Genomic DNA, 133743 nt, shown 5'->3' on the forward strand with positions numbered 1-133743 from the left:
GTAGTGTCCAGCTCCCTGTAACACAGAACACCAGCAATTCTGTAAGAAGATGAGTGCTTTCTTAAATAAGGCCTAACACCAAACTCAGGTACACCTTCCCCACATGCCTTATTGTCACATGTAAAAGCAATTAGTTTGCACACATTTTTTTCTACTACCAGATTCATAAAGCCACACATTCCCCTCTGTACTCAATATGGTCCTAACCAAAGACAGGTAGTTGGAATGCAATATATATACTGTATTTTTTCCACCATCAGCTTTATTTAAAAATGATCAGTTGTCACCTTTCCATTTTTCTGCTCCGCTTATCAGATGCCCTTGTATGCTGTGCTCTCTTGAATACAATGGACATTGGAAGTGTCGGTCAGTTGCAAGGACCCCAGCATCAGCTGTCACCCCCTATTTACCATTCATTCACATATTTCCAAATCTGGGACTGATAGAGACCTGCTGAGGTAAGATTCTTTCTTCTCTTAAAATTTATTTTCAAACAATCTAATTTGATGTCTTCTGAATTGTGTGGCTCCAACATATAAATACATTAAAGACACAATCCTTTGAAAGAGACTTGAGATTTGTATGTCTGAATTTTACTTTGTCATATAAAGGTTGTTTTGGGGTTAGTGGTTTAACTTAAACGTATTTAAGTTTTACTATTAGCTAATAGTAAGAGCTGACTTGCTCCTTCAACTTCTTGTGCGTGTGCATGTTTTCTTTAGGGCTATGGAGATAATGGGCCCGTACACTTTTGTTGTGAGTTCTATGGTAAGTATTTCTGAACCTGAATTCTAACATTTTATGGATAACTGCCTCCCACCACTGGTGTCTATGCATATACGTGACTATTAGAAAAATCCAGTAACCATCTGGAGATGTCTCCTTGAAAAACTTGGTCCAGATTGCCAACATGCTGGATTAGTCAAGATTGCTGGTCAGCTTCTATGCCAGTGAGGCCGACTAACAGCTCGGACCCGCATCTTTCCTGGAACTGGACAGAAGAGACATGGAAGATGTACATGGGGTCCAAATGTAAATAGTAAATCACACTGGGGCCTTCACTCTTAATGAAATATAAGGCAACAAAGTTAAAACAATTGAGCCAGGGCTTAGTAGGGAATATTAATAATAATAAAAAGCAAACTATAAATGAAAGAAAAATTTTCTTATATACAGCAGCCCTATTAATTACACAAAGTGGCAGCCAACTTGAAGGTCATCTTTAGTTCGTCATGACCTTCTAGTTAATCCTTTATGGCACTAAAGTACTGTATTAAATGAAGCTCTCTATATATCCTCGGCGCCTTTCATTCTTTTCCCCCACACATTAATTGCTCATGAGTTGATTTGATCTCCCCATTTTGTGAGTTGTAAATTGGCCTCTTATTTCACCATTTTCTTCCCGGCTACTTAATTAGGCTTATAAAAAAAAAGAAACCCTCCCCAGCCAGAGACAGGTCGCAGGCCACATCCCGGGAATAAATTTTGATCTCTGTCTGATAAGGAGCCAAGTGCATCCAGAGATTGAACAATGTCATTTCCCTCTGCTATTCTCCAGACATAAAAAGGCTATCCGTCTCTTCTAATGTTAATGTGAAAAAATTATTCATATTGTAAGAAAGCGTTATGGTATTAGGAATTCCGGATCGCAAGACGAGATTGCGGGTTAAGAGTCACTTTTTAAATATTAAATACATAAAGTTTGGAGGCTCCAATGGCTGTCAGCATATTTTAATGATGAAAAGGCAGTTGGCTTGGGTATCTGTCACTATCATTTTTCTCTGTCTCATGTTTTAATCTACCCTTTTCATAAAGCCCAACTCTGCTTCGTTTCCTTCTCTTTGACAAAGCCTGGGTAGAATGTCCTGTTGCTTTCTCTTGAAAGTGGTTTGACAGTCAAAACTTTGCAAAACAGAGGAGTTTTGTCATGCAGGTTCTATTTGCCCATTCTTTAATTCTCTGTCAAGAGCAATAACGTTTTACTTAACGTATAGAAAGACTAGTTAAAGTACTTTGGGTTCCATTTTGATAAAATGAAGTAGACGCAAGGTCTTATATTAAAAGTAAAAATCATATTTATAGAATCCTATTGTTTTCACCCAAGTCTACTGTAATGGTAAAATACTGTAAATCGGTAAAAAGTCAAAGACGTGTTAATAATAGTGTTATTAACATATTGTCCATTGTACTCAATAACCACACCTATATTTTCTGATTTGTTCTGGGGTAAGTATTTAGCATCTTTTACATACAGACACATTTCCCCCATACCTTCTCCACTGTGCTGACTGTAGATCATGGCTTCACACATACGGCTTAAGTCCAGCATTTGTCATATACTATCATGTTCAAAAAGTGCACATCACTGGCATCAACAAGGACTAGCTGAATTGAATAATTTATTGCATGGACTATTCTCGAGTGGACAGATCCTTAAAAAATCAGTCAGCAGGAAGTTCCCTACAGTTAAGAACCTTTTTTCATCTTTCAGTAGTGTTTCCAACCTAGATATAAAGCTGTAACCTCATGATTTAATGAGTATTGTTAGGCCTTCTGTGTTTCCAGATTTACAAAGGATTAAATGTTGGATCAATACTTATAATCACTCTAGCGCACTAATGGTATGATGAGACCACTTCCGTAATTTACAAACATTTTTTATCTCTGAGATGATGGGCTGTTTTTGCATCAGCATGTGGGTATGCAGGAAACACTGAGTGAAGATGAACAGCCCCCATACCACCATATAGATTCATTGTAAAACTAATTGCCTTTTGGGGTCATGTGTGATGTACGGGATCAAACTACAGAAAATGAGAATAGATAATCAAACATAACATATTATTTAGCTAACACATTCAATTTCAGGGTTACAGGGAACCAGCAACCATTGTGGCACCATTGGGCTCAAGGCAACAAATAACCCTGGATACGGTGTTAATCATGCCCCGTTGTATTTCACGGTTGTAGTACTTTTCTGGATTTGGATTCTAATTGAACCACTTAATAAACATTTGGCTCAAGTTTCACATCAGCAGACTGTACTGGAAACTTACCCTTTTAAGGATTACTTTGAAGAATATGCCAATCTTCATCACGTCAAACTTAGAATTGCCTGTCAAGAATGGATACACTGTTGTTGTTGTTGTCTATTTGCACGGCTGGCCAAATAACCATACTGGATATTTTTCTTTTCTCAAGGGGTTCCTGAATATCTTGGCATTCTCCTTCCATCTAGAAGTCACTTGCAATATTTGCACAGGCCTTGAAAGTAACAAAGCCATGGGATGTGTCAGCCGCTGGCAAATGCTGGCATTTCATTTATTACATCCTCTAAAAGGATATGGCTCTTCCCACATTATTTGTGTAATACTTAATCGCGTAGAAGTTCAGAGTTACGCAGGGATCTGTGCCTCTGTGAATGATATCAAAGTGTGTTATTTAGGATGGAGTCACTTTTGCTGTCTAGGAATACACAACTGTTGGAGAGATGTGCAAAAAGGTACTGGTTTGATTTTCTCTGAGAGTATTTCATGTAATGAATTTACTTTGCAGTTTATAGGAAAGCAATATATACAGTAGTATAATTGACTTGGGTCAACTAATTAAAAATGAACAAATAGTTTGCCATTTCTCAGGCTTTATACTTAGGGTGAGTTCCAAAGCTGGCCAGGCTTTTGTGCAGATTTTTAATCGATTAAATGACCATAGCTTGAATATTTATGTCAGTCTTTGCAGATGCTGGTTGGTGATGTGAAAGCTTCCATGATTGAAGGAAATTACAAAACCTACCGGAGATCAGGGCTAAGCAACCACAGTGGCTCAGAAGCTGCAGTTGAAGGCAACTCCATTGTGGAATAGGTCATTTGGTTAAACCATGCAAATGCTTTGAGGGGAAAAAGTCATCTGAATGAAAGTACTAGTAACAAAGATCAAAAAAAAAAAACCTTGACAAAAAGTGACACGGCCACAAATGTGTTTTAGTAACAGTCTTTACTAAAAATGTTTAAACCACTTCCAGCTATAATGGCAGTAGAATTTCCAAAGCCCCAGATGTCAAGGGCATTACTAGCTGCAAAAGAATTTGCACAGTTATATGAGCCCAATTATTTAATGTATTACATTAAGCTTTGGTTTTAATGAAAAAAATTTTTTTTGGATTTGTCGACTAGCATCTTCTGAATTGGAGGGATGACTCTGATACATGTGTTAAAAGGAATTTCAAGGTATATAGTCACAGCTACACTGAAGAAGAGAGGAAGACAGACCCTCGATGTGCTGCAGGTCCAGGGGGATTTATTAGATAGAGAGCCATTAGCATGATAAAGAACAATTGCAGAATAACACTCTCGAGATGCTGAATTCTAGTTACTGGAAAGTCTGAGTCAGAATAATTGGATTGAAATGATTTAAGGCTAATCAGTCTTTTTTATTTCTCTCATACAATGCATACATTTATTCAAACCTGCTCGCTCAACGAATAATGACGTGCTAAAATCAATATAAGAACTATTAACCTTACTGCTTAAAATGGGTCACCACAGCAAAAAATAAATATAAAAATAAAATGTTGTGGCACTGCAGAAGCCACAATGTCCGGCTCTGTTGCTGCATCTCTAAGTCTGCCTGTCAATTGGTGGAGCATCACAATTTACACGAATGACCTATGGCTTGTTGATGGGACTACAAGAATTGGTACCCGTTACACTGACTGAACTGTTTTTATGCCTCTTCCATGCCAAAAGTGGAAGCAATGAAGTGGGAGTATTGCTCAATTTAAAACCACTGAAAAAAAAATATATATATATATATATAAAACCAACCCTTTTCTTCAGAGTGATATACTGTGCTGCATACTGATGTTTCCATGTTTATGTAATATGTGCCTAGATAGGGTCACATGACAAGTAAGGGGATGAACCTGACTCAGAAACCTTATGGCGTAAAGTAGTCCAAAACCTTAGACCCTGTTGCCCCATCATGATGCCAACCAGTACACTTTATTGGCGAACAGATAAATGTGAGGTGTCAGACTTACAATGAATCATGTTACTGTATCTTCATAAGCAGCCATTTAATTAACAAATAGCATAAATGCAGCACAGATTAACATAATGTGGAAGATTTATAATGGGAAAGAATGGTGACTTGAAGAGAGAACTGAAGACAAAGAAAAATACAGTTTTAGTGTGCTTTTAAATAATACAGTGCTGATAAAAATATCAGAACTGGAGAACCAAGGTGGGCAAATGAACTGCTTAGCTAATGAGCAATATAATATAATGATAAAAACGTTGGCCTTTTTCTATTCTGGGTTACACATTTTTTCAAAACCTAAGAACAAGTAATGGATGCTAAGAACAACACTCAAGACTTTGAAGTAAGTCCATCAGATTGCTGAAATGGCAGTGAGTAGGACTGAATTAGGGTGCCAGAAAACATTCACAATGTGATTGTGGGCTTGCGACTTTAAGTAGAGTTTATGTAATTTGAGAGATGTCCTTCCTTTTAAACTCCCCCAAGATTTAAGATGACTTTGATGTTTTGAGCCTTACATTTTTTCCTGTTGAAGCAAAATGCACAGTTCTTGTACTTCTGATTCTAAGAATTAAAAATGCTTTCACTGGCCTAAAATGTTGTCAGGATATTATTTTAATTAGATATGTGATGGCAGTACTAATGTCCATAAATTGTCCTTATACATAGGTTTTCAGTTAAAAGTATGACACTGTTTTTGCTGCTGCATTAAAAAGCACGATTCCTGGAATGGTAGGACCTGGCAGACTCTTCAACCATCCATCTGACTTTAATGTACACAGGTAACTCTTTTTATTCACAACACTGAAGCTACCATATGCCAGCTAGGACTATTCAAACATACTCGGGTAAGTTACCATAAGTGAAAACACTTACAAAAATGCATACTTTGCTTGTCTTGCCCCCTTTAACATCACTATTGATGCTAGCAAAACTTTTCTATGTGGTATTCTGGTACTTAGTTTTCATAAACAACTTCATTGTAGACTCTATATGGATGTGTAGATCATTATTTACAGTTCAGACAAGCCTTTCTGGAGCAAGATGTTAACTGTCACAGGATCTTGCGTGGTCACAACCGCTTGCTTCAATCGAAACCTAATCTACTTTATCAGATTAATTAAATTGGTTCAATTTCCATCATGTCTACCTTCATGCTGTGGCCTCAAATGGCTTAGACATAGTTATCCACTTAAGTAAGTTGTTTAGTTGGATTTCACTATTTATTAACAGCAAGGCAATTAGCCTATTTTAAACACCTTATTATCAGGCAGCGAGTTGTCCTAATAAAACAGTATTTAAAAATAGGTTAATTGCAATATAGTCCTATTTATACATTTGTTATTAAAATAAATTAACCGCACGGCTTAGCGAGAATGTGGCAAATGTAGGGATTTGATTGTTTTATTTCTGTCAGGTGAATTCGAATGATGGCACTTTGGAGCCCCCTAGTGGGCATACTGCACATTTACTACTGATCTGTAGTTTCATGGGATAGACTCCAGATTCCTTGCGACTCCGCTCAGGATAAGGGGGTTTGAGAAATGGTTGGATGGATGGATGATCGGTTGATTGGTGCAATTTGACCCAGTTGGGTTAGCCTTTTATGACTTTAAATTGTAACAATATATGATACAACAATTTGTATGCATTTACAGTTATACTGTTTTGTAATAACCTCAAATAATGAGATTCATTGCCTCTTTTTAGATGAAGCGCAAAGTGCTGTGAAGAAAATTCTTATATGAACTTTTTATTTAAGTTCTGAAGCAAGTTTAGTCTGTCTGAGATTGAACCGCAGTGGGGAGCAGCAAACTTGAAAAAAAAAAAAAAAAGGGTGATTGGAAACCCAAATTATGTGTGTACATGTTAAGCGGCATTATATTTGAGTGTTTCTTCATCAACTACAATCCATCCAACCATTGTCCAATCCGCTATATCCTAACACAGGGTCACGAGGGTCTGCTGGAGCCAATCCCAGCCAGCACAGGGCGCAAGGCAGGAACAAATCCCTGGGCAGGGAACAAACCCACCACAGGGCACACACATACACACCAAGCACACACTAGGGACAATTTGGGATCGCTAATGCCCCTAACCTGCATGTCTTTGGATGGTGGGAGGAAACCGGAGCACCCGGAGGAAACCCACGCAGACACGGGGAGAACATGCAAATTCCACGCAGGGAGGACCTGGGAAGCGAGCCCAGGTCTCCTGAGAGGCAGCAGCGCTACCATGCCGCCCTCAATTACACATCTTTAATATGCTTTTTGATGAAGGAACGGTAAGTTGAACGCTATGATTATTTTTATTCTTTTTTGTTACACTGCGATTGTTAACTGTTATTAAAAAAAAAAAAATCTATACCTTCAATTTGCCTTTTGGTGGAGGGACATTAAGTGTGTGTTTAGTGGAGTTTCCGGGACTCCGGTGCGGCTGCTCACTGTTTGCGCATATGGTACTAAATATATCTGCATGGATTTTCTTCCTGTTCAGAACATTAGAACACTTTAAATTATCCTGATGGAGATGATGGAGAGCTGGTAAGTAACTGTGTCCTGTAAGTCACATGTGTCTTATCCACAGTTGTCTCCTTTCTTTTACCTGATGCAGTCAAAATGACTTCTGCTTATTCGTGAGTTTGTAAAATTTAGAAAGTACAGTAAATGGATGGTTGTGATCTTTCTAATAAATTAATAGTTACTTAAAAGCTAAAAAAATGCCTTTGGTTTGGTTGTTTGGTTGACTGAATTGTATTTTTGCTTATTTTGGTGGTCTCTGTGAAAAGTGCCGTATCAAATTTATAATATCTGGTATCACATTAGTTGGACATGAATGATGATGCCTTTGGTCTCTGCACTAAGTGACACATGTCCTAACAAAGCACATTTCGGGACTCTCCTGTTATACATTTTAACCTGAGACTTTCTGCTGCTTCACCAATACAATCATTATTAGCGTAAATATGTCATAATGTTGATAGTTCAGATTTCACTTTAACTCAATCAAAATATGACAAGAGTTTGTGAAAAGATTATGGGATGTCAGCAAAATTTCTTGGCCCTGCTGTTTCCATGTTTAAGTGAAAAGCAACATGAATTTCACACCCAGTTTTAAATCACACATTTGAAAATCCACTCATCACAAAATGGTATGTAAAATGTGTCAAAGTTGGATGGGTTTACACCATAATATCTTGGAAAGAAGGCTTATATGTAATATCTGTCCATCCACAGGCAAAGCCAGGAATAAAATAGGATAGAGCAAAACCCAAATGGAAATACTGTAACAAAGAATAACATAGAATGTGATATTCCTGAAACAAAAGTTGAAAAAGCACTAGTGATCAAGGTAATACTGTGACCTACACTGATCAACCACAACATTATGACCACTGGCAGGTGAAGTGAATAATAGTGTAAGAATCTGAGTGCTTCTGAGGCACCAAATTGTGATGGCTAGATAACTGGGTCACAGCATCTCCAAAACTGCAGGTCTCCCGGGGTGTTCCTGGCATGCAGTGCTTAGTACCTATACCAAAAATGATCCAAGGAAGGGCAACCAGCGACAAGGGCATGGGTGCCCAAGGCTCATGGGGAGCAAAGGCTAGGCCATCTGGTCCAATCCCACAGATGAGCTAGTGTAACACAAACTGCTGAAAACGTAATGGTTGCCATGAAAGAAAGGTGTCAAACCTCACAGTGCATTGCAGCTTGCTGCATAGTCGCAGACCAGTCAGAGTGCCCATGCTGACCCCTATTTACCTCTGAAAGCACCTACAATGGGCATGTGAGTGTCAGAACTGGGCCATGGAGCAATGGTCTGGTGAATCACATTTTCTTTTAGATCATTTGGACAGCTGAGGGCCTGTATATTGTTTACCTGGGGAAGAGTTAGCAGCAGAATGCACTATGGGAAGAAGGCAAGCTGGCAGAGGGACTGTTTTGGGCAGTGTTCTGCTGGGAAACCTTGGATCCTGGCTTTCATGTTGTTACTTTGACACGTACCACCTAAAAACTGCTGCACACCACATACACCCCTTAATGGCAATGGTCTATTTTCAGCAGGATAGGGAGTCTGCCACAATGTGAATATTGTTCAGGAATGGTTTAAGTAACATGACAAAGAGTTCAAGGTGTTGACTTGGCCTCCATATTTACCAGATCTCAGTCCTATCGAGCATCTGTGGGACGTGCTAGAAAAACAAGTGCCAGATACCAAAGGACAGCTATAGAGTTCTTGTGGATCCCATGCCTTGATGGGTTGGAGCTGTTTTGGTAGAATGAGGGGATCTACTCAGTATTAGGCATGTTAATGTTAGGCATTTAACTTGTGGCTGATCTGTGTATGTATAACATCCACATATACATTTGTGCAGCATACTGTATTTCAGTGAATAAATAAGACTTGCTAAATGTTGAAGACTTTTGCCTGGCAGCTGTTACAATATGAGGACTATAAAAAGGAGCCTTAAACAATTTATTGATTGGGGTAGGTGCACTAATCCATTTTGATAGAAGAGAGTTGCATAATGTTGTGGCAGATAATCAAAGGATCTGCTATACTGGTGGACAGAATTGGCCAGAGTAACAGGCAAATAGCTCAATGAATCTGCTAAACTGGTAGAGCCACCTAATCCATGTATAGTGTTGATCAGTAGGAAGTGTTTATACAGTAGCTGATTTTAGAATGAGCGTATGAAAGCTGTCACAGCCTCATTGAGTCATTAGCCTGCTGAAATGGACACACGGATCACACTGCATCAAAGCTATGCCAAAGAGAATTGCCTTAAACACCACCAAAGGAGGATATACAATTGTCAAAAAAACACTACCGAAGAACTGTAACACAACTGAATTGTTTAATGGCCTTGTATCATCTATATATGAATATAAAGGAGTGATAACTTTTTAAACTAAATTTATTATGGCCTTTCTTTTGAAGCATGTTTTTCTTGTTTTAATATCTCCCCTGTCTGACATGTATTGGTGTCATCCCTCTTTTCAGATCAGTACATTAGCACTGAACACAGCAGCAGAATGTGTTAATTTCTGATCCTTCATGCTTTCCTACAAAGTGGGTCAGCACCTCCACATAAAGAGACACTTGTGAGATCCTATGCTCCTTCTCATCCACTCAGGTCTGCTAGTGAATTGTGTCTGCTGAGGCCGGCTCTGTGTGGTGTCAAATTTCAACCTAGACTCTATTCATGTATAGTTCCTAGCTTGTGCAACAAGCTGTCCACCTCCATTCAAAATCCTGACTCCTTCAATATGTTCAAGAAGTGCTTGAAGTCTCTCTTGTTTGATGAATTTCTGTCTAAATAATAATGGCTGTTAGGTTTTTTGGACCAGTGCAGTGTAACTAGCTTGCATTTTGTTCACTTGTGATGGTCACTTTTGTAACCTTGTCCTGTAACACATGTTCACAAACGGCCCCTCAGGGCTGACATTTATTCAATTATGTTGACTACTTTTGTAAGTCACTTTAGATAAAAGTGTTTCCTAAGCAAATACATGTAAATATAGTTTCAAGTATGAGCTGTACCTCTATTGAATACAATTCCCAACCCCACTTAAATCAGGTTACTGCTAGGTTAGGGTGGCAAGTCAGGAACCAGCATTATACACAGTACCAGTCCATTACAAGATCCACTCAGTCATAAATTCACACTCATACTCAGTTTAGGCCAAACACTAACCCACACAGATTTAGAAAAATGATAAAAGGAGTCAGCTAAACTCTCCTTAATCCTTGTGAAAGATGCCTGAATCCTTCAGTTGTATTTTCCTCTTCTGTGAATGATATATGCCTTGTGATTGCTATTAAAAAGTGGCCAAACTCACTGGCATTTGATAAGAAGAATGTATAACAGGAAAACTAAACCTTTCATGCTAATAATTTACCATGCTGATAGAACTTTTAGGTAAGAAGTAGGATAGATATAGCACTATAGACTGTTTATTACATCACAAAGATCTTTGGCTTATTCCAGACTTGGAACAGATAAATGTGTATGTGTGTGTGAGTTGTTAAACAAACAACTGATAAGAGAATATGAGGGTATTAGATTGTTCATACCGAGTTCTGCTGTCGCTTATTTGGGCATCCAGCATGCAGGGTTAAAGAAGACTGAGAGACGTGAAAGTGAACAGTACCATGAAATACCACAGACTATACAAAATAGAGAAGATTAAAAATCTCACAGGACTGCTAGTCATTAATATATTAATGCACATTATGAAATCACATTAAAAAAATCAAGCATATCCTAAATAAAGTCTACATATCTGCAAACTATGGACAGCTGTGCGCAACTCATTTTGAGCTTTGTTCAAGTGAAGTGCCCATTACCAACATAATCCACTAAAGTTATTATCCCTGGCAGGGATCATCAACAAACATAAAACATTCACTGGCATCTAGTGGTAAGCATAAAAAAACATTCCTGTGATGAAAGACAAAACACTGATGCATGTAATACAAGGCTGGGAATATTTGGGAGATTCCTTGTGCTTGTAGTATTAGCAATGCCCACAGTGGTTCTCTCATTGGAAAATTCAAATGGCATTCACATCTTAATGAATTATTTAAATAAATGATTTCAAAAACAACAATTTGCATTCAGTTACAAAAAAAAAAAAAAAAAGTAAAAATGAGGTTTTGGTGACCAAAGCAGTGTCTTTTACTAAGCCGTCAATGAAAAACCTATGGCCTGTTCAAAAAATCTGTAGCAAACAAACCTATTCTGGTCAATACGTAACTTTTGTTTCTTTTCTTTAAATAACCCAATAGCAGTATTCACATTTGCATTTTTCATTTAAGAAAAAAAAAAAAATAACAACAATAACAAGAGAATTCCAGTGCTTGCAAAATACAGAAATATTATATCCATAATAATTTTAATTTTTTAAACCTATGGTCTTTGACACCATTTCATCACTTCCTCTTTTTTTTGTTTGCTTTACGACATTGCCCTGTGCAGGCCCTCACTGTTAAAAGCACTCTTTTAGTAATTTTGTGGGTTTCTCTCAGGCCGGTGTAAATCCATTGTTAATTCAAAACAGAGATTTTATATTATTCAGATTGTTCACTGCATGTGTTTGTGTGTATGTCTGTACATGTGCACACATTGACAAGCACATGCACACAAACATATATACAGAGTCATATTTTTTTATAAGTTTAACACATTGCCCTCAGAGGATGCAATGCTGCTCCGTTTTGATCCCCAGGTAGCATATCCTTGTCCTGCCTGGGCTCCTTCATATGCTCATCAGCGTGTTGATTTAAGTTCTGCAGGAGGTCTTTTATGAATGTCTATTCCTGCCCATCACAGCCCTAACCTTGATAATAACCTGATAAAACATTCCACAGATCACTTTTTGTGGTCCAAATGGTGCCATGCAAACAGGGGGGTGGTATATATGTGGTTGATATGTTATCTTTCAAGAATATCACAGGATATCAGAATCTTCCATGCTGAAGCTGCTTCTTCGACTGCTATCCACTGAGGCCTCAGGGGACATGGCAGAAAGTAGAGGGTCCACACCAAGAGGGGACAAAGAATCCTCCAAAAGCATAAAGTCAATATTCCTTTTTTCGGAAGATGCAAATGACAGGTCAGTAAGGTGCGGCAAAGCTTCCTGGTAGCTGGTAGGGTGTTCACCCAGCCCTAGTGATGGATTGAAGTCAAAAGTCTGGGCCCCACTTGGGTAGGAAGGCTGTTCAATGACAGGTTGCTGTTGTGATACCATTGCATGTGCTTGCTGCTGGAGTGAACTAACCATTGGCTTCTCTTCGGGTGCTATCTCCTGGTTGACAAAAGGATTCAACATCCCTGCTTCACCGCCTGCCAGTGGGGAGCTGGAGGGAAGGCCATGAACTCGGGCTTGCATCTCCAACTCCTGAACAAGTTGAAAGAAAGTACAGTTAGTCAAATTCCAAAGATTGTTTTTGTCTGTGTAAAGTGTGCTTATCTTGTTTTGTCTTCACACAATGATGGGTAACCTTTACTACAAATTTTTTGCTTTATCCTATGGAGTAATACGGTTGCTTACCTGAACTCTTAGCCAGAGCTGTTTGTTAGTCACTTCCAGTTTCCTGAAATTGTTCTCCACCTCCCGGGATCTCTGCATGTCTTTCTGCATTTTTTTTATGTAGTCCACTGATGCCTTAAGAATCGTGCCTTTGTTCCAGCGTACATCCCTGTAAAAAGAAGGAACCACTATTATGTCATTTGAATGTGAAATGAAAGCTTCTACACTTGGGATTCCCGGACATTTTTCATTCTCGCATTCCCGGTGGCCAAACTCGTACAGTATATATAGCATGTAAAAGTGTAAAAATCGATCAAGAAATAACAGAGTTATAGTTGAAAATAATTAAGTGGCACAGTTTTTTGGCCCACGGTGTAGTGTGTTGCTCATTAATTCAGTCAACAACAGACCAGCAGCAGTCAGTCTCCCGGCTCCAACCAAGACTGAGCACAGTGGACTGGGAGGAGCCTGCACTCTGTAGCTCACGAATGCTGGGATGGGGCAGACTTAATTGACGTCTTTCAGACAACAGCTTTGAACAGCAACTTGAAATTGCAATGCGTCAGTCTGTTGCATCCGCATTATCTGTGCCAAGAAACTTGCCATCACAGAATGATGACAAGAAACTGGATGCATCAGTAAAAGCTGAAATCGCGGTGTTTCAGAGCAACGGCAAGCGTAGGCGCTGTTTAGAACAAGTGCATCAGTATCTGATGACTGTGCCGACTACTTCAGTGGAGGCAGAGCGTGCTTTCTCAGTGGCTGGCTTACTCTGCACGAATATGCGCTCTCGCTTGGACGACCGCACACTGGACACATTGTGCTTTCTATGCTCTTATTACTGCAACTAACTAGATCAGGGGTGCCCAATACGTTGATCACGATTGACCGGTAGATCGCGTTGCATTAAAAAAATTTTTTTTAAACGTTAGTCTATATATCCTCCCTATGGCATTTGCCACTTGATTGACATACAGGGTGGCCAGTCTGAGATCTCTTTTCTTCTAACACACTGGTCATCCCACATACACCCATACAATCAGATTGCGATTCAGACTACAAATGCCATGAATGTAATTAGCCCGATCTACATGCTGTCAAATAAACAAACCACACGCCATGGTGCAACGTAAAGAGGCTTCGACGCTGACGTCTGAGGTTCGATCCACGAGAGGGGGTGCAGTGAGTGTGTACGCCTGATGAGCCCAGAATTAGGGCGAAACACGTGTCGCATACTCTTTGCATTATTTGGCTGTAAAACTATGCTATATATATATATATATACCCTGTATATATATATATACCCTGTATATCTATACTAATAAAAGGCAAAGCCCTCACTCACTCACTCACTCATCACTAATTCTCCAACTTCCCGTGTAGGTAGAAGGCTGAAATTTGGCAGGCTTATTCCTTACATCTTACTTACAAAAGTTGGGCAGGTTTCATTTCGAAATTCTACACATAAGGGTCATAACTGGAAGCTATTTTTCCCCATATAATGTAATGGAGTCTTGAGTTGAGATGGCGTGGGGCGGAGTTTCGTGTGACATCATCACGCCTCCTACGTAAGTACGTAGAGAACAAGGAAGAACTCCAAACAGCGATGAGCACAAAACGCCATTTCACAATTGAGAAGGCAGAAAAACATTATGAAGCAAATGATGCATACAAGCATATTCATAAGTACAGCTACTGCGGAAACAAAGCACGGCGTGAACCGTAAGTTTATATTAAATTAAGTTCATAGACAGGCTGCCACTAGCGTTTGTAATTTAGTGCCTGCCCATATAAGGCCGCCCATCAGCGGCAATCCAATACAAACACTGCCGTAAATGTTCACGGGTGAAGGACTGTGCTTATGCAGAGGAAGATGAGATGGTCAGGGTGGTGTTTGGCACAAACTCATTGAAACTGCGAGAGAAACTTTTAAGTGCCGGGTCTTAGCTGACATTACACGAGATGGCACCAGTACAGCTGGGAACCTTTGATGCAAGAACACCAAGCGGCTCACGTGAACTGACGCAATGCGCAGACAAAAGCAACAGTTCCAAAGAGTGCTGAACAAAACCGAATTACACAATTGAGAAGGCAGCAAAAAATATGAAGCGCCTTATACATAGAATCATATTCATAAGTGCAGCTACTGCGAAACAAAGCACACGGTGGAAAAAGTGAATGTCCTGCTAAAGGAAGACAGTGTAAAAAAAACCCGTGCATGCAGTTTGTCACATCACAGATAAAAAGGAAGACGAGCTGTTTATTGATGCAGTAAGGAACTAATCGATGAATGAAACCTCTTATCTTTACAACGATTGACAAACACGGAATGTAACTTGAACACATCCTACAAATACGAGCCTGATTGAAAGAAATAATGATAATCAAATCCTTGATGACAGCAACATTCAATAACACTCACAAAACAATTACTGTATATTGACAATCATGTTACGTTATTTTTAAAATGTTCCCTTTTCTTTTTCATAACTTCTACTTCTCCACTGCGTACACGGGTATATATATAAATGTATATATATACCCCGATCTACAATACATACTTTAGCATAGACAAGCCACACGCTGTGGCGCAATTGTAGAGTCTTCTCTAATGCCAACATTCGAGGTTCGATTCCCGAGAGGGGATGTACTGTATGTATGCGCTACCCGATTCATTTTACCTTCGATCTCCTTGGTTTGGGACGTATGAAAAATATTAGGTTAACGCAGAATCATGTTACGCTATTTTTAAAATTTTCCCTTTCTTAGCACAAGCACAGCTGAGAAGCTTCGATGCATGTACTCCATAACGCGCTAAAAATAACGATTTAATCACACTTTCAATTCCAAGCAAACGGAACTTTTGTCAATGCATGATTTCCTGGTACATCCATTACACTGATGCACACATCACAGCTACAAAAATGTTAGAGTCGGAATAAAGCGCTCCTACGACTGATCATTTCGACTACCCGAGTAAGCCTTGATAAAAGCATGGTTTTGTGCACACTGAAAAGCAAGCAAAATTAGATGCATTACAGAAAGCGGACTTTGTGGCTCTTACTGGGGATCATTGGACTTCCGTGACCGTTAGTAATTCTAAATACATCTAATTACAAAATGTTCAATGATCACACTGTTTTAGCCTAATGTACAAAATAATTTTGGCTAATGTTACTCAGAGTTTAAAGAGTAAGCTGGTCAAATTACCTTTTATGTTTCTGACTTATTTTTTTAAGAAGAAAACTGCACTTTATGTTGAAATTTTGGTTATTATTATTTAAAGACAATACTATTCTGAACATGTACTTAAAGTACTTAAACTACCACTTTATTTTTAAGTCTGCCCAATTTTAACCAGGGATGATATTTTTGTTTCTGTTTTGAATTCAAATGCAGTTTAAAAGCTTTTTTTTCAGAAATTAAAACAGCTTCAGTTTACAATATTCATGTCCATGTCTATTATTTGATTCTGTCGCCCACTAAAACCGTTTTAAATTAAAAAAAAACATTTGCATTTGGGGCAAATTTACATGTGCGATTACATACATTAATCAAGATTAATTCTTACACAGCCTCTAATTAATTGGATTAATTTTTTAATCGAGTCCCACCCTATATATATATATATGTAGATTTGTATATATGTGTATATACAGTATATATGTAGATATGTATATGTTGTATATACTGTATATATATATGTGTATATATATATATATTTATATATGTTTATATGTATATATATGTTTATATATGTGTCTGTGTGTGTGTATATATATATATATATATATATATATATATATATATATATATATATATATATATGCCAGCAACACTCATGACAATGACAAAACAATTACATTGTCAATCATGTTACGCTATTATTAAAATGTTTCCTTTTCTTTTTACTTCTCCGCTGCCAATCGTAGGTATTTTACTATATATATATATATATATAATATAAATAGATAGATATGACAACAACACTCATATCAATGACAAAACAATTACATTAACAATCATCTTACGTTATTTTTAAAATGTTTGCTTTTCTTTTTCATAACTTCTTTAACACACTACTTCTCCGCTGCGAAGCGCGGGTATTCTGCTAGTATATATATATATAGCATTTTTAATGTAGGTAGATCATTTCAAACTGGTCATTTGAAAAGTAAGCCGAAAAAGTGTGGGCCCTCCTGAACTAGATACATGTACTTATATGACAGCATGAACTGCTTGTAGATAAGGTTAGTCTTTTATTGGTGTCAACATATTGCAGTAATTTTATTAAAAATAAATACCGGTCGTTATAAAACCATTCACATGTGAGATGCCCGTGCACTGTGTCATCCCCGGGAACCAGGGATTCCTGGGAATGGATTCCCTATACTACACTTGATCAAGTTATGTTACACATTCTATGAAGCATTTTTACTTGTTCTCACTCTCAGAAACACACACAAACACCGTATTATTGTGAGCAAAGTATCCAAGAGATGAAAATGAAGTCAAAAGATGAGGTCAGTATTGGCAGCAATGTTTCAAACCCACAAAGACAATCACGAATGAATGACCAGTGCCAAGAAACAAAATGAAAGCAAACGTCTAATTTAGAAACAAGTCATAACCAAAATATCAATCCAATTACTAGGGCCTACTTGAATAATAAACTAGTTACCACTAAAGGTTGAAAAAATGTAGTATCCAATGGAGAATAAAGAGATACATAATAGCTAGCAATTCATAACGTCACATCCAGTGATGTCAAAAGCATGACAAACAGGATCACATGCTCAAGATGGTCTTGCGTGAATAAAATCCAACAGTAACAAAAATCTACTTTTAATTATCGAACCATTTGTGGAACAGGCTTTAAAAATGAAAAGTACATAATATACACACCCCAAAACAAGCAAAAGCATTATGTGTAACAAATGATACGTATGACATTATGGTATTACCTTAAAAGCTTTTCAGAACAAAGAACACTATTCATCTAATTAACACTAGCCACTTGCTTTAAAACTGATTTGCATCATTTATTATTTTCCCTTATAACTGGGATAAGTTACTGATAAATCATCAATAACTGGCCTGTACATTACATTTTAAATTTATGTACTATTTTATTAACCACATGACTTTTTTTAGTTCACTGCCAGCCAGAAATAGTCATATGAAGGGAGTTCACCTGCAAAATGTTTTCAAGATAATCCTCACCAAAATTGATCAAAGGACAGAAACAGTGTGATAATAGTGTATTTATATGCTGTCACACCTCTTTTTACTGAAAAATGTTGACATGACATACCTCACCTTCCTAAATCAGCTCTACCTGCATTTTGCAAGAAAAGATTTAATCAACTTTGACTTCATGTCCCAGGGATGATGAAAACACCTAACGTTTCATTTTTTGATTTGGTGTTTGAGGACAGTAGTCAGTTAAGCAATTTCTACGAACTGCTTCTGAACTCATCCCTACTCTGGAAACCTTTTTTGAACAAAAGTGTGAATGGATGAAGACTAAAGCTAAATGATATAATCCACTTCCAAATGTTCTAACATTAATAGAAGAAAGTAAAAAGCTCTGCCTGAATTAAGCCCCATTTGCTTAGCCACATTCTTTTATACCACTAGTGGTTTGGGACGATATTGAGAAAGCTATGCGTTTCCTACATTTTTAATAGGTATATGCTTTTCTTTGCTATATATTTACTGACAAAAGTGCATTACTTTAATAATCCACCAGTCTATGCTGCAGAAGTCTTATGTGGTTTCTCTGCTGACAAGGGGCTCACACATAAAACTACTATAGTAATCTGATGTACAGTTTTTGTTTTTCAAATACATTTTCTAATTAAAATCGCTGGAAAGGTGTTAAAGGAATGGAAACAAAACTAAACAGTGTCCTTTCAGCCTTTTATGTCTACATTTCAATTCAGAAACAAGAACTTGAATGAATTTAGCCAGCTACATTGGTTGGAAGTTTTTTGTACGGGAATGAGGTGCTACATCTATCTAATTAAAAAGCTTAGTGGCGAAACCTCAGAACTCTAATGAAATACATTTGGAGAACATAAATTGTTCTACCACGACCCTTGCCAGGAAAAGCGCATGGGAAGATGAGATGAGATGATAAATTGTTCTTATTAATTATATGCACAATTCCTAATCTGAAATGTAAGAAAGAATATTGTACACACTAAAGACACATTCCTAGCTGATACTATGGTTTTGTCATAACATAAAACTGAATGCATTTTTGCAGTGTGCTTCTTCAGGTTTCAAAATTTGCTTCTATTAGATGAGATAAATAAGAGCCACAAACAAATTGACAGCATTAAGTGAAAAGCAGAAATATTGAATGCTGTAACGATGGTGAGCAAACAGTTATAGGGCTTACAGTTATTTTTTAGATATTTTACAAAATGTAAAATGCACAATCATTCTGGAAGTGCATCAGTGTAACAAGGAAACAAGTAGATTATTTAGTCATGAACTAAATGAAACAAGAACTTACATGTCATTAGTCTTTGGGATCATGGTTCCAAGTTCCTTTATGCGATCATTGATATTAAACCTCCTCCTTCTTTCAACTGTATAAATGAAAAGGTGATGTGTCAATGATATGAAACACTGGTGTAAGTCTCAGGCCACAAGAAAATGTCACAGGGGTGAAGAAATCACTTAGCCAGAAACCAAAGACAAGGACAATCTGGTGACTTTCAAATGATTTTCATTGGAATGGACAGTAAGGACTGCTCAGCTCACTACACAACCATTTTGCTTTCAATATTACAGACAATGAAGATGATTTTTAAAAAATCTTTTACACTTTGGCATAAAAGTGCACCAACAAACCTATAGTAAGTAAAAAAATTACTTTCACTTAACTATAAAGATGTAAAATACTGTAGTATTCATTTTCTGGTATTCATGTTTTTGCTTTGTCACAGCAGTATATTTTAAATGAATTACTTATACAGGAGTTTTCAAATTTATTTCACTTCTTCTTTTGTTCTACTTGAACTTTGTTAGGTAATAATAGCCACAAGAATATTTTACTCCTTGGAGTTTGGGGAAGGTCTATTATGTCTAAGGGCTGCCACCAAGACCACCAGCACTGACAGGACAGGTTTCTGTGTTAGCTTTCCAACTCACTTGTCTCACATATGACCCATTTGCTGCCATCTACCACTCTGAGTTCTGTTTGTGGTAACCTCAAGTAGAACCTGCCTTATCACGCTGCCATGGAAAGACGTTCTCTGATCACTAGTGAAACTTTTGGTTGGTCTTGTCCCTGTTGAACCCTTAGACCAGGGGTATGAAAGGTTGGTCCTGGAGGGCCCATAGTGGCTGCAGGTTTTTTTTCCAACCCAGTTGCTTAATTAGAATTAAATCCTTGCCAGTAACTGATCTTATTTATTTTTATGGTTTCTTTTCATTCTGCTATCTCAGCCCATTCTTAATATTGTAGATTTTTCCTTTCCAGAACTATCATCCAAAAGATTGGCAGCTTGAAGTGAGTGAGTAATTTTCAGGTCTTCACTTTTTTCTCTTTAGCTTCCTTCTAAATATATTATTAAATGAATACACTGAGTAGGTAAATGAACAACTGCATCCTATTGTGAATAATGAGCAATTAAAAACAGTGAATGCAGCCGTTGGAGACTACACTATGGAATTCAAAGTAGCGAGAATCGTAACAAGAAAGACAACTAAAATGAATCATAAAAATGTTTCAAAAGGAAATGAGGTGGAACAAAAATCTGCAGTCACTATGGCCCTCCAGGACCAACTCTGTAGACCCCTGATTTAGGATTGTTAAGCATGACCCAGGTGCCATCTTTTGTTTTCATAAAATATATGCCTGCCACAAAATGCATTAGTGTAATGCTATTTTTCAGAGCTTGTTATCTGGGTAGTAGTTGTTTATTTGCTTGTTAAAACAGTACATAACATTTGACTAAACAGAAAGAAACAATGAGCTCTAAAAATATTCCCTTGTGTAGCCTGATTTTTCTGCAGTGCTATAAATATACCTGTATATAATTATGATATTTAAAAGATGTTATATTATAGTTGCTTATATAAGCTATATATCATGTTATATCTGTACAATTGTATATAACATAACACTCTCAAACCCACATTCAGAGTTGCAGATGAAGGTAAATGAGTGTTGTGCTCAAACTGTTAAAAGTTTAAGAGTTTTATATTTCTGCATGCCTTGCATTTTTCCAGGTAATATTACATAATTTCACCATTTTAAAACATAATTACACGGATATCACAGTTGCTGATAACATCTTCCTGTCAAACTATATGAGAATTGGGTTAGCTAGTTATACAATGCCATATACTAAATAAGGTTCAAGTTGTTTTCCATTGTTACAAAGGAATTCTTATTTGCAGCAGTTGCAAAACCAGGCGGGTTAACGATATACCAGATTATTGTATATTTTCAGTTAAACATTTAAAAAAAAAGGTTTGAATGACTTTGTTATCCTCCTCTTATTACTGCACTTTACACCTCTTCCAACCAATAAAAAAAAAAACACTTACTAAGGTTATGATTGTCTTTCTTCTGTCTCTCCTTGGCCAGAGCTCGCGCCTCTGCATCTTAAAGAAACAAATAACTATCAGCAAAGTTATTAGATGAGTATCTATTATTTTCTTTGTCTTTGTTTCAGTATAGCAATAGGAAAACCTTGCTTCTCACAGCATGTCAGATTCCAAATGATATTTGTTTCTAAGTACATAAAGGAGCCTAATAAGGTGCAGCAAACAGTACCTGGCTGGGGAGGTGGGGCAGGCAGTGACAGGACTGTCCTGGAGAAATGGCTTTCCTTGGAAAACTAATAGCATGAGGTGCAAAGACACCAGGGATTGTTATAAGGGGCTCTAGCTTCATGTTTATATTACAAAAAGAACATCCACCCTGACTCCTGGATAAAACAGAAACCATGAGCTCAGAAGGTGAAGGGCTACATATGGTATATAAACTATTTATTTTATTATTTATTCATAATTCATATTCAGTTAAATTAAGCTTGGATAGGTGGATAACTGTGTATAATTACATTTAATTTCACTTTTATTACTGATAAATAGTAACATTTTATTTCATTTATTGATAATTAAATACTCCCATACAGCCATTATGGTAAGTTAACATCGATAAAGCTTCCGGTTTGGTTGATGCTCACCTGAAATCTCTCTTTTGATGGCAATATTTGCAGGGCATGAATTGCTGGTCATACCAATGGTGGGACCTGTCAAACTCTGCCTGTTATAAACATCTAAATGGCTGCTGGACAGAGGTAGCTGGGGAAAAAGGAAAGAAAGAAATAGTAAAAAATGTTAAAATAATTACACATACAAGGACGAGGCACTTAACACCCACAGCAGTGTCGTATGGTGGTGGGTTATGGTTATTAGACTTGCCTAAATTATGGTACAATATTTAATGTTTAAGTCTAAAGAACCATAATAATCAGAATTAGGAGCAAGAGTTTCAATGTGTTTAAATAAATACAGCAATGCACATCATGCACAGCAGAACTGACACACAACAGATCACACAAATGAACTTTTAAAATAAAGACAGCTATGGTAAACTTTAAAAACAATAGCAGCATTTAATGAACAGTGGCTCACATGTAATATATATATACCCCAATTAAAATGAAGCAAGAGACACATGAATGTAAACCGCCCAGTCTTTACATATTACCCTTCATTGAAAATGCAGTATAGGAAACAAAATGGTCCCATAAAATGATATATAGTGGCTGTGTTGTTGTCAGAGATTAAACACACTGCTAAATCAAGGGATATAAACAAAATACTTTTGAGTTCATCAGGTTATTTGCTGTATCAATACATACAGTTCCACGTTACTTATCTTACTTTTATCTCAACTTCTGATAAGAAATACTGATATGAGGATAAATGTCAATCCCAAATCCTATTGATAGCATTTCCTGCAATAGAGTTCTAGTAGGCAGCAAACATCTTCAGCATTCTGCCGCAATTTATTTACGCTGTTGGTGAGCTTTATTCTGCTTTGTGATGTGAAGAAAAAGTGAAGTTTTACATCTGTAAAAATATGGCCTATACTTAAAGAATGTTTGACAGTAGCAGTTTTATTTGTCTGTTAAAAGTTGGCACATTCACCTTTGAACAGATTATGCTTTCCATTAAAACCTTCATTGATTTAATGAAAAAGCAAAACAACATTATTCTTCATGTGAAACATTTTCATTAAATACTTTTACATTGCATCTTTTGTTAGGTGATGGTGTCATTATTACCCACAGATAATACTGTACATTAATCTATCTTGTGAATTGGTCTTTTCCACCATGAGCTCATGGCATCCCAGAACTTATCCTGGGAACTTGGGGCATAACACAAGACCCAACCTGACATGGAGTACCAGTGTATAGCAGGATATGCTAATGCACACTCTGCACTGGGGCAATTTTGAATTACCAATTAATTAAACATTTTGGAAAGATGAATGAGGATTCTGAAGTACCCAGAGAAAACTCAAGGTGATGAAAGGAGAAAAGATTTAAGAATTCAAATCCACATTTTGCAGCTGTGAGCCTGCATACATGGAAAAAGTAACTCACGTTACAAGAGATATTACAGAAGACTGTTCATACAGACATATAATTTCACATATGTTCAATTGAATTCAGTATCACAGGCTGCTGAGGATTACTCTGGCAGCACTGAACAGAATGTGGAAATATATGCAGACAGAGCACCAGACCATCATGGGCTTCATTTGCAGCCACATACACCGAGCTAAAAGTTAATCTAATCTACACATCTTTGAGCACGTGGGAGAAACCCCACAAAGGCATGGGAAGAATGTACAAATTCCATAAAGACTACAACTGGACTGTTGGTTCCGAACCTAGACTGCTGGATCCATTACTATATCAAATGCTGTTTATGTTTGTTGAACGTCTCCCTCTTGGGATTTTCTTTTTGGGAAGTGAACACTATGTGTTATATTATATAAATTAGTTTGTCTTAAACATATGCTAATATGCTATTAGGTAATAAAATGGTTATTTATTGTCATATATTAAGTGTGCTGCTTACTACTAACTCCTTCATCCAGGCTCACACACACTATAAGCTATTAGGTAATGATAACCACCTCTTATAATGTTTTTTCTAAGCTATTTATTGATGTGGCCACTGTCTGGTAATGTATGATTTTATGTATTTTTAGACCTGCGTATTCCACTTTGTGGTTGCAGAGGATGTCCAATTTATTTTATAGTACACCTGCCTGTTGATGATTTCATCTTGGTAAACATTAAACTATTTAACAGTAATTAGCTGTATTCTGACAACTCCAGTGTCATTCTGGGTTAATGATAGTTTTTACATGTTCAGTGACTCCCTTACCTCATGCCTTTCCAGTTTTTATGGGTAAATAAGAAATATAGTACTTTATTTACGGACTGCCTAGGGAGTTACTGGTAATTGAGAAGGAGACACTTTTCTGACATGCAAACTGACCACTGCCCTTATTCACCTGTCTTTCTAAATGGTCAGAACATTAAACTGATGTCCTTTCCTTTCTCGCATTTCTGAATCTTAATGTTACTCCCAGGGGCTCCTGATCTGCAGAATATAAACTTAAGGCATGGCACTACAACACAAACGTGCAGATACACTCTTACAAATACTGGTTCTTTAATGGCATTGTATGGTTCTTCTTCTTGGGTTGTGTGGTTCTTCATAGAATTATTGCTTGACAAAGCACCATTTCACTTAGGGAAGGGTTCTTTGCATATGAAGTTGGTTTTTCCTGCTTTGAAAAACTTTCTGGTATGTTGGAAAAAAGTGAAATCTTTAATGCTTGATAGGCTATACCTAGCACACTACTACCAGTTTAAGAAAACCTAAACTTAGCCTGTGTTATTGTATTCAGCAAGAGTTCTTTTAAAATCAGGAGCCCATTCATATTTCACAAATCTGTTACTATCTATTCATAGTTATTGACTGTATGGAGCCTGTTACAGATTAAAAGAAATAAAGGTTCTTAGAACATTAAAACAATCTAGACAAGAACACGCCATTCAGCCTAACGAAGCTTGCCAGTCCTATAAATTAAATTCTTCTCAAAAAACACCAAGTCTAGTTCTTTTCTGGAACTTTTATGTGGATGGACCCAAAAATGGTTCTCCTATGGCACTGTTCTGAAAGACCACTGTGGTATTTTTATTTTTGAAAGTGTAGGGAGATTTAATAATATATCCTTTGTTACAATAGCTAGATATATTGAGTGAAAACAAAACAAGAGTCAAAATTATATAAACAAGTCTTGCATATTAAAAGTCAAAACACCATTTACATTACAAAAATTACTGCCTTCAAAAGAACTTTAGCATTATTTCAAAAGTGACACTTTATGATGTTTCTGTTACAGTTTCTGATTTTAAAGTGTGAAAAAGTTATAAGATGTAAGACTATGCAGTAATTTTATTCTTAATTTTATATGCCATTTTCCAAATGAAACACCACATCACAGTGCTCTTAACATGCCATACTATTGTTTTATACATTTCTGCTATTCATAAATTGTCTCCTAAGCTCACTCAGCAAATATGGAGTGAGCCTGCCACCTTGTGCCTCACACTCTTCAGTGCATTAACCTTTACAGCACAGTAAATGCCAAAGAGAAACAATAAATAAATTGCACATATAAAGTATGTTAGTAATTTACCCACAATAGCCCTTAATTGAAATATTGCAGTGTTTCAGTGTCAGTAAATGCAGAGGACCTGACATTCTGTAAAAAAAAAAGGATGATGGGTAAAACAGGCACAGTTAATTTCAAGCTGCTGGTGATGACAACATAACCTGTATCATTCTAATCAGGGGGCTGTCGATGAGGCAAGACTTTAATCTATACAAGGATACTAAGAGAATTTAAATTTTTATTAATCGGAATTTAAAACAAAGATTCTTGCCTGCCAATGCTCAGATATTATACTTATCACCAATCTCATTTATATTAGTCTGAGTAACGAATCAAGTAATTAAGTCTTCTGTCTTTTATTGAAAATTTAATTCCTTTGTCTTGTCAAGCCACCATAAGTATATTTCTGGTGTTTTCATTGTATGAATATCAGATTGTAGATTACAATCTTTTGTGGCTGGAGAAGAAGCAGGATACATAATAGTGTCTCCTGTTCAGAAATGATACTTAAGGACTTTATTTTATCATTTATTTAATTTATATACAATACAGTGTAATCAAAACAATGGACAGCTAGGAATTAAAATGTACACATTCAATTCAGCAGGGTCTGCTCTTTAGTCAGTGTCTTTTCTAGTCTAGGATTACTTATTTATTTAGTCACAGGAGTTAACATCTATTTTGAATAACTGATAAGTATGAAATGTTAAATGATACAAATTTTACCTACTATAAATCAATCTCATATATGGTTTATATTATATTTTTCCAATATAAAATTAGACTACATAAAGTTTATAGTCCATGATTTTTTTTATTAGTTGAATTTCCAAAGACTTAAATAAAAAAAAAAACAGATTACAGAAATGAACCCTTTACATTTACACAGTATTCATAAATGAATACTTGGGATATATTTCCAAAGCATCAAAATAAAGTACTGCTGCTATAATTATACTTTTGATAATTTCTTTTAAATTCCTTCACACCTTGTGAGCTGGACTGTTGAAGTGAAAAGACTCTTCCCATACTGTTGGCCTCCTGCCATTGTCTGAGGCTGGCATCCTCCTTTACATTTTCTTGTGAAACATTTGCACTAGTAGTTGCATTAAGAACTATTTACAAGACAGCTTCCTATTGTAATGAAATAAACTCATTTTGATTGTCATACCAAACGGAGGTATATTACACAGTGAAATCTAATAAGAGAAAACTTATTACAATGATTTTAATTATTTATCTAACAGAAAGCTGATGCATTTATAGAGCCTGAATTTCACAAGTCTATTTTTAAGAGGCTCTGAAACAATGTGATATAAAAGGTGCAAGGATTATCAGATTCCATGTGCAGATGTCGTTTACTTTCTTATTGGTTGTAAGAATTGCAAGACTGATACATTTCTGGTTCAGTATTTTGGCATTTATCATCATACTTCATACTCTAAAATCTATTTTACTTTTACGTGGAAATATTTTGATGTGTGCCCAGGCTACACCTCATTCTTTATTTTCTGGGTACTCCCGTCCTTATCCTTTTTGGAGTATACAATACACATAAGGTCATACAGACCCCCTGGCAGTGCCTTTCTTTTTGCACTAGCACAGGGAAACATGTTTTTCCTTCCATTGTATGTTTTCCTTCCTGCCCTGTGCCAATCTTTCCTGCTTGCCATTCCTATCAGCCATACCAACCATTACAATATACCAATTCACAATTTATAAAGGTGAATGAATTATGTTTGCAATTTATTTATTATTTAAAAAAAAGCACATAAGAACAATTTTTTTTCACAAGAAAGGTAAATGTTCCATTGCATTAGACGTAATTCACCTAATACACCACACAAAGCCAAAGCACCTGTCAGTCTTCTCACACTTCTTTATTTCTTGTAGCAAGTTTTCACAGCAAATGCAGCTTTACAGGAAACACTCAACATTACTGAAGATTTACATACAGTATATTAATGAATATTCACTTTTCATCTTTTTTAAGCACTTGAGAAAGTATATTATAGAAAACTCACTGGACAAATGTTTCTGTACCCCTCATCACAAGCATTGTGCTTACCAGCTGAATTTTCTGCCCATCAATGATCTCCACAATAGCATATGTATTGCCTTTTTCTTTCATGTTCGCTTTGCCTTGCCAGTGTGATCACCTGCAATAGTAACCCGCAAGAAGCAAAGCCAGACTAGCTCATAGTGCAGTTGTTTTTACGTACAAAAAGTATGAACTTTTCCCTCTCTGGACTTTCAGCTCATGTTCTGCGGTTTAGGTCAATTGTCCTTTAAAATGCACCTCGTAAACAAGTTTAACGCTAATCTACAGCGGTTTAATTGTTAATTTAAAATGGTTAAATTTAAGCTCCACTGGCAAAAGAGCAAAGTACCAAGACTGCCGTCTGTGCACAGGGAAAGCTGTCCATTAAAAGGTTAAGTATTTTACAGGTTTAGATGTTTTTTTTGTAAAAAGTCAGCCATAAAGTCACAAGTCATCTAGTGAGAAGTCTCTATGCCAACTTATTTACTGGAAATAAATTGGTATTGTTAATTTCATTAGACTGATATCTATAAAAATGGTCTAAAATGCTCCAGGAGGAAGATATTTACACAATCATCAATTTAGCAGTCCCTTTCTGTTTCTATAAAGATTTCTATGATGAGATCTGCCATAAAAAAGCCCTGCTAAGCAAACACTGCAGTACAAAAGGAAACACAGTGCGTAGTTCACATTTCACTGAGATTAACATAAAGGCACATAGTGATGTGTATAAATACCAACACGCTGTACAAAGACGATGACTTACACGCATTAGACCATTCCTGCTGATGGAATAGGAAGGCTTTTACAAAGTAGGCAATGCCTCTCTTTTAGTCCCTCAACAGTCCTTTTATTTAGCGTAAAACTGCACAAATTCAAATGCTACAAGAGCTAATACATGAAATGTTTATGTCTCAATGTGCTTAATAAGAAAGCATTCCCTCAAGATTTTATAATTTAATATTTCTGAGATATTTTCCCTTATACAGTCTTCACCAAATCCTAATAGAAGACAGTAGAAGATTCAACAGCAAGATTTAGAAAAGAAAAATCAGTTGATGCAGTATCATAGTCAGAAAAAATAAGTGCACACTTAGTTATAGCAGAACTTTTAAGGACCATTAGAATCAAGTGCATCACAAGATATTTAGGTTCTATTCTTTTGTTGTCTATTCTGGCAACACTGGGTGCTAGGCAGAATCACCAGACAACTTGCTAGGCTCAATCACACACATACACATGCACACCCATACCAATACCAATACCAATAAACAAAACACACTTCTTATAGACTGTTTGGGGGTGGGGGTTGCGGGGTCAGAGGGAGTGAGGGAGGGCGAACTGAGTACTTGGAGAAAAACCCATGCAGTAGGGGATATGGGACAACATGTCACCTCCACAGAGACAGCAACTGGAATCCAAACCCATGGCACTGTAACCATGAGGACATGGAATTAATCATTATAAAGAATAAAGAAATGCCCTCATAAAAAAAAAAAAAAAAAATATGTAAAAGTAATACCAAAGTATGCTGGGGTGAGCATCCCACCTCATCTCATTGCCTGTACATACACTGTGCTATAAGTGATATAAGCTAGAGTATTTTTCAGTTTCTTTGTTACACCTTGCCCGATGAAGGGGCGTTAGCTGCCTCGAAAGCTTGCATTTATAATCTATTTAGTTAGCCAATAAAAGGTGTCATTTCACCCTACTTTCTCCTGTATCAATCTATGGCTAACACAGTACAACACTCTACTGCTATGTGTAATATAGTGTAATGGTATAATTAAGTACAATTGTAATTGTTATTCCACATTTTTTACAAATACGTATGTATATAAATTGTGAAATAACAATTACAATTGAGCACTTAATCACAGCGTTACACTGTATTACACAGTAAGTATAAGGTAATAACACATAGTTACTCTGTAATTATATAGGTAATTACTTGGTAAGTACAGCGTTATTTTGGGGCACCTAATATAAAGTGAGGCCAAAACTATAAAGTGATGCATTCTCTGTGCTTGTATTCAATCAGCTAGTCAATATTTATTTGTGTGCATTTTACAGTGGCCACTACCTCAATGTGCTTTATACATTACAATATTGAAACTGGTATGTTATGTAGGAGAGGCACTGTGTCACAGTGATTACAGAATCAGCCCCACTGCTTCAGGAGACATGACTTTGATTTCATGCCCAATTACTGCCTTGGTCTGAAATGCACACCTTATCCAATTTGCAGTGTAGGTTTTGTTCATGTACTTTAAATTACTTACACAATGAAAAGACATGCAAGTTAATGTAAATAGTGATTTTAAAATGGCCTGAGTGAGTTCCTGTCTAATACTACCAGGGGTAGAATTCACATAACAGCAACTACTTGGGAAAGCTATTTTAGAAAAGTAAGTGTTGGCACAGTAGTAGTAACAGCAGTAGTAGTAGTAGTAGTAGTGGTAATACTGTCACATGTACAGAAAACACTGCTGACACTCAGCTTAAAAGTTCTATGTTTGAATACTGCTTAAGCCTGTGAGGAGTCTATATTAACATGTTTCTGTCTTGATTCTCAAGTCTTCCACCTATATATCAATGGTGCGTATGTTAGGTTAACATTAGGGCAGAGTAGTGGCTCTGAGGCTAAGGATCTGCGCTGGTATCCCAAAGGTTGCCGGTTCGAATTCCTGTCACTACAAAAAAGAGATCCTACTCTGCTGGGCCATTAACCTTCAGTTGCTCCAGGAGCGCTGTACAATGGCTGACCCTGTGCTCTGACTCCAAGGGGTATGCGAAAACTAACAAATTCCTAATACAAGAAATTGTATAAGGTGAAATAAAGAACAAAAAAAAATTCACTCTGTATTGAATGAGTTTGGGATTGTGAGTGAGTGAAATCTGCAATTGACCTGGGTCCTGCCCAAGATTAATTCCCACTCTACACATCAGTCTGCATATTCTGTGGCTCACCCAGGCCCTGAAATTATTAAGCAAGATAGAAAATTGATTTATAGTTTCAGAAAAAAGATGAAAGAATGAAATGATACATAGAAGATAAAGGCTGAGAGGCATTTAAATAACAAATTAAGATTGTAGTAGGGTGGTATGGTGAACTATCACCGCAACCTCACAGCACAAAGTTCAGTTCAAAGTGTGGGTACCATCTGAGTGGATGTTGCACATTCTATGTATGTATGTGTATTTTTTCTACAGGTCCACCAGTTTCCTCAAAGAACTGCATGATAAGTTAACTTTTCAGTTTAAACTATTCTGGTCTGACCGAGTGCTCCTGGGGTGGGTTTGGTTCCCTTTGACACTGCATTATATTAAGCAAATTCAGAAAATGGGTGGTTAAATGGGAAACACATTTTAGTTTTACTGCCTAGAGCTCACGCTATAAATTAATAGTTCAGTACAAATGTTTTAATTATGCTACTCAATATGCCATTAAAAATGTAATTACATCATATCTGACTATAAACAAGCTGTCCTAAATGAAGACTGTTTGTTTTAGTGGTTCTCTAATAAAATGGAGGAAATGTGATACATTTTATAGAAATAAAGTAATTACTTTAAAGGAAAATAAAAGAAAAAGTCACAATTATCAATAAGCCCAAAAGGCCACTTTTGTAGAAGTTTTGAAATTCTCAAGATTTGAAATAAAGAAAAGGAAGGCATAATGGGGCATGTATTGTTTCTCACATATGCACTTACTGTATTTGGCATCTGCACGACAGGTTCAAAGTACGGGAGGATGTCATCATTATAGCTGGACTCCAAGCTAATGATATCATCAATTACTTCTTCTATCTGCATTAAGAAAGAAAACATGTTTGTGCTAGATTTTGAAGACTGAAATGATCTATTAGTAATTTGTGATACCAAGTACCACAGTGTGGCATCCCAGCCTTCTGAGAAATCCGATGGTATATTTGGGACTCTTATTTAGATTTGCTTATACTAGTTGTTAGGTTTTTATAACCGAGGAATTGTAACTAGCTTGCATTTTGTTCTGCACTCTTCACTTGTGGTGATCAGCTTTACTACTTTATTCTGTAACTGTTATTTCTAAATAGTCCCCCGGATTAATGGTTTCTTGATTACGTTGACCACTTTTGGATGAAAGCAACTCCTAAGCTAATAAATGTAAATTTATATGTAATGAACCTGCTTATTTTAATACATGGTTGAGGGGGACCAGTGTCCTTCCTGGTAGCATTGGGCCCAAGGTAGGAACTGAATGCCAGTACACTGTAGCACACACTTATACAAGGCCAGTTCAGAATTTCCAGTCAACCCAATCTGCAAGTTTGTGAAAATGTAGGAAACCCAGCTTGAGTGGCAGATATTACGCCAACTCCACACACTGGATGGGTTAAGACTTGAACCCAACGAAGAGATGTAACTGCTGTAAATTAGTCATTCTTAGTCATTCCCAAATGAATTTGTTCTAATTAAAGGTAAATAGTGTACTGTAATATTTGTCTTCACTTCAAGATATAGCATCCTGAGTTCAAATCCCATGCCCACATGGAGTTTGCTTGTTTCACTCCCACATCACATCCCAAATTTGTCCTGTGCATGTGTATGACTGAGCCCAGCGATGGTGGTCCAGGGCTGCTCCTTGTCTTGCACTCAAAACTGCCATATAGGTTCCAGCTTCCTGTAGTCCTTAATTGCATTAAGATGGTTTGAGATTGGCAAGATATGGTATTATGGTACTTTCTCCATGATAAATCCAGCCTACTTTTTTAAAAATACATATTTTGATATTCTATGGCACTCTTTCCTGTGGAGAGAGTTATGAATGCAATGTGCAGCCTAAGAGAGAACAGGAAAAAAAATTATAAGACAGAAAAAAATAAAATAAGCACAATTGTAGGTGGACAACATGGTGGTGAACTGATTGGTTCTGTATTCTCACAGCTCCAGAAAACTGGGTTTGAAACTTTGTGTAGACTTTAGTTTCTCTGCATGTGTGTAGGGGGGTTCTTTGAGGTGCAGATTAAGTTAACTGGTGACTCTAAAATGACCCTCTTATGGTTTAAGTGTTGGGTTTTTGTTACCTAGAATGAACTGACACCTATTCTCCCTTGCACACAATGCTGAGAGGATATGCTTCACCATTTAACAATCATACAATTGGATAGCAGGTTTATAAAAGAGGAGTGGAGAAGTAGACAGACTGAAGGAAAAACAGAAAATTAAGAAGAGTTGTTGAAAAAAAGAATATAACAGGAAAATGAGAAATGGAAAAAGATTTTAAGGACATGGCACCTACCTCTCTTTCAGGATGGGAGTTAATGTTCAGCATGGCCATAGGGCTGTTGGGGGCACTGAAGTGTTCTGACCGCATGTGTGTTGGAGGCCCAGCTGGTGGGGGAGAGGGCTGAACCCCAGGGATTGCCTGTACAGTTTGCTTTGTGGCAGATAGGTACTGCTTCACCTGCTGCCTTTGGGACTGCTGAATGTGGTATTTAGTTGGGTTCTCCAGATGAGTTTGCACCTAGAAAAGATAAGATCATATTAGCATACAGGTTAGGCCTCAAATCTGCCCGTTTTTCATGTCAGTTATCTGAAGAGCCTGTATCTTGGCAGCATCATAAAATTGATTTTTGTTGCTTAGGCGAAAGACATTGGAGGCATTAGAGAGTTGATGTGGCTCTCAGATGATGCATAATATTGTGTTGCTTGAAGATTCTAGCCTGGTATTCCTGAGGTGTGACAAAAGATGACACTTTCTTATACTGAACTTCCCTTAACTTTGTGCTTATCCTGGAGTTGCTGCAAGCATTATACAGACACAATTTTTCTATTGGTATTCAATTTAGACCAAATGCTTAATCCTAACTTCCACTACATATCTTGCCCCATTTGCATTCTTACCAATCCTCTATGCTGATGCATTTTCCGAAATATATAACGCAACAGCTACCCTCAGGCAATCATGCTATGATGCCCACATTAAAAGTGACAGTATGGTCCTATCTATACCATACTGGAGCCCTTTGTTAGCCTTGTGTAAGTCCGACAATACCTATTTATCTCACTGACTCTCTGTGTCCCTCATTAACTGTTGGTCTCATAAAAATTACTTTCAGAGCATCTACAATAATTATACACTCTTCTCTCTCCTGGTAGCTGCTGTTTGCACACTGCGATATACAGAATCCTCTCTATTAATGTCTTGGCAGGGTCTCCTCAAAACTGGTTCCATTTATGGTTTCCTCCAATTGATTATCTACAGTATTCTAATAATTAATGAATGTACATTATCTTCAGAAAGTATTAAGACCCCTTTGCTTGTTGTACATTTTGTTACGCTGCAGCCTAAAATATTTAAAATTCATTTTTTTCTCTTCGCACTATACAAACACCAGAATGAAAACAGTACTTTAGGAATTTTTGCAAATTTATTAACAATAAAAAATTGAAATATCATATTGATGCAAGTATTCTGATCCTTTATCATGACACTTGAAATAAGGCACAGGTTCAACCTATTCTATTGCTCATCACTGAGATGTTTCTACGCTTTGTTTGAAGTCCACCTGTGGTCAATTCAATATTTGACATGTTTAGGAAAGACATACACCTGTCTTTATAATTCTTTGTATTTATATAGCACTTTCCTCACTACTCAAAGTGCTCAGCAATTGCGGGTTAAGGGCCTTGCTCAAGGGCCCAACAGAGCAGAGTCCCTTTTGGCATTTACGGAATTCAAACAGGCAACCTTCCGATTGCCAGTGCAGATCCCTAGCCTCAGAGCCACCACTCCGCCTCTTTAGAAGGTCCCACAGCTAAGAATTAGTGACAGAGCAAAAATCAAGCCATGAGATTGAATGAATTACCTGCAGAACATAAATATAGTATTATTTTGAGGAACAGATCTGAAGCACTGCAAAAAATGTCTCCAGCATTGAAGATTCCCAAGAGCAGAGTGGCCTCCATAATTATAAATAGGAAGACGTTTGGAACAATCATTACTCTTCCTAGAGTAGACTAAAATGAGCAGTCAGGGACAAGGGTCTTGGCAAGCGGGGTAACTGTGGACCTGATGGTTACTCTGGCTGAGCTCCAGAGTACCTGTGTGGTGATGGGATAAATTTCCAGAAGGACAATCACCTCTACAACACTCCACCGATCTGTGCATTATAATAGAGTGGTTAGCAAATACATGAAAGCCACTTGGACTTTGCAAATGCGTATGTTAGATTGTGAGAAACAAGATTATCTCGTCTGAGGAAACCAAGAATTAACTGTTTGGCCTCTCTCAAAACCAGGTACCGCTCATCAACTTTGCAATACCATTGGTGGTGGCAGTGTCATACTGTGGGGTTGTTTTTCAGCAATCAAGACTTGTAGATTAAACAAGGTTGAGGGGAAACTGAACAGAGCAAAGTATAGAGATATCCTTAATGAAACCTGCTCCAGAGTGCTCTGGACCTCCAACTAGGCTGAAGATTCTCCTTCAAACAGGACATTGACCCTAAGCACAAGACAGTACTGGCTAAGGGACAACTTTGTGAATGTTCTTGAGTGGCCCAGCCAGAGCCCAGGCTTAGACCCAATTGAACATCTCCGGACAGATCTAAAAATAAGAACCTGACAGAACTTGTGAGGACCTCCAAAGAAGAAAGGATAAAAATTCCCAAATCCAAGTGTGCGAAGCTTGTCGAGTCATACCCAAGGAGAATTCAGGCAGTAATCACTGTCAAAGAGGCTTCAACAAAGTACGAAAGGTCTGAAATCTTATATTAACATGGTATTTGTTTTTTTTATTTTTAATAAACTTCCTAAAATTTCTAAAATACTGCTTTTGGTTTGTCATTCTGCAGTAATGAGTGTTGCTTGAATAGGCAAAATTAATTTAAATGATTTTAGTATAAAGCTGCAACTTAACGAAATGTAAAACAAGAGAAGGAGTCTGAGTACTTTCTGAAAGCACTGTGTAGCTTATTTCAACATCAACATAACTTTAACTGCACTGAATCTTGAAGTTTCAACAAATTAAGCAACTTATGGTTAAAAGTAAGGTGGATATCCATTTTGTGAATTCTGAGTCATCTTTTTCGATAGCCCTCTGTATAATATTTCTCAAATATTGCACATTATTTAAAGGTCTCTCTATTAATCCTTTCTGTAAGATATTAGGCAGAGGGCAAAAGATTTTTTGCAGCAATGCACTAGTTAATTAATTCATAAATTTATTAGTTTATTGAGAGATACACTGCACCCAAGAGTAGAAAGATAAAATGCAATTCTTAGGTATTCCTTTTTCTTCCTCTTTATTGAGGGCTCTTTTGCACATAGGGCTGTTTTTCTTTCCCATATAGCCAAATGTTTTGAGTTTGAGTGAAACCATGATTAGATATGCTTGGTGTTAAATTATGGCTTATCAAGATGTGTTCTTATGATACTTAGTGTACTTTTTGGTTGGGTCTCATTCAGAGCTTTGAGAATCACTGAGGACTGAGACAGCTTGAAGTCAGCATAAATGATACTGTATGTTTCATTTAACGTCTGTATTGTTTTGTCAAAAATTTAATTTACAGATGATTTAATTTGCTAGAGGAAAGAAAATGTCTAGCAGTGTAATACATTTTTATCTTATTGGAGTTTAACTGTTAGGCCATTTAGCTTTATCAATTCACAGGTTCAAATCCTACCTCTTTATACTATATATAAATATACAATATATAAATAATAGGGGCGGCACGGTGGCGCAGTGGTAGCGCTGCTGCCTCGCAGTTAGAAGACCCGGGTTCACTTCCGGGTCCTTCCTGCGTGGAGTTTGCATGTTCTCCCGTGTCTGCGTGGGTTTCCTCCGGGCGCTCCGGTTTCCTCCCACAATCCAAAGACATGCAGATTAGGTGGATTGGCGATTCTAAATTGGCCCTAGTGTGTGCTTGGTGTGTGGGTGTGTTTGTGTGTGTCCTGCGGTGGGTTGGCACCTTGCCCAGGATTGGTTCCTGCCTTGTGCCCTGTGTTGGCTGGGATTGGCTCCAGCAGACCCCCGTGACCCTATTTGGATTCAGCGGGTTAGAAAATGGATGGATATATAAATAATACATTGTGAAAAAACGCCTAATTAAATAAAAGTCATCTAATTATTATGACATGCAATGTCATCATTTAATTAATACTTCAGGTTTTATTTTAGAACGGCCTCATTTTTAAACACTGTTTTTATTTCACAATGCAACTTTTCCAAAGGGTACATTTGCGAATGGCCTTTTAAATGCCTGAGCTGTTTATTTCAAAATATGTCTTTTGATGATGTATTTGTCACTTGTCAATCAAGACTAATGAGATGAACCCTTTCCCTTTTGTTTATTATGTTGCTGTTGATTACTTTTGCTTGATTGTAAGTGGTAGGCTACCAGTACTTTTGTTCACATTCAAACTTGCAAAACATCAAGGCAATAAGATTTACAATGGGGTGGAATTGATGAGGTGGGGTTCAGAGGGTGTTGGTCATAAAGTCTTATTTATTATGTGCATGTTCCTTTTCTCAAGCCTGCATATGCTGGGCTCATGTCCAAATGTCTGTTAATGCAATTTTCATTGGATAGTCATTATCAGTCAGTTCTCCGGTACTTTTTTAATCTGTACTTTTGCATGTGATTATTTATTCATTCATTTTTTCACCACTTATTCAGGACAATGTCAAGCGACAAACAGTCTTGGCAGTAAGGCCCATACATCATTTTCTCTAACCACACTTTCCAACTCATGCTATGGGATTCTAAGGCATTCCCGGGCCATCTGCGAGATATAATCCTCCCAGCAAGCCCTGGGTGTTCCCTGGGGTTTCCTCCCACCTGGCCGTGCCCAAAAACACATCCACAGGGAGGCAACACGGACACATCTGTATCAGATGCCCAAACCACCTCAACTGGAATCTCTCAATTCGTAGGGTCAGCGACTCTATTCCTAGCCTCTCCTGGATGTCTGCGCTCTTCACCCTATCTCTAATGGAGCTCTGCCACCCTGCAGGGACAGATCATTCTGGCTGCTTATACCCACAATTCCATCCTTTTGGTCATTATCCAAAGCTCATGACCATAGGTGAGGGCAGGAACACAGATTGACTGATACATTGTTTTCTTATGGTGTCTCCGAACTCCTCCTACACCAGGGTTTTTGCTCCATGACCCCCAAGGCCACATTCCTCTTGGCCTGTCAGTATCTGTGTTAAGCATACACAGAAGACCTCCTTCTATAGCTTGATGCCATCCTTCACCTCTGGTGTCCACCATTTGGGTTCATAAGTTGCCACCTTAAGAGGCACCTATGAGTCTTACAAGCTGCTTCCACAATGGAGGCTTTGAACAAGGTCCATTTGGACACTATGTCCCCAACCTCCCTGAGATTCGGGAAATGCTCTTTAGGAGGTGGAAGTTGAAAGTGTTCTAGACAGGGGCCTCCCCCAGACATCTCCAGTCCGACATCACTACTAGCTTGGGCTTTCCAGGTCTGTCCAGGTGGTGATCAGTTGACTGCTCTGCCCATTCTTCACCTGAATGGCCAGAACATACAATGATGATATGATGGTAAACCTTTGGCCTAGGGTTTTCGGGTATAACATAATATTTGTTGTGGACAAATCATGCCTAGCACAGAAGTCCAATAACAAAACCCAACTGGAGTTTAGATTAGGCTGGAGATTCTTTCCAATCATGCCTCTCTTTATCATTACCCATGTGGGAGTTGAAGCTGAGAACCTTTCCAGCATCCCTTCCAGGCACAAGGCCTGGTACCCAAGCTACCATTTAATGCATAATCACATACAACCACACAGAAGAAGCCCACTCAAACTCCAATATGGCATCAACCAGGTAGGGGCTCGATATGAAGACCACTCCTGCCAGACACCGTTCCCCTTGGGCAACGTTCGAGTAAAGGAGAATCCAGCCTCTTTTGAGAGGTTTGGTTCCAAAATCCACTGAATGGGTTGATGTGAGCCAACTATATCTAGCAGGTAACAACCCTGCCTCACTCACCAACTCCAGCTACTCCCCAAAGAGTCAGTTTTATGTGTCTGGGTTCCAGTCTGCCAAGCACACATCGCACCAGGCCCCATTTCTCCTGCTGGTGGTGGGCCCACACAAGGGCAGTGCCACACTGCAAGATGCTCTCCTGTGTGCATGCCACACTCACCAGGCATGGATCCAGGCAGAGGTCCCAGTAACCCCATACCGGGTAGGGTGCTCTTTTTATAGTTGTGACTCTGCATAATCAGGGGCTGTGAACCGATCTTTGTCTGACTCCTCACCTGAGACCAGTTTGCCGTGGGAAGCCCTACCAGGAGCTTCTCTTCTTGACAACATAACTTCCAGGTTCACAAGGGCTCAGAAGCCTCTCCATCACAATAGGGTGGTGATTACTGGAATGGTGCATGTGATTATTTATTTCATAATTGCCATTTTATTTGTTTCATTTTGGCACAAATGGTATTCCATACATGTCACCCATTATATGGCATGTTAAATGCAGCAATCTTTTATTCCAAGCTGTCTGTTGAGTAACCTGTATGTATCTGGCCTTCTGCCAGCTTCTTCTATGCTGTTGCTTCTTCGATAACCATCTTGCACCTACTTCTTATCAAAACTAGCAATCACCATTCTACTGAATGAACTATGACATCATTCCCAGGTAGTCCCAGAATTTCAACAGATTTTGATGTTATTCAATATTTTAACTGTTCACATACAACAACAATTACATCACATCATACCATTCGAACACCCCAAATTGGTGCTGCACTACAGGCACAGCTAGCTGTTCAGCACATGTATCTATCAAAGAGACAGAAACAATGCAACTGTCACAAATGTTGTTCAAATTAAATTTACCTTTATTGTATTTTTTTTAGTCTGTCATTTTTGACAGCTATTTTAGTAGTTCAGTAATAATGAGCTTAGGTCAAACAAAAACTAGATTGCCTCTTCTACCAGAAATTATATGTGGTAAATGTAGTAAGAAAATGTTTTGGTACATTAATTCATTAATGATATCTCTCTAAAAATACTGTGTCAAATAAATTTTACTGTGAAGGTAGCTTAAGCGTCTGTAAACTGCTCTATTTCTTCTAGTCTTTCACTAGCAAGATCTGAAACTGCAACCTTACTAGTTTGGACAGATCAGCTTAACAAAAGTTTTGGGTGAGGAGTACATTTTTTAAAAGTTCTGCCAGTTCATAGTTGTTATATTTCTAGTATCATAAATTGAGGGATTAAATGTAAGAATTTCATTGGACTCTGTATAGATGGCAGCAATAACCCTATGAAACATACAAATCTAGAAGTTAGCATCCTAAAACAGTAAAAGAGGAAAAGTTTCTTAACAGTGAAGTTTAAATGTGTGATTCATACTTATGTGAATCAGTGTGTGTGACGGTGAGTGGGCCCTATAACGGAATGGTTTACCATCCATGGCTAGTTCCTCCTTGTGCCCAGTGCTGCTGAAATAGGCCTCAGATCATCATGGCACTAAACTGGATAATCAGTTGAAAGAATTAATGAACAGGTGGACTGAAATTATAGATACAAGAGTGATCATTTTAATAATATCTATTATGTTTTGTATCCCTCCTTTACTTATATGAAGTAATGGAAGTGAAAATGATGGGCGTGACAATTTATCAATAATTTCTTACAGTACCTTTAATGATGAGCATTTCACCAAAGCTAAACAGATCAGTTAAGAAAACTGTCGAGAGTCACAGAGGTGGGATTCAGACCCATGAATCTGTATTTTTTGCATGTCAAATATCAATCACTACACCATTCTACTGGATGACATGCTTCCAAACTGCATGGCCAGGTTCCCTCCTATAATCTGCATCTAGCTGATAGAAAAGAAAGTAATTGTCTTGGCCAGCATCGTCTGCACAATATATTTTATACTGCAGTCTTTCATAACCATCTTTCTTCACCTCTCCCACCAACTTATAAGACAGTGGAAATCTTTCAGTGATACTTCATACCTTTAATACCTCCACAGGCACTTGCATTGGAGGCTGAAAGTGTAAAGGAGTGTTGATTGCAGGAGTCTGTGGAATGGGCATTCGTTGCTGCATGTAGTGCATGGCTGCTTGCTGCTGCTGTTCCCTCTCACGTTGCTCCTCCTGCTGCAGCTGGTCACGCATGAGTTGCAGACGTAAGCCGATACGAGACGCCATGCTTGGAGTGATGACTTCTCGTCCTTATGGCACAAAATCTCTGTTAAGAGTGGAAGAGAAAAGCTTTACATGAGACATTAAACATAGCCATGCTGGAAAACAGAAAGTGATAGAGTGGCTCAGGCATAAAGCTTATACTTTTAAGCATCTCCAAACTGAAACCTCATCAACAGCCACAACCTCCATTTGTTGTTCTAGTCTGACAGAAAAGATAGATTGGAGCTCACTATGCTGCACACATGGCCAATGCCTCTTAGGAACTATAGAAAAGACAGATTCTCATTACTGATTGGCTGCACAGATGCATAATTTGCAAAAAACAAAACAAAAAAAAAAACTATACATATATTTTTATACACAAACAAAGGTCCACTCTTATTGTACAGAAAGCTAGTATCCTCCTTTGTTTACTAAAATAAAAAGCATAATTTTAAAAGGTGTTAGTCTAACCATATCACATCACTAGAAGTGCTTTGTACAGTGGTGCAAGACAAGCATTGACCATAACATTTTATTTACAAATATTTTTTGTATATACTGTATATCTTCCCATCCTCATATGCTATATATTGCCTTGGGTTCCTGTTAGTCTAATCATTTTACTCTGATGATGATTCCTGGTAGGAATCGAAAGCTTAGGAATATAAAATAAAACTATTTTAAGATGCGTGATTCATTTACTTCCTTTTATGAATTTCCAGTTACAAATATGCAATCCATATCACAGACCTTCGCCTCCATATAAATATACTCATATATATATACACAGTATAAACACGCACCCACATACTCCCACACATTCATAGACAGATGGATGACACAAATTAACACAGCTAACCATTGTCAGCTTAAATACTGCTCTCCCTATCACACCCAAGTACTGAGATGGCAGCATCCCACATTGATGCCCATAAAGAGAGACTTAGAAAGAGACCAGATGTGAGCTTGCAAGATAATAGGCGCTTTAGAGTCTATTACTGGACATTACCAGCACATTCTGACTGCAGGGGTATTGTGAAGCTCCTGCATATACAATTTTGAATAAAAGAAAGGCTGCTAAGTGGTTGCGTACACGCATAACTGAGAGAGACTTGATATTTCCCTCACCCTACCTTCCTTATTGTGAGTCAGGTTTCCACAGGTGCCAAAATCTGTTTTGTTTTTTTGTTTTTTTTTTTTGCAGAATTTACAGCTCCAGAGTCCTGGCTTTGTGCAACATTTTCATATTCTGTCTGTGTGTGCACTGAAGTTTTTCTACCAATCTCGCACTGATTCCCATCTTGCACCTAGTGCTGCCTGCACAGGCTCCGGCTTCCTTCAATTCTGAATTGATTAGGCATGTCTTCATGGAATCCTGAGTTGGTTACACGGATTAGGAAGTGAATGGAGTGCGTGTAATTGCTGAATGCAAGGTGTCATGATATGTGACATCAAGTATAAAGTGATGACACATAATGAGCCATATAATTACAAGTCTAGAGAAATGCAGAAACTGGCGCAGTAAATTTATATTGTGAAATTTAAATCAATGTGTAAACTCTAGGCTAGCCCTTGTATTCTGCTGCAAAACATAAAATGCACTGATATGGAACCTACATTAGATGCCAAGCCAAGTTATGTACTTACAAAAGTTGGTACATTTAATATTAGTCTAACCATTGTGCAGGAGAAGGCAATGATCGGGATAGACTGGTGTTTTGTGCTTAATTTTGAAAGGATGAGAAAAGTCTAGTGTGATTTGGACAGGATCATTTCAGCTTTATCATTGTGCTGGTGATCTTGCCTACTTTTACTTCATGTATTATAGCTATTATGGTCTAGCAGCTGTAGTGTTAAGCCCCATTCATACTGGCATACAACTCAAATTGTAACCCTGCACAGCATGAAGGTCAATACTCAGGTTGGAAGAGGAAAAACCTGACCCTGCAGCTATCCTAATTTATTATGTGGATTGACCTAATAAAGTGAAGCTAGGGGCAAATTATTTAAGTTTTACACGCTTTATGTTTCCAATAGATCTGAGTTATATTCTTAAAGAATGTTCATTGTGACTCAGCACTTGACACATAAACTACACTAAACAAAATTTTTCATATAGCATAGGAGAGTAACTTCTTCTTTTTGATTTAAAGTGTCACAGTGACGCTTTGGTTATTTCAGAATCCTAGGTTTGATCCTGGCCCAAATACAGAATTGTGTGGAGATTATATGTTCTTATTGTGTAGGGGGGACACTCAGATATTCCTCCCACTTCCAAAACACGTGTGTTAAATTGACTGTGCATGACTCTATTCCCCTCCAAAGTTACTCCATGCCTTTGTCTGTTCCAGTGATTAGCATCCATTAACAGAATGATCAATAAAATATGTAGGGATTATGACTGTAGCATCAAAAATAGAATACCATAAATTAATCAAAACCAAATACACTATTTCTAAACTACAAAAACAGAAAACTGTGCATATTCTAATTTAAACAAATTTTCCTGAGATAAAAATAACTATTTGCTATATCTATTGAGTTTCATAAGGTTTTGGGTTTGAACCCCAACCCAAATACTGTGCACTTCTTCCCTTCTGAGATGTATACTGATTACTCCCATTTTCTTCTCAGAATCCCACAAGACATGAACACTTAGTTGACTGGTTCCACATACAGGTCTGGCTCCTACTTTGAAAGTGATGTTTCCTGTTCATGTATAACTTGTACATTTGAGTTTACATTCCCCAAAAAAGGTGTTTTTATCAAATAGAGACTAGTCAACAATTTTTTTTTGAGACTAGTCAACAATTTTTTTTTTATTGTAATTTCCTCACAACATGCTGGCAAGGAATGAAGTCTGTTAACTCTGAATGGTCAGAGCTCTATTGAATTGGCCAACTGTGGTAGTGAAATTTATTAGTTTAATAACTCAGCTCCGGCAAGCAAAGGGAAATTAGGGTGTTCGCAACAATACATCAAAACGGAGGACTATGCTTAAAAAATGTATAAGGCTAGAATTAGCACTTAGAAAATTAGACATGACAGCTATATATAGCTATAAGCTATATAGCCTGAACACAGCAGCCACACTAATTGCAGGCTAACCAATATTAAACAAATGAAAAAATAACCTAGAAGGACAAAATGTCTCTTTTAAAGCAATAATAAGGTATATAGTGCACAATCTAGGCAAGTTTTACTGTAAAGATGTCATAATCACTAAGAAAATTCGTTATTTTCATATTTGTTTAATTAAATAGCATTAACTCATGCATATAAACACCACCTTGCATGCATGCCGTGGTCCCAACTACCTTTTTAAATTACACAGAAACAATAAAGGAGCATATACTTCTGCACACATGCCTTGTGCATGTTGGCTTACGTTTTTATGTAGGATCTATTTTGTGCTGTCTGGCATTAAAGATTTTATTTTATTTTAGGACTTGGTGAAGGCAAGAGCATTGTTTATTATATCCTGGTATGTATAATTACAGATCCCAAACAGAGCAGACTTTCATATGAATATACTGTATATACAGGTGTTTTGATACCACCTAATGCCCAAACATCACTCGACCATTTAAAGATTATGCACGAAAATAAACTCGAGTACAGTATTAGTGTTCATAGACTATTCAAAATAAAAGTAAGCATACATTTATCAAAAATGACCTTGGAATCATCAGGATTTATCAAACAAGATTTTATCATTTCATTCAGGATATTCTACATTCCTGTAGTCTCACATCATTGTGCCCAGGATGTGTCACGGTTTTAAGTTAAGCCGTGACCTGCCTCTTTCGACATTTCCAGTGAGTTAAATGTTACACTGATCATTTATATGCATTTATTAATTTTTTTCTTAAAGCTTCAGCATACTGTGCCAGGAAAGGCAGAAAGACAGGAACTAACAACAAACAGGTTGTCACATTGCTCCCCACAGTCATTGGCAAACCGATAATGAGCCACATTAGAGTTATCAATCAACTTATTCTTCATGAACACCCAAACAGTGAGGTCTACCACAAAAACAGGGAGAACATGCAGACTCCACACACAGATTGTATGGGCTAAGATGTGTATATAGGACAGCAACCACTGTACTCTTAAGTAAGTAAGCAAAAAAGGGTCGCCACACGGGCATTTAACGAAGGAAATTTTTAACAGAAAATGATATAATCGTTTGAGGGTCTGATTAATCATCTAATATCAATTTTCTTCATTAAAGTCCTATTTATAACATCCTAAATGAACATGAGTTTCATCAGTGTGCTTAATATATACTGTCAATGTCTATGCAAAAATATCTATTTCTGTATAAAGTTAGATGCTTTTGACAGCTATTCACATGTTTGGCTGGTATTAACATTAAGCATTTCTTTTTAAGCTGCACTTACAGCTGAAAAATATGAATGCTTATTAACACCAACCCAACTATCCACTACTTCTCAGGTCCATGCCACAAAAAGCTGTGGTTGAGAGGCTTGAGGATTTAGAGATAAAACGATCAAAAAGCTCGATAGGTATATCTTGACAGCCTTGGAACATGGATTTGACAGCTGACGTTTGTCTAAATTTACACCAAACTCGGATTTTTCAAATTGATTTTAATTCCCCATGTTATGAAAGAGGGAGTGGCCAAAGTAATTAGTTTTTTTATCAAACTGGTCTCTGGACCAATTTTTATTAGACCTCCACTGGACAACTATAACAATAACCATTATGTGGCTAAATAGCAAATATGTTGCCATTTGGTTTGTACTTGCATCCAGGACAAACCAGACCTTCTGGGACCACTTCTCTAGTTAGGTATATTTACAATATCATAACTTTAAAAGGTTCAAAAGCCTTAGCATTTATGTGTAACTTTATTAATTTTGTATGAACAAATATAAATTTGGCTGTACAACAAATACCTGAAAATAATCTTAAACTATCATATTTAAGGTAACTGGATCACATGAATTGACAATTTCAAATCAAAATCAACGTGTCACAACATTTCAACAAATAAACATATATGCATGTGTATACGTATTAGGTTGCCCAGACCCATTTACATTTATTTGTTTTACTCTTTTATGATTACTTTTATTTCATGACCATATATAGAAAGCCTTCAGACTTCACAAAATCGCTAATTTACATCTCTTGAGAAATTCTAAGTTACTCATCAGTGTTCATGAAGTATATCTAGTCAGGTGGCAAACACATGGCACACCCCACCTCCATACTATTAAACTGCACTCAAGATTGCTATCTGACTTCCAGCTTTACCCTCCTGAGACTGGCTTCAATAAAAATGTTTGTGTTTAATGCAAAGTAATTTCAAGAAATCAGTCCATCAGCCATAAAAATTGACAAAAACAAGACTCAGATATACAGTATAGAATATATGTTTATATAAACAGCAGAGAGACAGACATACGGAGTTTGATTGACATCCACTTAGTGTAAAGCATGTGAGTCAAACAAAATAAGGCCAACTCAGTGGATACTACTTAAGGCAGCCAGCCAGCTACATGGTACACATCGTACCACACATAATCAACTGATCTACAGCTCTTTGGTCATGTCGAGGATGTGTAGTCACAGATCTTGCTGACATATACCATCTCTTTATTTTGCACTTTTTTAATGAAAAATTGAAGGTACCAAACGTTGATTAACATATCTCTGTTTTTTCAGAGCCAAACCTTACCATTCAAATTTCAACAATGTAGAAATCTAAGGGGACTTAACAGCAATGTCTGCATTACGCATACTGATCAACAGAAGGAATAAAATCTCATTTAACATTTTCAAAGGTCATTGGAACAGTGAGCTAGGGCCCAATTTAGCATTTAGTGGACGTTAGAAACCAGCCCTAAAATGTGCACCATTCATACACATATAAGATCAATTTAGAAGTGCCAATTGACAACACACTACATGGCTAAAAGTTTATGGAAACCTGACCATCACACCTATATCAATTTGTTCGATGTCCTATTCCAAAACCATATGCATTAATATGGAGTTGTACCTTCCCATTAACACCACCCCATTTCTTCCGGCTATATTGGCCACCACTCTTAGGAAGGCTTTCCATAAGATTTTGGATTGTCTCTGTAGGAATCTGTGCCCATTTAACCAAAAGAGCATTTACAAGATTAGGTACTGCTGCTGGATAAGAAGATCTGGTTCACAGTCAGTGTTCAATTCATCCAAAAGACATTTCCACCATGTCTTTATGGACCTGGATTTGTGTGGATTTATTTGGCACAGTCATGCTTGAATAAAAAATGCCCTTCCTCAAACTGTTCCCACACAGGTGGAAGTGTGCAATTGTTTAAAATATCTTTGTATGCTGTGGCATTAATAGTAACCTTCACTGGGACCAGTGGGCCAAGCCCAAACCCTGGAAAACACCCTTAGACCATTATTTCTCCTCCATCAAATGGTACAGTAGGACCTATAGTCCAGAAAGAAGCATTCTCTTGACATCTGCCAAACCTAGATTAGCCCAGCAGACTGCCAGATAGTGAAGCGTGATTCATCACTGCTGAGAATAACGTTTCTACAGCTCCAGAGTCCAATGGCAGTGTGTTTTAGATAGATAGATAGATAGATAGATAGATAGATAGATAGATAGATAGATAGATAGATAGATAGATAGATAGATAGATAGATAGATAGATAGATAGATAGATAGATAGATAGATAGATAGATAGATAGATAGATAGATAGATAGATAGATAGATACTTTATTAATCCCAAGGGGAAATTCACATAATCCAGCAGCAGTATACTGATACAAAGAAACAATATTAAATTACATCACTCCTTTACACCACTGATTACTGGCATTGCACATATGATGTAAGGCTGCATGGTCAGGGAAACCCATTTCATTAAGTTTCTGATGCACAGTTCTTGGGCTGATGTTGCCTCCATAGGTAGTATAGAACTTAGTCATGAGTGATGGGACAGAGAATAGAAAGATTTTATACGCTATATGTTCAGAAATCGACAGTCCTGCCCTGTGAGTTTGCCTGTCTAGCACTTTGTGCCTGGGCTGTTTTTACTCCTAGATGCTACTACTTTACAAAACTAAGACTTAACAGTCAGATCTAGCAGAGCAGAAATTTGATGTACTGACTTGTGGCAAAGGTGGCATCCTGTGATGGAGACATGTTTAAAGTCACTGAGCTCTTCAGTTTGGTACATTCTACTGATAGTGTTTGTCAAAGGGGATTACATTGTTATGTGCTTGATTCTACACACCTGCTAACAATGGATGCAGCTAAAACACCTGAACTCTTTAACTTGAAGGGGTGTCCATACTTTTGGCCACACAGCATACTATACAAGTCTCTGAGTTGTGGAACAAAAACCGGAGTATCTGTAGAAGGCAGCATAAGTAAAAACTGCACAAAAATGGACATGGGCAACTAATTTGAACCCATGACATCAGATTTCTGTAGCAAAAACACTAACCACTGTGTCACCATACTACCCAAAAAGAAAACACTGACATTAAAAATTAGGCTATAAGGACAAGAAATCATATTCATTTTCCTGATTGATATGATAGTGGTAGTTTTCTAAATGAGTCTGTTAATTTGTCATTTTCCTGGCCCTAATATTACAGCAGTATCAATATGTGAAGCAGAAGAAAAAGCAGTGTGAAGAAAATTCCTGTGCTAAGTCAGAAATTAACATTTGTTAAAGTTAAGATCAACAAATTGTCTTTGTCATTCCCCAGTGTGTAATACATTCCAATAATGGTGAAAGGAGCACCTTTTTACGTTTGCCCAGATTCAATAAGTATAAGGGGGTTGCTATATAAGTGTAGTCTGAATGGTTAATTATTTGATTCAGAGCAATTTCAGTCTTGTGTGAAATTGCTGTCCTTAAAGTTTTTTAATACCACAAAGCAGGAGATATAGTGGCTTATCATTTGTTGACCACAGAGCTACTTTTACATTTTCTGGGTGCCATCTTCTGAGGGTGCAGGTTCACTGGTGTAAAACCAAAGTTGTTGTTTACAAAGTTTAAAAGAAAAAAAAAAATACCTTGCTGTTACATGGAATGCAGCATGCAAAAACACTGGCCTGCCATAACAGTCATTCCAAGTACTGGCACTGGGCCGTGGATTTCTAGAAATAACTAAGGTCTGTAACGTAATAAGTTATTTTGAGCTTGTAACAAATATTCCAGGCAGACCCTCTGGTGGCAGGCTTAGCCAATAAATGCATTGCTGTCTCTGATACTGTGCAGGCTATGTGTGCCAAGGCATTACTGTTCCTAGTACAGAAGGTTCTCTGCTGTAGTATAACTAAAAGGGCAGAGGTAATCATCCTGTAGGGATAGCCCACTATTGTACTTCTACTTCAGCTCTGCTCATAGACTAGATGTGTGTCCCTGAGCAAGCAACTTAACCTGCCAGTATGCCAACATATACTTATAAAGCAATCTGAATAAAAATACCTACAAAATATAGTAAAAGTAATGTTAATAAAAAGAGAAATTCTCATGTGATGAGGGTTTTAATCTTTATGGCAAATATACACCTCTGAAGAACTTCAGTTGAACAATTAGTGATATTTATGGATTGACCATTATTTTACTGAGTGCTTTGTAAGTACTTTAAATGTATGATATAGTTTACACTGATTTACAGACTTTAAGCACAGACAGGTTAAGAGACCTATTCAAGGTCATAAATGAAGATAGCAGGGGATTTCAATCTTTCATCTTGTAATTTCAAGTGCAGTTTTAGAAGTGGGTAAGGAGTTGTAAAAAAGAAAGTGATTAATGAAAGCAAAAGAATACTGGAAGTAACATGACAAGGACCGTTCCAACTTCCAATAAAGCATTATATGTTTTGGCCCTGATGAAACACTCAAGAGTTCTGAGCATATCTGTTCTGGTTTATCCAAAATCTAAAGAGACTGCTTTAGTGTTTCAGCACAAGTTTGAATCGCCATAGGCTTACAATTTTATCATATTGGCCATTTTTATATGAAGGAAATAAACTGATAAAATGGATTAGCATTTCTTCTCATGCAATGCTATCTGTTTAAGAATTATTAAAATTGTTTTTTTTCTAACACTTCCATTTTTATGTTATGAGAAGATCCAACAGGAGCTCAATAAATATTCCTCTGCACAACTATTTTATAACAGGTGTATAAACACTCTTGCAGCAGGTTGGTGTTCTGTTGGATTCAAATCCATGACACTGCACTGACCATCTTATCTAAGAAAAAAATCACTAAAGTTTGATAATCTAAAGAAATGTCCCTGTAACCCAGAAATAGAGTCACAGTATAACCCTTGATACTCCGTAACCATGTTATGCTATTGTTTTCGTTAGAGTCTTGTTTCCCACAATTCAGATTAAGTACAATGCACACTATTTAAAAATGCAAAATATATTTTATTAGAGTGAGAGGATGTTAGAAATAAGACATAAATTTCAATCCAATGGTCACCAGTTCACTGTTCTTCCCCAAGTCTCTCTCTCCCACTTCTATCATCATTAGAATATACCATTTAACAATTCTTTTAACTGAAGTGTCAGGCCCTTATACCGCATGGTGAGATGTCTTTAGAACCTTTGAGCCTAAATGGCTACATTAGCAAACTCCACAAATACCTGTTGAGGGCACAACTTCAAAATAAATAACACCCTGCAATGATGGTAATCTCCTGCAGCATGAGGAGTATAATTAGGCTGTGCACTATAGTTCTCACCTCTAAGAATAACAAAGGGTATAACTTCCTTGGTGTGACTTAATGAATGAATCATTCCATTATGTAATCAATGTAATTAGCATATACATCGCTGGACAATCAAGGTAAATTAGTGTGGATGTGAGTAGTTAGAATGCCAACAAATCTATTTTGTAGACTTCCTCTTAGCTCATCCTTCAAAAATAAGACTCTAAGAATAAAAGTTCTGATGCAAAGAGGTTACTATACCACTCTTGTCCTTTCCTGTTCACCTAGCCAGCGATTATTTCTATACAAGGCCATGGAGCCTATGGCTTTTGATTTCGCCAGTGCCTTCAGTAATATCCAGCCATTCCTTTTAATGGGTAAGCTCTAGGATATATAGGTGGATGAACCTATGGTGCCCCAGATAGTAGACTATCTTTTTGGAAGACCATAGTTTGTGAGAATCAAAGACTGTCTTTCTATTATGGATGTGAGCAACACTGGAGCACAACAAGGAACAGTCCGACCTTTTTTTTTCTTCAACCTGAACACCTCGGACTATAAATATAACACCAGATCATGTCACTTGCAGAAGTTCTCTAATAATTCTGCACTTATGGGGTGTAATGATAAGAGGGCTGAGACAGAGTATCGTAATCAGGTGGAGAAATAATCGTCTGAAACTAAATATCAGCAAAACCAAGGAACTGGTTATTGACTTTCACCGCACCAAACAGCCTTTATATCCTGTCAGTATTCAGGGAGTGGATGAACAGAGGGTCCGCTACTACAAGCACTTGGGGGTCAAAATCAAAAAAGGGCAGAGCAGGCTCTTTTTCTTTAGGAAGCTATAATCCTTTAATGTGGGTAGTGACATCCTTCACATCTTCTATAACTGTGATAGCCAGTGTGATTTTCTGCATCACTTCAAGAGAGCCCCGCCAATTCAACAGACTGACTAAAAAGGCAGGCTTAGTTATGAGAGACACTCTGGACCCCCTGGATTTAGTAGCAAAGGTGAAAAATAAAACAGAACTGAGTGCCACTATGAACAATGCTACACATCCCCTCTGACACACTAACACTGAGGAATTTCAGCCAACGGATCATTCAGCAGAAGCATGTCAAGAAACACAATGGGGCTCCTTTATACCAACAGATATACACCTGCAAAGTCAGAAGTTTCCTTTATTTGTAAATTATAATATTTTTAGTCATTCTGGTGTGTGTTCAGACAATAAGTTGTATGCATATACATTTTTTTTACATTGATTTATATTTTTTTTTATTTAAAGTTTTTGTAAAAAGCCATTTTTCCCCTGGGGACAAATATCTATCTATCTATCTATCTATCTATCTATCTATCTATCTATCTATCTATCTATCTATCTATCTATCTATCTATCTATCTATCTATCTTCTCAAAAACTGAAAAAATAATACAAAACAAACTTCTAAAAGCCAACCCACTACTATATTCAACTACATTAGTAGGTACCGTGTTTTATAATATGTGAAACAATATGTTTAAATATTTCAGCCCTACATAATGGATGGATAACATCCTTCCGGGCCCTGTGTTCTTGTGAAAGGTTTTAAAATAACAGTCAATATCCACTTTACTTAAGTCTTTTCATAAATTTAAACACTTTCATGTCTTCTATTAATCTCAGTTAGCTTAAATATGCTTCCTCATAGCTCATACCCTGCAGTCCTTCTTGTAATATGAACACAGAAATTACACAAAGTACTCCAGGTGTGTCCTCAAAAGTGTACCAGATGACTTGCCATTGTCTTTCATAAATTGTACCCCATACAGTACACTTTGTAATTCAGCATCCTATTAGCATTAATGGGCACTGCACAGTGGCTTGATGGGACAGCAATAGATCTACTAGGCCTTCCAAGTCTTTCACACATGGTGAACCTTCCAGCTCTACAGCTTTCATTTAATGTGACAGTTTATATAATATTTTATTACTCAGCTAAAAATGTAGATTAAACATACCTTTTATAGGCTCAAGTCAGAATTCTGTCCAAATTCAAATGTAGAAAATTTGGCTGACTCCAGATACACACTAACCTACAACCTAACTTAGTATTATCTGAAAACTGAAATAAACTGGACTCTGTTTTGTTAATGTTTAAGATACAAAGATAATGAATGATGCTGAGCTCCTACCAACTTTCATATCAACTAATTCTAAAAAATGGCCTCACACCATGACCTGGTGCTTTCTACATTTAACCCAGTTCTGCAAGCATCCACACAGCATGTCCTGAATTTCTGCCACATGTGCTTTACATAATCAAAGCTCTTCTTTAAAAATAATTACATTGTCAGGAGATGGTCTAAGGGGAGAAACAAAACCTAGAAGCCTTCAAACACATTGCAGAAATTCAGTTGTGGAATCTCTGAGTGCTAAACCTATCTTGGTTCCTGTTGCATTATATAGCATCTCTCACACTGAGCACCATCCTAATGTGTTTTATGATTAGCAGTATGGTACCTGTTTCAGAGTTACATTGTTTTGCATTGCCCTTGTGCTGCCTTACAGAATCTAACATTATTATCTTTACTGCTGCTTTGCGGAATCAAAACATAATGTTCCTAAATCTGTTTAATGTAATTCAGGGTCCAGGGGGCCAAAACTGTCAGTCTAGGTGCATAGTTCTGCCAGCAATCCCACTACCCCACAGTCACATGGGCTTCCAAACTAGCATGCATATCTCTGTGATGTGGGAAGGAAATGAGAAGTACTTGGAGGAAAACCCACACAGACATCCGAAGAGCTGTGCAAACTACACCCAGGCAGTAAATGGACTTGGGATTTGAAACCAGGGTGCTGTAGGCAGTCACTGTACCACCATGCCCACCTCTTAGGAGAATCAAGTAATCAACATTTCACTTTAAATGTCACTCCAAAGCATTGCACAAATAGTAATCTGCTACTTTTATCTGAGATGAGCATACCTGAGTAGTTCAACTTTTGTACTGCTTTACAAAATCATGTAGTATATGCATGACTTGTGTTTTCTTCTGTTCAATAGAATAAATAACCAGCATCACACTTAACATGCGCTTAAAGAAAGCTCCTTTACAATCAGCACTGTGTTACTCATTGCAGAGTTGTATGGTGTTGCACAATGTATCTTTATTGTTGCGTTTGGGAAACTATCAATTAATATATTACTGTATATACCACGTTTCACACTTTCTATGTAGTCATTTTTTTATTCAGCATTATGCATCCATCAGATAAATCTACTTCAGTTATATTAGTGATGTTTAGGTTTATAAATATTTTATTTATGTTTTCTCAATTATTAGAGTTTCAAAGCATCAAACATTTAGCACTTTGCCACCCATTTTGGACATTTATATTCTTGCATGTGGATCTTCAGTGTTTCTTATGGGGTAAATCAATATTTTATCTAATGTCTCTCGTACTCAATGCAATTTTAAAGTATTTTTTGATTAACAATATATTACCTGCTCAATTGTATGCAGACTATCTATTTTTGGAAATAAAGCCTTTCACAACGTACACCAATCCATAGTATTTGACATTTACCATTATGCTACCAGCTGCAGAGAGAACAGTATATGTTTGAGTGACATAACCTTAGTGCTGTTTTAAGGAATTAATTTATCAATCAATTATTACAAAGTACTATTCACATTAAACACAACCACAAAGTATTGTACAATTAACAATGTGACAGACTGTAATCAGCAGAACATGAGCAAATTTGGAGATACCAGTTAGGTGATGATTGAATCCAAAGTTTTCTGTAGTGATTTAATTTATAGCTGCACTACTTTCTTACCAATGTGTGTTACACATAAATAATAAAATCACTTACCAGATCAGAAATCCCCTGCAGGCAAAACAGCTCTGAAATGTAAAGGTAACAAATGTATCTGCACCATAAGAAATCATAGGATACAGCAAGCTGAACATACTGAAATGTAACATTCTGCAATACAAGTTGAGATCAAGATAAGCTCCTCACATCTGATGACTACTGCAGATGATCATCCACTTTACTTATTCAGTGAAAGGAAAACACTTGGCATCCATCCTCCCAGATGGTACACACTACTGCTATGCAAATGACCAGAGCACAGTAAAGCAGCAGCCTTGCATTGTTACAAACTGTGCAGTCCATGCTTCAAGGGTGCACATCGTCATCCTCCCTCTGCTCTGACTCAGCCTGTCATTCCCAAACGTTCCCACACAATCTATTTCAAGTTTACCATTTCTCTATAACTTTTGACAAAGGATTTATCTGTTTAAAATGGACGATGGCAAAACTGTTTAAGTCATATCCGCTGCGAAAGAAAACTTTTAGGCAGTCCACGTCATTACAAACATGAAGGCTACATTTAACAATGCTGCTCTGTGACAACTTGTTTTGAACACTAGGGTAGTAAGAAGTAAATTGTGGCTTGCAGGACAAGCTCGCCCTTAGTTGAAGATTGATGTAGGATTAGCTGAATCACTCCACATTGCACTGCAGTTTTAAGAGAAGAAAAAATAATTATGAGGCTAACTTCAGAGAACTGGAAACAGACAGTGCCTTTTGTGCAGGCCACTTGCCCTGTTGCTGTCTTTGCCTTATTCACCATATATGGAGAAACGAAATATCAAATCAGAGTAGCACAAACGTAAAGCGAACAATTACCTCATCCACGCTCTAACCTTCAATTGTTTATAATTATATCTGAATGATACTGATGCTCTGAGATGCCAGGGCCTGTCCTGGAAGCAATGGTCATACCCAAATGAAGTACTACAGATGACCCTTCAACCATCCACATGCCCCCAGAAACAGGCCAGCCACTAATAAGAGAATATGAGGCCCCTCTCTTTCTGTGTTTTTCCTGAAGAGAACATGATTCATCAGCTCTGCTAACATGTTCTCTATGCCTTTACTATATTGTATTCTGGAAAAGGTGCTAGTGGGTAAATTGTCTTCCCTAATATAGTCATGGTTATGGTGGAGTGTCTACTGGTTCCTTACACTGTTCCTGAACAAAAGGTGTTCTAGTGAGAAATCTGATAAATGATGGCCCCATAACACAGAATAAGGCTATTTTACAAAAGTAGCTCATGTGGTTCATGTTCTACACCATTCAAACATATGTATTTTAGCCTTTCTTGGGCAGACGTTTCCTATTGTCTACAAGAGGAGCTTAGAAAGGCCACTTTATAAATTCCCAAGTAACAAATTCACTAAGATGGGTCACTTTCACATCTACTAGTCACCGATATAAGTGTGTAACAGAAAGTATGTACTGTATGAATTCTCTTGCTTAGTAATATAATGAGCTCTGGTGTGTCATTTTTTTTGGCACTTACGAATTTACTGCATTGAAACAAGGCTGGTATTCCATGTCCTGGTCTCTCGTGACTCTCTTGTACAAAAGGCAGTGTGGTATATCAGTTTTTTCCCCAACCCTGTCACATAAAGACAACACTCTTCTGTAGGATTTTCTGATCCTGTACCTACCATCCATAATAGAATGTGCTCTAGTGAGTCACTTTAGGATCACTGCTGAGTTTTTGCACAAAAGTAGCTTGAGTGGATCACTTTCTTTGTACTCTGGAACATTCTTGTATGGAAGGGGCTTGTGTAGACGATCAGTGCTAAGCACAGAAGTTAATCTGGTGGGGCATTTTTTATTCCCCACTACCACCCATTACTTAACTGAATGGCTCACTTTTTATCCTCCCAAACTTCAATTCAAGGAGGTCTTGACCCGTGGTCTTGACTTCTGATTACTCATGCATAGACACTTTCAGGTCCCTACAATTTTTCTTTAGAAGAAAAAACAAAGAACAGGTTATTCAGTCTAATTTGGAAGACACACCAGTTGGTTATTTTCTGGTCATTAAAGTCATCAAAAACAAACTACAGGGGAATCATGTTTTGATCTCTCTTGACTTTCTCACATGGAAGCCCACTTTCTGCTGCCACACATGTTACGCATAGAGAAGGTAACGTTTGCCACCATCCTTCACTGTCATGCACAGCAAATAGGGCATGAGTGGTCCACTGTTAATCCTCACACACTTTCAGAATAGAAATAATTAAATTGGCCCACTTTTTCCATCAGCTATACCCTGGTTAACTGATAAAAGACAACTTCATGATGGCACACCCATTTCCTGTACCATGACCATGTAATGTAAACTGATAATGCATGTTCTGAACCCTTGTGGGTTCCCAATCTCAACCTGTTTTTCTTCATGGTTTATTGTAAATATAAATACAAACTACAATAACTGTGTGTTAATTATATAAAGGAAAAGTTCAATTTAAGGATGCACTTTAAGTTGCCATGTTTATTAATTCTTTACCCATTAAAGGGTCTCCATTGTAAATATGGTGTGCTGCTTTGTTATCTGCCATGTCCTGCCTTAGCACACTCTGCAACCCATTTGCAGATCCCTCACGTTTTTCTAACACATCCCACAAGCAGGCAGTGGTGTAGGGGTAAGATGTTGGATTTTTTATCCCAGTGCTGACTTCTAGTTCACTGTATGACCCTTAGCAATTCATTTAATCTGTAACTGTAAAGCAGTGCTTCTCAATTATTTTCTGTCATGCACCCCCTAGGAAGAAGAAAACATCTTGCCCCCCGCGCGACTATAAATAGTATCATTTGTCTATAAAATTGTTATAAGTACAAGTATAAAAAAGCATGTTCCCCGAGGTCAAACGCGCCCCCTGCCCCCCCCAGCCCCCACTAATTGAGAAGCACTGCTGTAAAGCAAGATTGTTGGTTTATACTTTCTTATCCAAATCAAGTAAAGGGCAATGACTGACTGTTTAACTTTTCATATGTTAGTATTCTATTTCTCAAGACAAAATCAATCTTAGAATTATGTTTTTTCTTATATTTCCACTAGTTTTCATTTTTAAATTCTTTTTCTGCCACTTGGAGACTTGTGAGCAGTAAGAGATAATTGGCTTAGGAGTCTCCCCCGCATACATGTCAGCAGCCATTGAACGCAGACACTTGCCCACTCTGCAAATTAACATATAGTAGCACATTGTGAAGGTTGACTATGATGCGAGCACAAGTCAAAAGAAAGAACGAAAGCAGGTCATTTGTGCAGCCAAGGGGCGTCAGAGGGAGGCAGGGCTTTGCATTCACTGAGACAATAGCGCTTTAACAAGCAGCACAACGCTGCATTATTTTAGCCACCACTTTGTTTTCATTTTCTCCAATTGTCCCTTCTCAGCATCATCTGAGGAACTTGCGACTGTAACCCCTTCCCAGCCTTTCATCACTCTGAAACCTGTCTAAATCTCAGGTTTGCATGAAGATGAACAGTAGTAATAGAAGCTATTAGGTTTTTACACAAAGAATCACAGATAAACCTCAAGAAAAAACATAAAATCAGCAGATGCTCAATGAAGCAGCTCCACTTTACACACATTATTCAAATTGACCAGCAAACATGCCGACATGGACTTTTATTAGCTGCAGCCTCAGCACTGCACACCAATATTGCATCCTCTTTTCACCTCTAGCAGTAGATAAAGGCTCCTAATAAGGGACACTGGACTAATTTACTGGTACACCAAGCCACCAGTGGTGTCATCAGTGTCAGTCTGAATGAAAATATCATTATTATTAGTAGTGTACGAAGCACAGAACCAATGAAACAGGGGTCATTTTCTATTCTTTATTTAATATGGAGACATTCTGACCAAAGTATTACTAACCTGAATGCATAGCTAAAACAGAGTTATGGACCTTCCATGTATATAATGAACTGTCAAACAGCCCACATAAGTTTATTTAGTTCCTGGATTTATGTCATTCACAAGTTTTTGTTTTCCATTTTCTTTTAGCCAGAATATCTGGACCCCTCATTTTCAAATGTTCTGAATTTTTATCTATGAGTCGTGTAATAGTGCAAAATGTGAAACTTCACTCAATCCAAATCAAGCTATCTGGAGTCTGTCCCAGAAGTATAAGGCTCAAGGTGGGATCCAAAAGGATTGTAATTCACAGACCACTCTTAGCTGGGTCAAATTGTCAATTACATACATAAGAACATCTCTGGGACATGAGTGGAAAACTGGAGTACCCAGAGTAAAAATCGACACAAGTACTGGGAAAACATGCCATCACCAAACAGACAGTTACATGGTGCTGGCCAAAGATGCTGAATGTGTGCAGCAGCAGCGCTAACCATTGTGCCACTATGCTGCCCATTAATAATGTCAGATGCAAACTTTAAAAATAAAAACTGCTGTTTTAATTTCTCCTGTTATTTTAAACTCAGTTCATTTTCCAAAAAAATAACCTTTAACTTTTAACCTTTTCATCTATTTCATTTTGACACTGACTCAAGCATAAGAAGAATACAAAAAGAACTCATATGGTATTGTTATGCTGGCTCAGCTTTAGCAAACACCCAGTTGCATTATAATGGCATACAATATGTCTAACTGCTGTTTTCCTCTGCATTTGCTGTGCTTTCAACCTTATGTCACAGTCCTGAGTGCGCACTGTGAACAATCACACGTTTTGCATGTGGGTGTCAATAACATTGACTGATAAAAGGCCCAGGGACGTATGGAAGATCTGTTACTACCTTAGATAAGCTCCTATCCCAGAAGAATTGCTTCCTTTTAACCAGAGTGGGTCAGACAGGCTGTCTCATATGGGAAGGCCATTTCCAAAGGTCTTTAAAAATGCAATACAGGATAATCTTTCCATAGACACTTGCACAAAGAACTAAAGCAAGACAGAATTTAGGAAGTCATTGAACCCTGATTGTGTAGAGCTACATAGTTAGGAAGGCTAGAAAGGGATATTCTTTTCCATCTGTATACTTGTTATCTAGTTTATGATTCCTTTGCTGTTGCTGGAGGGGTACCTAATGATTAAGTGGGACAGAGTCAAAGGTGGGATCTCTGAAAGAGTTCTCACTACGTTTAATATAGTCTTTTATTTATAGAACTTCTAACAGAAAGAAATTGACTCACATATTTTACAGGGTCTTATACTCATTTAAAGACATAATGAATACTGACACTGCATTGTCTCTATTCTGTTGTGGTGTGCAGTGGCAAATACTTATAATAATAATAACTAGCCGAAGCCGGTGTAAGAATACGAACGGAAAATGATGAGAAAGGAATTCAGTATAACAAAGGCTTAGGAAACCAAAGTCACAGTATAACGAAAATAGCAAGGAGCGAAACCAATGCCAATGGTCGAGAGAGTACCTTCCTGTAGCAGGCTACGGAAAACATAGACATATAGATAGATGTAGATATAGATAGACACCGCATTCAATATGTTTCCCAGTCGACACAATAAGTCAGCGCACCCACCCTATTGCGAGTGGTAAAAGTGCCATTCAAACTAATACAGGTAGACGTGGAAACCGGGTTTTCTGATGAAAAAACAATAACATTTCAAAAAGTATTGTTTACATACAACATATTTTGGTGAATCATTTACATACAATTATGTATATCCATTTATACACTAAATGTGTGCGTATCCCATGGTCTTAGAGTTGGTGGGCGGACGTGCGCTCTCTATCTTGCTTGCCCTTAGTTACAGTTGGCAGATGGGCTTTGGCGGGCGTGGCTCTCTGTCTTGCATGCGCACTCTGTCTTGCTTGCCCTTAGTTAGAGTTGGCGGGTGGGCCTCTGTGAGTTGGCGATCGTGGCTCTCTGTTTTGCATGCCCTGTAAAGTCAATGTGGCTCAGAGGTGCATGTGGACTTTTGCACAGACGAAAGTTACTGAGGCTGTGTTTGGTGAGTTGTTGCGTGCCTTGAGAGCGATGCTGGACTCGGGAGGACAGTTACAGTTGGTGTGTGTGGCTCTGTCGTGCATATCCCATGACGCAGGAGGAGGGTTAGAGTTGGCGGGCGGGGCTCTGTCTTGCTTGTGCTCACTGTCTTGCGTGCCCTCAGTGTCTTGCTTGCGCTCAGTATTTTGCGTGCCCTTAGTGAATTATATATATTGATAATAATAATAGGAGGTTCTGCCCAAGCTTTATAAAGCACTGATAAAGCACTGATCTGGAGTACTACATGCAGTTTTGGTCTCCAGGTTACAAAAAGAACTATAGCAGCGCTAGAAAGGGTCCAGAGAAGAGCAACTAGGCTGATTCCAGGGCTACAGGGGATGAATTATGAAGAAAGATTAAAAGTTCTGAGCCATTTCAGTTTAAGAAAAAGAGGATTAAGAGAAGACATGATTTAAGTCTTTAAAATTATGAAGGGAATTTGTACAGTGAATCAAGACTGCTACTTTAAAATGAGTTCAACAAGAACACAGGGACACAGTTGGAAACTTGTTAAGGGTAAGTTTTACAAAAACACAAGGAAGTTTATCTTCACACAGTGAACCAAAGACACTTGGAATAAGGTACCAAGTAGTGTGGTAGACAGCAGGACGCTAAGGAGTTTCAAAACTACACCTGATGTTATTTTAGAAAAATTAAGTGGATAGGAATGGCAAGCTTGGTTGGGCTGAATGGCCTGTTCTCCTCTACATTGTTCTAATGTTCTTCTAATGTTCTAACAATAATAATAAAATAATAATAATAATAATGATAATCAACTACACTTACATAGCACTGTTCTAACTTACATGAAAAACTTCTACATAGACATTGGGGGACCACTTCCAACACCACCACACCATTATGTAGCACCCAACTGGATGATGTTGTTGCAGCAATTTATGCACCAGTATGCTCATCACACATTAGCTATTTGGTGAGAGAGGGATGAGACAAATAGTTAGCCAATGAGGGACAGGCAAGGATTAGGGGGCCAGAATGACCAGGCCCTAATTGCGACATTGGGAAACACCCTACTGTTTTCAAAATGTGCCCAGGGATCTTTTATAACCATAAAGAGTCACCCAAAGGACAGATATATTTATAGACTACAACACAGCAAAAAAAAACTCTTCATTGGGAAACCACCGCCATTTACTCTTCACTCACACCCATATCTACATATGAAACATTCTATTCAGTAAAGTATACTATAATCTGTTTTTATTACATTGAAAATGAGCAAAATGCAACAGTACTAATATCATAACTCTTCTGACCCAAAAATCTCTCAGGGAAGCACCTTTACACTTGGCATCACACCAACTGCTGAAAGTGGAAATACTGCTACTTTCTGCTCTATAGGTCTTCAAAAATTAAACTGCATTTATGATCATATTTCTACCGTTAGGATAGTGCTGTGGTAATCTGAGTGGCTTGCTTAGAGTCACTCAAAATCTTTAACCTTTAATCATAAAAACTACTTTAGTTTTAACATCATATGTGAAGTATTAAATACAGTCTATTCAAGTCTGCTTATTGAACAATATCTGAGTACACTTACAAAGCTTACATATTGAGCCAAAAGTGGGACTTCACCCTTTATCTACTGCCAGGTGGACTGATAATACAAAAGAAATTAAAATGCAATCTTCATTTTAAATTGTGTCTTTTTATAGCTAACGACATCACAAAGTATACAAGTTAAGTAGTCAAAGTTATATTACCACATAAAATCACAAGACCCTATTAAAAACATACAATCTCAAACAGGTAAGATCACAACCATAAATACACTGACACAGCAACACTCCAGGATGCATCATCTTAAAGATGCGTCAGTCTAAAAAGATGTGAAGATCTGATATTTTTACTAGTCGATGAATTAAGAGGAAGACAAAGACAAGGTAAAAGATACCAGTGACAATTATTAAATAAGAATATTTGATTTTGAATTCAGCACAAAAATGAGTCTTAGCTTGGAATTTAAGGTTGAGACAGAAAGACCCTCATGATATCAACAAGTTCTATAAAGCTAAATAGATTGTGACTGAGAGGACTGCATTATAGAGAGGCTTTCTGTGAAGAGACTAGTTTCTTTTCATAAGTATTTCACATGGTAATCAGCACAGATATGTCATCCTGGAGAACTGGATTAAGGATTTTCTGAGTGTCTGCAATGTATTTTGAGAAGCAGACAAAACAATGAATCTCTAACCTTTTTTACTTTTTTTCCATAGGAATATCCTTTACTTTTTTCCTTTTACAGCCATTAAACTGAAACAGCCCCTTACAAACTCCAAAATGATTGATTCTCACTTCTGGTTAACAAGTGTTTATAATAAGGTAGAGAGGTGTGATTTTAATTAGTAATAATCATCTGGTTGACAGCTGAACCCTGAAATAAGCCCAGCCTTCCCACCCCATAATACCCAGTTCACATTTCAAAATAGCTGTTTCATTTTCAGTTCTCCTTTTTGATTAATGCTTGCTGTTACTATAAATAGATAACTGGAGTTTTTCTCTTCTCCTTTGGTTCACCTTATATATATATATATATATATATATATATATATATATATATATATATATATATATATATACTGTATACTGCGGTAGGTTGGCACCCTGCCTGGGATTGGTTCCTGCCTTGTGCCCTGTGTTGGCTGGGATTGGCTCCAGCAGACCCCCGTGACCCTGTGTTCGGATTAGATAGATAGATAGATAGATAGATAGATATTATCTGAACCATGCACAAAGATTCCCAAACAGCGCTTCAATGCCCATAAAATAAACGATTGGCCAATAAGCAGACACATCACTGTTTCGAGACAGCAATACCACTAATCATTTCCTGGATGTGAGGACCATCCATTTGCCAAATACTGTGATGTTAGGTTCTCTGATGTTCTCTTTTCAAGTTTGTGTAACAGTCTCATATAAATTCCTTGGCAATGTAATTGTTACGAAAAACTAGTTACTTTATAAATTGCAGTGAAAAGTCAAGCAAAATGACACCTTTTACTGGCTAACTAAAAATATTACAATATGCAAGCTTTCGAGGCAAATTGGGCCCCTTCTTCAGGCAAGATGTAATGTATTATTTGTAAAAAAACCAAAAAAGACAGCACACCACAACACAAAAATAAGGAAAAAAGAGAAGTGAAAGAAAACAGCACTTTCCTTAGATGCTCCCACCCCAATACTAACTATATAACAATTAAAAAACAAACAGATGCTCTTCAGACAACTTTCAAACTGCATCTCAAAAATGAAATCTATCCACTAATTCTGATCTGATATGAACTCAAAGTGTAATTTAATACTAAATTGATCCACATTCTAAAAAACATAGAAATAAGGTACAAAAAAATAACTGTAAAGACCCAAGTGCAAAAAACACCCTGAAATCACATGTGCATATGAATCATATTTATTTTGTCAATGTGGGAATTTACACTTCTTTTCAACACACACACACACACATATATATATATATATATATATATATATATATATATATATATATATATATATATATATATGTATATACATATATATACATTTTATTGAGTTCAGCATTGAGCAAGAAGGTACTTAGATTCCATTAATTTGTCATATCCATTACATGACCGCAGGAAGCAACATATTATCCTTGGTAGCACTAAAGCACATCCGCTTAATTACTCTCTCAAACACTCATAACAAGTCAATTTAGGCTCTCCTGTCCATCTAGATGCATATTTTTTAACTAAGAAAGGAGAAGTATTTGCTCCATGCAAATGTATGTGGAGTTCACAGGTTAAGGGTTAGGTTTACTCCACATTATATGATTTACTAACTCTTACCTGTGCAATCTTACATGCACATTTACACTGAAGTGCATATTCTTTTTAAAGGGTTGGAAGCTAAACCCAGACTACAAACTTAACAGACACTTTCATTCCATAATTTCCCCTGCTTCTGTGCCCCAACTCTTGGAATTCTACAGCTGTACAGAACAACAGAACAATAGGTAAAGGTTTCTTTCGTACTAAGAAAATACAAAGAAGATTAATTGCAAAAGCCTTCTTCAGGTATATCAATGGAATGTTCTAATGGAGCATTTCCTTTAAACCAATCTGAATGTGAAATTGGTCATTAGAAATGTACAGGAAGACTCCCTGGCACTCTACATACAGGGATAATTTATAAAATAGGTTTAGGACCGCCAATTTACCTGTTTTTGGGGCTCATTACAGATTATCAGACCAGAGGACCATACTTTGCACTAATCCTACCCATAGCTTTCCACAGAAAAATCCAGCCTTATGCTGCAGCAGGATCTCCTACTTTATGTTTGTGATCAGTTGAGCTGGTGAAGCATAAAGTATTTCCACAGGTCTACTACATGTGTGTTAGCACTGAAGGACTGAATTATATTGACAGAGTAATTTATAATAATCGTAAAAATAAAAAAATTTGTTATGCTTTGCATAACTGCTTGATATTGCACCTTACAGCACCCTTAACCGATGCACAGGTCAGCACAGAAATATACTTTATCTGAATACAGCGCAGTTGTAAATAGGCAAAAATGTACTGTTTACAACCTAAAGGCATGATGCTTTTCAAAGGTTTACCCATGGGATACTGATCCATTGTCTAATATCAATATAATGCATTTGGAGTTTGCAGGAATAAAAGTCCATTTTATTACTGCTACCAACATGTTTGGTATATGCCAAGCTAGTACTTGCCAGGCACAAATAGAGATCTCAGCAGCTTGCAATGACTGTTAGCAGCAGAGAGATGGTCAGCCCAAACTGCCATTGCTACTGATACAGTAAATAAGCACATATTGTTTCAATGAAATGCATGTATGTTGTTAATTTACTACCAACTAAACAGCAGAAATTGAAGGTGATCAGAAGCCATCCCAAGCTATGCTAGCCTTGCCTAAGCAAGTAATGTATCCCATTAAAAACTTAATTGTAACTTAATAATAATTGAAATAGGCTGTGAAGATTCATTTGTGCTGCAACCCCATTGCTCAGCAAAATGCTACCTACAAAACCTTGTAAAACTGAAGACACATGATCTGGTTGCATTAAATATTGTCAGTAGAACTATAATGCCCACCTTCTGGTCTTTTTGTTGTTAACACTGGAATAACTGAAGCCACCGGTCCTCTCCATCTGAACTTCAGCATTTGTTTTATCTATTGACACCCTATGTACTAGGCCCGGGTAAAAATATAGATTGTCTGATTAATCATTATTTTCCATTTAAATGATTCAATATCGATCTTGAGACTTTAAGAATTGATATCATGAATCTCTACACTGCTCTATTATTATATGTAGATTTTTGGCTATCTTTGTCTGTGGTGTCCAAACTATTTGCTGTTGCTGATGTACCTGTTAAGACTTTCTACAGAAAAAACACTTTACTACCTTGAATAAAATGGTGTGTCCTCCTTAACTGAAATCTGTGCCTTCAACATTTAAATCAGATATGTGGAGTTACTATGGATTCAAAGAGTGCATCAGTCTTCTTATTTCGGCTGCTCCCATTAGTGGGTGCCATAGCGGATCATCTTCTTCCATATCTTTCTGTCTTCTGCGTCTTATTCTGTTACACCCATCACCTGCATGTCCTCTCTCACCACATCCATAAACCTTCGCTTAGGCCTTCCTCTTTTCCTCTTCCCTGGCAGCTCTATCCTTGGCATCCATCTCCCAATATACTAAGTATCTCTCCTCTGCACATGTCCAAACCAACGCAATCTCACCTCTCTGACTTTGTCTCCCAACCGTCCGACTTGAGGTGACCGTCTAATGTACACATTTCTAATCCTGTCCATCCTCGTCACACCCAGCGCAAATCTTAGCATCTTTAACTCTGCTACCTCCAGCTCTGTCTCCTGCTTTCTGTTCAGTGCCACCGTCTCCAACCCATATAACATAGCTGGTCTCACTACCGTCCTGTACACCTTTCCTGTCATTCTTGCTGATACCCGTCTGTCACAAATCACTCCTGACACTCTTCTCCACCCATTCCACCCTGCTTGCACTCTCTTTTTCACCTCTCTTCCACAATCCCCATTATTCTGTACTGTTGATTCCAAGTATTTAAACTCATCCACCTTCGCAAACTCTACTCCCTGCATCCTCACCATTCCACTGACCTTCCTCTCATTCACACACATGTATTCTCTCTTGTTCCTACTGACCTTCATTCCTCTCCTCTCTAGAGCATATCTCCACCTCTCCAGGGTCTCCTCAACCTGCTCCCTACTATCGCTACAGATCACAATGTCATAAGCAAACATCAGAGTCCAGCTCCACGTTGAATGCATCCATCACTCCTACCGCAGACCTCACCATTGTCACACTTCCCTCATACATATCCTGTACAACTCTTACATACTTCTCTGCCACTCCCGACTTCCTCATACAATACCACAGCTCCTCTCAAGGCACCCTTTCACATGCTTTCTCCAGGTCCACAAAGACACAATGCAACTCCTTCTGGCCTTCTCTAAACTTCTCCATCAACATCCGCAGAGCAAACATTGCATCTGTGGTTAATCATCACCTCACTTCTTAACCTAGCTTCCACTATTCTTTCCCATAACTTCATGCTGTGGCTTATCAATTTTATTCCCCTGTAGTTACTACAGTCCTGCACATCCCCATTATTCTTAAATATCGGCACCAGTACACTTCTTCTCCACTCCTCAGGCATCCTCTCACTTTCCAAGATTCCATTAAACAATCTGGTTAAAAACTCCACTGCCATCTCTCCTAAACACCTCCATGCTTCCATAGGTATGTCATCTGGACCAACGGCCTTTCCATTTTCATCCTCTTCATAGCTGTCTTTACTTCCTCCTTGCTAATCCATTGCACTTCCTGATTCACTATTTCCACATCATCCAACCTCTTTTCTCCCTCGTTCTCTTCATTCATCAGCCTCTTAAAGTACTCTTTCCATCTGCTCAACATACTCTCCTCGCTTGTGAGTACAATTCCATCTTTATCCTTTATCACCCTAACCTGCTGCACATCTTTCCCAGCTTGGTCCCTCTGTCTAGCCAATCGGTACAGGTCCTTTTCTCCCTCCTTAGGGCTCATTTATACTTCACGCTCAGAACGCGTGCGCGAGTTGCAGTACCAGCAAAAAGTCGGGGGTCGCAGTGTGCTAAAAGTCGGAATGTGACGTCAGAGTCTCTGTTTACTATCTACATGTGACAGCAAGCCTCTATGAAGATCCTTCGGGGATTGATGTGCGCACTTTGCTGTTTGATGAATGGCTCAAATACAGCGCTATACATTATGTTAGCGATGTGAAAAAAAAAAAATAGACGGCACAAAAGATGGTATGTGAGACTTTTAAAATGTACCGTGTCATTTATATATGTCTTTTTTTATTTTTTGCAACTTAACAACAGCAACATAATGTATAGCGTTATATTTGAGCCACTGAGAAAAAAATAAAGGACACAGTGAAAACGTGTATTTTGTGATTAAAGTGGAAATTTCGGCTTTAATCTCGAAATGTTCACTTTAACCTCGTAGTTTACTTTATCATTAAAGCTGACGGTTGTAAACGTCATCTCAGTTTTTAATCGCCACGAACTTCTTGGACCTGACAGCAGGTAAAGTAAAACAATAAAAAATAGATGGCACAAAAGATGGTATGTGAGACTTTTAAAATGTATCATGTCATTACGATCGGGAATATGCAACGCTTGAATATAAAAGCACCACGAATGCATCTGTATGTCGGCATTTTGCTTCAGCAGCACAAAGCAGCAATAGATCGCCAAACAGAACAAATTAAATGTATGATATTCCAACTATCTGCACATTTAGAATCTTTAGATTTATACTTGATATCACTTTCATGATGAAATGCATTAAAATGTGTATGTTACATTTTACATATAATTTCGTTTAAATAATGAATACTGTTAATAAATACACACATGGGGGAATAATTATACACATGGGGTTGTCACGGTGGCAGAGCGATAGCACTGCTGTCTCGCAGGGAGTTATGTTGCTGGTATTCCACAATGTGCTCCGGTTTCCTTCCAAAGATATGCAGATTTGGGGATTTGATGCCGCTAAAATGACGCTAGTGTATGTGTGTGCTTGTATTCACCTTGCGATGAGCTGAGGCCTCGTCAAGGGACTGTTTCTCACTCGTGCCCAATGCTTCCTGGAATGGACACATACATCCCTGGATTGATGGATTTAATCACTAAACATCTTTTTCAGAGATATTGCGGTAAGGTGTTATCGGAATTTAATAGGTGTTTAAGGCAATTCACAACACAGAGAAGCCGAACGTGTTCTCACCGCGATAATATCTCGCACTGCCACCTGGTGGATTCCTCCAGATTTACGTAAACTACGCCCGCAAGTATAAACACTACAACGCTTGCGTAGCAGGAGCGTCCGCTGCAGCATGCGTCGCGTCGCGTGAAGTATAACTCCGGCCTTAGTGTCCAGCCTTTCATACGACTTATCATTGCCTTTTCTTTAGCCTTCGCCACCTCTCTCATCACCTTGCGCCTTATCTCTTTGTAGTCTTGTCTTCTTTCTGCATCTCTCTGACTATCCCACTTCTTCTTTGCCATCCTCTTCCTCTGTATACTCTCCTGTATTTCCTCATTCCACCACTAGGTTTCCTTTTCCTCCTTCCTCTTTCCAGATGTCACGCCAAGCACCCTTCTTGCTGTCACCCTTACTACATCTGCTGTAGTTTCCCAGCTATCTGGTAACTCTTCACTGGACCCAGTGCCTGTCTCACCTCCTCCCTAAACTCAGCCTAACTCGCTCTCTTCCTCTTATTGATCTCCAACGTTATCCTACTGACCACCATCCTATGCTGCTTATCTATGTGAATTTCCCCTTGAGATTAATAAAGTATCTACTGTTCATCACTTCATCCAACTCACTCCAAAAATCTTCTTTCTCACCCATTGCACACCCAACTTGCAGTGCATATGTACTAACAACATTCATCATCACACCTCCAATTTCCAGCTTCATAATTATTACTCTGCCTGACACTCTGTTCACCTCCAAAACACTTTTGACCTACTGTTCCTTCACAATAACTCCTACCACATTTCTCCTCCCATTCACACCATGACAGAACAATTTGAATCCACCTCCAATCCACCTGGCCTTACTCCCCTTCCATTTAGTCTCTTGCACACACAATATATCAACCTTCTTTCTCTCCATCATATCTGCTAACTCTCTCCCCTTACCAGTCATACTGTCAACATTCAAAGTTCCTACCCTCAGTTCCACTCTCTTTACTTTCCTCCTCTCCTCCTGCCTCTGACACATCTCCCCCCTCTTCTTCTCCTTCTTCTGCCAACTGTAGCCCAATTTCCCCAGGCACCCTGTTGGCTAACAGTACTGGTGGCGGTCGTTGCGCAACTAAGAAGTTAAGCATTGTTGTAACACAGCAAATCTGCCATCATCCCAAAATGTAATCTCAGCCAACATCCATCAGGTAGAGCCCGAACAATCTACACCTGAGATAGCGTTTAGCTCCAAGTTTCCGTTTAATTCACCTTGTGCCCAAAATGTAACAGAATCTATAGCATTTTTTTATCTATAAAGATATGACACCTTACACCATTGTTGGAAACAAAGGCTTTTGGTAAATGATATAGGTTTTGTAACTGCTATACAAACCAAAAAGCAAATTAATTATTGTACATACACTTTATGAAGATCTTAAGGAAAGTATCGCCATGTTTCTCAGCTTAATGGAGAGAGCAGCCCTAACTTGCAACAGCTGGACATCTAGAGCAGCAGATTTCTACACGACAATCACAAGTCATTATGTTAAAAAAACGACTGAGCACCAGAGGCGGAAGTGTTTCCAACATGTGCGTTACATGCCAGTCATATCAGGAGCAACCTTGCTGCCTATACGCAGAGCTGCTGAGATGGCTGACTGTTGTTCCAAGGACTTTTCTAGCATTTCCAATGTGCTGTTCCATCACATAACCACATCAATCACAAGTTTGTTTGTTGGAAAGTCCAATAAACATAGCATCTCTTTAATAACACGGCTAGCTTTGTTACGGTGGAAAAAGTTTGCAACGTGCCTCACCCGACCGAACAACCAGACAATTGTTGGAATTTTCACAGCAGCCTGCAATACCAAAGTGAGTGTATGTGAAAGGCAGCAGGTGTGAAGTATCTCTATAAACTGTACTGCACAGATCACATTAGCGGAGTTGTCAGTCATGATGGCTAGATCTTTTTCTTTTATGTCCCCTTCACCCAACACTGCTGTCAACAACCATCAGCTCTAGATCCTCATTTTAAAATGCTTCCTATTCGCATGGGGAAAAACTTTAAGGACATGTTTTTGAAACTGATTAATGCATCTGAAGTTACATTATGTGTAATATGTAGAATTATAGACAGAGACAAGTCTTCTCGCCGTATCTTTAATTTCGACTAATTAAAGATATTTTAAATGTGGAATAGGAGAATAAATTTGCCTAACAGTTTAGTTGACGGGTGTCTACATGGAGATTCATAACACATGAACAGATTGATGAAAAACATTTATTATTTAAGAAGCAATATTTGATTATTTTATAATAATATTATTCAAAAGATAATATAGAAGTTTTATAAAGTAGATGCCATTGCATTGTATTAAAAAATGGAGCCCACCACCCCATAATATGTGTGGACTCAGATGTGTCGATACATATATTTGTAAATTATAATGAATATTAAATTAGTGCCGTGCTGCATTCCACATCTTGCAAATACTAATGTGAATTGTTTACTACTAATAAGGTATTGCCACTTAAATGTCATTCCATGCTTATTGATATGTTATGAAGTCACTATATAGATATCCTTTAAATAAACTGTTACTGAAATTTTATCACATATTTATGTCCTCAATGCATGGTTAATTAATTTCTAAAAAAGCCAGCACTTCAAATATTTCAGTACACACTAATTAAATCAGAATAAAATCAATACTGAATCAAACCAGGAGATTGGGAATTAACATCAAATCGAATCAGGACATAAGTGCTAATCACCCAGCCCTACTAAGTACCTTCTTTCTCATTTTCAAATGATTTTAAATGTTGTGTAGTTGCTCCATACAGGGCTAAACAAAAATGCTAAATCACAGAGGCTCATTGCTTCATACATTCACGTGCTGGCTGTGATGACTCAGAGCAGCATGAGATATTTTGGTGTGTCTTTTAATTGATGTCATTGGCAAAATATTCTCCTAACTTTAACTTTTTGAAACAACAGAGGAGGTATCATGGAAACTTTAGAGCTTTCTAGTTATTCTGCATTTTAAAAACTGCAATAAACGATGCACATATATGGCACTGCACAGATAAGAAGTGCAACACATTGCTGGCAATGTACAGTGAACGCTCTATATTTGAACATTCTCTCCATCAGTCAGTCAGTCAGTGAGTGAGTGAGTGAGTGAGTTTTGGGTGGTGCCCTTTTTTAAATCTGTGTCCAATACAGCTGGGATGGGCACTACTATGCTTTAGATAACTGGGCTTAAAAATGGACAGAAAGATAGATTATATTAAGTTATTCAGTCACTGAAGGCCAAGTAAATAATTTAGGAATGTTTTTATGGGAAAACACAAAAAATGAGAAAATCTATAATGCACTTTGCGAAATGTGTTTTCATTTAGAAGACACTATATACAAAATTGTCGCTGAATGAAAGATAAGCAACCAGAATGGTAGGAGTGCCATCATGCCAGAGACAAAAACGTGTATTTACATAACAAACTCTTTTGTGATGTAGGGAAAGTTCTTTTTCAATGTTTTGTTTAAAAATAAAAGGAATTCCAGCCACTGTTTCAATAACCTGGATCACTGAACCTGTTTTCAATTAGTTACATTAAAACACCGCCATAAAAAAATGTGACCTTGTACCACATAGGAATTAAATTTGTTTTTGTGATATTTTGGAAAAATAAGGTAACCCAAGGGTGCCTTTGGGTAGCAGTAAAGAATTAAATATCCTCATGTGTACAACAATGTGGTGTTTACCCAGTAAAACTATGGCAGTTGAGCCAACTCTATCACACCGGTCAATGCTGCTTATAAACAGAGCTCTTCTATTTTAGAATAATATCTAATGGCAATATTTTGACCAATACTGCAAATACAATTTAAATTTTAAAGTATTCTGTTTCTTGCTTTACTTATTACTACATGAAAATAATCTGATAAAAGGATGCAGTTAAGGTATTTTTTTAAATAGCACTATTATAGAACTATCACAACTATTTTTACAAAAGAACAATAAAATTCAGGAAAAAATAAATAATCTTATCTTAAATGAGTAATAATTAGAATATGAGTTCATATATCTTACTATGTATACAATATAACCACATTTTTTGAGAAAACAAATTATTGTAAAAATAAATATGTCCTGCCAGGAATATGAGTAAGGATCTCACCAAGGCGATCATTGATATCAAATCCTTTAGCTATATGAACTGAACAGTGAATGAATCATTGAAGAGAATATGCAAAAGTGAAAAAAAAAAAACAACTTTATCTAATTTTTGATTTTAGAAATTAGCTTTTTGTACAAGCAACAATTAATTCTCATGTAGTTTTGCAGTGTTCCAGTTAATTGGTCACTGATAGAAAATTGGTAGGACAGAATGTTGGTTTGGTGGTAGGGGGACAGGGACTGGGAAAAAAATCGACTTAGAAAGATACATGAAAGATGTCTGAACATACAATTTTGGGGAGCCACTAATGCTGAATTAGGATTTTGGACTATCTGAAAGGAGTCAATTTACACTGATATTCGGAGCACAGAGTTAATAATATATTGTATGCAGAAAATGTAAAATAAATAAACCATATAATATATTTTTAACATGCTTTATCCAATTTAGACAGCGTCAGGTTAAGACTTTTTACCTGCCCTGGGCAGGGAACCAGTCCACTGTAGAGCCATTCACGCACAGCCATGCCCAGACTCACACAGAACCAGCTTGGATTAGCCAATTATCATAAGTCATATCTTTGGGAATATAGGGGGAACTGCAGTATTTGGAGGAAAGATACACCGAGAACCCTACATAGACAACAGCCAGGTGAGAGGCAGACTCATTTAAATACAAGGCAATTAGTAGTTTACATACCTCAATACTTAAAGTAATGACATCTGTTGTTCAAGCTTTACCTTTTATTGCCATAAAGATTTTAATTTAAAATGTCACTATGATAAAATTATATTAAAAGCTTGTTTTCCCATTATTTTCTAATGAGCTAATGCCACCAAGAACAATGCCAGATTAACAGCCTATAGTCATCCTTTCAGCTTTGGAGAGGAATGTCCCCCAGATCACCAGATCATCCTCCTATGCTGCAGTAGGTTAAGATTCAATCTTAATCCTTATGGTGCATCAGCTCATATCCTGACTGAGGAGGAACATGAACTTTCAAAGGAAATATAAGCAGGGTACTGAAAATGGGACATCAGCTCAGCACTAAATTTGCTCTTTTCTAGACTATGCACTTTTTGTTCTCTTTTGCAAATTATGGTGGATAGTGATACGTGCTTTCAATCATTGTAGCTCACTGATTTTCAGTGATTGTGTTCACTCTACAATGGACTTGTACCCTGCCCAGGGGTTGTTGCTGTCTTGTGTTCAGTGCTTCATTGGACTGGCTCCATGTTTCTTGCAACATTGCAAGCAGGTCTGAAAAAGGAATGGATGGATGGATGGATGATATGCAATGTAAAAAAATACTCTTTTGTGTCATTGGCTATCTGAATACACCATCCTCATCCAAAACATACTGTATATAGTATTCATCTTTGTAACTACACTGACGGATGGATGATATGCAATGTAAAAAAAGACTCTTCTGTGTCATTGGCTATCTGAATACACCATCCTCATCCAAAACATACTGTATGAAGTATTCATCTTTGTAACTACACTGACAAATAATACACAAATGGAGGTGCACTGGGTGGTACTGCTGCTGTATAGATCTGTATAGTGTTCTGTGTTTGAATTCTGTGTATGGTTATTGTCTGTGTGGAGTTTACATGTTCTCCCTGTGTCTTCATTGATTTTAGTACTCTAGATTTCCCTCAAAGACATGCTGGTAAGGTTGACCACTGATTTCAACCTGGCTCTATGGGTTTTGCCAGAGCAGTCCCTGATTTGGATTAGTGCACTGTCTGAGATGCTTTTCTTCGCTGGGTTAAGTAAGTCAGAGATTATGTCATGGTATACTGGCAAGCAGTATCCTCTAATAACACGTCATACAGATCAAAGAAAATCAGAACTGTAGGAACTGCCAAGCACTGAGCAGACAAGCATTTATTGTCATAATCTTCCCAATAGTTAGTTATACTCTCAAACCAAAACTATTGCTGTAAAGACATTAAAATGTGTATTCATTTTTCTTGAAAAGAATACATATAAAGAGCAAAGAGTTATAAGAACATTACAAAATCAGCATTATAGTGTCCTGGTGGCACCATAGTACCTGCTTGGCACATATCCCTTCAATAATAATAATAATAATTCATGTTATTTATATATCACCTTTCCCATGCTCATGGTGTTTTTAATTAAACACCAAAGGCAGATCTGTTGGCACAGTCAAATATACTTTAAACTACATTGTTGTTGAATTATGCCTTGAATCTGCACTCTTCCCTCTGAATCAGTGTGTTGAAAAATGTTACAGTATAGCTGCCTTAAAGACCAGACCTCTAAAACAAAAAACACTTAAAGCAAAACAAAGGATAAAAGAAAACACATCTTCAGACTAACGTACTATGGAACATTCTATAATTCACAAATAGAAGCTTACTTTCTACCATTCCCATCACAAAGTGGTATTGCTAAGTAATAAAGATGAAGCCAGTGACTAAACTCTTACCTGCTCTTCAGCAAAGTAGAGCGTGCAGCCTTTATTCCATTTTGTGACCAAAAAGGAATGGCTGTTGCCGTTCTGCCTTTTATGCTTTTCTAGTGGAGAAGGCTTGTGACCCCGGGAGCTTGAAAATCACAGGAAAACCCTTAGTCATAAAATTGCCTAACCATCGGAATACTTCCCTTTTTCTAAAGCTGCCTTCTCTATTTCTTCCACATGATGATCATTTTTAGGATTTACTGTTTGTGCAGTTTTGTTTTGTTTTCTTCCACAAGCATTACTACACTACTTTTTTGAGCCTCCTATTTTCTATGTAGCTTAAGGAGAGGAAGGATGGAAGCAGTTCTATAAACTGTGAAGGGTATGGTTATGCAGATTATGGAAAATAATTGGTAAGGATATATATGTGCACTGAAAACTCACTTAACATATTATGGAGAAGGTCCAAATTAAGATTCCATATATACATGAACATGTTTTGTACTGAATGTATGCAGAATTATATGGTTTTTACTTACAGGATGTAATTAAACAAAATGGCTCTATGTTATGCTACCCACAAAGTCATTACTACAATAGTCAATAATAATAATAATAATAATAATAGATTTTATTCAATAGGTGCCTTTCTTAATACTAAAGGTCACCTTACAAAGAATTAGACAAAAATAAAAATATAAAAATAAAAGATAAAATCAAATAATAATAAAGTCAAAAAGTAGTAGCAAACATAAAATGAAAATAACTGGCTTTAACAATAGTAAAATCATAGTCGGTATACCAGTTTGAAATAGGTACATTTTGAGAATAATTTTGAATTGTATTATTCAGTCCAGTTGACTGATGTGAGAGGGAAAAGAATTCCAGAGTTGAGGGGCACTATGAGAGAATGCTCAGGCTCCCATAGAACAGCTGCAGATGGAGTAAGCAAGAGGGAGCAAGAGGAAGTGTAAGTCTGTAGGAGATCGGTGAGGTAGGGATGAGCAAGACCGTGGAGAGCTTTAAATGTTAAGTGCAGTATTTTGTATCATATTCGGTAGTAGACAGGGAACCAATGCAGTTGGGAGAGAATAGGTGTGATATGTTCAGTGGACTTAGAACAGGTAATTATCCTAGCAATAGAGTTTTGTATAAGTTTTTTGGGGATGCCAGACAGAATGATATTACAATAAGCTATATATGAAGTAAATAAGGCATTGACCAACACTTCAGTACTATGTTTTTTATGAGCAGGACTGACATAGTTCATATGAGATGAAAAAGAGAGTGTACAGTCTAGAATGATGCCCAGGCTCTTAACCTGAAAAGAGATGCTTGTGATAGTATTGTTAATTAAAATGGAAGAACTGTTAGCCTTAACAAGTACAGATTTAAAACCAACAAGGAGCACCTCAGTTGTATTGCTATTTAGTAGAGAAATTATGAATCATCCATGACTTTATGTCTTGGAGACATGCAGTGAGAATATTTCGGGGAAAAACAGAGATGGATTTAGTGGATAGATAAAGCTTTGTGTCTTCAGCATAACAGTGAAATTGGATGCCATGGTCCCGAAAGATACTGCCTATTATAAAGATGTAGTTGAGAAAAAGAAACTGCCCCAACCCACAGCCCTCTGGAGCTCCCTGGGTAACTACTGTATTCATTGAATTAAAACCATTGACAATAGTCAACACTTTTTCCGATGGCTTCTGCTGTTCATGCAAACTGAAAATACTCGAGTCTTACGAAGATTGAGTGACTTTTGGATGAATATTCCTTGAGGCATTAGAATAACCTCATTGTTTTTATAATCAAAGAAGCAGATTCCCTGATGATACCCAGGCCTTACAAGTACCCTTAAAGGTGACATCAGGTCGCAAAAGCCAAGCGGTATGAAGCAGCACTGAGGAATCTGCTGACTGAACAGGAGAGCTTGTAGAGGAGGGTTTTCTGTCATACACCTCCCGCTCTTTGTTTTGTTCTGTTTTGTGCTGAGGGCTACTCTGTCTACACTCTAGGAAGCAGACTCCCCTAGCAGTCATGTGGCTTTGGAGACATCATGCGTTATACTCTTCTCACGAGATGAGACTAAAAAGGCTAATCAAAACTGAAAGAGACAGTAATAGTGTATGAACACACCATGAAATGAGGATGTATTTAAAAAATAAAATAAAACTATGTTAGAAGAAATTAAAAAGAAAAAACGAACAGAGCATGCACCTAAGGTGACCTTTTCCACTACATAGAGCTTATTATTGTGATAATTGGCCTTGCTCAGAAATTACTTTCAGAGTAGTATGCCTCTATTTTGTTAACAAATGGTTATATAAAAGCAATTAGTTACCTCCAAGTAAGTTTCAAGTAATTTAAAACATGATTAAATCAATAAAAAAAAATATGACCAATTAATTAAATATTTAGAAGTAACTACTGTACAGTTTAACCTGTCTGGACAAAAACTATCAAACCAAATTGGGTTTGGGTTGGGAGCATGCACTGATTACAGCACATTGCCGCACCCACCACATGACAGAACACCTGGATTGGGACCCGAGTACAGTGGGTGACACCTCAGCACCACACTAGAACAGCATGAGTTTTTTTACAGTGGTTTGGAGTGCCAATCCTGCCACCAACCCCCAGGTTTTCCTTTGAAATTTGAAGGAACTTCTTGCAGAGATGGATGCAGGTTAATGTCATACCCAGGACAGAGTAACTGCAGGTTAAGGGCCTTGCTCAAGGGCCCAACAGAGTAGAGTCATGTCTGGTGTTCACAGGATTTGAACTGGCAACCTTCAGATTGCCAGTACAGATCCCTAGCCTCAGAGCCACCATTCCACCCCTAAACCATATCAGCCATTGTTAATTTTGATTTCTGAGAAGAAACACTAGCATGTTGACTTTGTCTGGCTTTAAAAAAGATCAATCATAGGTGATAATTTTTCCACCTCTACTGGACCCTGTCATAGAGGATGACCTTGTAGCTGGCAGGCTGACGTATTTTTTTAGCTGGTTTGCCAAGTGTAAGAAAGTTTACATTCCATCACCCAGACAATCCCTCTCACTATTTAGAAAGGAGGTGATCATGAAAATATTCTTTAATGCATTATGATGTGGCATAGTGGAAGGCTGCTGTAAGGAGACCAGGGTTCGTGACCTGGGTCCTCCCTGTGTTGGGTGTCTGAGTGGGTTTCCCCTGGATGCACCAGTTTCCTCCTGCTGTCCAAAGACATGCGGGTTAGTTGAATTGGCAATGCTAAATTGTCTCTAGTGTGTGTTTGCCCTGTGTTTGCAGGGTTTGTTCCTGCCTTACTCCCTTATGCTAGTTGAAATAGGCTTCAGCCCCCCTCATGTGCCTGACCTGGATTAAACAGGTTAGAAAATGAAATGACATGAAAACATCATGAACTTCCTGATGGGAATTTGTGGAGGTATAAAAAAAATGAAACTGATATCTTTGCCAAAGTTCCTGAGGGACCATACATTCTTGGCACCAATTTTTTGCCCTTCATTTAATTAAAATTCCCACTATAGCAGACTGCAGCAAAATGACTCGGGTGACACTTTGTAAAAAAGGTTACTCTGACTAACCTGATTAGCAAAATGATGAAACAGAGAAATAGAGAGACTGTCTATGAATTACAGGATTACATGGGAATATGTTTTAATCCCTCCAGTACACCTTCTAAAGCTTTCTTTCTGGTTCTGCCCGACTAAGCACAGAACAGATTTCAGTCCTCTCCACTTTTGCTCAAAGCACTAAAATTACATCTTGAGTCATAACATGCCAAGTCAGGCTCCTCAAATCCTGCGGGAATGTATTGCTATAAGTGTCAATAAATTGTTCTGTAAATTCAATAAAATCTTTCCAGGAGACCTTATCATGTGATCCTAACAAATAAAATCCTCACATTTTTAACGTTTTGTTCATTTTGTGAATAACTTATTTTGTCCTTTGACAATGGTCTGTTACAAGTGAGGACTCACACCAGAGTTTATGGCTTTTGTGTAATTTTAAGTGCTCTTTTAAAGATGGGTGGCACTCTTTTCAACTTCCTCAAAATGAGGGTTGTTTACAGCCAATTTGAGCTCAGAGAGGTACACATGAGACAAAACTGTGTTGTATTGAATTTTGCAATATTTTATTATATGACATTACCACAGAACTGAAATGAAACATAAAGTCAAATCGAAAACGCCTTTTGTTGAAAGTAGGGAATTGAAAAACTTAATTAAAGTTAACATGACAAACTGACTGCACTTTGGCAGAACTACTTTTTTGATACAACATTTATTTCTGTAGCACATTTTCATACAAATGATGTGGCTCAAAGTACTTTACATGATGAAGAAAGAGAAAAAAGACAAAATAAATAAGAAAATAGAATTAGGGAACACTAATTAACATAGATTAAAAGTAAGGTCCAATGGCCAGGGAGGACAGAAAAAACAAACAAAAAAAAAAAACCTCCAGACGGCTAGAGAAAAAAAAAATCTGCAGTGGTGTCCGAGGCCATGAGACCGCCCAGCCCCCTCTAGCCATGATGTCTGTATGTGGTGGGAAGGTGATAGTTTTCAGCAAACAATACAGACACCACCGTGCATGAAAAGGGTGCTGGGACCACACATCAAGAGTTTTACATACAAACTTAATTTACTGAGTTGCATCTTCAGACGAGTAGAGTAAATTAGAACATTGGTAACTCAGAGATGCAACACTGTATCCACAGACTTATTTAAAAACTGACTGTCAGCACCAGAGCACAAGCTCACCATAGTATTGGAACAGGTCTCATGATATACTCAAACAGTACTGAGAGCAGCAAACTGCAGTTACTACCACTCAAGTGCTTGAGGCATTGATACAGTACACCTTTCACTGATACTAATTCAGAAACAGGGGTAGATTACAGCAAGAATGAGTTATACAGTAGTGGACCTCACACTGCTCTCTTCAGCAGTCCTCTAGTATGATGAAGAGAGAAAAACACCCAAATTACCAATGTCCAATTTTCTGGTCAAATCATCTCTCTGCCCCTGCTACTTATGCTCCTTTCTTCTTTAAAAAAAAAGATAACATTTTAAGTAGTTCATATATTCAGTGAAGACCCGCAGCTAATGGGTCAGTGAGGTGTTCAAGCAGAAAACAGAAGTACAGCCATTGTTGAAGCGATGTTAGATGTAAACTCAGATATCAAAGAGATTCATTTAATTTTGGATGGTTCTGCACTACAGTAACTTTATATTAGTGACTTTATAGGGTCATTTTTGTCACGTGTACAGTATTCAGTGAAAATCAAGCTTAAATGTGCTAATTAAATGTCAACCTGTCTTATGTTACTGTAGTGTAAATATTTCATATTTAATATTTAAAATTAATTTATTTTAATTAAAAATAAAAACCTTACAAAAACATAACTTAAAACTTGTGTATTTTTGACTAATTTCAATTCATTTCATAATGGCTATCAATAAGTAACACTAAACATGCAGTACATTTCTTTAATAAAACATATTCTCATATCCTGAGAATACTGTATTATGAATGAAGCCTGAGTGAATACAATACAAATTGTATAGTGTGCTAACTGTATTGTCTCATCCCTACTAAGTGGTCAATTTTGGGTGAATTGCTAAATTTCTGTGTTTTAGACATGTGTCCATTTAGCTCTGTTACCCAAGGAAATGGCCCTACTTGCATGAACAGTTTTACACTGGGTGGAGAGTCTAGTATGAAAGGAATGTGTCCCACAGTCTGCAAGATGTGTTGGAATATACTAATTCAAACAGTAAGCTGCAGCTCAAAAATAAAGATTTAGATTATGGAATGACTAGAAAAAGAGTATTTTATGTTTTAAATTACTTTTGCCATTCTGTTCCTGGGAGAGAGCTGAAAATAGCTGTCTACCAACAGTCTCCATTTAACTTGACAACTTTGAGAGGATCTGCAGAGAAGAATGACAGAAAATCCCCAATTCTAGGTATGTGAAGCTTGTCATGTCATACCCAAAAAGACTTCAGGTCGTAATCATAGTCAAAGGTGCTACAACATGTACTAACTGAAGTGTTTGAACAGTTGTGTCAACGGGATAATTCAGTTTTTTATTTTTAATAAATGTGTTTGTCTTCCTGATGCATTGAATGTCACTTGATGAGAGAAAAACAAATTATTAATTTTAGCGTAAGACTACAATACAATATAACAAAATGTGAAATAAGTGAAGACGTTCTGAACACTCTCTGAAAACACTGTATACATTATGTACACACACACACACACACACACATATATATATATATATAAATAAAAACACCCCAGCCATGATGCCTCCAAACTGGAAGAACGGGGAAGCAAGCATGGTAAGAATGTTACCTTCCCCGAAGTGCTACATGGCAGCCCCCCCCGGGTTGCAGCGGTGCCTAGGACTCATTGGGAGTTGGAGTTTGGTGCAGCCCTGTTGGGATCTGTGGGCAACACCACGGGGTGTTACAGTTACTCCTGAGCCCGTATGGGCGATTCTTTCATTACACCCAGAAGCATCTGGAGCACTTCCGGATAACATATAAAAGGAGCCAGCAGACACTACTTGGGTAACCAGAGTCAGGTGGAAGGGGACAAAGCTTGCCGAGGAGAAGGAAAAAGAGAAAAGAAGAAGAGAAAAATATTGTGAAGTATTTGTGCTTTGGGACTGTGTTTGACCTGTGTTTTTTTCAGTGTGCCTCATTTGTCTGCATTGGGATGGGTTGCTGGTGTGCCCACTAGAGTTGTCACTATATATATATTTTTTTTTTTTTTAAAGACAGTGTCTTTGTTATATATGTTTGGTTGATTTTCTACTGTATTTTCCACACCAATCAATATAAAATATCTTTATATGTGGTCATAATTCAAAGGGCTTCACTATCGTGAACAATAATATTATTAAAGAAAGACACAATGCTTTGAAAAATCATAGAAATACAGAAGTGGATGTTGGTATTTCTCTGTTTTTGAATACACAAGCTGTACCAGTACAATTGGAGAACTCTGTCTAATTTATAATACTGCCAGCAAGTTACCTTATCTAAGCTAACTTAAAAATCCTAACCTGTCTACCATTGCACAGTGGGGAAGTTATGTTCCATGTTGCTTAAAAAATCAAATTCACTTCATTAAAAGCTGTCCAAAACATATTTAGGATTTACCAGACTTTTATTAATTGTGTTAAAATTTTAGAGTTCATCAGAAGATGATGTAGGATTGATTATATTTGAATTGCAGTTCATTCACTAGCAATGGAATTTATAAAAACAAACAAATTATAATAACTAAAAAATGAATTTACACAGAGTCATCAATTAATATAACCTGTCTGAGGAATGTGGAAGGAAAACCCAAACAGAGAAACATGCACAGAAACTCCATATAGGCCACGGCTCAAAAATAGGACCCCGGAATTGAAAGCAGGCAGTGTTAAACATTGTGCCAACATGCCATCCATATACAAGATGATATACAGAATTCTGACAGACTGAGGGAACTGAAAAAAGTTTTAATTCTTATTAAGGCCTAAAGACATCTGTCTTAAATGTTTCAGCAAAAATGATTTGCTGCTTTTACTGAAGAGAACCTTGGATGGAAAGTACTGCTCCTCTATTGCTTCTGTATTGTTTGTTCTTTTTTTCTTTACTTTCATTATTCTTTTTGCTATCTTCAAATCCTAATTGCCAAAAATATGGTACAGAAGTCAAATATGAGGAAGGATGTAATTTGTTCATATTTTAGTGTATTCACCTGTAGTTGTGAGCTGGACTTGGAATGTAATTTATCCATATTGCATTTTGGAAATACTCTAATTGTGGCTAGAATTATCTGTATTCATGCCAAAAGACGTCAGCATGAGGATAATAGAACATGAAATTTTATTTATTTCCATGCTGCCTGTCCTTGAAAATAAGTAAAGCTTCAGATAAGGATGAAACCATGTGCTACTATGTCAAACAGTGGATGTGGTACATTAGAAAAAAATTCAGAAATGTATTTACCAAGTGTGTTTATTTGTTTTACTGTTTTTTTCCTCAAAGCCTTCACCTTTTCTGTATCATCAAGATCAAAATGTCACCCATCAGTTTGTTCTGCATATTATACGGAGAGACTGCACTTTCAATATTTTATGGCTGACATCAAAGAAGAGTGACATTTCAGGAATGTTAAAGCAAGTTAATATTTACTACAACTCCAGTTTCTTAAAGGACATGCACCAATCAGCCGCAACATTCAAACCAGTGATAGGTGAAGGGAATAACATTGATTATCTCATTACAATGGCATCTGTCAAGTGGTGGAATGTATTAGGCAGCAAGTGAACAGTCAGTTCTTGAATGAGATGCGTTAGAAGCAGTACAAATGGGCAAGCATAAAGATCTGAGCGACTTTGACAAGGACCAAATTGAAATGGGTAGACGACTGGGTCAGAGCATCTCCAAAATAGCAAGTCTTGTGGGGTGTTACAGGTAATCATTGGTTAGTATCTACCAGAAGAGGTTCAAGGAAGGACAACCAGTAAACAATGAACAAGGGTTATGGGCATCCAAGGCTGACTGATACACGTGGGGAGAGAAGGCTAGCCCTTCTGTTCTGATCCCACAGAAGAGCTACTGTAGCACAAGTTGCTGAAAAACTTAATGCAGGTCATGAGATAAAAGTGTCAGAACACTGTTCATCACAGCTTGCTATTAATGTGGCTGCATAGCCGCACACTGGTCAGGGTCCCATGCTGACCACCATTCTGGCACATAAGACTCAGAACTGGACCACGGTGCAATGGATGAAGATGGCCTGGTCTGATTAATCACATTTTCTTTTAGATCATGTGGGTAGCTGGGTGTGTTGTGTGTTTATTAGGGGAAGAGATGTCAACAGGATGTACAATGGGAAGAAAGCAAGCTGACGGAGGCAGTCTGTGCATTGCTGTGTGCAATGTTCTGCTGCGAAACCTTGGGTCATGGCATTCATGTGGACTTCATAAGTACCTCTTACCTAAATAATGTTGCAGACCACATTCATCCCTTCATGCCAATGGTATTCTCTGATGGTAATGGACTCTTTCAGCAGGATAATGCACCCTACCATACTGTAAAAATTGTTCAGGAATGGTTTGAGGAACATAACAAAGAGTTCAAGGTGGCCCCTAAATTCCCCAGCATCTGTGGGATGTGCTAGAAAAACAATTCAGATCAATGGCGGCCCCTCCTCACAACTAACATGTCGTAAAAGATATTCTGCTATGTCTTGGTGCCAGATACCACATGACACCTTCAGAGGTCTTGTGAGGTCTATGACCTATGGGGTCTGAGCTGTATTGGTGGCACGAGGAGAACTTACACAGTATTAGGCAGGTGGTGTTGTGTTGTGGCTGACTGGTATAAAATATGCTACTCAGATGATTTATTAGCTCTTTGTTAAAAGTGTGGTGTTTACAAAATAAAGATTTTATTACTAGTGGTTTAGCCAGTTTTTTTAGCAATGGCAATGTTTTTAGAGTTGTTTAGATGTCAGTTGGAAATTAAACCTGTATTTATACTGTGATCATGAAAAGAAACACAAATTGTATTTCTCTAAAAAAGCTTTTAATTTGGAAATTAAATATATTTGTAAATATAGTGTTTAGGCATAAAATTGTTTTATCTGGGCTTGACTGTAAGGTCAGGGTCAAATGACTAAACTCTTAGTTTACTTACCAAGTTGTTTAATTGCATGATACTATACATTATTAGTGGACTAATATTATATCTGTGCATTGTCTTTAAATAGCCTGGCTAAAGCACTCAATGATGTGATCTACACTGGGAAGTCAAGGGCTTGTAAAATAATTTTCTTACACTTTATAATAACTTTTGTTGCATTGACATCTCTACTGAGGCCCCTCTGCAGACCTCTTGAGTCAGAAGGCACAAAATAGACTCAAGTAAGGATAAAGGCCTATAATTCAAGGGATAACAACTAAAATATACAGAAGAACTCACCTATTAGAAGACACTGATTTTGTAAATGAAAGTGACTTCCAATCTGCAGAAGGTTCAACTCTCTTTAAAATCACACACAACCTATCTCTCCAAGTAAATGAGAAGAAGCAAATGGCAGAGAATGGGGAAAAGCAAAGAGAAGCTTGGAGAACTGTGAATTAATAAAGACACTTAAGGAAATTCTCTAGGGAATCCTGAAGAACTCTAGGACTCTTCCCAGCAGCATTCTAAAATCTTCTCTTAAACAATCACTATATCATGAAGCAGAGAGAAAGAGTATAACACATGAAGAATCCTCCACATGAACCTGGAGAAACAGCAAAGCAACACCTCCACACACCATTGGACATCATCCATGAAGACTAGGCATCGTAAACTATTTATCTGTGCCATGATAAAGTAGAACTCTAACTAGCAGCAAACAGCCAGCCTAAATGTTATTTGTTTGACTGTCTGTCTGTGTCCAATCCTATATGTCAATACATACAGTATTTGTAGGTTATCATATTTGTATAATCCTTGCATTTATCAATTGTTTAATTCTGTTTCTTAAAGTGAGAGTGCTTCAGTTACCTTGGTACAAGTCTAAAGACTGGAGACCTATCTCCTACAATGGAGGTAGGGTAAACATTGTAAAAGCCTTGCCAAACTAGTTGATCAATTACCAGTATTGCCAAAGGCAAAACTGATAATTAATTAACCAAGCTAAAACTTATTTTTCAAATCCTACAGATAAAATGACAATAAGAGAGGGCAAATATGTAAAATGGAAGTAATATCATCCATCTCATTTAGACAGTTACGGGGAGTAATACATAAGACCCTTCTCATCTTTCAAAAATATCAAGCAAATCTTAAAAAGATTTGTACTGCAACTTCCCCATTCACATTAACTTAAGAACTTCCCCTTTTCACACAGTTAAACAGCATTGCATGTGAGCCAGATGTATTTCAATCTGCACGCATACGTACATTTTCTCGACATTTTCTCTCACATGGGATACAAATCAGCTACTGAATAGAAAGTCTTGGATGCAACAAACACATCCTTTACTAAACTAGCAAAAATTACTTGGCTCAGCCTTATTGTCTCTCGGTTTACATTTTCTCCATTTGTAATATGCTGAGGTATCTAGTTTTATCTGTATTTTTTATCACCAAAAACTACAGTAACACAAAAAAATCAAAAAATATATGTGTACAAAAACACAACACATTAATTACAAAGCCACTATAAATATGAACTTTAAATGAATAGAAGACAAACTACCAAACTACTACAAAGTGTAATGGCGAGATCTAGTACTGACAAAATGTTTTATATATTCTAGCTGCTCTTTCACAGCACCAGGCTACATCAAACAACTTTTGAGTTAAAAAAATATGCAATATATGGAACCTAATATGGAAGCATACTTTATTTCTTTTTGTATAATATTTACTGTTTTCGACAGTGTAATTTAGTAATAAAGTGCAGCCTACTCTAAATACAGTAAGATGTTGGTATCTGAGACCCTGTTGGAGGTGCTACAACCGTCCTAGGGCCATAACTGTGTACCTACCACTCAGTCTCTATATTAGAGGACTGAGAGTCATGTTTTCATCCTTTTATCTTTAAGTAAGCACATGGTTGCACAAAGGTTGAACTTTTTCTCCTCTCCCGTTCATGAATGGATATTAAGGCAGAGATATGGCTTGCCAAGTGTCTAGTCTAGCATCCTTGGGTTGTATCACTGCTTTTTCAAGATGATGTCACTGTTCTGGCCTCACCTTTCTATGACACTTAAGTGCTTTTCTGATAAATGTAGCATGGTGGAGTTAACACCCAGTGCTTCTAAATCTGGGGTCAAGGGGGATTATATTTTTCATTTTGCCAAAAGAATGCAAAGGAATTCTCTAGGAAGAGTTGGAGACTTTTGCCAGTTATGGTTTGACGTTTTCAGTCTGTTATCACCATGACATTCTCGTAAGAAATGCAAGAAAAATTAGAATTGAAAAATGGTAACATAACGTATGAAGTTTGTTTAGTCACCATCAGTAATTCAGTCTGATCCTTACCAAATCATTTACTTGCCAGTCCTAAATAGTAAAAATAAAAGAAGATTAAAAATACACTCTATAGAATGTTTTGGGTGAATAGCTGTATCATAAAAACAAGTGGCATAGTGCATAGTGCCACTGTCTCATGGATCCAGCTTCTCATGTTTAAAGCCCACTCTTGGTCATTGTTCATTTGCACATGTGCCTTGTTCTTGTGTGAGTGTTTCTCTGGTTACTCAGATTTTCCTCGACTGTCCACAAAGATGTGATCTATGATTCCAAGTTGGCCTTGATTGAGTGCGAGTTTGGGTGTATACTGTATGTGCTGTCCAGGGCTGTTTAATTGGCAGGATTGGCACTCCAGCCACTGTAAAAAAACATCACACTGTTCCATTCCATTCGATCTAGTGTGCTGCTGTGTTGTCATCCATTGCACGCCTGAGCTCGGGTCTAATTTAGGATCCTGAGGTGGTTCATCGTGTGGTGGGTGTGACATCACACCATATCAGATCATGTTCCCAACCTCTCTCTCTCTCTCAGTCTAACACAGGCTTCTGGAGAGCTACAGCCCATGTAGATTTTTGAAGCTGTATTTTCAATTAAAGAAGCATCCTACTGGCTTTAGATCATCTGCCTATATCCAATAAGTACCAATATTTTATTATTAAGTCATGTAAATTATGAATATTGTATGGACATTTGGACAGCATACCAACAAAGTCCACAGCTGATTCATAGCCTCAGGAACAAATTTAATTCCTGTCCAGTAGCAGTCTGAATACATCCACACATTTTCACCATTGGCTTTTGCCCAAGTATTGTGGTATCCTCCCACATTTCCTAAGGCATACATATTCAGTTTATTCACTTTAATTAAGTATGCCCTGTAAAGCACTGTTGTCAGAAAATGGATGGATGAATCTGCATGGTTAGGCCATTAAAATAAGAAAAACTGAGGAAGTGAGAGAGGCACATCATTTTCAGTACAGAAGAGAGTGTCAGGAAATGCAAGTGTACAGGACTACAGGCATACATTACTTTATATTAGTTAGCAGGCCAAGTCCTACTTTATGTATTGAAGCATCATAGAATGAATATTGGCGTTTCAGTGGCTGACTAAGATAATACATAAGGAATAGTTTGTTTTTTAAGACTAATGAAATAATAACAAGAAAGTTGCAACTTTACCACCACCAATGCAAACTGAATTTTTAGTCCTATATAGCATCTTGTTGAGGAATAGTTACTGTTTGTTTCCAATATAACATGTACAATAATGACATTTCTTATAAGATAAGAGTCTTTCTTCAAATGTCCATCCTATTCTTCTCCTGAGCAAGGTTCACAGTGAGGTAACCTGATTACAACTAGCAAATACATTAACCAAACCTGAATCTGAATGGACCACCAGTGTACTCCAGAGCACAGTCAAGAAAATAACTCTTAACACCAGGCCAGCTTAGAAATGTAAATTAGCCTATGAATGTTTCAGCACAGAAAGAGGAATTTTGAGTTATGTGAGAATTTCCATGCTGAAGACATAAGGATAACATTAAAACTATACATAGCAAACAGGAACTAAAAGGATACTAGTATCGGATGCACCAATATGCTGATCTACTTTAGTCTATGATTTCTGTCAGAAAGAGGCTGGGTATCACAAAACTTACCTGGATATAAATAATAAATGAAATGATGAACTGTAATAATAAAGCAAAATAGATATGTCATGCTACACTATATACCAATATTTTGTTTTTCTTGCCAAGTATGATATACAGATGCTGAGCATTACTTGCATGACTGATAATATGACATAAAATGGCATGACCTCTAGGTTGGTTATGATCCTGGAGTATCTTCTTTTTTCGGCTGTTCCCGTTAGGTGTTGCCACAGCGGATCATCTTTATCCATATCTTCCTGTCCTCTACATCTTGCTCTGTGACACCCACCTCCTGCATGTTCTCTCTCACCACATCCATAAACCTTCCCTTAGGCATTCCTCTTTTCCTCTTACCTGGCAGCTCTATTCTTAACATCCTTCTCCCAATATACCCAGCATCTCTCCTCTGCACATGTCCAAACCAACACAATCTCGCCTCTGTGACTTTGTCTCCCAACCTTCCAACTTGAGCTGACCCTCTATTGTATGACGGAGACATTTTTAGCTTTAGTCCTCATGTATGGCCAAGCAGGTTTTGGTTGTGGCATTTCCTTTTAAAAATCATATTAGATGTTCCAGGAAACAAATTTAAGCAAAGGTTTCATAACAAAACGTAAAAATGCCAAGAAAGCTTTTATTATGGTTACAACTATGAAATATCCATACAGTGTAAGGAGACTGATGGATACAACAAGTGTATCTCACATCAATTTTTAATTTGATTAACTAACCGGTATGTTTAAATAGTATGATGCGATGAACAGAACTTTATTAATCAAATTATGGCAGAGGATAATGAAATAATTTATCTTCAAAAGGTGTTAATCCATATGCTTATTATGCAGGATTCTAGACGTGAATGTTCCATAATCTTGCTAAAATGAGTCGCACACTTACAATACATTCTCCCCTTCTCTGTCTCTATGGGAAAAATATTCCACCATAAGATACCACTCAGACCTTGTCCTGCCTTCATCTCTACCAACTTTCAGCCTTACCTATCTATACAAGATATGACTTTTTAAAAGATAATGTTCAGTTTCATATGTTTGGCAGATTTACTATCATGTGGTTATGCAGACGATATATAGAAATTTCTTTGTACCACACAAAGCTCATATTACACCACTGCTTAGGCTGAATCTTAATGTTGCCATTCATATGGCCTAAATCACTATAGCATCTGTGTAGTCTATTGCTGTCAGGTGCCAGATGGGTCAAGCTTAGCTGACGTCAGAACACTTTAAATAGCTCATTGCTAACCTGCAGAATACTGTGTGCTACACACATGTATGTATGCAACCCCCACAAGGAAAGAGAGACTTTTACAAGATGTTCCTTTGAAATCATGAAAGATGAAGCAGAGGGCACTTTTGTTACTGTTCAACTACAATACTGCAATTTATAACTTATAAGCAGTGTACTATATGCAATAAAAGGTGGATGTGTCTCAAAATATTCATATAATATGAGCTGACTATTTAGTTGTGGCAGCAGTAGTAGAAGCAGCCAGTAGTAATACTGCCATACGTGGCCTGTATTTCTTAATTCCATGTCCATTTTTATTTATTTTTTTAATTTTGTCCACGAACAGATGATTCAGGTGTAAATTCCAACCCTGGTGAGTTCAGACTTTGCAGGAGTTTTGGCTCAGAGGTAATGAGGCAACATACGTAAAAAAAGTCAGACTGCAGTGTGGACGGAGCAGATAGCACCATTATTAAAAAAGAACATAACAAGCTGGTACACAGTAACAAAACACTACTACGGTCATCAACACCTACTGGGCAGCACCCTTTTGATTTATTAAGAGAAAACTGAAAAATATCTGCCATAACTTTGAGGTAAAAATATCAACAAATTGAGTTATTACTTTATTCACATCTTATTTTTGAAAATGTGTTTTTACCATGCTCAAACATCTGCAAGATGAACTCAAGTATGTAAGTTCATTACACAAAAATCCTTCATAATGGAAAGGCTACAGGAAGTGATGCCAGAGGAATGTTCATATGGAGTGATTTTATAGTACTCTTAATGAATATGGTTAAAATATAATAGCATGGTGGACAGTAGTCTTGGGGGACTGTCAGAATTGTGAGGATTTAGATTTTTTTTATTTAACATACTTTAATTATTCTCAGAGGGGAAATTATTTTCTTCGTGACCTTTTTGGGGTGAGAGCACAGGGTCAGCCACTGTACAGCACTCCAGAGCAACTTTCAGGTTAAGGGCCTTGCTCAAGGGACCAACGGAGAAGAAGGGATTCTAATCCTGTTTGTAAAAATCAAGAAAATAGGGATAGAAAATCTATGTGGGGCTAAACAGCATGTTTTTGTCAAAACCATGCATATGTTTTATACATTTTTGTTATGAATGCTACATTAAAAGATTATTTATTTTATATTTAGCCTTCCCTGTTTAAGATCATCACAAATGACATTACAGCATGATTTTAACAATGACACTCACTTAACCAACAGGCACACAGAAGGTTTAGTAATTTGCTCAGAATGACAAAGTGAGAAAATAGCCTTACATGTTTCAGTATGTTGGCTACTATGCTAAACTTCCTGGCAAATAGTTCGCCATTAAGAAAATTAACAATGTCAGTATAAACGAAAATGTTCTGATTGAGCCATATAAAAATATGTTTTTCTATGGTTAAATGGAATCTCACAAAGCTACCATCCATTATCTTACCTACTTATCCTGTTCCGGGTCTCAGAGAGCCTTTGCCGATCCAGTAATACTAGGAACAAGTATGGAACCTATCCTGGGCAGAATGTTACTCCATCAGTTGGCCCAATCACATACAACAATTACTAATATTTCATCCATCCATCCATTATCCAACCCGCTATATCCTAACTACAGGGTCACGGGGGTCTGCTGGAGCCACTCCCAGCCAACACAGGGCACAAGGCAGGAAACAAACCCTGGGCAGGGCGCCAGCCCACCGCAGCTAATATTTCAGATTCATCAAATAATTTGACACACATATGCAGATACAGGGACAACAAGTAAACTCCACAGAGGAAGATCCAGGCCAGAATGTAAGACCTCTGAAGCAATGAAAAAGTAGTGCTAAACAATGAACCCACTGCTCATTGTTAATCTTGCACCAATGAAAAAAATCACAAAGTAAATGCTTCTTCATACTCTTAAGCAAGATGTCTAGGACAGGACTACTGCACATAACTGTCAGTGTGCAAGTATGACTTCAGTTTTCAGGATACTGTGTGCCCTATGTTTAAGGGACTTTTTAGAGTGTCATTTTACCTAATACAAGAACAGCTTGACATTCTGTGACCTGCACCTTTGGGGTGTCAGTGAGCCCCAAACCATTGACACTACTCCAAACACAATCCAGGGTTCAAATAAAGCAATTAAATATAATCAAACATCTTCTTACAAGGCTTTTCCTTTACCAATTCTTTATTAAATCTTTCTCCTCGTCTTTGTCTTCCACTTCTTCCAGGTGAGTGTTGCCTGACTCCACTCCCGACTCTTACCTGGGGAAGGTGGAGCACTCCCTTTACACCTGAACCCAGGAGTACTTCTGGCACTTCAGCACTGTAACCGGGAAGCACTTCCGGGCCAGGCAGAGCTTCCCCCCGACAAGGGAGCCTGCCCCCAGCAGCTCTCTCTAGTGGCACCCAACGACCCCAACAGGACTGTCCACTGTAACTACAACACCCTGTAGGTGTCCAAATGGAAACTACGCCTGAGGGATTTTTGCTCCTTAGAGTACTGAGGGAACACATGGCTCTGTAACGGCCTACCAGCTAGGAAGGGTCCCAATGACCCACCCAGCCAGGTGCCCGTCCAACTGCATTTTCCTTTACAATACAAAAGAGCTGAAAGAAGAGCCTGTATCACCAAAGCATCATGACAGGTCTATGTAAAAGCCAGCAAAAAAGAATCCCACTTTGTGTTTCCCTTATTCTTCACCATGTTGAGCTTCAGTAGGGATCTCAAGGGAACATAATCACTCTTAATTTAGGCAAGAACTGTGACTCATCCTCCCCCTCCCACCACAACCCCTCACCCTGCCCACAATATGAAACTTCCCCAATTTTAGTTTCATTCTTTCTTTCTTGAAAATTATGTAGTATTCCTTGCACAGATTCAAGATGTGATCTTTTATCACATGTCAAGAAGACTCTGTACTTGTTCAACATCACAATGAATAAATCAGTGATCTGGTCAGCAAAGTGCCACCCTAGGCCTTCTGTACTGATGTAGTCCTTTGTGGTGTATGGACAGAGAAGGCTAACTTCACAGTTTTAATGCCTGCAGGCAATAAAGTCTTAGTGTGGCTGCATTGGTTGTGTGCATGTCCAAACTACGCAGTGTATCATGTAAAACTTCATTAATCTGGTTGTCAAATGCTTCAATGAGGATTACTCCAAGTTAGTATGAACAGACAAGACTGCGTAAAGGGTGCATGGCATCAGGCAGTGTCCAGACAATATAAGAAATTGCAGGAAGTTCAGAAATATTTTGAGAGCATGTAAGAAATGAACAAGAGGCAAGAAGTAAATTCGGCTCTAAGAGTCAAAAAGCCATTCTGTTTAAAAGAGAGGGAGAAGCTTTTTCCATTGTGGTAGGGACTACCATTCATGTAACATTTACTTTATTCTTCTGTGCTGTGTATCATGTGTTTATTATCATTCTTTGTGTGTAAGCCTGAGTAAAGAGTGCCAAATTAAATTCAATGGACGTGATCTATTTGTGGGTGAAGGCGGGCTACTGTACTCAAGGAGATGGCATAAGATCAAAGAGGTTACTAATGGCTGGGTGTGTATGTTTTTACAGCTACACGATTTGTGTAAATAACGCCAAAATAATTGTGTTACATTTGTGAAATGATAATATAATTTAAACAGCTGTAAAACACAGAAAGAGCAAATTATGAATAGTCTGTGGTAATGGGATAATGTGTGATTGCTTTCAAGTCTATACATCTTGTTTTTAGGTAGTGTTTTTGATACAGTACAGTGTGTAACAAAGCCACAGCAAGTATCCAGTGCAATGAAACAGACCAAGAGTGGCAACATGCCTGAAAAGCTCTCTGAAAAAGCTCCATATAATATAAATCAATTATTTACTTTTTTAAAGGAAGTAAAATTGTCACATATTTCTGTTCCAGTTGTGAATTTTGACAGAACGAGAGTAAAAGGGATGTCCCAATATAAAATGTGTATATAATAAATATACACTATAAATCTATATTATGTATTTGTTTGTTTAACTAAAATCCAGCAGCATCACAAATCCATGCTACGTGTAAAGCCCCTCCCCCGACCACCACCACCACACTTGCATCCATTCAGACTAGACAGCTCTAGAAGACACAGGCTGCCAAGTTGCAAAGGGAGTGTGATAAAGTTCATTTGTGTTTGGACCAAAACACTCCTGGTTATTTAGCAACAGTGAGATCTCAAGTAGCATGTGGTCTTTTAATAGTCTGACAGGGAGACTGTTAGCTGTACACCATGTGTAGCCATGAGAGTATAAAAGTGCAGTTTGAAAATTAATTTACTGTAGAAAGTCAAAATTATTTTGTATCCAGCTTCTTATGCCAGGTAGAAAAGAAGATATTTCCTTAAAATTTACATTTTGGAGATTCATCAATGAACTTTTATTGGATGGAATTTTTCTTCATCCTTGCACACCCACAACACATCTGGGTTTTTTACTATATTTACACATTGAAGAGTTTAGTTTCAGAATATTTCAATGCCAATAAAATAAATTTGGAATTAGATTTTTTTAATACACATAACTTTCCATTGCAGAACATTTTGCCCAGCAACTTTTAATATAAAATAAAGCACTACTCATTATAGTGCACTGTAACAATAGCAACCTAGAATACAAACACATGTAGTTGGATGGTTTTGCAGGTAAGCCCTTCAATTAATTAATTTAATCTTCATCCTTTCCTTTCGCTTCAGGTGGCACATGGGTGTTTGAATTCCATAAGGTTCAAAAATAAATCTCAAGGGATTTCTGTAGGTTGCTGCAGAGGTCCTGGGAGCTTTTTGCGTGTGCAAGTATGTGGCTGTGATCTATGAGGAAATTTTTCCATAAACATGGAGACAAAATAAAAAAAACATCTTTATAAACATACAGTAGATATGAAGTGGATAGTTTTTCTTTCTACATTTATTTCCTACACTGTTTTTTGGGGTGGAGTTAGGAATCGCAGGCTATGGTATAATGTAAGAGTCAATGAGAAGCTGCTACGTGTACAAATAATAAAAACCTGTATGTGCACACAGATATATGTGCTGTTTTTCTGCACCTCATTTATGACACGTGATCCTGTGTTTGTATGGAAAGCAAACTGAAACGCTGATGTGATGGCGCAACATCTGTACAAACAAGTTAGCAGAGAGATTCCTTAAAATTCTGTATTTTAAATAAGCAATACCAAACAGTACTATATTTGAAAAGCCTAAATGTAAAAGATGCTTGACTGACAAATTTTTAAAAAGATGACTTTCTATATCAGGTGATAAGTTTTTTTTTTTCTGAGGTAAGGTGGGAGGCAACACAGATTAGCCAGACCCCAGATTATTTTAAATGTAAGGGATACTATTAATGTTTTTAACCATCACTCAGACTTAAAAGCTAACTATTGAAAGAACAGCAAAAAGTTTCATTTCTACCTTTCCCATATTTTTTTACATGAATTTAACTTTCACATTTTTTCCTTTTACAGGTTACAGGTTAAGACTATAACTCAAGATTTGTGGCTGGGCACTGACATGGAGAAGGTGTCACCTCAGTGTAATCTCACCAGAAAAGACACCTCCTTTTAACTAGCAGCTGTGAGTATATATATGGACAAAATACCTGATTATTTTGATTTTGTCAGCATGGGGTAATCAATCCCCTTTTTATATACAGGAAAAGTACTGAGAGCAATGATTGAAAAGCTGTATTTAAAAAGCTAGCCTTTCTTGTTACATGTCTGTTGTAACCATCTAAAATTGCAGACTTGTGATTTTGAAGTCCAGTGCATTAATCAACACATCCCAATATACCCATGTTCCCATTTAGAACTTCTCACATGTTACTATAACCTCTCCTTTCTGTCATTTTCAATTAATTCCTTTAAATCAAGAAACATGTCTACATAGGATAATCTTAGTTGCTGAGCTTATGCATAGAAGGACAATTGTTTTAAGCAATTTATCAGCAATAAATGCAGCAAATAACTTTGCTAATAACCACGAAAAGAGATGAAAGAGCCATGATTTAAAAGTAGCCGCACTCTATAAAGAGATTACAGGGTGATAAATTTCCTCTAAACAGATAAGCGTCTCTGACTTACAGTACCTATAAAAATATTCACCCCCTTGCAAGTTTTTACATTTTACTATAACACAATATTGGATCACTGTTGAATTAATTTGCCATTTTTCGCACTGATCAACAGAGCAAGACTCTTTTAATGTTAAAGTGAAAACTGGTCTTTGCAAAGTATGCTAAATTAATTTTCAAATATAAAACACAAGACAATGGAAATAAATTATAAATATCCCCTTATGCTGAGCCTGAGTAAAGAAAACTAAGCAACAGCAGCAAACGGGACATAAGGGCCTCAGATATATTTTATGCCAGACTACAATAAAATTTTCATCAATACTGTGATTACAGTAAAGTTAGCTCTACTACATCTCACATTAAGCAAAAAAAGGGAAATGTTCTTAATAAGGGGACTACCAGTAATCAGTCCTAGCCAGCCAAGTATTCTGAAAGTACTACAAAACTTCGACTTGGCCTGCTGCAGTCACCATCCCGATAGCTTCATTGTCACTTCATGTGGACTCCATATCAGGTGTTGGTTGGGGTGCCTCCTTTAAGGAGTTTTCCTTGTCACCTTATGTTTTCTTCTATGGTTTCCTTCCAAAGTCCAAAGACATAAAAAGAAATCAGTTGGTGATGTTAAACTGACCCAGTCTGAATGCGTGTGCATGCGTGTTTCCAGTGAAGGGTTGCCATCCAATATAAACCTGTTTTCTACCTTTGTTCTAGTTGCTGACTGGATAGACTCCAGTTGCCGATATCTCCAGACTGCATTAATGGGCATGAAAGGGGTAGGACAGAGAGTTGGGTTTAGAAAGTGGGGACATGCCCAATATTTCCATTTTCTCTCAAAACTTAATTTAGCTATACATTGGCACAGTTAAATATCAATGAACTTTAATATCATATTGGGCATTTTGGAATGAATTGTGAATGCACATTAGACACAATCCATGTTTTTGCTAAATTATAAACACAAGCTGATCAAGTGACTTCTTGGAGATCACACAGTTAGCCAGATTGGGTTTTGTGGCTTAAAAACAAACTCCTTATTCACCTGACACACTGCATGCAACTGCTGTTCCCAATTAACTTTTGAGTATCTGATTACAATAAGGGTGGAAAATCTACAGCACATTATTGTGTGTTGAGCACTCAAACTCCACAGAAAAGACACCACAGCCTGGGAATAAACTTCAGCACTAACACATGGAGTAAGGCAACTAAATAGTAAGTTTTTATGAGGCAATATTTATTATATTCATTAACCAGAGAAATTTACAAGTCAAAAACAGCTTGTATTGACAAACACAGAAAAGAGGGAATTCTGGTAAATTGAACCCTGTGTCTCCCTAAGGCTTATTATTATAGCCCATTCAACCTGAATCTGAACAGAAAGCATTAAAACTGTTGCAGATGACACCTACCCAGAAAACTGACTTCTTGATACGAAGGAGGAGAGATTTAATTTATTTGTGTATTGGCCTTTTAGTGAGACTGGCTAAGAGTACTACATGTACTGCCAATTGTCTGAGCCCAAAGGGCAAGCAAAAAGACAATTTCCACTCAGGGATTAATAAAGTAAGGTATACCAAAAATAGAAAGGTACATATATTACACAACTATTAGCTCAAAAACATAAAAACAAACATATAATTCAAAGTTCCATTTGATGCATGTTTTCTTGAAAATAAACAACTTTGAGCACAGGTTTCTTAGGTAAAGTCAAAATTGGGCAAACTTACGCCAACAGATGACATAACATATCCCCCCAATTCTTAACAGTTTATCGTACAGTATAGTGAAGTCAAACATTCTTAGCTGTGATGCTATAAAAGCTTTGATGCTGGAGTCTGTCTTAATTCACCTCAGTGGTTGTTGTGATGGATTGGCACCCTGTCCAGGTGTTGTTCTTGGTTTGCACCCAGTGGTTACTTGGGTAGGCACAAGCTTCCCCTGACCCTGCTCAGGATAGGTAGTTTAGGAAAATGGATGGAGGGATGGAAACAATTATATATAAAGGACATTTACATGTCCTTTAACTCAGTTTTCATATGCCTTCTCACTTATTCTCTACTCAGAAATGCCTAGTGATGTTTAATGTACTTTCCTAAAAAACTTGGACAAGTATGTATTAATGTTACAGCTTTTAGTGACCATCTTCAACATTCTTTTTCTTTTCATTAGTTCTCTTTTTATTATTTTGGTGCCTTAATACTTGGCATTTCACATATTAGGTTTATAGGGTGAAAACAATTGTTTATCCTCTAGCTGTATGGATTACATAGCTATGGTAAGCTATACTGACTGATTCCTGTCATTTGATAGATTTTTTTGCATTAAGTAATGCTAATTTTTGTACATTAGTCTTTACTGCAGAAGTTGTAATGGATCAGAGCATTTGAGGGAAGTGGAGAAATGGTAGCTGTTGTTTCGCTTCACCTGCACCTCTTATACTTGCTTCCATTTTACAACCCACAAACTGCAGGTTTCCTGTTGTGTTCTGCCTGATCTGCTCACACTCCTGCTCAACCCTTTGGTGCTGCCTCACAATAAAAAAAAATGAAATATATGATGTATCTCTGTTTATAGTGAATATATATCTCTAATATAAAAAGTATTCATTTTATACACTGTAGTCAGTAACGGGTTATCAGGGCAGAGGGGGCATGGGCTTGGCATGTGATGTGGAAAGTCATAGAAGGGGCTCTATTTTAAAAAGGTCAACAGTGATGACTGCAGAACATCTCCATGGGCCAGAGTGGGTAGACAGAAGCAGAATATATAAAGTAATGTCACAGTGGCAATACTTACATGGTGATTATGAAACTGTTATTCTTTCTACTTATGGCAAATAAATGGAAATGTTGCAATTCAGAATAATCAGATGGGAAAACCCCATGGAAATTTTTGACCATCTTAGTGTCTGCCCTCCTACGGACCTTTTTCATATCTTTAGTGGACAATGTGTTGGATGATCTAGACATTTATTATGCTTAGTCACTTATTTCTGACCATTTTCCACAACATGACTCAGATGTTTACAACAAGCCGTACACAAAGTATTTGTTTCACATGCCCCCATCTCAGCGTGACTCTCGTCACCACACAGTCCTCTACCATTAAGCAGCCAGATACAGCAACACAGGAATATGTGTTTGCTTAAGGAGTATGTCCTCAGCTCAGAGAAACCATTCTCGTCCTGTACAAATACTTCTGGTAGACAAACAAAGCACTTGTTTTAAAGCACGTTTATCTTACTGTTTTCCATAAAGCCCAAAAATAAGTGATGTGTGAAGATTAACAAAGGCAGACAAAACGTCTTTATGCTATACCTTTGGAAAAAGCAAACTATAGGTAAAATAAACAGCATTTTACTTTGTAACAAGTATAACGTAACAAAAAAAGTATTTATTTTAACAGTCTCATTTGCTTCTTTTTAACATCAAGCATAATACACTTCACCAATAGCTGTATTGGGAAGCATTTCACATTCATAACTATTTTATTGTAAAGTTAATGAATATGAACTAGTAATACACCTGATTACAAATGACCTCTGTGAACAAATTTTAATCCAGGACACTCCAAAGAGTTTTAGCATTAAACAAAAGGTTGGCAGCATTTGGCACGGTACATGATTTTGTTTGTGTGAGTATGTTCCCGGCAGTGTGATGACTAGCAAGGTGAACCAGCAAAAACAGGTCCAGCTCGGCTTTAGTGAGCTTCCTTCAAAATTAACACTAACTGGGCATTGAAACTCTGGCAAAAAGTACAAGTTACAACCGCCTGCTTCCTCTCTCAGCAGAAACAGTCCCTACTATTTATCTAACATCTGTGTGTATATGTGGGGGAAGATAAGTTATAAATCTTTTACCACAGTTTTTCACTGTAGGCAATCAGGTAGTAAAGGACATGTAAGTAAGAATACATGACTCAAGAAGGACAGCCTATGTACAGTATGGTATGATACACATTGTACATGAATACAGCTACTTATATACATACATTGAAAGACGACATACTTGAAATTAATGTATTTTATACAATTATAAATATATACTGAATAGTATATACATTAGATATGAATTAATCAGCACAATCCTATATATATATATATACTATAATAATAATAATAATACATTTTATTTATAGGCGCCTTTCAAACACTCAAGGACACCGTACACTTTACACAACACCCAACACACAATACAGTACAGTGTTTACATAGAGAAGGCAAGTTTAAAAAGATGAGTTTTAACTGAAGACTTAAACAGAGAGAATGAATTAATGTTTCTAATCTCAGGAGGCAGTGCATTCCAAAGTCGGGGGGCAGAACGACTGAAAGCTCTGTTCCCCATTGTGGAAAGACGAGCGGAAGGAACAGTCAATTTAATTGAGGAGGATGATCTAAGAGTACGGGAAGGGGTGACGATGTGGAGAAGGTTAGACAGGTATGGGGGGGGCTAAATCATGAATAGCTTTAAAGGTTAGCAGAAGGATTTTAAACTCGATGCGGAACTTGACAGGGAGCCAGTGAAGTTGAAGTTATACTGTATATATAGATATAAATATAGGTTTACATAGTACTGTATATGTAAACCCATATGTAGTTAAAGAAGTTTATATCTGAAAGTTTATTATATATTTTTATTGATGGTCTAGTTTATACACAGCACCCAACACTGTGAAAAAATCCTGCAGACTGTGGGGTCTTTATCATGGAAAAGCAGGTTCAGAAAATGCATAAGCATAAATTGGTGTGGGCAGTGCTGGGATAGTGATGATACCCCACGACTTCATAGTTGCAAGTTCAAATCCTAGCCAAGGAAGTATCTGGATGGAGTCTGCATGTTCACTCTGACTCTATGTAGGGTTTTCTCTAGGCATCACAGCCTTCCTTCCACAGTCCAAAGACATGCATGTTAGACAGAGTGGTCATCCTAAATTGGTCTTAGTGTGAGTGTGACTCTTTGAGTTTGTTGATGTATGCGGGCATCCTGCGATAGACTAGCAACCTGTCCAGAGATTGCTCCTGCCCCAGATTCTCCTGCGACTCTGTTCAGGATAAAAGCGGGACTGGAAGATGGATGGATGGATGACTGATTTTCAACTTAATATTTATATTAAGTAAAATACTTGAAGATGTCTGTATATATACTCAAGAACCAGGAAATTCAGAAGTTAGGTGAATGTACAGTACATTATAATTATATATATAACTACTGTTTATGTACTGTATAAATAAACATTACTACCAGTTTGCACACCGAGATAAAGAAGTTTCCAATTACCCATCTATGTTCAAACTGCTCTCCTTTAGTGTTTCATTCAATAAGAAACCTTTTGCCTATAACTAAAATACATTCAACTATAAATTATAGCACATAATTTCAGATACATAAATACACATGTATGTTTCATCAGAAGCTGTAAGTATATTTTACGTGCAATAAAGTGATATACTCCTATTGCAGTTGATATGCAAACTTTTGTTTTTTTACCAAAAATGCGTATGCCGGTTACATTAATTTTAGCTACAGAAATAAAAACATACTTCTTTATGCCTAACATGCAGGTTAGGAGAACTGGCATTGTTAAATTGGCCTTAGTGTGTGTGCATGTGTGTGTGAGTACGTGTTCACTCTGCAATAGACTGCATCCTGTCCAGCAATTCCTCCTGCATTAGGACTGATTCTTGCTGAGATAGACTCAAGCTTTCCCTTGACCCTGCCCTTGATTGGTGGGATTAAGAAAATAGACGGATGGATGGTTATTCATCAGTTACAGGGTTATACAAATGCATATGCTCATACTGGGGCAATTTCAGAAGCACCAATTTACTCACATTGCTATCTAAAAGAAAGAGTGTGCCACATCTACACCAAAATTTCTGCAGCCTAGTATGATAGCTTCTATTTAACAGCAGGGTTATACAGATACAGATTTAGTTATGTCCATGACTGATTTTAGTATGTACTGGCATATATAACTATATTGAAATGCATGCTATGTACAATTCTAAGACATCACAAAGAGCAACATTATGTAGTTACATATATAGCAATCTACAGTGTAACTTTGTGTTACTTTACCATGCATACATGAGCAAGCACATTTTACAAGTCAATCCTTCCTTACATTTTTAAACTACTTTTTGACTTCAGTGTTGCCGTTGGCAACATCAGGCACAAGAAAAAAACAAATACATGCAAACGAAGGGAAAATATGCAAGCACCACACAAGCAATACATACATCTGGATTTGAACCCAGGACACTAGACCTATGAACCGCACACTTTATGTGCCTCCCACTTGTTAAAAGTGTTGTATCAAACAACGATGCTTTGATATGAGCAGTTTTGTGTCATTTGAATGATCTTACCCTACTGGTTTTCTGCAATGTTGCCACAGGAATACAAAGTACATTGACATTTTGAACTGCAGAAAGCTTTCTTTACTGAGGGGGTTAATGTTTGTATATAGTAGCTATGGCTAAGCAAATATAGAAAGGTAGTAAATGGAGAGGCAATAATACCACAGCTGTTTGTCTGAAATGGATCCATCCCCTGTATGCATCACTTAAGTGAATACGTGAGGCTGCAATTTACAAAACCTGTAAATCCATTTTAATTGAAGACTACTCTCGTTTTTTCTTTCCTGTGAACTATCAGATTTTAAAAGTAATAAATCTGACATAATGTCCTGACACGTTGACTAGCCATACTGTTTCTGCTAGTGGGTCCGGCTCCACTACATTCAGATTGTATGCAGTCTCCGTTGCAGCTTCCGCAATGATAATTCGCTCCGTAGAGTTTCTCGTTTCGCTCCAATGTACCCAACAGGTGCATCCATGGGTGCGTGGGCGTTGATGAGTGGGCTGAAAACTGGGTGTGGAAAGCCCTGTCCTTTGACGTGCTATCCCGAGGGTGTATGTGCGAGTGAGCGTGCAGCTACCACTAACTGACTGGGGTGACATCCTTCTCTGTGGAGGCCCGCAGGTGGGTGAAAGTGTGTAGAGCTTAGTGATGGAGTGAGATAGCTGGGAGGGTGACAGCCGTTTCCCATTCCCATTCCCTCTACATAGCTCCCTGCGCATCTCACAGCCACTGAGCTATGGGTGTGTGAAAGTGTGTGCGTGTGTGCTGACAGGGGGCGGTGAAATGGCAATTCCCGCTCCACGCTCCCTTTTTCCCTGTCGCTGCAATTTTATATAGCAATATTGACTCTCGATATTTTTCACTTTTTTTGCCAAGTGCCAAATTATCGCCAGACTTCCACACATTCTTTTAATTACAAAAGTAAAAACGAAGGTTCATGGCACGCTGATTTTGTTTTTAAACTTACCCCTGTGAAGGTCAGAAAGTACAAACTTAAAACAAGTTCTCCGTGGTGGGCAACTGTTCCCGTAGTTTCTCCTCTTTCACCGAAGCGATGCCCTTACTTCATCCTCGTCGCGCTGCTTCGGGCCGTGGCTTTAAATCAGTCAGCGCCATTGCTGTCTCGACTTTAGCGGTTAATATTCCTTACTTTCATTGACTTCTTCCAGATGTAGATGTGACTTCACTGTTTCGTGTTGAGTTTCAGTCACCTGCGCTCTTGTCGCTTGTGACAGGGAGGGCAGGACGCTTCGCATTGTGGGACATGTAGTTTACAGCTCGGCGGTTGGACAGTCCCCTAAGTAAATACCGCGGAGCGTCATGGGAGTTGTAGTCTGAAGTTTTTCATTCCGCTTCTGCTATCTTTTACCTTGCATTCGTCATTCCTCATTCTTTTCTCATTCACACTTTCTCTTTTTTTTGTAGTAAAAAATGTTTGAAAGTGCACACAGTAAAATTTAAATATAAGCCAGCTTTGTATCTGTTCAGCCTTTATCTTGCCTTTTCAGGAATGGACAACAAACTAAGGATGTGGGAATTAAAGAGGGATAGGAAAGGAAAACAATGTTAGCAGAGAAAAAAAAGTGTTGTAAGTCTCAATGGGTGTGAAATATGACAGTGTGAAAAAGTGAAACGTAACATTAAAGTATTGCTTATTGTGTGGAGGACAATGTAAGAAACAAGTTTAACTGTCATCTTGTTTTGCTTTGATAAGTGTCTCCTTGTAACAGAACATAGATTCATTAGTGTAGCTATGATTAAAAGTAGAATGTGTCATAATGTATTAGAGACATCTTTGATAATGACAGCTTTGACATATACATTACCCTGGAATTATCAGCAAGCTATCACATACAGTAGCTGAAAGGCATTGAGTAAAAGTCCATCTTCTCCTCTGTTTCCAGACTTACTTAATCAGATTCAGGGTAGAACTGGGTAAATGGAAAAAATCCTTGAATGGGAAAACAGTTCATCACAAGACATAACAATGAATACACCCATTCGTATGTACACCAACCAATTTCGAGTCACCAAATAAACTAACATGTGATTTTGAAAAAAAAAAAATTGCTCCTAGGATTTAATGTTAACACTGTCTTAGCCCCCTTTATGGGATTCAAGCCCATTCATACACATATATAACATCACATAACAGGGAGAAGGGAGTCCCCCTTAGGGTTTCCAGTTTGCTGGATACATAAACAAGATTAAATAAAAATGGTCAAACTGAACAGGGGCTTAAGCCTCTGATGCCGCTCCCTCCCACTGCCACAGAAATTAAAACATATTACCAGAAGGAGGTGAACTGTTGAGTCATATTTTCTCAAGCTGATCCCTTTTCTTTATACTGTGTGGCATTGTTAATAGTATCCACCATCAAAGGGAGCTTAATAAAGGAAATGAGCTCATTATAAAACTTGGAATGAGGATGGAAAATGGAGACCTGTAGACTCAGAAGGACTGTTCAAACTCCATACAGATAGTGTCTGGGCTGGCAATCAAACCCTGGAGCCGTGAGGCGACAGCACTAACCAATGTGCCACGTCATAAAGTTGTATATTCTCCTCATGTCTATGTGGATTTCCTTCTGGGTGTTCTTCCAACCTCACATATTAAAGACATTAAGTTTAGCCAGACTGGCAACTTATCTGGTTGTGGTTTAGTGTGTGCATCAGTGTGCCCAGTGTTAGATGGATACCCCTTCTTAAGTTGGGTAGAGTGTTAGTCCTTGCAGCCTTTAACTGAGTGAAGCCGGGCAGTAGATGGATGGATTTCAGCCACTGCTTTTAAAATACAGTTTCACAAAATTCTGACTTTAATTAACCAGTTGCATAGCTTTTTGTTGTATATTTAATGACATTGTGAGGTGATGATACAGATCTCTTTTTTCTGATACATAGTGAAGCCCAATTAGTATCACTTCAGTCAACCTTTTTTCTTCACACTACACTCTTGGCACCCTGTGCTGAGGCCTTACATGGATCTTTTTCTCCCTTCCTGTGCCACCACTTCTAGGGCTGATTACTTTCTCCATCATTGTTTCTTTGTTCTTCCTTTCTGTTATATTTAAGTTTAGTTCTTTTACCTTAATAGTACAGAAAGAGCATGTGTTTCTAGTTAGTGAGACTTTATTTGTTTTAAACATCATTGAAAACAGGTCAGTTTCCTCTGACTTGCCTATGCTGCAGATATCGGGAAAAAAAAAGACAATTTATTTTAACATTTTAATCAGGGCAGATCTACCATTAGGATGTCCTGGGTGCGCACACAAGGGCCTGTGACAACAAGGGGCCTTTTCACCAATATCCCATCTCACCTGATAAAACAATCATTTACCTGAGAGTTGAAATTCCAAGGGGGACTGAAGCAACTGAGTCTTGTGCCAAAATGAAGAGTGAGAAATGCTGCATTGCTTTAAACAACTCAGTGTCAACATGCTTTATTATTAAAAGTATGATAGGCTCTCTTTTTTGTGGTTAAGTCACCCAGGGGCTTTTCAGGGTCTTAATCCGGCCTTGATTTCAGTTGTATTGGTTTTATAAATCACAGTACAACAAATGAGGCACAGATCAACTAAGGGTACAATCAATAGTATATCTCCTACATTGATTTTTCATGTCGGTCTCAACACAACAAATTCAAAGGGTAACACAGTGGCACAGGCCTACTGCCTTACAGGTCTAGTGTGCTGGTTTCAAATGTCTGTGTGGTCTTTTCCTCTGAATAATCTGATTTTAATGAACCATTCCAAGAACGTACCTGTTAGGTTAAGTTTTTGGTTCTAAATTTGTCCAACGTGGGGAGATTCCATTTTAGACTATCACCCTATCCATGGTTGGCTCCTACCTTGTGTCTAACGGTTTCAGGATAGCCCTCAACTCCTTGTGGTCATCAGTTAGGGGAAGCAGGTTTGAAAATGTTATGTTACAATGAAGAAGAGTTATCATTAACAACACTGATAAGTAAATGCCTTAGTGGGGAGGTGGAGTGTTGCTGCCATTTTTCTCTTTGTTTTTTGTATTTTTTTTACTCTGGAGAGAAAGTATGTGAGATGTGACTTTGGAGGGAAATTGAGGGAATAATAATGAAATGTGACTGAGAGGAATAAAAAGGTAAGGGATTGGAAAACAAGTCATGTTCTATATTTTTCAGTAAGCTCTACTCTGTACTAACTATCATCAGTTATCAGCAATCCAGTTGTCCACCAAATACCTAAAATATGGAACGAGTGCAGGTTACACTTCAAAGTAGAGAAGCTCTTATCTGTTGTTCCTCTACATGATAATCACCTTTTTCCACCTTCTCACAGACCTACTCAGTTTTTAACTTATTATAAACGCAAGTGATTAGCACATACAAAACCTTCAAATTGACAACCTGTTGCTGACCCTGCACTCTGACCCCAAAAGGTCATGTGAAAAGATAATTTCCACTTGGGATTAATATAGTGTACCAAATACATCTTACAGTATAAACCTTTAAGCTACACACTTTTTTTCATATGCAAATTAGTACATTTTTTAAAAGTCACCTACCCATCTTCCCACATCTCACACCCATATGAGTCCCAGAAGCTATACTGATTAGTCTTGATGAAGAATCAGAGAGCATTTCTACACTACATAAAAAGATTTTGAAGAATTTACCCTTTGAAGATCCCAGGGAATGGTGGGAAAGGTACCGTTCAGTCAGCATCTCAGAAAGGGATTTGAACTCATCCACCAATAAGATTACACTCTGGTTCCATATGTGGCAATTATTCCGTAAGGCAACTGAATGTCTTTCACATTTATTTTGTTTAAAATTGTCTAAAATGGGCCCAGGGTAAGTCCCAGCCTTGTGATGGCTCCCATCTATCTCCATCTTCACTAGGCCAAATGTTCTGAGAGTATACTAAATTAACATAAGTTTGGAGAAATTTTTTTATGTTATTCTCAAATTGCCTTGGTGTCACAATCATTCGTTTTCTAATAATGGTGATATTTCGTGTACTCTCAGACGGCATTAAAGTGCATAGGAAGAAACTGATTGTAATATCCTATACCACACTACAAGAATGCAGACCAACAACACACCTTCTAGAGCTCATTGGGTAAGTGACATTCTACGTTAACTCAAATGAGAAAAAATTTAACTCTCTCTTACAAGATAGGTCCAAAACATTTTGAAATCATGACAAAATTCATTACTATTATTTTAGAATAAGCAAGCTGGGCCTGTGATTGACTCTTTTAGGTTATTAATCACTTTATCATATTTTAAAAGTTAGATTGGGTTTTTAGTTGTTTGCTTGTTTCTGTCAATTGTTTTTGAATGAGAGTTCAATCTTGTTTTGTTTTGATTTGTATTATTTTTAAAGCAACTAGTTTTATCTGTTATTTTATTAATATATGACTCACTAAGCAGCATGCCACTGTGGTAGAAAAAACAAAATAAAAATAAGGGCAAAGGACATGGATGAGAGCAACTTAAATGATGAACATGTATGTATACAGTACATGGCAAGCTGCTAATATATATATATATATATCACTGAAGAGGGGTTTTGTAGGAAAAAAACATGGAGAACAGAGAATGATGCTACTAGAAAATATCAAAGGGAATGTGTCAGAGCATATAAATTAAGATGTAAGATAGCAAAGGTTGCAGTTGGCAGAAAACTGATGAATGAATGGATGTATGGTGGCAGGAGTAAAATGAAATTACTCTCAAAACCAGACGTGTTAAAACTGTCATAGAATATCATATAACATCGTAAAACCTGAGTATATTTTTATAAGGTGACAGGTTAGGTTAAAAAGACATACAGTCCAGTTGGCTGCAGTCCTACATTATTTGTATGCTTATGAAGGATACTCTTACTTATAGTAATGTGTCATGTTGGCCACTAGATGGTGCTATCCTATAATAAAGTGTCCAAACAAAAGTAGGGCCAAGTGCACACTTTTAGAAAAGTTTTCTTCTGGCCAAACCTGATATTCTGTAAAAGTTACTTTTTGTGCCACCTTCTTGAAAGCTCTTCTTATAACAACTTAATATAAAAAGTCTTCTAAGAATGCAAGTCACTAATGGTCTAAACTAGTGCACTGGATTCCCCATCAATGCAGTTTTTAGGTAAGCTGAGCTGGATGGAGTACACTAAAAGAGACAGCATTCATGCTTTACTAAGAATAAACTCTGCCTCTCAGTTGCCTGCACAGGAATAATAATGTGGCAGCTGCACAGTGTGAAACATTGCACTGATTCTCCCGAAGGATTATTTTAGCCTATATTGTCTGTGTTTTCTTCTTGTGTTGCCTTACTCGTCTGTGCCTTGGCTCTGCTGCTACAGTTAAAGTAAGCAGCTTAATTTGAGCTGAGTGTTATTTGTATTGTAGAACAGAAGAGGCAAAAGGTGCCATTATAGAAACAGCACTGTTGAGCTGTGAGACTGAATATTGTGTAACATATGTAAGTGATCATTACACAGTTCAGAGTTCGGCCATTCAATGGTGCTGTCTAGAACATAAACATAAAAACAGATATTCACAGCCAAGTGGTTCCGTCTGTTTATCTTATACTAATTTTATCCAGTAAACAATGAAGTCAGCTCTAATGAACTTTGCATAAACTTAACACAAGGACTTGGAACTACTTGTCCCAAGCATTTGAAACATGCTGTTTAATTCAGTAAAAAACAAAATGATGCAGTGTTTACAGGTGTGCCAGCATAAGTGCTCACATAAACCTGTTACAGTCGAGGGGGGTTTGCTCATTTGCTTTTGCTCTAACCTATGCTCTCTCTGTAGATGCTGCATTCCTCAGTGCCATTAAATATTCACCCCTATTTGCCTTCAAATGCATTTTAAATTTAACTCATACAAGCAAGAAGCTCAGATTTAGGACTGTGTTTTGGCGCAATCCTGGGATCATTTCAGAAGTCAGGTAATTCCTAATAGAGACCTAGAGCCCTCAGACAGACAATGAACACATCACACTCCAGCTCCTATATTTAAACATCAGCCCCACTTGAGCACCTCCTGACTTCATTAAATAAAGAGCTCGGTGCTGTGTCTGTGTAAAGACACAGGCCTCATGCCGTCCTACATGAACATTTTCTTGAATGTGTCATCCGATCGATCGATAGATAGATAGATAGATAGATAGATAGATAGATAGATAGATAGATAGATAGATAGATAGATAGATATGTAAGGCACTATAAGATAGATAGACATAGTTTTCCTACTCATACTTTAGTACTAGACATTCATTTTCCATGGAACATAAAACATCATTTACAGCCCATATTTCTCGAAATATATCTAATAAGTTTAACAGAGGAGATCTTATGTAGGACCTATTGCAGTTGCCTCTGGCTGTCTTGATCCAGGTGATTGAACTCAAACTTTGGACTATATTCAGCAGCCCAAGGAGCTGAGAAGACCACATCAAATGAGGAAGTAGGGAAATCCACCTAAAAACATAAAACAAAAAACAGTTAGAGAACATGAGATAGATAGATAGATAGATAGATAGATAGATAGATAGGTAGGGAGGTAGATAGATAGGCACTGGAGCCTTGGGTTCAAATCCAGGCCAAGTTATATTCTGTGTGGAGTTTACAAATTTTCTATAGATTTAATTATTTTAAATAATTTTCCCTCATCAAGCAACACTCAATACCACAGAATGATAAAGCAAAAGCAGGATTTTTTAAATTTAATAAAAATAAAAAACTGAAATATCACATTGACCCAAGTATTCAGACCCTTTATTCAGTATTTCATTAAAGCACCTTTGACAGCGATTATTGCCTTGAATCTTATTCAGTATGATATGACACATGAATTTGAAGATTTTCTGCCATTCTTTTCTGCAGATCCTCTCAAGCTCTTTCAGGCTGGATGGAGAACATCAGTCCACTGCTATTTTCTCTTACAATTGGGTTCAAGTCCGGGTTCTGGCTGATCAACTCAAGGATATTCCCAGAGTTGTTCTTAAGCCATTACTGTGTTATCTTCATTCTGCTGGCTTCTGTTGGGAGCTGAACCTTCAGCCTAGCCTGACGGTCCAGAGTGCTCTGGAGCAGGTTTTCATTAAGAATATCTCTGTACTTGGCTCCATTCAGCTTTCCCTAAATCCTATCTAGTCTCTCATTCCCTTTCATTGATAAATAACCCCACAGCATAATGCTGCCACTGCCATGCTTCACCAGTGTAATCGTATTGTACAGGTGATTGGTTTTCTCCAGTAGTGAAGAATGGAATTGGGGACAATCTTGGTTTCATTCGACCAGAGAATCTTGTTTTTCATAGCCTGATAGTTCTTTAGGTACCTTTTTAACAAACTCCAAGAAAACTTTCATGTGTCGTCCGACCACCTTGCCACAAAGCCCATATCAGTGGAGTGCTGCAGTGATGATTGTCCTTCTGAAAGTTTCTCCCATCTTCACAAAGGTATTCAGGAGCACAGCCAGAAATGTTTGGTCATGTCTCTTACCAAGGCCATCCACCCTGGATTGCTCAGTTTATCTGAGTGGCAAGCACTAGGAAGAGTTGTCGTTCTAAATTTCTTCCATTCAAGATTTAAAAAAGCCACTTTCAGTTCTACATTTGCCTGAAGCCTTTATCCAAGGCAACTTACAACATTTACAATACAATTGGTTACATTTCTTCTGATTTTTCAAATGGAACACAGAAAGATCAAGTCACTTGGTCAGGGTCACACAGTGTTAGTAGTAAGATTTGAACCCAGAACTTCAGGGATTGAAGTCTAAAAGTCTTAAACCACTGCACCACATTGCCTGTAAAAGCTCTACAGACTTTTTAATGTAGCATTCCTCAGATCTGTACTGCGACACAATCCATTTCAAGAGTCATAGTAAAAGGTCTGCATATTTGTGTAAATGTGATATTTTAGTTTTTTATTCTTAATAACTTCCTTTTTTTCACTTTCTCACTCTAGGGTATTGAAGGTTGTTCGATGAGGAAAGGCTGCAACATAATAAAATGTGAAAAAATATTTTCTGAAGACACTGTGTGTATCTATATACGTGCTTTGTTCTCTATCTCTGTGTTATGTGCCTTGTGCCTTGTGGGCTGTTCCTCAAGAGACAGGACCACCTACCTGTCACTGTCAGGGTTTTTTTTTTATGAAAATAATCCTTTTCCTTTATAAAGATCATGTGCTTGCTCTCATATCTAACCAGGATTTGATGTTAACTCTCCCCCTAGTGGCCATTTTGGAGAATTGTGGAGCTTTCTTTGTGCTTTGGAACTCCTAATAGCCCTGGTAATTTACTGCTGTCCAAATAATTTTAGGTAGCCAATTTAACTGGTGTTAAAATTATTTCCACACTCAGGTGGTCCCAGTTGTCAGTCAGTCAGTCATTATCCAACCTGCTATATCCTAACACAGGGTCACGGGGTCTGCTGGAGCCAATCCCAGTCAGCACAGGGTGCAAGGCAGGAACAAATCCCGGGCAGGGCTACAGCCCACTGGCAACCTTCTGGCTGCTGGAGCAGATCCTTAGTCTCAGAGCCACCACTCTGCCCCACAAAAGCACCATTCAGGAGAAAAACAAATATCATCCTCTTTAATAAAACCCCTGTGTGCGTCCAGGTGTCCGTGTGTGTGTGTCGTCTGGTGAAGTGCGCATGCACGGGGCCACACGGCACGTGTTCAGTCTCTTCCTGTGCATTCCCTGTGTGTGCAGAGAGAGAGAGAGAGGGAGACTCACACAGGTGTGTGCGCGCGAGAGACAGACAGACAGACACGCAGGCCCACCTGAGAGACAGACACGCACGCACACACGCACAAGAGACACACTCACACACACACGCACACACACACAGGCAGGCCCGCATGGGGAACAGACACGCACGCAGGCCCGCGACAGAGAAAGACACGCACGCACGCCCGCACACACACACGCGCAGGCCCGCGACAGAGACAGACAGACAGACACACACACACACGCACACACAGGCGCACGCGTACATTGTTGCAATGTTACTTTTCTTGGTTGTTTATTAGATTACGGATTTTTCAAATGTTCATTTTTTTCCCTTTGCTTAAAACTCATTAAAAAAGGTGTTTTTAGCGAGCGGGTCGTAAGGCTATAGCGCAAACTCTTGCAGTGTTAGTTTCTCTGTTATTTAAGGTTTTCTTAGTGTTATTCAATGTTTTTACATTTAGTTTACTATTACGCTGTGCATTCAATGGTATAATTAACTATATTTGTGCTTAAAATCTTAAAAAATATATATTTACATACAGTTCATACGGTCTGGAATGGATTAATTGTATTTACATACAATTCTATGGGGGAAATTACTTCGGTTCCACCGAGGTTCCACTGTATTACTGTCCGACAAAATTCCAGGCATTTTACGGAAATACAAACCAGTATTACTGAGAGAGAAAATTAAAGGCACACAATACAGTGACGCATATTACAGCCACATACAGTACAAGGTCCCTTGCCATTTAATAAAGACTGTTCCTACTAATGTTTATGCACTACTGTTCTAGCGCCCGTTATTGTAACAGGCTTAATGTCTAGTTAAAGAATATTCATATACAGTTAAAGATCAGGATTTTTATTGACTATGAACTTGGTTTTGGTTTTGTTGTTACTTTTGTTTTCCCTTGTATTTTGGTTTAAGAAAGAACAACTGGGACCTGTGGCGCAGTGGTGGCGCTGCTGCCTCGCAGTTAGGAGAACTGGGTTTGGTTCCCGGGTCCTCCCTGTATAGAGTTTGCATGTTCTCCCCATGTCTGTGTGGGTACCCTCCGGGTACTCCAGTTTCCTCCCACAGTCCAAAGACATGCAGGTTAGGTGCATTACCGATCCTAAATTGTCCCTAGTGTGTGTCCTGTGGTGGGCTGGTGCCCTGCCTGGGATTTGTTTCCTGTCTTGCGCCCTCTGTTGGCTGGGATTGGCTCCGGCAGACCCCTGTGACCCTGTGTTAGGATATACTGGGTTGGAGAATGATTGACTTTAAAATGAAAACACTTGGACTAAGGGGATTTTTATGCACAATGGGTCATACTAGTGCTGGTATGCCTTTCTGGTAGCTGTATCTGAACTATTTTGAGCTATTTGGAAATGCTTGACAAACACAACTACAGTTTTAAATCACTCACTTTTTAGGATTCCAAAACCTAAATTGCTGCTTTTTTTGTGTTTAACTAGCTGAGCATTGAGCTTTTTGGATTTGGATGACTTTTCATCAAAAGAAAATAAACTGTATTAGAAATGTCTGATGTATCCAAGTGTGTGCTCTGCCAAACTGTAATGCAGGGGTCTCAAATTCAGTTCTTGGGTGGTTGCTAAGGTTTCATAATTTTACTTCAATCAGTGTTATAATTTTTATTGTAAAGAATACACATTATATTATTTAAGTATATGGTCTGTCAATGAAATGTTAGTAATTGGCTACTAATTAAGACAGTGGATTTAATGAAAATCTGCAGCTGATGTGATTCTCCAGAAATAGTTTTTGAAACTCTTGCTCTGTTGATTCTTTATGGTCTAGAGAACCACGGATGCTTTACAATTCTCTCACTCGGCCACTTGATGGCAGATATTTCCCAGAAATAAATGAATTCCTGCCCTATCAGCCAAATTTCTAATTAAGAACATCTCATAGTTTTGGGAACAAAGCTTTTCCAGAATAAACCGTTCAGCAAAAATGTTTTTGGTCATTCAAATTAGGTTATATTGCTGCCATGTAGCAAGTAGAATATGTTCCCTCAGGTTTTATGGAATCCTCCATGCTTAATGAAACCCAAACGTGTGTCCTGGCACTATCAGGCCCAAAGTGTATATGCTGATGTGGAGGTGAACATGGAGTTGAAAGATATGACAACAGTCTGACATAAGGTAACCATTTGCGATCCCCAAATACAAACACCTTGTGCATCTGTAACTTAAATGTTAATTTAGGATATGTATGCTTTGCAAGTGTTTACATTTTAATTTTCTTCTTCCATAAATTTAGATGTATTATCTTCATGTCTAAGAACCAACAAAAATGATCATGAAATCTTGAAAGTCCTAAAAGGCCTAACTCATATATTGGTAAGTAAGCGGTTAGCATTACTGCCTCCCTAATCACGTTGGGCATTTCCTTGGCTTTATTTCTGTCTTTATTATATCATTGTAACTTCATATTCTCCCTCTGTCTGTCTGGCCTTCTTCTACATTCCAAATAACTGCATATTATTTTAAACTAGCAAAATACCCGCACTTCGCAGCGGAGAAGTAGTGTAGTGTGTTAAAGAATTTATGAAAAAGAAAAGAAAACATTTTAAAAATAACGTAACATGATTGTCAATGTAATTGTTTTGTCACTGTTATGAGTGTTGCTGTCATATACCTGTATATATATATATACTGCTCAAAAGAATTAAAGGAACACTTTTTAATCAGAGTATAGCATAAAGTCAATGAAACTTATGGGATATTAATCTGGTCAGTTAAGTAGCAGAGGGGGTTTTAATCAGTTTCAGCTGCTGTGGTGTTAATGAAATTAACAACAGATGCACTAGAGGGGCAACAATGAAATTTACACAATGGTTTAACAGGTGGAGGCCACTGACATTTTCCCTCCTCATCTTTTCTGACTGTTTCTTCACTAGTTTTGCATTTGGCTACAGTCAGTGTCACTACTGGTAGCATGTGGCGATACCTGGACCCTACAGAGGTTGCACAGGTAGTCCAACTTCTCCAGGATGGCACATCAATACGTGTCATTGCCAGAAGGTTTGCTGTGTCTCCCTGCACAGTCTCAAGGGCATGGAGGAGAATCTAGGAGACAAGCAGTTACTCTAGGAGAGCTGGAGAGGGCCATAGAAGGTCCATAACCTATCAGCAGGACCAGTATCTGCTCCTTTGGGCAAGGAGGAACAGGATGAGCACTGCAAGAGCCCTACAAAATGACCTCCAGCAGGCCACTGGTGTGAATGTCTCTGACCAAACAACCAGAAAGACTTCATGAGGGTGACCCAAGGGCCCCATGTCCTCTAATGGGCCCTGAGCTCACTGCGCAGCAGCATGCAGCTCGATTGGCATTCACCATAGAATACCAGAATTGGCAGATGCACCACTGGTTCCCTGTGCTTTTTACAGATGAGAGCAGGTTCACCCTGAGCACGTGACAGAAGTGAAAGGGTCTGGAGAAGCCATGGAGAACATTATGCTGCCTGTAACATCATTCAGCATGAGCAGTTTGGTGGTGGGTTAATGATTGTCTGGGGAGGCATATCCATGGAGGGTCACACAGACCGCTACAGGCTTGACAAAGGCACCTTGGCTGCCATTAGGTATCAGGATAAAATCCTTGGACCCATTGTCAGACCCTATGCTGGTACAGTGGTTCCTGGTGCACGACAATTCCTGGCCTCATGAGGTGAGAGTATGCAGGCAGTTCCTGGAGGATGAAGGAATTGATACCATTGACTGGCCACCACACTTTCCTGACCTAAATCCAATAGAACACCTCTGGGACATTATGTTTTGGTCCATCCAATGCCACCAGGTTGCACCTCAGACTGTCCAGGAGCTCAGTGATGCCCTGGTCCAGATCTGGGAGGAGATCCCCCACAACACCATCTGTCATCTCATTAGAAGCATGCACCGATGTTGTCAGGCATGTATACAAGAACACAGAGGCCATACAAACTGCTGCGTACAATTTTGAGTTGCTGCAATTAAATTTTGGCAAAATGGACTAGCCTGCCACATCATTTTTTCACTCTGATTTTTGGGGCGTCTTTGAATTCAGGGCTCTGTAGGTTGATCATTTTCATTTCCATCAACGATGTGGCATCCTTTCGTTCCTAACACATTACCCAGTCTATATCAGTATAGATATCCAGGAGGATTTCTTTTTGCCATTGAGATCTGATGTGTTTTCAAAGTGTTCCTTTAATTTTTTTGAGCAGTTTTATATATATACACACACACAGACACACACATATAAACATATATACATATACATATATACATATAAATATATCTACATATACACATATCTACACACACACATATATATATATATACACACAGACACATATATACATATATATACAGATCTACATATATATACATATCTACATACATACATACATATATATATATATATACTGTATATAGCAAAATCCCCGAGCTTCGCAGCGACGAAGAACTGCTTTTAAATTTTTATTAAGAAGAAAAAAAAAACCTTTTTAAACTGAGGGAAAATATACCAATAACTATCTGTTAAGGATCTCTTTGTATACCACGTTGTCAGTTCAGCAGTCCGGTTGTAATATGACCAAGCTGTGCGCTGAGATTACTTTTGAGAATGCAATGTATAGTTTTGTCCAGGAGGAAAGCAATGTTGCCTCAAATCAATGGCAACCTTTTGTAGGGTGTGTCCCTGAGACTTATTAATTGTCATCGCGAAGCAGAGCCTTACTGGAAATTTGAAATGGGAGATCAGAGGGTATAACGGTGATGTCAGGAATACATTCAGAGTGTGGCGCTCTGTTGTTTTTTTGTGTAGCTGCCTTCACACAGCTTCTCCGCTGCTTTATAAACGAACGCCATATAAGGCCATCGTTTCTCCTTGCTTTGCGGTTCTGTACTGTTTTATTGTTCGTTTATTACGATTCTTATATTTATTGTGTAGCTATTTAGCTATTTTTGTGAAACAGCCTTTACACAGCTTCTCCGCTGTTTTATAAACGAACGACATATAAAGCCATCACCTTGTCAATTGTGTAATGCGTTTTTTTAACAGGTTTGATGCATGGAAGTGATCACTCGTACTGCATTCTGTCAGTTCACGTGAGCTGCTCTTTTGTGTGATGTTGCAATGTCCACGGCTTTATTTAATGTTAGCTAAGATCCAGCACTTAAAAGTTTCTGGCTGCACTCTGGTTGTAATATGACGAAGCTGCGCGAGCTCACTTTTGAGAATGCAAGTATAGTTGTCCAGGAGAAAAGCAATCTTGCCTGAAATCAATGGCATCGTTTTGTAGGGTCTGTCCCTGAGACTTATTACTTGTCATCGCGCAGCAGAGCCTTACTGGAAATTGGAGGCATCTGAATTGAAATGGGAGATCAGAGGGTATAAAGGGGATGCGAGGAATACATTGAGTGTGGAGAAACTCTAGAGACAGCGTGTGTATTAACTTGTGGAATTTTCTGTGAGTATTTGGTGGCAGCGTGACGAAGTTGCTTCCGCAAGAATGCGTTAGCTGTGGAGCTAATAGTATATGGAGAAAAATAGCTTCCAGTTATGACCATTACGCGTAGAATTTCGAAATGAAACCTGCCCAACTTTGTAAGTAAGCTGTAAGGAATGAGCCTGCCAAATTTCAGCCTTCTACCTACACGGGAAGTTGGAGAATTAGTGAGTGAGTCAGTGAGTCAGTAAGGGCTTTGCCTTTTATTAGTATAGATAATGACTCCAGATTCCTGGCATGCATATGCAGAGTGTTGTTCAAAGATGGATCCTGCTTTGTACCCACTGCCACAAATGCAAGCTCTGCCTCTCAGGGACCCTTGTAATAGAAATGGTGCTGATAATCAATGGACTTGACACATATATCATAATACAGCTGTGATAGAACCATTAGGGGGCATACCAGCTACCCAACAGGACACATGACAGAAGCAGGAGGCACATTTATAAAACACAAAAATTTTAATTTGTTTCTTCTTTACTCATGGGCAACACCTTCCCCATTCCCACAAGTACAAGACACAGTCCCAAGCACAAGCACAATATTCGTTTCTCCTTCTCCTTCTTTCTTTTCTCCTCCACTCCACTTCGTCCACCTCCCACCCGACTCTGGCTCACCGAGTAATGTCCACTGGCCCCTTATATAAGGCACCTGAAAGTGCTTCAGGTGCTCATTGCCCCACTTCTGGCAGCACTTCTGGGTGTGGCGGAGGAAACGCCCACACGGGCTCAGGAACAGCTGCAGCGCCCCCTGGCGGCACCCCCAAATCCCAACAGGGCTGTTTCCAACTCCATCTCCCATGAAACCCTGCGGGAGTCCGAGGCATGGCTGCCATCTAGCATTCCTGGGGAGGAAGTGCTCTGTACACACTTACTCCCCCTGTCCTTCCTAGTCAGAATCGTCCCGGACAAACAAGGGCTCCGGCCATCCACGACTCAGCGTTTACCCAAACTTGCTTATTCTAATTCAGGTGCCCAGACCCTATCTTGGCAGCCTCAGGGTGTTAGTGCATCACTGAGCACTTTCAAACATACACTCACACTACATCAAGCATTCCTTTTTAGAATCACTAGTAAGCTTAGCCTGCATGTCTTTTATTTGTGGAAGGCATACCTGGTCTGGATTTGAACCCAAGGCTCCAGGGCTTATCTATCTATCTATCTATCTATCTATCTATCTATCTATCTATCTATCTATCTATCTATCTATCTATCTATCTATCTATCTATCTATCTATCTATCTATCTATCTATCTATCTACTGTATTTATTGTCACATACGCATGTCAGGCAAATAGGAATATGGTCTGAATTTACACAGTTGATATAGCCTTTTGCCTTTGCTTCCCTAGAGCAGAGGAAGAGAAGACCACAGACACATAAAGTTAATTTCCACCTGATTATTGGAGGCCCTACCACTTCCTACCCTTCCCTTATTTAAGAAAATGAATAAAGGAGACTCTACAAAGAGTCTACAAAGACTCTACAAAAACCTAAAGCAGAAGGTGGTATGTCACTACCTAATTTTTAATTTTATTACTGGGCAGCAAATATGTATATACACTATAAAAATCAGCACAAATGAATGGATTTAGACCAGTCTGGCCAGCAATGGAAATTAAATATTGCACTACTTCTTTAAATGCCCTGTTTTATGCCCCAGTAAATATTAACTTTTGTGAATGTACCAATAATCCAATCATCCACTAATCACTCAGAATATGGAACCAATGCAGGATACACTTCAATTTAGAGAAGCTTTTATCTGTTGCTCCACTATACAATAATCACTTTTTACTACTCTTTCAAACCCGCACAGTATTTAATCTTTGGAAAATGTTTGAGATTAAGACACTTAAAGAACTTTACATATATAATGTATTAGCGCCTTTTGAACAATTTACACTTTAAATGTAACTTTCAAACAACACAATTTCTCCACTATTTTCAAAATAGAAGTTTTGTTTAACAGAGTCTGCCCAATTTTCCACACCACCCTTTCATTCTGTTCCAGAGGATATACTGATTAGTCTTGGAGACTCTGGCAGCATCTCAACATTATATATAAGAATCTTCCCTTCAACAGTCCTAGGGTATGGTGGGTAAAGTATGTTTCAATTAACATCAAGAGAAAAGAAGTGGAAGTCAGCCATATATAGAATACATTCTAGTTCTATATGTTGTGGCAGACGGCCGGGGTCCATGCTTTATATTCAGGAGGAGCAGCCCTGGACTGTGCAATACCTCCCCCTGGATGCTAGATGGCTACCGCCCCTGGTTTAGAGCGGTGCCTCGGTTTCCCACAGGGCTCCATGGGAATTGAAGTTGGGTGCAGCCCTGTTGGGTCCCACAGCCGCCACCTGGGGGTGCTGCAGCTGGGACTCCTGAGCCCATATGGGCAGTGTATTCACCACACCTGGAAGTGCAGCTGGAACTCGGTAGTCAACCACCTGGAGTACTTCCGGGTGGACTATAAAAGGGGCCAGCAACAACCACTCAATGGCTAGAGTCGGGAGGAGGAGGATGAAGCTTGACAGAGGAGTGGTGGTGGAAGAAAGGAATTGTGGGGTGGTGTTTCTGGTGTTTTGTGACTATGTTGTGCCTGTGAGAGTCATGGAGAAGATGTACCCCAGAGGTCAAGAAAAATAAATCTTTCTTTGGTTTTTATACGTGCCTCTGGTGTGAATCTGTGTCAGGCCAGGCGTCTATATAGCACCTTTTACAATGTGAAAAGCACTCAATAATTCAAATTAAAATCATTTATCTCATCAATGATTGCCCAAAATGTATCCAGGGCAAGATCCAACCTGTAAGCATTGCAGTCTGGCTCCAGCCACACTGGGCCACATGTTTTGGCAGTGCATCAAATTAACATCATTTTGGACAACAATCTTTAAATACTTATCAGACAGCCTTGGTGTCACAATCACCCGTCACCCGCTAACAACAGCATTAGGTCTTCTTCCAGATGGCTCAAAGTGGAAAAGGACAAATTGATCATATTGCTTATCCCACACTATTAGCACATAGACTTATCCTGCCCAACTAGAAGAAACCTAACCCACCTTTTACAAGTCAGTTGGTAACTGATGTTCTGTACTATTTAAAATTGGAAAAATTCAAATTTTCACTTAGAGGATCTTTCCAAAACATGTCCAAAAAACAAGGATAATTGGAAGTTGGCATTCATTCTGGATCCTGATCCCACTGAGATAAGATCTTCCGCAGAGGCAGCTTTAATCTGTAGCAAGCCTACTTTGGTGAAACAATTACGGACTGACAGTCCTGACTTTTGTGCTGTGCTTTTTTTTTTTCTGACCACCATATTAAGGGTAGTACCCCAGCACTTTGACTGTGTCCCTAGGTTGTTTCCACAATGTGTGTATGTATACAGTACTTTTTAAAGCATACTAACTTCTGCAGACATTGCACTGTACATGTTGTTGTTGATAGTGCCTTGAAGGTACATTGGCATATAACTTTTATTCATCAGTTATTTCAGTTTTATTTAAAACAGACACTAAAAGCCAGATATTCTGTGATTGCACAGATCACACCTATGTGGCTCACTGTCTAGATACCCTGGTTTTCTATCCTAAGCTGTGAATGTTTAAACAATGTGATCAGTATTTATGAGTAGAAGGCCACATGTTTGTGAACTGATAATTTAAGTCCATTATGGAGACTTTGTTGAAGACCAGAGCACGTTGTTATAAATACCCATCCATCCATCCATTATCCAACCCGCTATATCTTAACTACAGGGTCACAGGGGTCTGCTGGAGCCAATCCCAGCCAACACAGGGCGCAAGGCAGGAAACAAACCCTGGGCAGGGCACCAGCCCACTGCAGTGTTATGAATACTTCATGCAGAAATCCAGCAAATTCCAAAGGGTTCAGAATCGTTTTTTTTTTTTTGCATATCATTATAAGGGTGGCATGGTGGCGCAGTGGGTAGTGTTTCTGCCTCGCAGTTAGGAGACCCAAGTTCGCTTCCTTGGTCCTTTCTGTGTGGAGTTTGCATGTTCTCCTCGTGTCTGCGTGGGTTTCCTCTGAGATTAGCTCAAGCAGACCCCCGTGATCCTGTAGTTAGGATATAGCAGGACAGATGGATGGATATCATTATAATCACTAGTTTAATGTCTCTTTTTCCAGGTTTCCTCGTTTAAGCACATACATTTTCTTGCAAATGTATGTAAAACTGTAAGCCACCAAAGATATGTTACCAATACTTGGCAATGTACTCGTAGATAAGGCTAAATTCAAGATTAAAAATTTTATTTGATATACTTGATTAATCCTTGAGGGGAAATTGTCTTTTTGCATGACAATGTACAGCACCGCTGGAGCAATTTGCAAGTTAAGGGCCTTGCTCAAGGGCCCAACAGAGTCGGATCCCTTTCGGCAGTAAAGTAATTAGAGATACTCAACAGAAAAGAATTCATACCTTCCATGGGAGGCTTTTTGGCTTGTATTATGTGAAAAAGTTTCATAACCCAATGTGCAATGGTTGTACAGTAGTGCCAAATCTGCAGTTTCCCTTTTAATCACAGACTCAGAAACTAAAAAGTCCAAAACATCTTGCCACAGATGCTCACAGAGCTCTTAACTTTAAATTTAAATGGTTAGAGCTCCATCTGTCTGTCTTGAATATCCAGAGTCCAAAGACAATCTTCCCAACATTTTCCTTCTGATAGGCCCTGGCTTCATAAGGATGGGCCAGGCTCCGCTGATTGGGGGAGAGCCTACACCTCCTCTCCTGGCAACTGCTCAGACCTGTGCCGATAGCAGCAGATGACATTAGCATTCGCATACCCTCTCACCTCCAAAGTGGTATTTCTGGACTTAACAGAGCCATCCAGGTGATCCTGATGCACAAGTGCGTGACAATTGAAATCTGGATCTTAAGTTTTGTGTTCTGCTTGTGTGCCTGACTAGATTACATAGCACAGTGACAAACCAGTATTAGATGCTGCTGTAAAGATGGATTTAGGAGGCGTAGCCTTCTTTTGCTCTTAACTCTCTAAGTAATTCATGCAAATGTAGGCTGGATATTTGCACTGTACTAAAAAGAGAGCTGACCGAGAGATAAAAATTTAAATAAACAAATAAAACATTTACTGTAAATACAAATACTTTTGTTTTCCTTGTAACCAAGAGTAATAGACAGCCTTATTGAAACATCTTGCTAAATCTATACTAATAAAAGGCAAAGCCCTCACTCACTCACTCACTCACTCACTGACTCACTGACTCACTCACTCACTGACTCATCACTAATTCTCCAACTTCCCATGTGGGTGGAAGGCTGAAATTTGGCAGGTTCATTCCTTACAGCTTCCTTACAAAAGTTGGGCAGGTTTTATATCGAAATTCTACGCGTAATGGTCATAACTGGAAGCAGTTTTTCTTCATTTACTGTAATGGAGATGAGCTTCAACGCCGTGGGGGGGAGTTTCGTGTGACATCATCACGCCTCCCACGTAATCACGCAGCACATAGAAAACCAGGAAGACCTCAAAAAAGCGCTCAAGAAAACATGCATTATATAATTGAGAAGGCAGCGAAACAATAAGAAGCGAGCGAGTGACATATACAACCATATTCATGAGTTCTGCTACTGAAACAAAGCACGATGTAAACCTACACTTTAAATTAAGTTCATAGACAGGCTGCGCTGGCGTTTGTAATTTAGTGCCTGCCCATATAAGGCCGTCCGTCAGCGGCAATCCAATAGCAAACTGCCACGGGTAAATATTCACGGGTGAAGGACTGTGCTTATGGAGAGGAAGATGAGATGGTCAGGGTGGTGTTTGACACAAACTCAGCGAAACTGCGAGAGAAAGTTTTAAGTGCCAGGACTAAGGTGACATTAAATACAGCCATGGACATAGCACGAGATGGCACCAGCACAGCTGGGAACCTTCGATGCATGTACACCGAGCGGCTCACGTGAACTGACGCAGTGCAAAGATAAAAGCAACAGTTCCAAAGAGCTGAACAAAACCGAATTACACAATTGAAAAGGCAGCAAAAATATGAAGCGTCTGATAAGCATATTCATAAATGCAGCTACTGTGGAAACAAAGCACACGGTGGAAAAAGTCAATGTCCCGCTAAAGGAAGACAGTGTAAAAAACCCGTGCATGCAGTGTGTCAGGTCTCAGATAAAGAAGAAGACGAGCTGTTTATTGATGCAGTAAGAAACGAATCGATGAATGAAACCTGTCATCTTTACAACGATTGACAAACACGGAATGTAACTTGAACACAACACATCCTACAAATACGAACCTGATTGAAAGAAATAATGATAATCAAATCCTTGATGACAGCAACACTCAGTAACACTCACAAAACAAATACTGTATATTGACAGTCATGTTACGTTATTTTTAAAATATTCCCTTTTCTTTTTCTACCTTTTTTAACACACTACTTCTCCGCTGCGATACGCGGGTATATATATATGTATATATATACATACTCGAATAATGGATACTTTATTCGCCATCAATGATTGTTTTGGTAAAGCCATACTCAGTGTATTCATTAGATGAACGGTAAAAAAGTAAGAGCGAGGGGAGGATGACTCATTGAGGCATGCAGGCTGTAGTCTTGCGTCAACTCTATCTGAATTGCGATCACATTTGAAAAATATATCTTTTCAAGTTCTATTTAGTCCATATGTGTCAAACTCAAGGGCGGGCCACATCCGCCCGGCGTGTAATTATATCCGCCCGAGATCATTTTATATACTGTATTATTGTTATTAAAGCCGGGTATATGAAGCGCTGGTAACACAATAAACTACAGATCCCATAATGCAGCGCTTCAGCTGCCTTGCCGAACACTTACCGCTTACTAGAGTTATTGCGCACTGAGTTTGCACGGCGCTTTGGTGATTTTGAAGAACAAAAAAAGTCCGTCTACATGCGGCTCGAACCTTGTGCATGTTTGGTGGCACATATCTGTGTGAGAAGCTCTTCTCAGTGATAAAGACTAACAAAACAGCACACAGGAGTCGCCTCACTGATGAGCACCTGCAATCCATCCTGAGAATCTCCACAACACAGAACCTCACACCAAACAGAAACGAACTTGTGGCCAAAAAAAGATGCCAGGCGTCCAGCTCTAAAATGACATATGAGCAAAGACAACTGAATGATTTGATTTGTTATTGCACGTAAGAGCGGGAGTCAACCGTTTTAACAAACAGCGTATTGCACTGATCTGAAATAGCTGTGTGTGTATATATGTAGATATGTATGTATATGTATATATATGTTTATATATGTGTGTGTGTATGTATGTATATATATATATATATGTATTTGTGTGTATATATGTGTGTGTATGTATGTATATGTGTGTATATATGTGTGTGTATATATGTAGATATATATGTATGTATATATGTGTATATGTATAGATATGTATATATATATATATGTTTATGTGTGTGTGTGTAAATATATATATATATATATATATATATATGACAACAACACTCATCACTCACAACAGTGACAAAACAATTACATTGACAATCAGGTTACGTTATTTTCAAAATGTTTCCTTTTCTTTTCATTGCTTCTTTAACACACTACTTCTCCGCTGCGAAGCGCGGGTATTTTGCTAGTTGTCCATAACTGCATTAACAGAAGTCAAAGCAGCTTGGACTGCAGTTAAAAATAAACCACTTCAGCTAAAACGCTATAATATTTGTAACACTAATCTAATAACAAAAGCACTCCTTCCAGCTTTGAGCAGGAATCCCATATCTAGAGAAACCGACAATGGTTTATTAGTGTGGCTCAGATTGCAGAAAAGATAAACTTAATGATCATAGTAAACTGGCACATCCACTAGACAACTTTATTTTTTTAGGACTTTAACACAGCATGTGCCAGACGCCTTTTACATAAAAGGTTTTGGTTTCCTGACTTAAAGAAGGTGCTCAATATGGACATAACTATATAAATAAACATATGCCAGCTGTGTCACCTGACATTGGCTCACATGTCAGCTTTCGTTTCATTTAAAATAAATTATAGGTTTGACTGGCATAGCTCAACAGGCACCCAAAGCCAGAATCCATTGACAGAGTCTAGTCTTTCTAGGACTCTCTTTTCTGTGCCTACAACTGAACTGGCATCACACGCAACCCTCACCCTTCATCTTACAGGTGTTGAGCCCACAAGATGGTTCTACATTGCCGACTTGGGCTGAGCCCAGCTGGGTTGTGTGTGATGTCTCCAGAAAAAGAGATTGGCCTTTCTTCAGGTGGGGGGATAATCATCCTTAGTGGGAGAAGTCATGAGTGATGGAAGCAGGGAATGTGAATTTGACAAGCAGATTGAAGCTGTGGCATCTGTTCTGTGGGCATTGTACTAGTCTCTAGTGGAGAAATGGAAGCTGAGTCTAAAGACAAAGTTCTCAGTTTACTGGTTGATCCACATCTCTGTTCTCACCTATGATCATAAGCCGTGGGTAATGACCAAAAGAACAAACAGCAGAAATGAGGTTTCTTTGCCGGGTTGCTCAGCTGACATTCCATTGTAGAGTGAGAAGCTCATTGGTTTGTGAGAGTTTTAAGGTAGAGTCTATGCTCCTTTGAATCAAGAGGAGCCAACTGTGCTGGCTTAGGCATGTTATACAGTATAGATGCCCTTCTGGTGGGTCCTCCTTGGAGATCCTCTGGGCACATCCAACTGAGCAGAAACCCTTTGGCAGACATGGAATATGCTTGAGGGATAAGTTTGGGAACAGCTATAGTTCCACATGAATATCCGGGCCTTCATATGTAAACAGTGCATATGCACAACATGTGCCCATTTCCATGCTCACTTCGAGATGTATTAAAACTAAACTTGGCATAAAGCCATATTAACGGCAGCATGCCCCCTTGCATACAAATTTTTCTGCTCGGTTTTGCAAACTGCTGGCACTCAGCATTAAAGCAGTGCTACTGTTTCTGTGTGGTGTCCCTTTCTTTTTTACATTGGCATCAGTGACGCAGGATTTATCAAGTACACCAAGATTAATTGCATATCGTTTACAAATTTAAGGCACTTTATTGTGATCATTCTCTAACAATATAATAGTGTACGAAATGGCCAAACCATTACAACTACCATAGCTGCTTTATTATTGTTAGAAGACATGAAAATGGAAGAATTAGAAGAGAGCGCCTATTTATAAGAGATGATGACTGGCTTCTAAGGTGATTTTGATTTCCAAGAACCATCCTCTCAGAGCTGTGTGCTGAACTGCTGCCGGCTTTACAAAGGGAAACTTTGAGGACTTGTGGTCTACCTGCTCCTTTGCAAGTTCTGTACAATCTGGGGTTTTCAGCCACAGGAGCTTTTCAATGTGAACTTGTTGACCGATTGGGTCATGCCATGCCAGTTGTATAGGATGGTATTACCCACTTGTCATCCAGATAGGTAAGATTTCCTTACACTGTGGTTGAACTGGGAAACATAAAAGCACAATTTGCAGCAACATCCAAATATAATCAGAGTGGTTACTTACATCAGCCAAGGATGAATCACCAAAAGAATGAGCTGGCATTGCATCACTTATAGCAGGAGAGCCTATTAAAATGGCAGATCTGCACAGTTTCAGGTTCTTTTTCCAACTAGTGTAGCAAAACTAAGCAGTCCTTTCAAAAATAGCTAGTCACCTCAAAGAGCCATGTAAAGAGCAGTGAATCAATCCGTTGTGGCACTGATTATACAAGCACCTTCAGAGAATAAATTTGCTTATGTAAATAGAAAGCATTTCCATTTTATTAATGTGCTGCTCTATAGTCCACAGAAAGTGCGTCACATTATGCAAGCGTGAGCGTACTGCATAATGTGGCACACAATCATGGCTTGCCCGTATTTGAAAAGATGTGGTATGACGAACCTGACCTTGACCCTGACCCACTAAATGATCAGCCAAATTGGTCAGCATTACAACTTCTTTAGAATGTAATTAGCAGACTGTAAAAACAGATAATCAGATGCAGCATTTATGTTTTAACCAATTCATTTAATTTGTGGTCAATAGCACATAATACAGCCCTTATATTTCTTAGTTCATTGGCCACATATCTAATGCATTTTGAGATGCTAGAACTGTGTCCGTCAGCACAATGGCAGATGGCCGCCCAGAGGTTTCCAAGGTGCAGCCAGCTCCCAAAGATGTATTTGGCACAGCAGCACCATCACCACGTGGATTTGTGTCCTCAACACAGAGATCAGCTTAAGTAGTATTGCCTGAAACAAAATAAACAGATGGTAGGCTGCAACTTGCTTTCCACGTCAACTTTGGTATCTAACCACTTCTTTCTGATTTTGGGTACTGTGCAATTTGGTAAACTTGAACTTTTGAGTGTCTCCCCCATGCTGCATTACTCCATCATTTTCTTTTGTTGTTTATATCACTGCTTAAGCCAACAAATAGTAAGTATTTTTTTGTCTCCACTTCACATTTGCTGAAATTCTTCTTTTTTCCATGTGCTTTTGCCATTGTCGTTTAACAAAACACTGAAATAAAGGGCTATTTATATTGATTTGCATATTAAAATATACGAAAGTCTGTGAGGAGTCTGGGTGGGGTTGTAGGTGCATGCACATGCATTAAGTTTCATGTTTGTTGGGATTTATAAAGGGGAAGTAAGTAGAACTTGGTGTACGCACAGTTTTATGCATCTTGATTTTTTTCTGCGTACACACATTTACAGTTTTGTCCATGCACCATGTTTTAGTGTGAATTCTATGCACTGCGTTTTATGTGGGGCCCCTGGAATCTGTAACTGGGATCAGGGAAGTCTGGGCTGACCTGGTTGGCTTGCTGCCACCATGACCCTCACCAGGAATAGCAGTTTCATAAGATCAGATGTCAGGTTTCAAAACAGTAGAAATGAAAGCTTATTCCAATTGCTGCTTAATAGCATTCAATTCTTTATAGAACCTATTGAAAGAAGAATTGGGTTTAAATAATAAAGGAATTAATGCATGAACAATACATTGTGAAATAATACAGTATGGGCAGCTGCAGTGCTCATATTAAGGCACAGTGGTCAGCATTGCTGTCTCACTTCTCCTGGGACCACCTGTTCCGTTTCCAGACAAATGACTGTACATGAGGAGTTTGCTTGTTCTCTCTCTCCGTGTGCATAGGTTTTCTCTGGACACTCTCATTTTCTCACATATCCCAAAGTGTGAGAATTCTTGTGGAAGTACTATGTTCATATCCAGGGTTGTTTACTGCTCTCTGCCAGATGTTCACCATAGCCTTCTGATGGAGAATGTTCAGAAAACTGTTTAGTTGATTGGTAGCATAATGGAGAGAACAGAGGCACAGCTGGTAAAGCTTCAGTCTTAGTGCTTGGACTTGGCTGTGGTGTCTTCTATATGAACATTGAATGCCAGGCCTCTATTTTTTATAAATTTTCTTCATGTATTCCTCTTTCCTCCTTCATCTTTATTTCCTCCTTCATCAGATAGAAACATTATTAGGCTCATTTGCAGCTGTTAATTGTGAGAATATGAAATCATGTCGGAGTGTGCTGTATGAAAGCCAGGCATCACAGGGTATTCTCCAACTCCCTGTGATCCTGCAATGGGAATAAACAGATTCAGGAAATGTATGGATAGTCAGATAAGGGATTAGATGACTCCATGGCAACAGAAAATCAATATTTCACTCTTGTAAGAGTTTCAAATAATTAAACATCCTGAAATAAACTTATCTCCATGTAATAATTTGTGATGGTTCAGGTTACAAATATTCACAACTTCTTCCACATTAAGTTCTGCTTTGAGTTATCTCAGTTGGATTGTAAATAAACTGACACTCTCCAAGGGATGGTAATGGTGGCCAGATAAGCTCTATCTCTTAATAAGCATATTTTAAAAATAAGCAGGCTCTGAATATAATTGAAGGAAGCACTGGGAACTTATATGGTTAATGACAGTTTCTTCCCATTGATAGATAGATAGATAGATAGATAGATAGATAGATAGATAGATAGATAGATAGATAGATAGATAGATAGATAGATAGATAGATAGATAAAATTGAAAGCATTCTGGCAGTTTTATAAAAAGATAAGAATTTGTTTCCCTATTTCTGGCTTTATTTGCAAGATTAAGTTACATAAGTACAGAGTAATGATTTATGTTTCAAAATGAGAGGTCCAAAATAATCTTTTTATCGTATTTAAAAGATTTCCAAGAATCCAAAAAATGTGAATAAATAAAGTCATAGACAGCTACTAGTGATAACTAAAACTATTCACATGAAATTGAATTTGCAGCCAAACTGTGTTTTGATTCACAAAAATATCTATGAAGCAAATTGCATTCCATGTGGCACAAGAAATATTGCATTAATTCCTGTTTGGAAGCACATACAAGCATTAATTCCACATGTGTCTCTGTGATTTAATATTTACCTGGGTGTGTGTGTGTGTGTGTGTGTGTGTGTGTGTCCTGTGGTGGGCTGGTGCCCTGCCCGGGATTTGTTTCCTGCCTTGCACCCTGTGTTGGCTGGGATTGGCTCCAGCGGACCCCTGTGACCCTGTAGTTAGGATAAAGTGGGTTGGATAATGGATGGATAAAGATCTCTAGAGAAAAAAAAATCACTGGGCTCATATTCTATCACAGTTATACATTTTATGGCACCAACAGCTGTGTGTTGTCATTGTTCTACCTGTAAAATCTTGATGATTGCAGTCTTAAGGATGCATTGGCGATAGAAAAGAAAGCTAGACTGTGCATGGAACGTGCATACAATCAGGCTTACCTTCAGGAATCTAGAAAGTGAGGTTACTAGTTAATAACAGGAGGTAAGTGGTTTTCCTTGTAGGTAGTTCATCTGTTGAGAAACCACAGTCATGTAAATGCAAACGTGCGAACAAGGTTTTAGGGAGCAATATTCCTTATTTATACTCCCAAAAAATGTAAAACATTAACAAAAATCTTATCATAATTGTGAATTCACCAGCAAATTGAATCAGTGTACAAATTAAAAGTCACCTGGTTTGATCATCAGTAACACCTACTATCTACTGGCAAAAAAGGAATAGTGTCTTAAAAATGCGTAGAGAAATCTCAATGCTTCCAAGATGTTATGATCCTTAATAAAATTTGGAATAATTGTGTTCACTTTAAGATGTTCAAAACACAACTTTTGATGACTCATCTAAGAAACGACTTAACAATGAAAATGTCCTGCCATTATGAGCTTATGAGAACACATAATGGGAATTAATTATAAAACCTTTAACTATGAATTCGTTATCATTCAAATTTTGTGCATACGTATTAGACTTTATTTTATTTATTTCTACACAAAATGAAGGCATCTCCAGAGTTACAGAAACTGCAAGAAAACTATGGACAATACTCAAAGAATATCTGTGGGGACAAATCAATTCATTTGTTTGGTATATAAATAAACTTCAAACCAGAAGGACATCAAAACTATCTACATAGATCCTTAAGAAAAAAACAACTTTGCCCAATGATATATTGTACAAAAAAAAATTGTCATTACAAGCAGAATTTTGACTTTTTGCCATTAGAGAAACAAAAAAACGTATTTCTATGTTGTGTCATTCTTATTATGAGCACAGAGAAAAGGAAAATTACACTAATAATTTTAGATTAAGAAATACATAAAAAGGAAGTCTGATGATTAATATAGCTGTTAAAGCTAAACTTAGTAAACATAAAGAAATAACTGACATATTTAAGGAATAACGTAAATCTCTGCCCACATCAGAGTGCAACAAAGGAGTAAATTATGGCAAACCAACATTCTTGATAAAATAAAATTGTCACAGACCTAATAAAAGAGTTGGACAAAATGCTGAGGCTCTTCAAAATGCAAGATGTTATTAATTCTTTACAAAGTGTGCAAGCCACATATTCAAAAAGCTATCCAGCAGAAGTTTATGAAAAGCTCTTAGATTAGCTCTGTTAATGCTAGTTATGTTAGAGCACGCGAGAGAAGATAAAATTTTACCAAAAACCTCACGCCAGGTCCTAAATACTGTCTTCCAAAGAAGACCCAATTAAGTGTTCATCCTACAGGCCGCATTCACTACTGAATAATAATTTGAAGATCCTGGTGAACATTTGAACTAAAATAAAAGGAGCTCCTTTTTATAATATCACAATATCAAATTGGATCTGTCTAAAGCTCGCCACGTATGGTCTAACCTTTGATTATTGTTTTCGAGTTTCTAGAGGTCCCATTATCTCTTAAGGCAGGCCAGAACCGACTGCAGGAACTCCACAACTGCGTGGTTTTCGCCAGTTGCTCTCCTTCGAAAATTACATTATTGTAAATGTCCAGCCAATATTAAAAGAAGCTAAGTGTTTTCCTTCTTCAGTGTTATTTTTTTTAATTCGTCTTAGAATCACCGCCATACCACTAGGGAAGGATATAATGTATATAGTGAGTGCCACGGAGGAGAGACTGATTTGCTGGCTGGAATGGCATGTCCTATGGGCAAAATTGAATGGCAGTGATCTGCTGGAGTCAGGGGTTCACAGGAACTGGAATCCAGAAGTACAGCTCTGTTAGGGTCCCTGAGTGCCACAAGAGGGCACTGCTGGTGGAGGACTACCCTGGTTCCCAAACAATCCAGAAGTACTCCCCCACAAGTTGTTCCAGATCCAGCATAAAAGGAGCCCACTGCCTTACCTGGGGCAACACTCAACTGGAGGTGGAAAGGGTGGAAAGAGTCATTGCTTTGTATGATTAATGGCTGTACTTTATGGTATTTGGCGTTTGGTGGATTAAAAATCCATTACTTGAACCCATGGGGCTTGGGACTTGGTGGCACCCCCTACTGGTTACTATATATATATGGATGTGTATATATGTGTACATATATATATATATATATATATATATATATATATATATATATATATATATATATATATATATATTGGTTTAGTAGAAGCTGCAATCTCTAAGAAACATATTCATGGGAAGCATACCCCCCAACTGGATGCAGAAAACAAAAAGGCCATGTATTACAAAGATGCCAGTGCAGAGCTCTCTCTAATGTGAATGGCAGAATGACGTTTCCTTTTTTGCAGGTTTACTAATGGGTTACATGTGATTTATTCGTACTTTGAGATTTTGGAAGGAAATAGAAGGTAAATGGAGCTTCACTCAATTGATTAACCTTGGAAAGGAAATATGCTTTTTTTCTGTGCTGTAACCATCATATACTGCCACCAATTCACTAAAATAAAATACAGAATCAATGTGGAAAAAACCCTTGAAGGCGGAGATGTTGCTCCAGAGATCTACAATCATATATTTAAGCCCTTACTTACCTACACAGTATTTAAGTATCCAGACCTATACTGACAATGTGAATGCATATTTTAATCAGCTACAGTACATCTTAAACACAGACATCCAACAAATCACCATTTTTACGCACAAGTTAAGACACTTAATCTAAAGGAACCTGCCCAACTCTTTTATCTTTCCACGAATGTCTACACTTGAACATAATTTAGGTAGTAATCATCAGGACATCAGCAGCAGTAGCAGACTTTACTAACTACTTTCCTGGCACATACCCCTAGATAATCTT

At 38.0% G+C, this 133743-nt stretch overlaps 1 protein-coding gene across 5 annotated transcripts; it reads right to left on the reverse strand.

The window, feature by feature from the left end:
* Positions 1–11920: 11920 nt before the first annotated feature.
* On the reverse strand, positions 11921–104143 carry tfeb (transcription factor EB). Of its 5 annotated transcripts, none has more exons than XM_039749174.1 (9): positions 103871–104142; positions 40845–41079; positions 33135–33359; positions 31568–31663; positions 22289–22406; positions 21645–21695; positions 19600–19675; positions 13098–13245; positions 11921–12944 (listed from the first exon to the last, which is right to left on the reverse strand). In XM_039749174.1, exons 2-9 carry the CDS (start codon positions 41037–41039, stop codon positions 12495–12497), a joined length of 1359 nt encoding a protein of 452 aa, XP_039605108.1. In that variant the 5' UTR covers positions 41040–41079; positions 103871–104142; the 3' UTR covers positions 11921–12494. The 5 variants fall into 5 exon arrangements, with proteins under 5 accessions (XP_039605108.1, XP_039605104.1, XP_039605106.1 ...); XM_039749170.1 differs by having other exon boundaries at positions 21645–21701; XM_039749172.1 differs by lacking the exon at positions 103871–104142 and adding an exon at positions 75516–75602 and having other exon boundaries at positions 21645–21701.
* Positions 104144–133743: the final 29600 nt, after the last annotated feature.

The sequence above is a fragment of the Polypterus senegalus genome, chromosome 3, assembly GCF_016835505.1.
Source record: "Polypterus senegalus isolate Bchr_013 chromosome 3, ASM1683550v1, whole genome shotgun sequence".
Lineage (NCBI taxonomy): Eukaryota > Metazoa > Chordata > Cladistia > Polypteriformes > Polypteridae > Polypterus > Polypterus senegalus.

What these genes read in the sequence shown, in the direction of transcription:
- tfeb (XM_039749170.1), bottom strand. Translation starts at nt 41,039, where the DNA reads ATGGCGTCTCGTATCGGCTTACGTCTGCAACTCATGCGTGACCAGCTG. An exon ending in TGCCTGTGGAGGTATTAAAG is followed by an intron (nt 33,360 to 40,844) that starts GTATGAAGTATC and finishes TATCTTTTCTAG; the next exon opens with GTGCAAACTCATCTGGAGAA. An exon ending in CATCAAAAGAGAGATTTCAG is followed by an intron (nt 21,702 to 22,288) that starts GTGAGCATCAAC and finishes TGTTTCTTTAAG; the next exon opens with ATGCAGAGGCGCGAGCTCTG.